Source organism: Callionymus lyra, chromosome 7 (assembly GCF_982586985.1).
Source record: "Callionymus lyra chromosome 7, fCalLyr1.hap1.1, whole genome shotgun sequence".
Classification (NCBI taxonomy): domain Eukaryota; kingdom Metazoa; phylum Chordata; class Actinopteri; order Syngnathiformes; family Callionymidae; genus Callionymus; species Callionymus lyra.
In genome coordinates, this window is record NC_141824.1 from 18325720 (window position 1) to 18469898 (window position 144179).

At 40.9% G+C, this 144179-nt stretch overlaps 7 protein-coding genes across 15 annotated transcripts in view; 5 read left to right on the plus strand and 2 right to left on the minus strand.

Annotated features, from left to right (window-relative positions):
• Positions 1-10901: 10901 nt before the first annotated feature.
• Positions 10902-43786, plus strand: cdon (cell adhesion associated, oncogene regulated). Its single transcript, XM_087795941.1, has 18 exons — positions 10902-11249; positions 27536-27675; positions 29411-29689; positions 29769-29915; positions 31159-31302; positions 31561-31857; positions 31921-32190; positions 33826-34260; positions 35365-35481; positions 36115-36318; positions 36411-36592; positions 37441-37546; positions 38588-38710; positions 38801-38992; positions 40050-40297; positions 40374-40453; positions 42401-42624; positions 43299-43786. The coding sequence occupies exons 2-18, from the start codon at positions 27603-27605 to the stop codon at positions 43448-43450; spliced, it is 3273 nt and encodes a 1090-aa protein (XP_087652067.1). The 5' UTR covers positions 10902-11249; positions 27536-27602; the 3' UTR covers positions 43451-43786.
• A 2948-nt stretch (positions 43787-46734) lies between these two features.
• Positions 46735-47430, minus strand: LOC148075270 (V-set and immunoglobulin domain-containing protein 10-like 2). Its single transcript, XM_087794910.1, has 2 exons — positions 47376-47430; positions 46735-47099 (listed from the first exon to the last, which is right to left on the minus strand). The coding sequence occupies exons 1-2, from the start codon at positions 47428-47430 to the stop codon at positions 46735-46737; spliced, it is 420 nt and encodes a 139-aa protein (XP_087651036.1).
• Positions 47431-57224: 9794 nt separating this feature from the next.
• On the plus strand, positions 57225-75654 carry bcl9l (bcl9 like). Of its 4 annotated transcripts, none has more exons than XM_087794980.1 (9): positions 57225-57337; positions 66028-66099; positions 67593-67969; positions 69744-69875; positions 70253-70421; positions 70499-70583; positions 71275-73261; positions 73480-73731; positions 74176-75654. In XM_087794980.1, exons 3-9 carry the CDS (start codon positions 67672-67674, stop codon positions 75216-75218), a joined length of 3966 nt encoding a protein of 1321 aa, XP_087651106.1. In that variant the 5' UTR covers positions 57225-57337; positions 66028-66099; positions 67593-67671; the 3' UTR covers positions 75219-75654. The 4 variants fall into 4 exon arrangements, with proteins under 4 accessions (XP_087651106.1, XP_087651107.1, XP_087651105.1 ...); XM_087794981.1 differs by lacking the exon at positions 57225-57337 and adding an exon at positions 57370-57755; XM_087794979.1 differs by lacking the exon at positions 57225-57337 and adding an exon at positions 57370-57750.
• A 284-nt stretch (positions 75655-75938) lies between these two features.
• On the plus strand, positions 75939-77646 carry aqp11 (aquaporin 11). The gene is made up of 3 exons (XM_087794983.1): positions 75939-76536; positions 77230-77346; positions 77416-77646. The coding sequence occupies exons 1-3, from the start codon at positions 75939-75941 to the stop codon at positions 77514-77516; spliced, it is 816 nt and encodes a 271-aa protein (XP_087651109.1). The 3' UTR covers positions 77517-77646.
• A 250-nt stretch (positions 77647-77896) lies between these two features.
• On the minus strand, positions 77897-80970 carry clns1a (chloride channel, nucleotide-sensitive, 1A). Its single transcript, XM_087794984.1, has 7 exons — positions 80616-80970; positions 79377-79513; positions 78547-78678; positions 78374-78484; positions 78275-78280; positions 78034-78210; positions 77897-77967 (listed from the first exon to the last, which is right to left on the minus strand). Exons 1-7 carry the CDS (start codon positions 80732-80734, stop codon positions 77897-77899), a joined length of 753 nt encoding a protein of 250 aa, XP_087651110.1. The 5' UTR covers positions 80735-80970.
• Positions 80971-81812: 842 nt separating this feature from the next.
• Positions 81813-91941, plus strand: LOC148075274 (nesprin-2). 3 transcript variants are annotated; one of them, XM_087795625.1, is made up of 12 exons: positions 81813-82045; positions 85388-85556; positions 85619-85769; positions 85832-86017; positions 86085-86219; positions 86683-86877; positions 86974-87277; positions 87393-87502; positions 88221-88430; positions 90197-90355; positions 90419-90462; positions 91385-91941. In XM_087795625.1, the coding sequence occupies exons 2-12, from the start codon at positions 85402-85404 to the stop codon at positions 91560-91562; spliced, it is 1827 nt and encodes a 608-aa protein (XP_087651751.1). In that variant the 5' UTR covers positions 81813-82045; positions 85388-85401; the 3' UTR covers positions 91563-91941. The 3 variants fall into 3 exon arrangements, with proteins under 3 accessions (XP_087651751.1, XP_087651749.1, XP_087651750.1); XM_087795623.1 differs by having other exon boundaries at positions 81815-82045; positions 88218-88430; XM_087795624.1 differs by having other exon boundaries at positions 81815-82045; positions 88218-88430; positions 91388-91941.
• Positions 91942-126206: 34265 nt separating this feature from the next.
• The window catches only part of LOC148075275 (uncharacterized), a 22466-nt gene continuing 4493 nt past the window's right edge, over positions 126207-144179 (plus strand). For 2 of the 4 annotated variants that reach the window (XR_015711856.1, XM_087795673.1), the window contains exons 1-2: positions 126207-126385; positions 141647-143178. Coding sequence is in view for 3 of the 4 variants with exons in the window: in XM_087795673.1 (XP_087651799.1) it covers positions 141834-143178 (1345 nt within the window). In the remaining variant the exon portion in view is untranslated. Of the gene's footprint in view, positions 126386-127021; positions 127106-141646; positions 143179-144179 lie in introns of those variants that run through there. The other 2 variants (XM_087795674.1, XM_087795675.1) reach the window with 2 other exon arrangements.

Consider the following 144179-nt stretch of genomic DNA (forward strand, 5'->3'; position numbering starts at 1 on the left):
TCAGAGGCGTGGGCCTGTGGAGCGCCTGTGAAGCCGGCAGCCTTTCCTGACACCCCGCGCCGGCTCGGGCACCGGGGCGACGCAGCTGCGCCCAACATGGCGAGAGGTGTGAACTCCCGGAACCTTAATGAGCCGATGGGAGAGGCGGATTACAGGCGAGGTCAGAGGTGATGGGACCAGGGCCAAAGAGGCCATTCTTAATATCCCCCCCACGCCAGATTAAAATAGAACAGATTAATGCAGACGGCCTGAGAATTCCTGACTTCGCTGGCCCCGGAGGGTGAGGTGGAACCCGGGGGCGCCGCCCCATGCGAACATGGGTGGAAAACTTGTTGATGCAAACAGCAATACTACACTGTAGAGCAGGTGCCTTCAAATGGATTTCTGAGGGGTCTGGTTGCAAAGGTTAGAACCTCAAACTGTTTCGATTGTCTAGACCAGGGGCTGGGCAATTATAATTATTCAAGGGCCACATTAAATTCTGTGAATGTTGTTAGGGGCCGTCAAGCAAAAAGAAAGATGAAAAAAACTTGTCATTAGTGACTTTTAGTAATATAAAGAAGCTGCAATTTTATTCTTGTATATATTCAAATAATTTCTTCAACTAACTTTAAAAAAAATTAATTGAGGGATTAATATATACTTGAAAAATTACACACCAAAAGTAAATGTTAAGTGTAAGTGTTATGTGATAATGTCAATGAATAATACATACAAAATACATTTGTTAATGCATTATACATTTATACCATTTATACATTCATCATACTTTGACAATCTTAAGACGTTTTTATTTGTTCAGGCTTTTCCTTGATTTTCTGGAACTCCTGTTGTGTTATCAGTTTTATCTTGACCTTTAAAGTATATACTTTATTGAATATTGTTTTGATTGTTTAAGTGTTTTGTGACCCTGGTCTGGAAAAGCGCTATACAAATAAAAATTACTTACTTACTTACTTACATTAGGAGGGCCGCATAAATACAGTCAAAGGGCCGCACTTTGCCCAGGTCTGGTCTAGACTGACCTGTCAAATAAATCTAAGCTGGACACTCCCCTTTCTTTTTTTTACCTCCTTTTTTTCCCACTGAAGCCACGGCCTCACGGCCTAGCCTTGTGTTAGCTTCTGGTAGAATGAAATGTAAACATACGGCAACGTTTTGCGACGTAAATTCCACTCATTTTTTTAGGTAAACCAATAGTTTGATTTGTTCGCTATGGGCTGTCGTAATATTAATGAATATTATTGACGGTCTCTCATTTTATGATCTGCTTCCGATCGTTCATGAAGGGAACCAAGGAGCGTTAAACAAAACAGATGGAAAGTGGTAAACTAATAACACAAACTAATGGAACAGTATCTGTTCTGGTGATGAGAGCGAGTCAAGCCAACCGAGGCTAACCCTCAGTTTTGACTTTCTGCGAGGACTCAGCTCGGCGTTGACCTCGCTGCATCGGGGCCCGGGCCGGGGAGGAAGTGTGGCGATCCCCCGCCGCGCCTGGACATTAACTGCAGGTCATGAAACATATCCCTCTTAAGAGACGGTGGGTTTTATCTGCCTTTAACAGGCCTGTAAACTCTGTGCCGATCGGGGGAGACCACAGGCAGAGCGTCCAGACCATCCCCGGGCCGCTCCGAGCAGGAAGTGGATACTACGGATTTCGGGAGACAGTTTTTTTTTTTTCCGGCCGACTTAATTTGTAACAGGAGCCGCGCGGACAGCTCTATCCGGGCTCCCACTTGTGCTGTCGTTCCAGCTGTCCCGGCGGAGCAACGATTTATGGGGCGCAGGGAAGCGTGCGGACGGGTCGGAGCGGATTGTCCACGGAGCTCTCTGTGGCATGAAGGGGGGAGGCATCCGGGTGAAGATGAGTCCAGGTTGTTATGAAGACATCACATCTGCCACAGACTCCCCGAAAGTGCTTCCTGTTCTGAGGGAACACGGGCTGATTAACTCCAACCAGTTTGGCGGCGGAACACAGAGGCAATGTTTGGACTTCCTCGTTTGAAGCTACTTCCAGGATCTGTTGAGAAAACTAGTTCCGAGGGACCATCTATAGAAGTGAAGTGGATCCGCTGTTTTAGGTCTAGTTCTTACTGTAGACTTCGACCTGTAGAGGAATGATCATAATAATGTTTTTTAGTCGAATTGTACCTCAATTGTGAGACAAGAAATAGAAACAATGATGATCGACCGGTTTCTTCCAGCGAGGCCAGATCTCAGAACCTTTATCACTCTTGGTCACTCCAGCCCGGTGTCAAGAATTTTGAATCTCCTTCTCCCTTTTTGTTCTTAGGAACATGAAAATATTTTTTATTACAAATCTATTGTTGTCTTTGTTGATAAAGTCAATATAATGACCTTTGACCTATGTTCTTTGTTTTTTATCTTTAGACTTAGATTGTGTCATCTTGTTCTTTGTCTTTATGTTCTTCTTCTTATTTTATTTTTATTTATTACTTTGTATTGTTTATGAAAAATTGCTGGCTATTGGTAAAAAACAATTTCCCGAATGAGACCTCCTGAGGGATCAATAAAGTTTTACCTTACCTTACCTTACCTTAATGTAGTAGAGAGAACTTGTAAAATTCTTGTGTATGTTCTCATTTATCCAGAATTATAAAATGCATTTTTACTTAATATTCTGCCGCTTATTCTCTTATGGGGGTCCCGGGTTGTTGGGGCCTGTCCCAGTTTTTTCGGGCGTGAGGCGGGGGACACCCTGGAAAAGGACACCAGTACACCTCAACATAAAACTTCCTCTCCAAGAGGTCCATCATCGTGACGATGTTTTGAAGTTATTACTTTATAAACTTCTCCCCTGTCTGAAATCACGGCGAACGAGAGGTTACGAGAGCCGAGTCCATTATGACATTATAATGGCTTCACTTCTCCTCAAGCCAGCTGTAATCACGCCCGCTTTGTTTAAACAACAAGTCTCTTGGAGGTGGAGACTTCCTGGATTGATGACACCCTGCGACAAACCTCAATGCTCGACCAATCACAGCACAGTGGGTGTGGTTATGATAAGAGTTTTCAGTGGGCGGGACTTAAGCTCATTTTCTTCTGTAAGTATTTCAATGAAAAGAGAGTTTTTTACAAACATATACTGATAAGTACAACAGAGGTCCAAGATCCATTTAACAGACACTTAAATTAAAGCCTTAGTTGACCTTTAATTTATTTTATCTTATTTTATTCATTTATAATTTCATCCTACTATACGTAATACAAAATACTATAATATTGTCAATTTTCTTCCGATACATTTTTTACCAAAACTCAAATATTAATTTTAAAGTTAAAGTTAAAGTAAGTTTACCCTCACCTGGGGGCCACAAGAATGCCTTCAACTGTGGCTCCTGGGCCGGAGCTACTTGTTGTGACTGTTCTGGGATTTACTTTACTTACACACATCTAGCAAATCCTGCCGAACAATCTTTCTCAGCCAAAAAGGTTGTTTTATTTTGGTGATTTGTAGAATCGGATCAGAACCTTCTGCAGCTTTAGAGAACCAGTGACCTTTTCTTTTCAAGCAACAATCCCGAGTGAAACATATTTTCTCTGTGCTCAGTGCTCTGGAATGCCTCAGATATCTGCTGAGAGGAGGTCACTGACAAGGACGAGGGGTGTAAAAGAAATGGAATCTCTGGTAATCTCTCTCTCACACACACACACACACACACACACACACACACACACACACACACACACACACACACACACACACACACACACACACACACACAGATACATATAGTTGTCAGTCAGCGCACAAACACACCAGCTGGCCTCCTCGAGAAGGACGCCATCCATCACTGCGGCTCTGGTCGGGATGAGACCATGAAGCTGTCAGTGAACATTCCTCTGAATGGTCTTTTTGTTTTTCATCCCTGAGGAGAGCAGATGCCCCCAAATGTTTGGACAATTAAACTCATCTCAACGTGTCTCTCTGAAGTTTTTAGCTTCTCAGACGTAGCAAAATCATTTTTTAAATGGTAAAAAGAAAAACGAGAGAAACACACTTGATAAAACTTAAATATCAGATATATTTGTTGTCCTTGAAGTGAGATTTGGAATGTTCCTGAATGGCAGGACAAGGTAAGGAAATAATTTAATTAAATAATGTTAATAAATTAAACTAATCAAAACCAAAAAAAAAAAACACCCACTAGCAAACAAAAGAATTAATAAAAATAAAAGAACAGAAGAGGAAATGAAAAACCTACAGAGTCACAATAGAATGTATTAGAAATGATAGATTAAACATAGAATTTAACTAAAACATGTTCAATATAATATTTGGTCAAGGCAAAAAAAATGATTTTGGTATTTTAAAAATCTAAAAATCAGTCATTAAATTTATCTGACCGACAATATGACTGTTAAATATTACAAAAAAACACTATAAATACTTAAAACTAAGAACAAAGTTAAGTAAAACGATAAAAAAGGGACCAAAATACGAATTAAAAAGAAGAATATATTTAAAAAAAGAAGCAGAAACTAGTGATTTAATTAGGCACTAGATAATAAAAAGTGTAGTTGATTTTGGTTTTCGGGCTTTTGAAGAGCAGTCGTGGAGGAAACAAAGCCATCGTTCTGAGTGAAGACTCATGTTGTGTGTGAAGAGTCTCCGGGCGAGCGAGTGAAAGAGAGCGTGGTGACCTGTAACAGCTCCCTGACTCCAGTCTGGGGGCTTCAACAGTCCCCTCGCCGGGGTCCCGGGATGAACCCGCCGCAGACCCCGATGGGAAAGCGATTGTTTGTTTAAGTAGACTTTTTATGGAATACGCAGTGACAGGAAGTCCTTAAAACAGCAGCACTTACTATTTATATAGTCCAGTTCTCTGCGGAGTCAACGCTCGCGGCCCCTCCTCCCGGCTGCAGACACCCTGCCGGTGAGGAATGTGTCCATTCACAAGCCGGTGGCCATCTTGGACGCTTGGCTCCAACTTCCTGTTTCCATGGATACGTGATAATCATCCGGCTCGTTTTTTTTTCCACTTTGAAAACAAGCTAGCGAGACACAACAAGAGGATGATCCCAGCGAGAAACTCAAATTCAAGATGTTGGAGAAGCTCCCATGAATCATCACTTCTTCCTGCTCCGTCGCTCCTCAGACACCCTCCTGTCATGACACATGTTCGGGCGTCGATGTTTATGAGACGTCGACCGTAAAATAAAAACATATGGATCGACATCTCGCCGTCGTCTGTCTTATCCATTCAGCTTCACTTTGACATTTAGACAGCATTGTTGTGCTCATGGCTACGTTTAAGAATCACACTGAGGTTTATGACGGTTGATTGTTATTGTATGGATTTCAACAATTTGACTTATTGGTATCCATCCATCCATCTATACTTTTATCCATCATCCACCCATCTATCCATCCATCTATGCTTTTATCTATCCATCCATCCATCTATCCATCCATCTATGTTTTTATCCATCATCCATCCATCTATCCATCCATCCATCCATCCATCCATCTATGCTTTTATCCATCTATCCATCCATCTATACTTTTATCTATCCATCCATCCATCTATCCATCCATCTATGCTTTTATCCATCATCCATCCATCTATCCATCCATCTATACCTTTATCTATCATCCATCCATCTATCCGTCCATCTATGCTTTTATCCATCCATCCATCCATCCATCCATCCATCCATCCATCCATCCATCCATCCATCCATCCATCCATCCATCCATCCATCCATCCATCCATCAATCCATCCATCCATCCATCCATCCATCCATCCATCCATCCATCCATCCATCCATCCATGCATCCATCCATCCATCCATCCATCCATCCATCCATCCATCCATCCATCCATCCATCCATCCATCCCATAACAAGCATGAATGTGCAGAGCTCACGGTGACATGCTGGATATCAGAAGCTGAGGACTGAGAACACTGCAGGGATCCATCTCCACCTACTGTCTCCTTTCATAGCCATAATGTAGGCCTGGTTTGTAATATCGGTGCCTCCATTGACCCCGAGTCCATAGAGGACAGATAACGTTGCTGGACGTAGAGTGTGTCTTCCTGTAAAAAAAAAAAGACATCTAAAAAGAAAATAAGGGAGAAAAGACATCTGGTAGAAGAGGAACGTCGACACTGACGTGAAGCGAAAAGTAGTTTCTTTATGTTCTGAAGAAAGCCAGAGAGTTTGAAACCGCTTGTTCACAGATGATTCGTGGTTTTTTGAGTCTTCATGTCGCCCCACAAACTCATTTAAGGCAGCCTGGAGTGACGGATTGACAGAGACACCATCACTGGTACAGCCATAAAGAAGCGTCAGCCATCTTTCCACATCTTGTTTACGACCGTGAAGCCATATTACGAAGCGGCTAAAAAGGTAAAGTGGCTTCTGTTGATTCAGTTTAATGCTCCGTACAGTCCTCGCGGAGACGACTTACAAGAGGAGGCGGCGGTTCAGGGAGAACACGACCGAGATGTGAGAATAAGTGAGATGTTACCGACTGATGAAATTCCCAGAGAGAGGATGGATGAGGTGATCGCAACACCTCGATGCAGAAACCAGATGGTGAAGTCTCTCTTCATTTTCAGTCACCCGCCTCCTCCTGGAAACATGAAGACATACTATATATCTGAGCGAGCAGGAGCGTTCGCACACCTGTCCAGAGGCCGTCCGGGCTCAGCGGAGAAAATCACTTCTGTTGCTCGTTTCCTTGACTTCTTTCACGCGGGTGTGAGTTTCTTTGGCCGCGTCCAACTTTCTCCTTGAATAAACTTCTCAGTGAGATGTTTAAAAGAAAACTTATAGACCGTGAATAAATTCTGAAATGAACAACACACGTTGAACATGTTGAATACACAATAGGAGGTGGAGCTAGATTTTACTTTTTCATAAAAAGTTGATGCAGAAAGAAGAAAAAAATGGAACAATTGAAAATACGAGAAAGGAATTACAGCAACAAATTACACATCAAAAGGCAAATAAGTCGAACAAAAAATCAAATACTAAGACAAAATTAAATAAAAGAAAGACTACAAATATAGCCAAAAACAAAAGGTTACTGAAACTAAAGGGAAATATACAGCTAAAGAAGATCATGAAAGATTAAAAGATGGACTATTTAAATAAAGGAATGGAGTTAATATTCATGTAACAAACAAAATCTATGCTAAATCTATAACAGGAAGTGACAAAAGAACAACAAAACCCCTTAAAATTAATAATTGAAATCCGAGCAGAAAACAGTAAAATGCTAGTTTAAACACAAATGCAACTAAAACAAATAAAATGTGAATCACAAAGTGACTTAATTACTCTAACTAACTACTAATTAATCAGATATTGACTACAGAAAGTTGTATTAGTACAATGTTTCACTGAAATAGACCAAAAACATGATGAAAAGATTTGTAATACATAGTGAAAAGTGACAAAAAAAACAAACTAGAAGAGACTGGTCAGGTGCCGTCGCCCCAGAAGGAGTCGAATCTAACGTCCATTGAGATTAAAATTGATGTCCTGCAGCTGCAATCCACAAACAGAACAAGCCACTGCTGTTATCTTCAAGTGTCTTTTAATAGCCGCAGGGGGTCCCGGGTCCATCCAGCCCCATGCTGGCAGAGTCAACACAACAGAGCGTAAACTTTGTGGCTCAGAAGGTCAGTGGACTCATTAGGTTAGTATCAGAGGTTCTGCTGAAGTGACCAGAGGTCCAAATCCAACAAACCAAATGGTTGCACAGCAGTCGGTTGCTGGGTTGAATAAGGTGTATGTAATGTAGGATATTTCTTTAAAGCATTTATCGTCTAACGTGAAACACAACAAAGGAAAATCCCCATGACATCCTTAAAAATTCCTGTAGTCGTCACAACTGATGAAGCTTCATGACACAGTGTCATGTTGTTCAGAGGTCAGTAGGTGGCGCCATCAGTTTAAAAATGATGTGATGTTTCATTAGAACAGTTGATCAAAACAAAGAAAAATAGTGCAGACACTGCCATCTAGTGGACTCTGAAAATAATGACACTGCTTCATGAAGCTTCATCAGAAGGAGAAGTTTCTGCCCTTGTGTTAAACTTGGATAAGCTGACGGATGATCCTGATTAGTTGAAAATAAATCAGCTTAACTATGTAAAAACATTTGAAAATACTGAATGTGTAAAATGATGCTAACAAGCTATCAGTATTAGCTTCACAAATTAGTGGAAAAAAGGGTTTACATTTTTCTAAATCTATATCGCTGTTAATTTAAATAAATCAAGGAGCATTTCTTCACAATCTTAAACAATAATATTAAAGGTTAAACTGTACAACAACACAAAAATGTGGGTTTTTGTCATCAACCTCAAACACCTCGTTTCATTAGAATACTTGTTCAAAACAAAGGAAAATAGTGCAGAGACTGCCATCTAGTGGACTCTGAAATAATGACACTGCTTCATGAAGCTTCATCAGACCGTTATTACAAACAACCAATGACTCAACTTTCACTTCATTTCAGGGATGAATCGTCATATTTATAAAAGTTAAAATCATGTTTTTATAAATGTAACCACTAGTGCTATGACGCTGTGTAGCTCAACACATCAATGGATTGAACGTTGATTCACAACGTGCGGGAATAGATTTCAAGCTTAACAAACAATGCAAGCGTTTGATCAATATTTAAAACTCCAAACCAAACTTTGAAGAAGACTTGGTTGTTTGTTATGCAAGGCAAATTATTTGTATTAACATGGGCTTCAAAACTTTGACAGTCCATCAATGTACACTTTTTTTTACAATATGAATTGGGAGAAAAAATTCCTGCAACTTGAGCAAAAGTTCAAAAATCTGAAGTTGTCAGGTGATAAATCCTAAATGTACTGTTAGTTTCTGTCAGTTTCACAAAGAAATCCTTAAAGTGAATCCAAAATACTATAATAACAGTGGATTTTTTGGCACAAAAAAAACATGACTATAAATAACATGAGATGAAACAAATAGTTTTAATGGATCAAACGCAAAAGAAACATAATGTGGCTGTTGATTGGAAGGGGTCGCAGGGGCCACAGAGGTCACGCTCGACTCTGGCAGCCCAGGCTCAGATCCTCGAGGACGGAACCCCAGGGGGGCCGAGACAGCCGGACCCCGCGTCGGATGAGAAGCGTTTGTGCTGTCAGCTTTGGTTCCCAGCGTGGCCTCTCCCCGGCTCGCCCCTCCTCGCCCCTTTTGTGCGCCGACCCTGCGCCCCGTCGACTCGCCGCTCTCCGGCCTTTCACATGCCACTGTGTCCAATCCTGTCGCTCCCCCTCCTCGCTCCGGCCTGACCCTCGGCGTGGAGACCGATCGCTCTTATTAGAGATGATGGGGAGAAAAAACGACGACGCTGGCGACAGGTGAACTCGGAATCAACAAGTGTGCGTGACTCTCCTTCACCTCCTCGTCTGGTAAAACCATCTCAAGAGCAGGACTTCGACGAGCGAAGCCAGCTCAGTTGGAAACGGAGGAAATCGTGCGAGAGGGAAAAACTCTGGCGGATCCATGAGAGTCAGCTGTCAGATGGAGGCGAGCACCTGCTGGTGATCCTCGGGGATGGTTTTCGGTTCAGACGGTCAGCAGATGAGGCGCTCACGCTCAACCTGCTGGACCGTCTCTGCCAAGACCCGACTCACAACGGACCAACAAACACAAACAAACGCCGACGTGCACCACTGAGCTGATGCGTCGTGAGCGGAGCTGCTGGTGCGACGCTTGTTTGAACTCGAACAAACAGTCTGTGGATATAAAACTGAGATATGAATCTGAAGTACTGTTTAATCTAAAATGTTCTGTGGCTCATTAAAGTGGTCCTATTAAAGGCCAAAACATTTCTTTAAATCTAAATTCACTTTTATTAAAAAGTAGCCTAAACCAAAGTGGAGTTCCCTGGACCAAATAAAAAAATATTCGGGCAAGAATCGGGAAATTCTTAACTTAAGATACAGTGGCAACGATACGATATATTGCGATACTGTACGAACAACAATATATTTGTAATTTATTCTCCCGTAACCCCTTCACAAAGTCGTCCCTGCTTTCATGTGTTCTGGAACCAAAATATGTACAATAATGTGCCGTTGGAGTAGACTGCATCCTCTCGTCCTCAGTCCTGGCAGGCCTTCACCGTCCGTTCAGCTGTTCAGGACATGAAGTGTAATTGCAACACAAAAATTAACAAACTTCGTAAAAATGTGAACGTTAAAATATTTTTTTTGCAGTTCATTAAAATATAAACCATAAAAATAACATAATATACATAATATGTTTTAAAAGCGACAAAAAATCTATACAGTGCTGTTAAATATAAAGATATTATTGGGGAATAAATAAAACGATATATAATTGACCGATGTTTCTTTTAACAACCCTACTACAAGTGTTGTGAATGATCTCTTTGGGTGACCTAGTTTATATTAGCGCTATTGCTAATTCATTTTAAATTATTTTAAATGTAATATTATTTAAAGTGTCATGTCGTAACAAATGTATCTAGTGACTTCCTCAGATTAGCTACTTTTTTTTTATAATCCCTGGAAATATATATATATATTTTTTAATATTTAATTAGTAAATTAAATATATATATATATATATATATAGAAACTATAATAAAACTTGATATTAGTTCATAATTGTGTTTTTTTCTGACTTCCTAAAGATAATTGTGGTAAGAACCTACTGAAGGAGAGAGTTTTTGTTCTCGAGTGACTGGTGTCTTCGTCGGTTCCGCCCAGAAAGAATCAGAATAATCGGGCGAACATGTTCGTCTTTGTTTTTAATGGCCGTGGGTGTGAGGAGCGGTGACTCCCCCTCCGTCTCTCCTCCCCTCTGCGCGGACATTCCTCCGTGTGACGCTTCACTCTGAGCTCGGTACCGACCCAAAGATGCGTGTGTAGTCGAGGCGCGCAGACCTTCATAAATACAATACCTGCGGCGACACAAAAACATTAGTTTCGTGGCTCGAACTTGGAAGTTTCTTCTCCTCCCCCTCGGACTACACTGAGAACTTCCAGAGCTCCGTGAAGACAGCGGCTCTCGTCGCACCTTCGCCCCCGAAAGCCTGCGCGACCCTGCGGGACTGAAAAACTTCCACACCTCGGCTGTTTACTTTCTGTCTGCCGGCTGTAATGGAGGGGCCCGTACGGATTTGTGAGCCGAGGAAGACTTATGTGTTTTCCTGCTGAAACCTCCCGACGACTCGGAGCTTCTGTCCCTCCTGGAAGAGAGGTAAGGACGACCGGGACCGGAGGGAGGGAGGGAGAGAGCGGGGAGCTCCGGCTCTGCTGGCCGCCGGGAGGAGCTTCTGTCCCGGGGAGAAGTCCGCGTGTGAGCCGGGCCCGCCGGAGCCCTTGATAGTGACGCAAATCAATGGAAAAATAGAATTATACTTTAATAAAAAGTACTCAGTGTGAGTTAGCGTATATGAAATGCGATTTTACTTAAATTTGCGTTTATGCAAATAAAACATTGAATATTGTAACGGATTTATTTTTAAACGTGTTTGTTATTAACTTTTGTACTTTAGACTTCAGCAGTAAAGTTCTGGTTTAAAGTTACAAAACAGTCGTGAAACCATCATCGAAGATCTGAAAGAACACAATTAAACTGTTTTATTAGTTTTTAACAAACTTGTTTGAGTTTTTTATTATTTTATTTAATATAACTAAGTGAGGTTATCAATAAAGTTCCACGATTTCTACTTTTAAATGTAATCTATTATTTTCTGGTTTATCAGTGGAAAAACGTTTGATGTTAAAATAAGTAACTTTCAGCTTCTTGCTGTTTCTTCTTTCTAATCTTGAAGATCATTGATCACCAAATATTGATCTAATGTATCTTGAAGTGTTTGTATGTCTATGTAATGTAGTTTCTCCAGGAAGCTACTCACGTTGCACTGTTGATAAAAAAACTAAAAAGTGAAGTGATTCTACTATCATATATCACCAATTTTATTAAATATTATAACCTGTAAGTAAAATATCCCTATCTGAATACTTGAAAAAACATACAAGTCAGAGAAGTTTCACTTTTTAATCATTTCAAATATAAACTTACAATGTTGATCCTTTGAGTTCTCTATTAAAAATAATATATAATATCAGTTGAACACAGAATCAGGGGTTTTGGTCAAAAATGATAATACAATTACCTTCATCTTATATTTGTACGCATTCTTAAAGTTGTTTTTAACATTTTATCTAAGAAAAAAAATCAGAGTTCATACAGTATTTATGAGTTTCTTGGCAATATTTCTACTGATATTTGTCTTTTATAACTTCCTTTAACTTTATTTAAAATAAAATAAAAACAACCCTGCATCACTTCTGTATTTAAAAATCAAACACTTTGAATTACAATGTAAGTGGTTTAATGTCACTTGGAGATGTTTTATTTAGTCACCAAACAGAATATTTTTCCCAGCTGTTGATTTTGTAGTTGTTGACAAGTTGGGGTTTTATTGCCACATCTGTATATTGTCAAGAAACTTTACCTGTTTCCACTTTATGATAAAACCAACACAGACTCGCAACCATAATAAACAATACAACATTTACTTTTCGCTCGCATCTCTTGTCATTGTTTATGACCAAGTCTCCTGATAAATAAACTTGACTAACGCTCGAGCTTTTCAAGGAGCACAAGTGGAAGATAAATCTGTCTGTTTCTTTATTTGACTTTATTTAGAGGATCTGAACAACTGACTGGAGAAGAGCTCTATCCAAGTGTTGTGTCTCTAGTTGTGCGTTTTCCTTTCCTACTCTCACTTGTGACACTCTTGAGAAAGATGTTTGTTGAAAGATTTTTCGGTGTCAAAATCAAAAAAAAAACTTCTCTCAGAAGCTGTTAAAACTTCTCTGCCGCCACGTTGTTTTCCCAGAATGAAGGAGTGAAAAATATTTGTTTGGCAAACACTTCAGAGCTCGGCGACTCCAACAGATGGACTTTATTTCTCCTCCAACAAACAGCTAACGTGCTGCAGCCGTGCTGGAGCGTGCTGGACTCTCGCGATGATGCCGAGGCTTAGACTAATATTTGAAGTGTTGCTGTGTAGACTTATTGTTTTAGAGCGATCCCCCGAGGGCGTCGTAAATGTTGGTTTGGTTAGAAACCGCGTCAGAGTGCCGCTCTGATTTGGCAAGTGTGCACGAAGGAAACTCCACCTGCCCGTTGCAATGAGGGTTTTCGTTGTTTATGAGCCCGAGTGATGTTTTTCTAAGTGATTTTCAGCCGTAAAACAATTAAAGCGGCAACAAGGAATCAACATTAAGGCAATCATCGGAGCCAGAGTCACTATTTATACTTTTACTCCAGCTACCATGATCTCATTTATTTTCAGAAATGATCCACCAGATGTTGAAAATAAAATGCACATCATCTTTTTTTGATTAGAATATTTGATCCGTCCGTAAAAGCCTTAGCAGTTAACAACTTCATCCACATTTTTTATTAATAGTCATTAAAACTAATTTGTAGTAGGAATTACTGTTCATCGACTGGAAAAAGAGAAATAATAATGCTTAATAATGATGATTGACTATAGAAAACATTGTATTCTAAAAGAAAATGGTTTAATAATAATAATAATAAATTGGATATTCCTCGATTCATTAATTAATTAAAAACCTTGGATTTTTTACATAAAAATGAATCTCAAAAATGGGGAAATAATAATAAAAAAAGACACAAATACCTCTTGATTGCTAAACACAACATATAGAAACTTGTTTATTAAAAAAAAAAGGTTTTTTTTTTTTAATACGACCTGCCAGTAGAAAAAATAATTAACTAGAATGAAAAGAAAAAGAAAATGTTGATTTAAAAATAATCTGTGCTTCAAAAATGTTGTTCAAGTATAATCTTGATTTATCGTTTATTTCTTTTATCACCGTGAAGAATTTCATGGTCTAAATAGATGATAAAGGATGCGTTTAACTAATGTTTGACCAAAGTATTTGTTGAAGTTAAACAATGTGCCAGCTCTGCAGTGAAGTGTAGAATAGTGTCTCCCCCTCCTCACCCCTTCTCACCCCCAGCACACCCCCTCATCGTCCGCCCTCACCGGGACTTGTGTTACATGCGGGCGACTCCTGCTGCAGCCCGACACTTGAAAGTCTGGCTCGCCCTCAGACACGGGACTTCCAGTCGGAGCGACACACTCGGCTGCTCGTGGATAAAAAAAAACTCCAGAGTTCAAACGCTCGCGGCTCATTGTTGTCGTCTGGGGGTGTGTGTGGGGGTCGGGGGGGGGCGACAAGGGGACACTTCCGACGGCCCTCGTCCTTTTCACGACACCACAATATCGGACCAGCATTTGACAAGCGCACGGGTGGATCTTTGTTTCGGGTTCAGATCAAAAAATGTTGCAATCTGCACACAGTGGATTTTAATTCTCAGGTTGTGTCGTCGGCATTGTTATGACTCGAGAACGAGATCCAAGATGTTAGCTCAGTCATCCATAAGAGACTCGGTTCAGAGCCACGGGGGGGGGGTTATGATGATGAAGCTTCATGAAGCAGTGTTATGTTGTTTAGAGGTCAGTAGGTGGCGCCATCAGTTTAAAAAATGATGTTTTATTAGAACAGTTGTAAAAAAAAAAAAAGGAAAATCGTGCAGAGACCGCCATCTAGGGGACTCTGAAAATAATGACACTGCTTCATGAAACTATCAGAAGGAAAAGTTTCTCTGCTCTGGCCTCTGCCCTTGTATTGACCTTGGATAAGCTGACAGATGATTGGTTGTCTGATGGTTAAAAAGACCATCCATATGAATAGGTTGACGGTACCGGAAAAGTAAAAAAAAAAAAAGGTAAAAAAAATTGAAAATAAATCAGTTTGACTATATAAAAACATTTGAAAATATTGAATGTTTCAAATGGCGCTAACAAGCTATCAGTATTAGCTTTGCGAATTAGTGAAAAAAAAGGTTTAAAATTTTCCTAAATCTATATCGTATTGTATGTTAGTTTAAATAAATCAAGAAGCATTTCCTACCAATTTTAAACGATAATATTAAGGTTCAAACTGTACAACAACACAAAAAAGTGTGTTTTTGTCATCAACCTTGAGCAACGCTAATGAAGTCATGGTCGAGTACTTTCAGAACACATGTGGGGTTTTTCCTCTTATATTTGTAGATTTTTTTTTTTAGGGGGGTTAGGTGGGGGGGGTGGCAGGAATAAACCATTAGTGGTCCGACTCTTATCGGGCGGCAGGGGAACAAAGTGGAGCGCCGCCATTAGCGGAGCTGAAATAATGTTTGAGCCATTAGCTCGCCGGCTAATGATAAACACATGCTGCAGCTGCTCAGCTATGTTAAGTGGCCAATTTGGATGCGAGCGCAACGATTCCAGCCGCCGCTCGTTAACGGCTCTGATGTCCGAGCGCGATCGCGGTCTCCACGGCGACAAGATGCTCGTCGTTGCCGGGGCGACCGTGATTGTCGCGATTGTGAGGAAGGCGTTCGCGGGTGCTGAATTGATTCTGCTAAAAATATACTTTTTGCAATAACAAATTGGTGTGCTTTAAAATAAAATAACACCTGACTAGTAAATTACACTGACAGAACAAACTCTGGATTGGAATCACATTGAACCACAACCATGTCGGAATTCTACTTCCTTTATTTTCACCAGGTCCCTCTCGTGATCGGAAGATGCTTTTCTAGTGTTTTGAAGTCGTGGGTTGCGGCCAACAGTGACCCCTATGCTCGAGGTGCGACATTCCTCTCTCTAGCGTTAGCATTTTAGCATGTACAAACATGTAGAAGGCTTGATGTAGGTACAGGGTCGGGGCAGTCGACAATATCTGGTCTGCGGGAGACGATACAAAATCTATTTATTTGAGGCTGTACGAAAAAGATTACCTTTTTTTTCTTCTAAATTGACTTTTTAGGTCCTTTTTTCTTTAAAAAAATCTTAATTGAAAAACTGAATAGCGTCAAAGCAACATTATTAAATTGTCTAAAGTCAACACCAAATAATAGCTGGTTCTTGAAGTGTTTTGCTCTCTCTATATATATATATATATATATATGTCCAAAATAAATAGAATAAAATAGTTTTCATTCACAGAATTGTTTCTACCAATGTCACTTTATTTCTGATCGTTTACTCCAGCCACGAAGACAAGATGACATATTAAGGGAAGTGGTGAGAAAGCAATGGCCTTATAAAATGCACTAAATAAAATATACTTATAAATAGGTATACATTTATTTAGCAATTAAGGAAGTAGCACATTTATAATGTACTATTAAGTTTGTCAACGTTCATATTATTTCTCATTTCCATTCTTTGAAAACGATGCAACTATAAGACAAAGTCAAATAGACCTGACATCTGTATTATATTGGAATTTTGACTGACATTCACATGTAAACTCTAATGGTATTGTAAAATCATCACTTAACAGACCAATAATAGTTTGAATACTATTTATTAAAATAGCTGGTTAAAGTCACCAGATGTAAATCAAAGGTAAGATTGACTTTAAAATCTGAAAAAGATTTTTATTCATTTATTTCAAGTAGTAGATCTTGATATGTAAGTTTTATTGTATAACATTTAGGAGTTAGATGTCTGGTGGAATCATTGCTTGTGTCTCCCACACATGCGTAGACCAGATCCTGTCGTGACCGTCCATGTTTGAACTATTATCGAGGATTCGTCTGAAACTCAAAATGGATGATGATTTATTCGGCAAGTCTAAGTTGAGTCTAAGTCCTCGCGGTCTCACTGAACACGTGAGTTCACCCTTGTCTTTAAAGCCACTTTTTACTTGTTTAAGTTTTCTTTCTCTGCCTAAACTCTTACTTTACTACACCCATTCAGGCAGTGATAGACAGGTGGTCATAATGTTATGGTTGCATCGAGTGCGAACAATATTTGTGTAGTTTCTCCCCACGATCCATAACTACAGGACTCTGTGCTTCTCAAACAGGGTTGGGCAGTTGGATTCCCTCAGGGGCCGCATTACCTACTAAATTAGGGGCCATTAAGAAAAAAAGATGGGATGGATGAATAGAGCTTCATTATAATGGTAAAACTTCAAAGAATACAAAAAAAATATTTGTATAACAATCTTAAACTTTAATTCTATTTCATATTATATAACATTTTCCATTCATTTTATTCAAAGATCCTTAAAGTGCAACTAATGTGAAAAATGTCTGTTTCTCTCTACCAACTGAAATCTCGGCGAATGAGAGGTTACGAGAGCAGAGTCCATTATGATGTAATGATGACTTCACTCCTCTCCCAGCCAGCGGTAATCACACCCCGCTTTGTTTATACAATGAGTTCCTTGGAGGTGGAGACTGCCAGGATTGATGACGCGTGGTGACAAACCTCATTTTTTGGACCAATCACAGTAGAGTGGGCGTGGTTACGGTAAACATAAGTACATTTTCTAAAATATATAATAAATATTTCAATGAAAAGAGAGTTTTGTACAAACAATAGAGTCCAAGATGAATTTAAGACACACTTAAATCAACACTTAGTTGAACTTAAAAAAGAAGAAAACCTTGTTTATATTTTACAACAACAAAAAAACAAAAAATGCAAAATATTAAACGTATTCACAAAGTAAAACTAAACTAGTTTTTATATTATCTTGCGATAATTAATTTGAAATACCTTTAATTAAGGAATACGATATAAAAACAAAAGCATTGCCTCAATGAAGGACGGATAAAATAAATAAATATATTTAGTGACATAAATAAATAATTGCCATCAGAAACATTAATAATTGATCATTTAAAAATCCTATTGTTTTACTTCATGGGGGCCACAGAGTTTCTCTTCCTCGGCTCCGCCCCCTTGAGTTCTGGGGGTGTTGGGGGGCGGCGAGCCAGAAGGAGGTGACGACTGATGGCGTCCAGCAGCTCCAGAGCGACGTGATCACAGCCACAGTAGCCGAAGGTGTCAGCCGTGTTTACGCTGCAGTCGAAACACTCGTCATCCTAACGTCCCTCCGGCCCCCCCAGAGACCCCGGACCAGGATCCTCAGGGTGTCAGAGGTGAGGCCGCCTGTCGCCCGGGTGTGTTCGCTCTCCTCGTGTTTCTGGAGGATCCACAACCTGGAAGGACCTGAAACCGGATAATGACTTTCTAGAGATTTGCGAGATGAAATGAGAAACATCGGGGCCGTAATTGTTAAAACAAACAAACTTTTTTTTTCCCTCCTCCTGCCGGAGCAGCAGAAACAGATGTTTTCCAGCCAGACTCTGAAACCGAAGCCACTCGGGCCGAGTTCCTCCCCGAAGACGCTCGCTCGGCAGGAGCCACGAGCCGAGGAGCCGCTGACCAGCGATCAGTTTGAAGTGTAGCCGCGGCTAGCTGTTAGCTTCTACTACTTCCTGTCCTCTTGACGACTGTACTGTTAGCCACAACTTTCTCTTTTTTAGTCTTTTATCACTTCTTTTTTTCAAGTAGGATTATCTTCATATAAAAAACTACTTGAATTTGGGATTGCCTCCCCCTCGACGACCACCATAAGGGAATAAGGTAGAAAATGGATGGATAAACAACTGTTTGTTCTCATTAGCTCGTAGCTAAGCGTTAGCATTACCAATAACTTTGAAGAGCTTAAATCTTTTGTGTGGTATTTTATTATATTCATTATTATCATTACTATTTGATTTAATTGCTTGGTTTATGGATAGATTTTTCTCTTAATATCATCTATTGTTTCGTCCTTTTTCTTTTGAGGTTGACATCATTAATTAAAAAAATATTTATTAATAAAATATTATTTATTTATTTAGTTTTGAGCTTTTTTGTTATTATTTATTTAAATTTTGTTTTTTTGTTTTTTTTTAAATAAAAGATTTTTGTTCTAGATTTTGAATATTATTTTCTTTTTTATTATCTGGCGACCGAAGAGGTCTTGAATCCACGGATGATTTTTGATTTATTAGAAATGTGTAAAACATGAATGGTCAGTTCCTCCACAAACATTGATGACGCAGCAGGGACTACAGTTTTAAAGCCGGGTCTTAAATGTGACACTGAATTAAAGAAATCGTGCCGAATTACGACTGGAACTTGAAACAGGGGCCACATTAATAAAAAAACGTGTGTTCTGTTTCCTCACGAGAGCCAGTTTGGCTGCAGCACCAGAACATGAGCTAAAGAAACTCCACTTCCTCTCACACAAGACATCTCTGTCTCCAAACATCACTGTTGTCGTCCCCGGCTCTCTCGTTGCAACACAAGGGAGCGGATTGTTGTCGTGCATCTTCCCATTTGCCGGATTCTTTTTCCCCCCTTCCTGAAAGCGACCCTTGCTGAGCACGCCTGCCTTCCTCTCCCTCCCGCGGCCTTTTCTGCAGCCACAGCATTCTATTTCCAACGCCGAGCCAACAAGTGACACAGAGGTTTACTGTGCAGGAGAGAATATGGAAAGCTTGCGCGGCTAAAAACCAGCGGCTGACAAACAGGCCGCCTGTTTGAAGAGCTGTTTGGCTCCCAGATGTTCGGCCGCCTCCTTGGTCTGTGGTTGCGGGCGCCATTTTGGGTCCTTTTGCGACATCGACGGAGCCGCCTCTAGTTTATTGAAGACGTTCAAAGTAAAGGGGAGAAGTTAAGTACGTATGCCGCGTTGAGTTCTTCGCCAACAAAGGAGCTGAGCCAGAGGGCCGAGCTCACGGCTCCCTGAATTATTCCTGTTCCCCGCCCTCAACTTTGACCTCTGTGGGACGAGGAAGAGGTCACGAAGCTGGGAAGATGCTTATTTCGAGAAGGGTCAGTTGACTTGAAGGAAACTTGGACATTTTTAAAATACATGAGAAAAAACACAATAAATGTACAACCCCAAAGTGTGCGTCATCAACAAACAGGTTAAAGTGTCAGATTCAAAATACAAAGTAGAGTTTCCTTAAAATTCAATAATAGGTTGATTCAAAAACAACTCAGAAGAAACTAATTCTCAACATGGCGAAATATAAAAAAAATATACTTAACGCCTACAGAAACAAAAGCAGTTATAAACTTCATCATTTTTACCAGTAAAATAAAAACCAACAGAGAAATGGAAACGAATAGTATAATTTAAAGTTAAAACTTAATATAAACAGGTAAAATAAAGTTGTTGGTAAACACTTCAATATCTGCACTTATTATATATATAATATAATAAACTGTTGCTAAAAACCTTCAAAATCAGAAATAAAAAGGCTTATTAGAGTCTAAAAGCAGGAAAAATCAAGAAAAAAGTGGAATTGCAACATTACAGGAAAATGTGACTTAAATGTTTCCCTCCAAAAAAAAGGCCAAATATAAAACTTGTTAGTTACAATTATCGTTTTTTCTTGATGTAAAACACTTGTTTGGTTAAATATAATTTATCGGTCCGAACATCAATTAAACTGCTGTTTGACAAAACATTGAATATTCGCTCGCCAGTCAAGATACTCTGAGGTTTACGCGTCAAATTGTTGGTCTGTTCTTGTGTGACGTAGTTTCTTGTGTCCAGACCTCCAACATGTTTTCTCACAACTGAAGTGGAAAAACCGTCTGATTTGTGTCTCGGCGGCTTCTGCACCAAGTTTGGTTAGTGTGCGTCCGGATCGTCGCACAACAAGAGTGTGACGGGCGAGCAGCGTAAATATTGAGACGCGCCAAATAACCCGCCAAGCGAACCCCAGCATTCGTCTTCGGGGGTCTCCGGACGTGTTTGTTTGACTTTGCTGCGAGAGTTTGCGAGAAAGACGAATCACATTTTAACCATGTTTTACAAATGTTTGTTTTTCGCCGCTCTGGCTTGGAGAGCCGAGTCGACTTTCTGTCCTGGAAGTTCTCCGCTGATGCATTTGTGGCTGCTTCACATCTGGAGCCTCCATTCTTCATCCTGAGGAATGAGAGCGAGTCCGTGTCGGCTTTATTCTCACGCCTGCTTTCACACGAGTCGGCCTCGTCCTCGCGACCCAAGAGTCTGAACACGTTCCTCCTGCTCTCCTCGTGAACTTCAGCGTCTTTAAGTGGTTCTAGGAGTGAGAACCTCTCACTGCTTCTGGTGGATCTTGTCAGGTTGATCATTCTAACCATAGTTCTCCTGGTCTCAGTACGTAAATAATTCATACTTTGGTTCATTTCTTTGGTTCTCTCCTGCAACTCATCAGATCCACTCGTCAAAACGTTAGCACGAGTTGTTTCGTATTGTCAAACCGTTCTGTATTGAGTCGTCCAGGAAACTTCAACATGACATCGTAAACAAGTACGTCGCTAATGCTAACATGACGAAAACCCACAGAGAAAAATAACATATAATTAATTTCTGTTGTATTTATTATTGCTGTGCAGAAAGCTGTTGTCTTTTGAAAAAATATGTATTTTAAATATTAGATCATGTCATTTAGATGTGGAAACTCGTGTCTAAAACAACTAAATATTTAGTCCAGACACTGTTCTGTGACATTATAACAACACTTTCAAAATGTGCTTCATTTACTTTAAAATAAAATTTTCAAACACAATTAAACTTAAAACATCATAGATATATATTTTCCTGATGTCATTTAGAGGTTGAAACGGATGCATATATATCTGAATAAGTAAAGTTTGAAAAATGTGCTTGTCTCACTCGGAAAACAACATTTCCACACAAAGATTAAACTAAAACATTATGAAAACAGTGTCATATACATGTTCCTTGTGTCATTTAGAGGTGGAAACTCACTTTAGTCTCAGAATAAACCTGTAAACTAGTGAAAATGAAGGAAACCCAAACTCCATTATTCCATTTTTACGGATATTTACCTGGAGGTCGGTGGATATAATCCCACCACTAAACCAGACCACGGTCCTCAAAAGGTTGGGGGACCTTTTGAGAGATCGTACAAACATATCACTCTTGTATTCTCTCATTTTAGTTTTTCGTGCGAGAGGAGTCCTGGTCGTTTGCCAAATATCCATCACGGAGAGACTGAGCAGATACTGTTGTCTACGTCTTTGCAGCTTGTTGCCGTAGAGACGTGCGCGGTGATGGAATCCAGGGGAGTCGAAGGGAGGTGGGATGGATGACAGAGGGAGGTTGGGGTGGAGGGGCAGCTGGATGGGATCACCACATGCCCACACAGAGGCGTTTAGAAACAAAGATTCCGACCTTCCCAGAGGAGCCGGACGTCTGTCGGTCTCGCCCTCCTCGCTCTTGTTTTCCTCCCTCATCCCTGGAGCTTCTGACGAATGTAGCGCCACAGCTTATCGTGGTTACCTGAGGACAGGTGTCAAGGGTTTGCCCATCAGAGAACGTGTTATTCCACCTCAGATCTTCCCTTTTTCACCCTGCAAAGTTCCAATTTGGGACCAAATTATGGAGTCCATTATTACCTATTAACTTGACTTGAACAGAACTGGTTTTTGCACCTTTGCCCTCCTGGCACTGTTCGGCATTCTTCTCCTCCAAAGCTACCTTCTGGTGCAGGGAGGTTCCCCGGCTAGCTGAAAGGCCGGTGAAATCAGCCGGAAGGGTCCACAGAGCCGCCACAAAAGGGGAAGGGGTTGTTACTTACACACCCTTTTTGCTAAAGGTCTGGAGGTGGCCTTGTGTGCCGCCGATACCCAGGATCTGTTTCCAGTGTCCAAGGCCACTATAGAGTTTCGTCCCTTTTCGGTTAATCCGGCTGTTCAGGACCTTGGGAAACGACACCCCCCCGTACCCCCCTCAGCTCCGAGCCTCCCCCCCTCCCACATTCCCAGGAGAAACGAGACATTGCAGAACAAACTCCAATTAAGACGGGTCTTTACCGAATGTACCATTCACTCCTTTTCAACCTCCGCCCCTCCCTTCCTCTCCCCCCGTCCTCGGCCAACCAGCCTCGGGCTAGAATTAGCGCTGTCTCCCGGGTCCCGGCCCTGGCACTTTGGGAGGATCTTTTTGCTGAACATCGGGAAGGGGACGAGGTGTACCAGGAGGGGGGGTGGGATGTGTGTCCTTGGTAAACAGGGCTTTGTGGGATGTGACTGTCTGATCCCCTGTGGGGGCCTCTCCTTTCATTCCCGGGCTCAGATGATCGCCAGGACCAAGGCGAAGCCGGGCCCTGAGACCCACTTGCCCTCTCCGTCACCCTACACCTCCCACGCCCCCCTGGACGCCGAGCTCACGACGGACTCCGATGAAAAAGCGGGTCGTCCTTGAACGTCGTTTTGTCTTCCGAGCGCGCTCGCTTCATTTCGGGATGATTTATGGCGGCGACTCGCTGTGCCCTTCAGCAGGAACGTCCGCCCGGAATATTCAATATCTGCACACGTCACTGTGACCACTTAGATCCCCGCGTCCAGCTTGGTCCTCGCCACACGTCCCCGGACAGACGTTTCTGTCTTTTACTGTAACTTCAGACTGGAAGGAAACAAGTTTTAAAATGGAATTAATTTTGATTAATACAGTACGTATGTTTTAATAAGGGTAGGGAGAAATGTCATCTCAGGGAGTTAGATTAGATGTAATAATATTCAGTTTACACTCATTTTGAAGTTGTTTTCTGTTTGATCAATTAATTAAAAATGTAGCCAGTAAGTAAAATTTAAGTCTTTGAATTAGTTAGTAAGTATGAAAATGTTCAAATAAAAAAAATATGTGTTCATTCTATTTACTTTTATTTAAAAATTGATTTTTCTCTTTATTAAACCTTTTTCTACTATTTATTTTCCAGACTTGATACTTTTCGATTTTTCACTCAAATGTTGGACACATTTTTCTTTGATTCATTGTTTATTCATTTTATTTTTTAGTATTGTTTTCCTTTTAGACACATCACTGATTTTCTTTTTAAAACAAAATGATCTAGTTTAGTCACAGATTTGAGTAGTTCTAGATCTTTCCACACAAGCTTTTTCTCACGATAGCTTAAATAAAAACTGCTGGTTGGCATTCCTGGCTCGAGGATATACTTCCACTGGTTCTCATCCCAAACTGTTCTGGTTGAGGATGAGTTCTCTTATAACGTTGCAAGAACTTTATAATGACCCGTTGTCTCTCGACGAACATTCCGGGGGCCGAGGTTGCTGCAGTTTTTTTAGAGTCTCTTTTGGAATCATTTCGCCTGAAACTGCCGACTTTTAACTTTCACTCGACTTCGTTCTTCTCCGCAGAACCTCGTCTTGTTGTTTAGACCTTCACTCTTCTTCTGCTCTCTGTGGAATGCAGGCTGCAGATCTTCTGTCAGTGAGATGTGGGCGAGTGCCGACAGGTTCTCGGTTCAACCGAGCATCCGCTTCGGTGCAGGTCAGATCAGAACCGAGAGCATCATTGGATCCAAACTCAAAAGAAAGTCAAGCGACTGTAGAAAATAATGTTTGACCATTAAAAAAAGGATGATAAGAAAGTGATCAAAAGCAAAAACAAAGAAATGTGTGTTGAGGTTGTAAAAGTATGTTCCCACGCCAGAGTCCCTTACCTGGAGATCTGACCCCTGGGTGTCTCGTGAGGTCGCGCTCCAGCTGCAGTCGACCCGTCGTGACCTGTTTCCCTTTGAAGATCCACCGGGTTCTGTTGCCCCCGAGTTTCCCAGAACCACAGAGATGTGGGTCGACCCACATGGGGGTGCTTGCGGTGCAGGTGTGACGCACCACAGGAGAAGTTTTTTCCTACAAGAGGTAGAGGTTTAGCTCTGTGGTCGAGACCTTTTTTACCCATTTAGTCTCTCATGAGGTCTTCTTGGCAAGTGGTTCTGACCCAGGTTTGGATCCAAACGGGAGTTAGGATTTGTCAAAATGTTCTACAAATTTGAGGCTAAAAACAAACTAACCAGACCAAACTTGACTGTACCCCCACTTTTAATATGGATGAATGTAAAATAGGTGTGAAACTCATCATCTCTGAACATTAGCGTTTCTCTTGGAAACAGAATCGGTCGATGGCGACGGATTATTTTTTTCCATTTGTGAGTCTTGTGCTGCTGCTGGACCGGCAGCGAGTGATGTGGCCGCCTTCATGCCGGCGGATGTCAGAGACGACAGATAAGAAGGAAAGCGGAGCTCTTGTGTTTCCTTGTTGTGCCAGATCCTGGGAGCAGATAGACGCGTGTGTGTGTATTGCAGAGGTTGACAGACAGTTGTGGGTCCGGCTCCGTTGTCGTAATTGTATATGATTACACCCCCCCCCCCTTCGCGCCCCCCCTCCTTATCGTTTGGGGGCGCACAGGCTGGACGTGCATAGACTTGCGGGTGGAGGGTAGAGTCACCCGTTGGATGTGGGTTTCTTCCGGCTGAAAGAGTCTTATATCGATCAAAAGTTCAGCCCAGAACCGGGTCCAGTACACAGCTCGATTATTCTTGTGTAGTAGTCCCAGCCAGCCAGGGTCCATCGCAGACACCAAATTCATCAAACTTTTCATGGAATAATATATAATTATTATATTAATAACTATACGTAATAAAGATGACTATTTATATGATAATGCCATAAGCAAATGAGGCACGAAAACTATTCTTAGTAAAGTAAATCAACTTATTTCATATTTCTAAAACAATTAATTCATTTGAAAATGTAAATATAATAATTCTTACTCGTACAAATCTTGTTTCATGATTAAAATATACTGTATATCTTTATTTATGCTTTAAATGTGATACAAAAATTCAATGTTTCAATTAAAAATCTTTAGAGTTCAACTTTTTTCAGGGTTTTTATAATGATATTTTATTTTAATAAAAATGGCTAAATCTTATTGTTATATATAAAGATTTTTTGGGGGGGATTGGGGATCTGATTATTCGTAATTATTTCAATATCATTTAAAAATATTTATTTAAAAAAAAACCTGGACTCTGGCGACTGAAGAACTGAACACAAAGTCGCCTCAGAAGCTTGTGAAGCGTTGATGGCGGAGCAAAAAAAAAAAAAATCTAACTCATTCTTACTTCTGTATGACTCGGGTGGTTCAGTAGCGACTCGCCCGTCAGGTCGACGTCTTCACTGTTTTTTTTTGTTGTTTTAGCGGCTAATAGTTTCTTTAAGCAACAACACCTGTTGGCTCGGAATGTCAGTCGGTGACCCCGGTGGGCAGCTCCGGGTCCCCCTCTCTCTCTCTCTCCCCCTCTCTCTCTCTCTCACCCGACAGTTGACCCGGGGTGAGAGGTGGGCGTGAGCCGGCAGCTGTGAGAGTTTATTATTTCCTGCTTCTTCTCTGGCCGCAGGCCAAATATTAACGCGTTAATAATTTTGTCTCGTTCCATTTTTGACCATTTGTAATTATACTTTTATCTATTTTTTAGTTTTTAAATAATTTATACACATTTTTCTGGCATTACTATATACATAAATTGTAGCTTTGATAATAAATATATTTATTCATGTTTATTTTCCTCCGCCCTATGTTCTTTATAATTGCACTTTGTCATCCCTTGCACTTTCTTCTTTTTATTTGCTCTTTGTTCTTGTTCAAGCTTGTCTAAAGGGAAGTCCCAGCGGGCCAGGGTCCATCGCAGACACCAAATTCATCAAACTCTTTTCATGGAATAATAATTATATTATATTAATAACTAAGTGAACACCACTCTGGGTCTCAAGGGTCGCTGGAGATTTTTATATACAGTATATATTTATCGTCGCTAGAAACAGGAGTTCGGATTTGTCAAAATTTTAAACAATTTGAGGCAAAAAACAAACCAAAATAATGAATATATATCTATTTTAAGGTCATTTTTTTTTTAAGTTTCTGACCTCCAAGTTGACAACATTTGTTCACGGGATACTTTCATATTGATTATTAATTTATGATTTATTTAATATTTTTGGAGTCGACTGCTTCAAGCAAGCTGGGTTAGATTCTCTCCGTCCACCTGCTCGACAATCCAGCAGACGCAACACTGTGGAGAGCGAGAGCAAGTGTTAATAACCTGTGGAGGTCCAGAGACCCTTTACTTCCGTCCCCTCCTGTGCTCGCGCCGGAGCACCGGTGTGGATCTCACAGCTGGACGCCTCATTGTCCCCGCGACCTGGTTACCGACCAGCACCCCCGGGATCAAAGCCGGGGTCGGGATTACTCTTACAAAATGAAGGAGGGGGCGGCGCAGTGGAGGGTGTGGTGGGGGGGCGGGCGGGGGTCCTTGAAAAGCACGAAGGAATGCTTCTAATTACGAATCCTCCACTCCTCCGCCGTTGTCTCCTCGTGTGTCTTCAGGCTGAACCTGTAAGGAGGCAACATGGTGTGACAAGAGAGTGATATTAAGAGTGAGGGGGACACTCTCTCCATAGATACTCCATTAGCCAGGGACCCCCCCTCACCCCTGTGGGAGCGAGAGGGGCAGTGGTGCATTCCAGCCTCCGTGGAGACGAGTGAGAAGAGAGGTTAGGATGAAGGGATGTGGGGGGGGGGGGGCGGAGATCAAGGAGTGTGTAAAGGGGACGTGTCGGGAAGATTAGAGAGATTATCATATGGGATTCATTTGGAATCTAATAGCCCCCCGACGCCCCCTCTCACTTCCACCAGCTTCTCCTGTCGTTACTTCCGCCTCCTTTGTTGTCTCGGCTCTGGAGTTTGACGTGTTTCTTCTGTTGTGTGTGTCGCAGGTTTGCCGATCGGTTCCAGGAGAGAGTGCGGGGTCGACACTGCTGCTGGCAGGGGTCAAAGGGCACCATGGACGGTGGCCTGAGGGTCCTCCTGTCCACCGTGCTGTGTCTCAGCCAGTCGCTGCTCATCTGCTGCTCATGTAAGTTGATCGATGCTAGGGCTGTGTGTTGGCAATAATCTGGAGATAAGATGCGTATCACGATACATGTGTTACGATACGATGTATTGTGATACTGTAGGAACAACGATGTATAGTTTATTTTACACCGGCTTTTACAGCAAAGACATGAGCAAATACTTGATCTGATCAAATGTGAAAGTGCTTAGAGGAAAGTGCTTCTCAAGATATAAACGACAAATGTAAACTTATATTAACAATAAACAATGAAGTGCATTAAAAACATGGAGCAACATGCATGTCAGTGTTTAATCTATTAACTTTAAACTCTGTTTTAAAGCCAAAATGAGTCCAAACGTCAGCTTTAAAAGCTGATGTTAAACATATATTTCATCATTTTAATAATTTGATCTGATTTGACACTGTTAAAAAGTAAGTTAGTAAAGCGTTTAACGGTGTTATGACTAAACTAAAATTGTTAAATGTATTTTTGTCTCATCATCGATTGTCCTGAAGTTTGTGGAGTTTAAATTTAACGATGACGTCACACACACGGAACTCTGCGCTGACAGTCTTTGTTTAACCAGTTATTAAACACAAACTCTCTATTTATTGTACGAGACAGATTTAAATGATGAGGTTAACACTAACGTTTGTTATTGTTTACATTCCTGCGTCGACTGAGAGTTTCTCTCGTCTCTTTAACTGCAAAGTTAACTGATTTGTTTTGTTTTTCTTGTTTCTTCGATCTGCTCATGTTCTTAGTCCTGACGCGTTTTTAAATGTTTTATAAAGTTAGTGGTGTTGAATCTTTTAGCGAGATTTCTCCTCCTCCAGACCTCCGCTCAGATCTTCACTGCTGTGAACCGCTGCTGCATGACATCAGCGCAAAAACATACATTTCTTAAAATGATTCATTTCTTAAAAATATCGATACAGTGCTATTGAATATTGATACAGTATCGTGAATAAAAATATTGCGTTGTATCGTTATATCGATATGTTCTTACACCCCTAATCAATATGTCGACGTAAGGCTCATAACTTGTTGCACAATTCTTGAAATTCTTGACTTGCTTCTTTAAAAACAAGAATCAAAACTTGAAAAAAAAATGGTCAAAATAGTGTCATCAGACTGGTTGAATTGAATTAAATTATTTATTTATTGCAAGGTTGAATTTGTTTAGTATTTAAACAAAATGTTTTTAAAAAAAACGTTGGTCTGAACGAAAGAATTAATTATTTCAAATAAAGTTTGATTTTCTAATTACAATAATTAAAAAAATTAATTCTAACTTGAATATTTTTTCATTCCTAGCCTTTTAAATTCAATAATAATAATATAACAATGTTGCAGCTGATTCTAAAGCAACACTATTTTCTGTTGTTCTACCTACACTATTCGATATAATTTAAAAGGCTATGAATAAAAATATTGAATTTAGAAAATGAATTATAGGAATTAGAATTCATCAAATGTTTGTAAAAAAATAATAATTTAATATTCAAATTATTTAAGTAAATTATTTTTTAAATCTGTTAAAATAAAATACAAATATATAAAAATTCTTGAAATTAATTATACAAAAATAAATTCTAAAAAAACAGATTTAAGTAAATGTGATTTAAAAATATATATATATTGGAAATGTTAAATTTAACCATTCAATATTTTGAGGTCACTGATACACTTATAGAAGTAATTCCACAATAATTCTTCTTAAGAGTTTTTAAGTGTATTTTCCCCTCTCTCCAGCTCTTTATCCCGTCTTCCGTACGGAGCCGTCCTCTCTGGTCCAGAGTCCCGGTTCCACGGCCCACCTGCGCTGCTCGGTCAGCCCCTCGTCGGCGACCATCTCATGGCGCTTTAACGGCCTCCCCTTGAACCCCGGCACCCTCCCTGCCGTCGACCTCTCTAGAAGTTCCCTCGCCATCTCCTCCCTCTCGCCCCGGCATGCCGGGATCTACCAGTGCGTGGCCCGATCCCAGCGAGGTCCGGCCGTGGCCAGCCGCCTCGCACGCGTGGAGGTCGCGGGTACGTGAACCCTGGGAGTTCAGCTCGTCGCTGCAGGAACTCGTGAACAAACCGGTTCTCATCACTGTTGTGTTTGCAGAAATATGGGAATATAAAGACGGCAGGAGGAAGTCGTTGTCCGTGCAGGAAGGAAGCTCGGCCGTGATCGAGTGTCCTCTGCCGCCCAGTCGTCCTCCTGCTCTCCCTCGACTCCGAGTCCGAGGAGAGAGACTAGAAGCTTCTACAGGTACGAGAGAACGACAAGGACACTGAACTGTAGAATTAAAGAAGGGATTCTGATCTCAGGATTATTTTAACATCTGTTGGTGCGACTTGACTTCGTTAGCGTTCTTCATAGTGTAGCTAGCTTGCGCTGAACAACGGTATCATCACGGTGTCCCTGCTAGAGTATCATAACAAGCTAGTATTGGTTAGCATAGCGGTTAGCTCACTGGTTAGAAACTATGATTATTGAGTTGGAATCTGTTGGTTAAATATCAATCTTTCAATCTAACAGAAGTTTAGTTTCTCCAGTCAAAGAGCAGCTTCGATCTGGAGACTTCTTTTTATGTTAAACGCCATTCAGAAGTAGGAAATAAACTTTCAAATTAAAAGCACTGAATCAGTTGCGTCTTCCTTGTAATCCTTTTCCCTGTAATGTTTTAAATCGACCTTATTTATTCTTTAATTATTTTTTTTAAAATCATTATGTTGAGGTCATCATCATTCCATGTAGTTAGAGATTTTCACATATTTAATAGGTTTCAGATCATTTAAAACGTGTGTTTAAGATGAGATAAATCAATACTTAGTTCCATCCATGACTGCCATCGATCTCTTACTATCCCACAGATATATCATAATATTTATATGGGAAAAAAAATATTTGGAGGTGCAGATTCTATTTTTCTATTGCTTATTTAGTGTTTTAAATTTCATTATTTTATTCTGTACCAACACCACAAAAAATCCTATGTTGTGTTCACAACACATTCAGAATCAGAAACTTTTATTGCCAATGTCTAATAGATGTCATTGTCAAAGACAAGAGATTTATGATGCTTTAAGTCAGTAGTTATCCCAAGTTATGATCAATGACTTCTAGAAGATGTGAACTACTATCTCACAAAGTGTAATATTTCAATCTCAATAGAATCTCCCGGGAATTAAAAATGAAATCATCATATTTGACTCAAATCACATGGTCAAAGACAACACGTTTTAGGAAATCACATTAAAAAAGGCCATGAATTGTTGGTCAATTTAACAAAGTTTGCCACTTTGTTGCTGCTACAGAAATCTCTTAACATTAACTATATTGATAAAGGTACAGATCAGCTGGAAGCTACATGTTAGCTACGTTTGCGTTGATGATTTGCTGGAGGTAGTTTATATCTTGAGTCAATTCCAGCTCAATTGTTTTCAATGCTACGTTAACATTTCGATCCGAGAATGAATAAAAATGTGGTTTGTTTTCTCCATATTTCCAGGTGATTATTTGGTTCTTCCCTCCGGGAACCTCCAAATTCTCTCCGTGTCCACGAAACATCAGGGAATGTACAAGTGCGGCGCCTACAATCCTGTCACCGGTGAAGCGGTGGTGCAGCCACACGGAACCAAACTCACCGTCACAAGTGAGTCACACGACATCTTGACACAAGTGATGGTGTCATGAAGCTTCATGAAGCAGCGTCACTATTGTCAGAGTCCACTAGTTGGCGGTCTCTGCACTATTTTCCTTTTGTTTTGAACAACTGTTCTAATGAATCATCTTATCATTTTTAAACTGGTGGCGCCACCTACTGACCTCTAAACAACAGGACACTGCTTCATGAAGCTTCATCATCAGATTCTTGTCCAAACACTCTCCTAATCATTCTCATCTTCCTCAGATTCCGATTCCCGCTCACCTCTGCGCATCATCTACCCCAGCGCCGCCGTCACGTTGACGCCCCAGCAGTCGCACCCGCTCACACTCGAGTGCGTCGCGTCCGGAAGTCCTTCCGAGACGACGGCCCGATGGTTCAAGGACGGCGTCGAGATCAAAAACAATCCGTCGCACAAACGCCAGCTCAACAATAATCTGGTCATCGGCAGCGTGGCGAGCGGCGACGGCGGTACTTACCACTGCACGGTCGAGACGCCGGATGAGACGGCGGTCAGCGCCAACTACACCGTCACCGTCCACGGTGAGACGCCCGCACGTCAACCTTCGGTCTACGGCCGCACGCTAACTCACGCCTATCTCACAGAGTCCGTGACCTTCGTGGAGGATCTGGAGGACCAGCAGGCGTCGGCCGGTTCCACCGTGAGGTTCACCTGCGGCGCCACGGGACGCCCCTCCCCCAACATCACCTGGCTGTTCAACGCCGACCCCGTCGTCTCCTCGCAGCACTTCCACGTCTCTGGACCGTCGCTCGAGATCAGGGACGTGGCGAAGAAGGACGTGGGCGTGTATCAGTGTCTCGTGGACAACGTGATCGGCTCGGCCCAGTCGGCCGCTCTGCTGACGCTGCGTTCAGGTGGGTCTCGTGGATAGCATCATGCTAACAGTAAGCATCTGTAGAATGAAGTAGTTTCGCTGAATATACAGTATATATACTGTATATATATATATATACAGTATATATAGGCCACATTATATTCTGAGACTGTTGTGAGTGGTCCGGCCACAGGAAAAAACAAACAAATAAATGACAAATATAATAAAGATAAAAGATCAAATACTTTATTCAAAATTGGCAAATATATATATATATATATATATATATATATAATATCAGTAATCATGCAAGAACCCTTGAAAAAAATAAGCAAAATCTTAATTTTTATTGTTTCATTTATAAACGTTTGAATGATAGATTCTCAATTTTATATCAAGAAATGTATTTATATTTTAATAGGAAAAAATGTTTAAAAGGCCTTACTTTACACTCCCCTCTCTTCTCTTCCGCTCCCCCCACTTTACCCTCTTTCTTCATCCCCCTGTCTCTCACCCCCTCCCCAGTCACATTGAGTCTGGTTCTGCATAAGGTTTCTGCTCACCTCTGTCAAGCATTGTGAATCAAAGGGACCTGTTTTTTTCCTTCTTTTACAGTGTTTTTGAAACTGTATGCGTCTCAAGATAACTTTGACTCTTTCATTAATTTAACTATGTATTAGAAAAAAAAGAAAGATAAAAATGAAAAAATGTGAAGTTTTCATCAAAAAAATCAATGATGGATGAAGTTAAATAAAGTAATAACATTAGAAACATTACTACATTTCCATAGCTTCTGTCTGAGGGCCACATAAATAAAGGGCCACATCTTTGCCCAGGTCAGTTGTAAAGGAACATGTCCTTCGGATGTGGAAGCCCTCGGTCGCCTCCTCACGCAGGAGCCGGACCGGGGCAGAAAGCGTGCAGAACCGGCCGCAGCTCCGATTCTCTCCGGTATTTTAATGGTCAGCGTGTGGAATGTGCGGCAGCTGGCCGCAGTCCCGGGATCAGGTTTTGGGTTACCGGGCTCTGAAGCTTGTTTGTATAACAAAGTGAACCAACCCCAGAACCAGGCCACTGTGGATCCATCTCAGCCCAGTCACGTTTACAATCTTCACGTTTTACAATAAAAGCTGATATCGAGCGTGAGCCGCTCCACTTGGCGCTGGTACCACGACGGATCTCACCGGGCCGGGGAAGGATTGTTGAGTCTGTGGTTCTGAATAGACCAGGGCTGGACAATTCAATTTCCTCAGACGCCACATTTTATACAGTGACTGTTGTGAGAGGCCGTCTAGCAAAAAATGAAGGAGCAAAAAGCCTAAATATAGTGAATACACTTTAAAAACACAAATAAAAAAATCCTTATTTTATTGCAAATTATACAAGATTTTAGTTTTTATTAATCTGATATAAAATGACTTTTTAAAGAATATTTTTTATAACTCAGTTAAAACTTTTTGTCAGGCAACAAATACTTACAAATATTACAAAAACTAAGGAAAAAGGTCCTCAAACAAAAGCCCACTGGTCATATTACACTTGAACTTCTAACCAACAATAAGAATAAACAAAAAATAAGCTTAATAATCCAGCCTGTGTAATGTAGGTTTTGGTATCAGCTGCTTTCTTTCTAAAATGTATTTATTTTTTATGATTTTTATTTTATCCTTCACAGATACCACCGGCGTGACTGACACTCCATCGCTTCACCCAATGCAGAGCGACGAAGGTCACGACCTCTTCCTGACAGAGGAGGCCGTGGACCACGCACCGGTCGACCTGCCGACGGAACGAGCCAGCGAGCGCCCCGTCCCCGAGGCCCCCATCATCACCAGCCCGCCACAGACGCACAAACCAGACGTGTACGACCTGGAGTGGCGCGCGGGTCGAGATGGAGGGAGTCCCATCAACGCCTACTTTGTCAAGTACCGTAAGGTGGACGAGATGGGAACGGTGGTGGGCAGCTGGTCCACGGTTCGAGTCCCCGGCAGCGAGAGGACCCTCCGCCTGTCCGAGCTGGAACCGTCCAGCCTCTACGAGGTCCTGATGGTGGCCCGGAGTTCTGACGGAGAAGGTCAACCGGCCATGCTCACGTTCCGTACCGGCAAAGGTCAGACACGTTTATTGATCAATAGATTTCATTGATAAACGTAACTTTATTTATACAGGATTAAATATATTCCTTTGTTTGTTTCCTAGTGAGGAAATGACAGCAGCAAGTTCACAGTAGAAACAGAAATAGAACAATAACATGAATGAATAAATGATAATAAACGTTAATACTGTTAAAACAATCTTTATTTATTTGTTTTATATTTAAGATATGAATTATGTAAGCCACACTTTTAAAACTTTAAGTTAAACAGATGTTTTAAAATTAAAGTTTGTATAATATTTTAGGATATAATATATATATAAAAAAAGTTTGAACTAGATATTAATATAACAAATTCAGCTTGAAGATGCACTATGACATATTTTTATGTATTGCAAATCAATGAAGTTAAATAAAATATATATATATACAGTATATATATATATATACACAGTATATATATATATATATATATATACAGTATATATATATATATATATATATATATACTGTATATATATATTTACTGTATGTATTTATTATTGAAATATAATCAGCCATAAGTTAAAAATAAATAAATAAACTGTTGTATTTTTATATGGATTTAATTGTTTATTAAATATATGTTTATTATATATTATATAACATTTATTTTGTGATTATCTTTTTCTCCACAAAACTCCCATTAACATTTTTAATTTAAATATAATTAATGTGTTCAATAAAAATGAATTGATTCAAATTGAAAAATAAACCAGAATTCAAATTAATATTACAAAATGTAATTTAATTACATTTATTGAATTTCGTTATACTAATTTTAATTTTGGTTCATCTTTCAATTTGAATGAATTCATTTTATATAGATACATGGATACATAGATATATATATGTATACTGTATAGACATGTAGATAATTACATATATAATTAAAGATTTCAATTTTTCCAAAATCAATAATAATGTATCTGTTCATGCTTTAATATAAATAAGAATAAAAGTTTTTGTTAAGGTACCTATTCAGTTATTTTGTTAACACCTTATTAGTTATTTTTATAAAACAGATATTTCTATGTTTTCTGTTCTTTTTCTTATCTCCTGCTTTCTTTGGCTTTCCAGAAAAGACCATCTTGACAAACAAGAACCCCTCCAAGCCGCCCGTCGTCCCGCTGCCTCCTAAAATTCCAGAAGACAAAACCCCCAACACTCACTTCGGTGTCATCATCCACGACCGAGGTAGGAACAGTTCCTCAACTAACTATGGATGTGAATTTTTTTATAGTAGTAAAGTTGAAAAAATACCTGAATATGTTTGGTCTCATCAATCTTCATGTCATTTCACCATCATAAGAAACTTTTCTTCTTAATTCAAAGACAAAGTAAACCACGAAATATTGAGTTGACTAATTTATACGTTTGATTGGTTCAAGTTTTTTCTTAAATTAGTATTTTGACGAATAAAAAGCAAACATTGTAAAGAACGACAGAGATCAGGTGTTGGACTGTAGCTTCTATCTTAAGAACTAATGGCTTTGGATGTTGACCATCTGCTGCTACTAACAAACATAAAACATGGCCGTACACCTGTTGCCATGGTGACCAGTGCGTTGTTGTGGTGATTCTGTTTCTGTTATGAAAGTTGCTATAAACATTAAGTGTGTGTCGGTGTGATTGTGTGTGTGTGTGTGTGTGTGTGTGTGGGTCTCTGCTGGACTCACCTCAGTCTTTCCACTAACCCCCTCTCCTCCATCTCTCTCTCCTGCGCTCTAACTGTGGCTCAGCGCAGTAAGTAAACGTCACGGCATGATGCGATCTTAGCCTCTGTTAGCTCGCTTTCCTTCAGCGTCTCCCGTCTTTTTCGTCAAACAGTTCCCGAGGCCCCGGACCGGCCCACCATCTACATGGCCACGGAGAGCTCCGTGTACGTCACCTGGATCCCCAGGGCAAACGGAGGCTCGCCCGTCACGGCGTTCCGCGTGGAGTACCGGCGCGGGCGCAGCGCCGAGTGGGTCGTGGCAGCCGATAACATCTCGCCCCTGAAGCTCTCGGTGGAAGTTCGCAATCTAGAGCCAGGTCGGGAGAAAATAAATGCCTCCGAAGTGTCGTCGTACCTGACGCTGAAGACGCCTCATGGCTCAACTCTTTTTTTTTTTTTTTCTTCTTAGGCTCCACCTACAGGTTCCGCGTGGCAGCCATGAACATGTACGGCGAGAGTCCACACAGTATTCCCTCAAAACCATACCAGGTACCGCAGGCCAGCTCGCGTATGGCCGACCGCCCGGTTGTCGGACCTCACATCTCATCCACGGACGCCATCAGTGACACGCAGATCATGCTGCGCTGGACAGTAAGAAGACGTTTAACACTTGTGTATTCTGCTCATCAAATTATTTTAGAATATCTTATTCAAATACAAAAAAACACTTTTGATCAGTACTGATAATAAAACATGTCATAGGAAAGAGAAGTGTTAGCCACAGACTACTTGTTTCGCTAGCAGCGTTAGGTTTCGATCAATGAAGAACAATTGTCAGTTTTTTTAAATCTTTACGATACAATTTAAGGTAGAATCTTCACAAATACACACAAAATACATTCTTTTTTTTATTTTCTATTTTATTATTGTGCTTATTTAACTTTTTATTTATGAATTATAGTTTTTGTTATTATTTTTAGGATATATACTGTATGTCTTAATATTATGTTTGAATAGTTTATGATTGTTTTGTGAACTGCTGTGAAAAACAAATTTTTTCCTATAAATACTTGACTTATCTTAGATTATCTCATTTTAAATGTAAGGTAAGGCAAGGCAAGGTAGAACTTTATTGAAATTGTTTTTTCCAATAGCCACAGCAAATACATCATTTTTTCATAGAAATAAATCAAAATAAAATAAGAACAAGAATAAAGAGAAATAAAGAGAAAGAACAAGATGTGCAGTTGCTAAAAATGCTAAGTCACTGCTGCAGTTTTATTTGGATAATTTCAAAGCAGTGAGTTACAACTAAAAAGAAAAACAACAAAAACATAGCATGGAAAGCTAACTGCTAACTTTCATATGAACGTCCGTCATTGTTACGTTTATTTCAAAGTATAAAAAAAAATAAGCTAAAACGTGCTAACTGCGCGACAAAGACATCGTTGAAGCCGCAGGTGTAAATGGCTAAAGCTAACGTTAGCTTCCCTCCGCAGTACAGCCCGTCGAGCAACAACAACACTCCCATCCAGGGCTTCTACATCTACTACCGGCCCACGGACAGCGACAACGACAGCGACTACAAGAAGGACGTGGTGGAAGGTGAGTCGACTTCGGGATCCTCGATCCTTCATCTGGTGTCGTCCAGAAGACGGCCAGAAATGTGTTTCAAATAAATGGCCTGCCACTAACGGTCCAAGTGAAACTGGAGATGGCGGGGGATGGGGGAGGGCAGGTTAGCCCCGCTGGAATGCTAACAGCGCACTTTTGAAGAAAGCCAGGTCCGATGTTGTTTAGGGAGTTTATAATGTTGGCGTGAGAATTAAGTTCCACAGCAAACTGAGTCTAAATCAAACAAGGTGATCAGGAAAAAAAAACCTTTTTACCAAGCAGCTGAGATATATGAGGCGGGAATAAGTGGAAGACAAAGAGGAATTGAACGACCTGATCCGATTATCAATAACAAACTCACTCTTTAATTAACCCTTGAGTCACAAATCGACTTTTCTAATGACTCAGTTGCACAGGAGCAGGAAACATCAGACATCAGACGATGACTCTTTCTAGTCCATGACTCACTCGTATGTGGACTTTGAGCTCCGGTATGTTTTAAAAGGTGTGTAGCTATACTCCTTCTTCCTCTTAAAATCTCACCTTTTAAGTCGTAAAAGTCAGGAGCAGCGTGCGACAAAGTCACAGAATGCAGGCTGAAAGATGTTTTAATAAAACTATCGGAGGCACTCAAAACAAACTGATATAGTTTATAAAAGTTGAAATAATGATTATTAAAACAAATGTAAACCGTTAAAAGGACGAAAACTCGGCATAATGTGAACAATAAAAGGTGTTTTTTATTATAACCAGCAGTGAGTTTCTACTTTCCAGCTGCTGTAGTGAACATGCAGGTCGCAAGTTATACACGTAGAGATGAATTACCGTTACTGGGGAGAACGTAAAACCACAGCTGACCTCTGATGTGTGTGTGGAGCCTCGCCAGCACAAACACCAGGCGTCCATATATGGAGCTGCGAGCGAGCGAAACAATAGTCAGCGAAGTGAGAGGTGGAGACGGGGAAGAAAAAAATAAAATGGCAGACAAATCTTTGAGGTCAGGAAGTGATGGTTCTCTCTCTCTCTGTTTAGGAATCAAACACTGGCACATGATCGCTCACCTGCAGCCCGAGACCTCGTACGACATCAAGATGCAGTGCTACAACGGCGGCGGCGAGAGCGACTACAGCAACGTCATGATCTGTGAGACCAAAGGTGAGGAGGAGGCAGCCAAGCGAGCTAAAGCTACAGCTAGCGTAACTCCGAGTCCAAACTGTAGGGAATCTTATCCGATCTCTCCTGCAGCCCGTCAGTCCCAGGGGTCTCCCAGCCAGTACCCGGTGACCCCGCCCGGACCCCACCCTCCGGAGTCCCAGGGCACCCCCGGGGGAACGCTGTACCTCATCGTGGGCATCGTCCTGGTGGTGATGGTGCTCATCCTGCTGGCCTTCATCGCCATGTGTCTGCGGAGGAACAGGCAGCAGAACAACATGCACAGTGAGTCACAGGAACTAACTGGTGATGGATCTGATGAAGCTTCAAGAAGCAGTGTCGCTATCTTCAGAGTCCACTAGATGGCGGTCTCTGCACTATTTTCCTTTTGTTTTGAACAACTGTTCTAATGAAACATCAATTTTAAACTCATGGCGCCACCTACTGACCTCTAAACAACATGACACTGCTTCATGAAGCTTTATTACCAGCTGTTACACCAGGTCATTAATTTGTTCATCACATAAACTTTAAATTAACCAGAGAGCTTACACTTACATTTTCATTAGTAGTTCAACATATAACTTGTTTACACTTGTGTTATCCCAGGGTCAAGGTGACCCGAAGGCCCGAAAAACAAATGTGTTTGACCCCCGAGATAACACAAGGGTTAAGGATCTCCCTTTTCCTCTTTTCTTTTATTTGTCATATTTATGGGTTAAAAAAAATGTTTTTGTAGTTTTACAGATTCCTGAATGAAATTTATACAAAATGAAATATTTTCCTATGGCATAGTCACACAATTTTGTAATTTTATGTAATTTGAAATGTAAAAATCATTAAAAATATATATATACTGTCACTTTATTTAAATATATATATATATATATATATATATATATATTTAAATAAAGTGAATTCAAAATCTCATTCAATTGGAAGATTCAATTTGAATTTCCTTTTATTTATTTATAAGTTTTCCTAACTTATTAAAGCGCTCTTTATTTTCCCCTTCCTTCTTTTATCTTGAGGGCCCCATATAACATTTGCTGTATATAACGTGGCCCCCCGGAGAAATTAAAATTGGCCAAACCTGGACTACAGTGAACCCCCATGATGCCTTTTTCACACTTCTCTGTTTAGCTGGTTGGCACTACAATACTTAAATGCTATGTCGTCCATGTTAACTTCAGTGATTGGTTGGCTGGGCGGCAAAGCATTATAGCATCTAATATTGGTTTGAAAATTTCTATTACATGTTATTAATTCAAACAAATGAATTGGTCACTTCTACCGCTGACATTCTGTCGTCCTCACCCTCTTTCGTCTCGCTGTGTCTCAGAGTACGACCCCCCCGGTTACCTGTACCAGCCCGCCGACATGAACGGCCACGTCCTGGAGTACAACGCCATGAACGGCGGGGTCCACGGCGGCTACGGTCACGGCGGCTCGATGGTCCCTCAGGGCTGCCACCACCTCCACCATAAGCTGCCCAACGGCATGACGCTGCTCAACGGCTCCAACGGGCTGTTCTCGCCGCCGGCCCACCCTCACGGGCACGAGCGCGAGCACCAGCACCACCATCACAACGTGAGTTTCCATTTCCAGGCGGGGGGTGGTTAAGGTGGGTCGTGGTGGTGGGTTGAGCTAACTGTGGTGTCTTCAGGGAGGAGGCTTGTACTCGCCGCTGCCGCAGAGTGAGACGTCCGACTGCATGAGCTGCCAGAACCACTGCAACAACAACCGGTGAGACCACACTCCGCAGAAACCCATCGGCCATTTTCTTGTCTGTCCATCCCAGTTACTTACGGGGAGAGGCAGGTGACACCCTGAGGGCCACCGGCCAATCACAGGGCAGATATGAACACATTCACATACTGACTCACAACTTGGAAAAAAAGTACATGTTGATCAATTAAACATTAAAGTGAAAAAGTGAAATATTTTGTATGGCAGTGCCATCAGAATATTTAATTGTTGAAAATTTGACATTTATTTTAGCTTTTTCTTATAATTAAAAAAAATACAAAAACATATTTTACACATAGAGTTCGATATTCTAATTAATAAATACAATTTTTAGAATTTTATATTTTTTAATTCGTAACCTTTTAAATACAACTTATTTGTTATGTTGTTGTTGTTTTTTTTACATATAATAATATCCTAATTAATATTATTAAAACATACATCTAAACTGAACATTATTAATTTGTTGCCTTTTAAATTAAATATAAAACATTTATATAATGAATTTAAAAGGTATTCCATTTAGAAAATGTATTTTTTGAAATATTAGAGTATCAAACTCTATGAATGAAATAATGTTTTTATTTTAATTGTCGATTTAAAAAAATAAATAATAATAATTAAATAAAACAAATTATTGAATGAAATGATTAAATAAACACAATCTATACAGTTCAAAAATACAAATAATTGTTTTAAATTTTTCTAAAAACACATTTAAATCAATATTTCCATTAAAAAACATCAGTGTCAACATTGGAAATGTAAAATGAAGGCACTGATATTCTTGCATAATTCCGATGCAACAATGTTTTGCTTCTACTCAATAATAAAAACGGAGCTGGTGAGGGTTTCTCTCCGTGTTTACTCGGCGCGCAGAAGCTGAGTCAAGTTTCTGTTGACCTCACCATGTTACAGACACACACTCGCTGTGTGTTTATGTGTTCAAGGGTCGGCAGCATCACAGTTTACTCTGTGTGCAGCGAGCCAGCGGACATAATGAGTCCCGTGTTTATTTACCTCCGACTGCTGGGAGGAGAGCAGGACGAGGAGGAGGCGCGGCCGCGACGTCATCGTGCGCCCAGAAATCTCAATGGAAAGACAACTTTTTCTGCTTAGCTTTGTGTTCTGCCTGTCGCCATGACGACTGATGCGGATCGAACTTTAGGACGGAAGCGGACACACTGAAGTTTAAGTTGCAAGAACTTGAGCCTGGATTTCCATCTTCCAACGTCACAGGGGCAGCAGCTGGAGCAAAGAGGTCCAGACTTTGTGAATGGAAATACTTTTACAAAGAGACCATGTTTTATGCCATGAGGGGAAAAAAGCCACAAAAAAGAAGGGATGCGGAAAAATAGCATAAATATTAAAGAAAGATTAAAAAGAAACTTAAAAGTAACAAAGATCAAATGGATAGAAGCAAATATAAAGTATATCAATGTACTGTAAATCTGCTTAAAATGAAATTTACATTTATATATACAGTATATATATAGATATGTTTAGATATAGTTCTTTTTTTTATTTATAAAAATTGTATTATCTTTATTTTTATAATCTGTTGTTTTGAATTATTGGAATTAGAATCTTAAACTAAATGTGTGAAGTTATTTTGATTTAATTTTGAGTTTCTGATTCAAAAACAAAAATTAAAATAAAACAAATTTCAAGCTTTCAAATTATTCAATAAACACAATGTCTAAAGTTCGATTTACAAATGATTTATTTGAGTTATTCATAAAAACCAATAAATGCTTTAAGAAACATTTCCATAGAAATTTCACAGTTTTATTGTTTTAAAACTTGCCCATGTCTGCAAAGTGAAATTAATCATCAGGTCGCGGGGGCAGCAACTTCTGACCTTGTATGTTATTATTAATTCAGACGAAAGCTGTCACCTTGTGATTATCGTGACAGCAGCAGTAACGCTTTCCGTCTCCACAGGTGCTACAAGAACAACGGCACTCTTCCTCTCATGCACCGGGTGGCGCCGTGTCAGCAGGACGGTCTGGAGATGGTCCCACTAGGCCAGGTGTCCTCTCAGTGCCGCGGACACGACGGCCACGAGTGCGAGGCCGATCCACCGGTAGAAGTCGACTCCACGTCGGTGCAACATCCCTTTTCGGTGGCGTCCGACGGTGACGACAGTCGTCCCGCTGACGAAAACGGTGAGTCTTGAAATGACATCCATGTTATGACAATTTTGTCTTCAGTGCTGCCGTGACAACCTTATAGTGTAACGTATTAGCTCCTGCATAGTGATGGTCTGATGAAGCTTCATGAAACAGTGTCGTGTTGTTTAGAGGTCAGTAGGTGGCGCCATCAGTTTAAAAATAATGTGATGTTTCATTAGAACAGTTGTTCAAAACAAAGGAAAATAGTGCAGAGACCGACATCTAGTGGACTCTGACAATAATGACACTGCTTCATGAAGCTTCATCAGAACATCAAACATGTTAGCTAGCTTTGCTTATCATGTTAGCTCTGGTCCATAAAAACAAGTTGATTTGTCACAATTGAAACAGATTTAAATCTATATTTATTCAATAAATGAAATATATGTTATCCAGTGAAATACAGATTAATCTGAGTAAAATAAATGGGAATTATTTGACTGTATCTGTAATAACACATTATTGAATATCATACATTTAAAAGCGCTTAACTCCCCCACTTAACTTACCAGTTAATAAATTATTAGTTATGAAAAAAGTTATGAAAAAAATATAAAAAAACTAAATGTTGAGACTAGATCTGAGTGTTTTCTCTCTCGCCTCCTGATGCAAGGGTTGATGGGAAAGTTGGGCTCCCGATGACTAACTTGTGTTTCCCTCCGTGGCAGACGAGGACCTGGACTGCGTGGACTCGGACTCTGTGGTTTGCTGGGAGACTCTCGGACTACCCGACTTGGACTGTGACGAAAAGCCTGTGTGGATCTCCAGCAGCAGCCTGGCAGGGGAGCTGATCCAGGCCGGACCACAGGAGGTCCAGTGAGCCGCCTGGATTATCTCCTTTTTTTTTTACTCTTAAGTGGAACTTTCCCACAGAAAGTGTGATGGGACGCTGGCACGACAGCGATGTGGACTCGAGCGGAGCAGAACTGAACCCTGAAGGGAACCTCCAGACTCCTTAGCTGCCCTATTTATTTTTGTAGTAGAAAAATAATATTTTATATGAATGTATCTGTTTTAAAGAAGAAAGTTTGTCTTTTATATTATTTATGCTTTTGTTCGGATCAAAGACTTTTATGTTCCGTCGGCACGCCAACGTCGCAGTTGTCTGTAAAGTTTTGTAAAAAATATAAAGAGAAACTATGAAGCGTAAACCAAAGTTCTGCTCTTTGTTTACGACGCTGCTGGTGGTTCCGGAGTCAAACACAGGAGGCGCTGTCGGATAAAATGATTCTTTTGTTCACCTTCAAAGGCCACGAGAAGAAATTATCAACTGATTATATCAATCCTCACAACACTATAAACTGAGAGCACCACCTGCTGAGCTTTGAAAGTGATGACACTGTATCATGAAACCTCATCGACCCATCAGAGGTTTTTTAGAGCTAACATTAGCAACATTGCTAACAAGCGATAGCTCAACAGGATATATAGTCATTTTGGTAAAACAACGCAAACAGTAGATGTTTGTACTGGTAAGAATCTCATTTGTATCACGATACAGGGGCAACGATACGATATACTGTGATACCGTAGTAACAAGGATATTTTTGTAGTATTGTCGAGTACTTGACTCTGGTGTTGCAGAATGTACAGACCACATGACTCTTGTTTTCATTTGTTTTGCAACCAAAATATGTCTAAACATCAGCTTCAAAAGCTGCTGGAGTCGACTGTATCCTCTCATCCTCAGTCATGGCTGGGATGTCGCAAGATTTTTTTGTTCCTTTAACTGCAGAGAACGTAACAACTGCTGCCATCTAATGGCCGGAAGTTTAATTGCAACACAAAAATTAACCATGACAAGAATAATTTCATGTTAATTGTAATATTTAAAATAAAGACAATGTATGATTTAACAGCCAAGAAAAATGGATACACTATCATGAAACAAAAAACTGTATTGATTTAAATCATGTTGAAAAAAATCAATATTTTCTTACACCTCTAGCAAACAGTCTTGAAAATAGTTTATTTTCTGAACTATTCAGTTTTATTCTCAAAAGTCAAGAGCAAAACAAGTCTACAAGAATGTAAAAAATACACTAAAGGTCAGCACATAATTATAACATCGTTGTACGAATCCATTTGAATCAGGTGAAGGTTAGCATTGGTTTCATAGAAACGTAGAAGGTACTGAATGTGTCGGTCAAATGGAAGATTTAAGGTCCCTTTTCTAACAAACGTGAAACATCCGTATCATGATTTTCCCAATTCTGTCCGTTCTACTTCCTGGTCCGACAAAAGAAAACTGTGAACAGGCTTATCTCATCAGTCCAGATTGTATTTTTGTCGTTAGAAATAATAATATATACTGAGTTTTTCATCTGATAAAAGCAACCCTAATGGGAGGTAATGACTCGGCGACAGTAACCAGGAAGTGACTTTTGAGTTCCTGAAGCGAATGTGCGTACAGCGCCCCCTACTGATGCCTGACACGATACTTTGTGTGTGACTGACGCTGAATGCTGGGAGACGCCAGTCGTCGACATCAGAGAATGTCTCCCAGCTTCTCCCACGTCCGTCAGTCACCAGCGTCCTTCATCACCCCTCTCCCCGCGGGGACGCCCCGACATCAGGAACCCCCGGGAACAAGACATTACATTGTCCTCCACTTGTCCTCCCCGGAAGATAATTACTGTTAACTCGTACCTTCCTGCCCTTCAACCCTCCCAGATACTGCACTGTTGTCTCTGGATCGGCTCCAGAACCATGATGTCATCCAGACGCTGATTCTACGTGATCCCGGGAGAGTTTAGTCAGCGATGGTTTCAATCAGGGTCCGTGTCGAGGTCGAGTCTATATGACGTCACATCGACGTGGACGCCTCAGCTGAACACAAACTCACCGTCCATGAAGTGTCTTTGGAACGTCTTTGGTGGACGGAAATCAGAAAAATTCTCTGGGAGATTAAAATAAAGAAATATCTAAAAGTTCAACATAATCTGGTTCTACGCAGGCGGGCTCGAGGGTTACGGTACGGTGGCCCTTGAAACTGAACAATTCCAAAAAGACAAAAGCGCAACAACAGTTGCTGGTTGGATGGATTACGATCTAAAACCCCGTAGTTTAACCAAATTTGGTAGTATTTAAATTTTCAACTTGTATAAATTGACAACATTTATTTAACGTTTATTTGAACTGTTGTCCCTCTAAACAACCTTCTTATTACTAACTGTTACCCAATCAGCTCCCGTAATGCTTTGCCGCCCAGCCGACCAATCGCAGCTGACGATCACTTTTGACACTTTAAATTGAATACAGTATTGTATCGACCAATCAGCCCTCGCTAAATACAGCAGTGGGTAGTGAGGCATCATGGGAGGTCCCAGTTTTGTGGGCACCATAAGTGAGGTGGTTTCGGTAAAAATTATAATCCTCGTACAGGTGAGTTGGATGTAGCGAGGGACCGCTGTACATGTCAATCTTTTGATGGATTAATTACTTTGATCACAGGCGTCAAACTGGTCCAGAAAAGGGCCGAGCCGGTGCAGGTTTTGGATCCAACCAGTCAAGCACATTATAGTTGAACCAATCAGGCGTCTGAAGATGGTGATCAATTAATTAACAGTCAGGTGTTGTTGTTTAAGCCGACGCCTGATTCGTTAACTCACGTGCGCTTGACTGGTTGGAACAAAAACCTGCACCGTCTCTGCCCTTTTCTGGACCAGTTTGACACCCTTGAGTCTTAGATGTTTGTGACTCAATCACTATCTTGTGACTCATATAGGACTCACTAAGCTGAGTGGAAAATGAATCGTACGGAATTCAGTGAATCTATCTGCTACGACCAGTTTAACAATTTGAGTCACAAAGAGTCATGACTGTGTAATGAGTTTGCTTGATGACTTAGCCCATCCATGAATCTTAATCACTTCCTGTCAAGATCAGTTTAGTGTGATTCATTAAAAGTGACTCAGATATGAGTCAGATTTTGTCTATGAGTTACATACATTTCCTGTTGACGACCTTATATACGACATTGTCACTTCATGTTTGACAAATACGTAAAACAACTGAATCAGAGACGGTGTGAAGGAGATCCATGACTCATGGGTTAGTGTTAGAGATGCGTTTTAATGGGCGAGAAGAACATCATGAGGTTCTTCAGTCCTGGTCCAGGTCCAGTTTGGTGTAGTAGAACTTGACAGTGGGGCCGTCCTCTGAGTCGTACATGGCCTGGCAGGTGTACATACCTTCGGCGTCGGGACGGACGTCCTCGATGACCAGCGTGGACGTGTTGACCGGGACCCTCACCCGTCCCAGGTCGCCCCCCTGAGTCTGCATCTTGGACCCGTGACCGTAGTTGTAGGCCAGCGCCATGTTGTTGTCGGTCCCCGGTTTGGTGAAACCCCAAATAAAGATGGTCGGCGCCACAGACCCGCAGTCCAAAGCCACCGTCCCGCCGACCGCCGCCGTGCGTCTGAAGCGGACGTACTCCACCTCCTCCTCGCCGTCCGACGTCCCGGAACCTGGAGACCAAAAAAAAGTCAGTCCCGAGTCCTCGTCACGCCGATCTGGTTTTAAGAGTCTGGAATGAGCGGCGTCAGCGCGGGAGGACCGGCAACACATAATTAAAGACATTCATCCGCCGCTGGCCCGTTGGCTGGATCGTGTTTTATCGCCCTCCCTCTGGCAGAGCTCAGCAATTTAACAAAATCATGACACACGCTTTTCTTTTTTTTTTGAACTCGGCCTGTCTGGACTCGCTCCGACCCGCTTGTGTTCCGCAGACAAAAAGACGTTACCTCGTGCGGGAAGCAGGAGGACGAAGAGGACGAGGAGCAGCCAGATCGGGGACATCGCTGGGATCCGGGCGGTCGAGTGAGCGTCTCTCGGATCAACTTTGAAACTATATCAAGTTTAAATTATTCAGCGTCGCCATGGCGATGCCACTTTACACTCCCACACCTGAAGGCTTCAGGTGTCGCTGCTGAAACCAGGTGATGGAGAAATAAAATGTGTTTTTATTCTGCTATTTTTTCAGTCCACATGATCCAAATGTAAAAGGATGAAAGTTATTTTTTTGATGCAGCATTAGCGCAGCAATGCTAATGTTAGCTTCTCTTGCTCTTACAAAGAGAAAGACACTATCAACAGTTTTCTTTTCCCCTTTTTGAATTTTCTTCCTTTCTATTATGTCGCAATCTAATACCTTCTTTTCCACTTATTTTTTATCCAATAAACTATCATTTCTTTGTAGTATTTTAAGCCATCTTTATCTTTTCCATGGTTCCCTATATAAATAATATTCTTTGGCTTTTTTTGTTACACAGTTTCTTGTATTTATCATGTTTTGGCGACACATTAGAATGAATATCCGTTATAACTAGTTTATAGATCACTAGTTAGCTGTTTCTTCTTTCTCAACACTTTGTATATGATTTAAAATGCATGTTTATTTAAGTTATAGTTAACAGAGAATTAATAAACTGATCGTTAATAAGTTACAAACAACTTGTTAACTGTGTGTTAAGAATGTATATCTAATACTGTTAATAAATGCTTAAGAAGTCAATAATAACTTAACAAATAACAGTTAACTAATGATCTATAAGCTAGTGATGTTCTGATGAAGCTTCATGAAGCAGTGTCATTATCTTCAGAGTCCACTAGATGGCGGTCTCTGCACTATTTTCCTTTGAACAACTGTTCTAATGAAACGTCACATCATTTTTAAACTGATGGCGCCACCTACTGACGTCTAAACAACATGACACTGCTTCATGAAGCTTCATTACTACTCAAAACTAGTTATAACAGACTGTTACTAAAATGTTACTTAGTCAATACTATATTTATCACTATATTGATTAGGTGTTTAAGGCTGGTGTGACTAAACTACCTTAAGAGGCCAGATATGTTGTAACATGTTGTGTTTGCATGTGTATGTTTGTTAACCTCTAGTAAGTAAGTAAGTAATAGCTATTTTTAAAGCGCTGTTCACACTACTAAACGCTACTGCACGATACTATTAGCAAGTTTGACATTAACACGCTAGTTGTGTACCTTTTTGATTCCTCTAAGCATCTGTTAATTTATTAGTCTGTCATCATCTGTGGACGTGAAGTAAACAAAAGCAGCTCCATGTGCTTCAAGAAGTCATTAGCTCCGTCGCTCCAGGTGCTCATCGTTAACGTCGTCTGGCTTTTACGATTCTTCAACAGAAAGAAAACAATGACACCTTTTTTTTTTTTCTAGTTCAACGATTCCTTTTCCTTCCACGGCAGACGCTTGAGAAGTCGCTATAAAAAGTGAGTTTGGAGCAGCAGCCGTTTGAGAAGCTGGTCTGACCTCAGGGACTGTAATTATTGAGGACGATCGTCGGCAGCCGACGCTATTTAGAGAACCTCGGCGTTACCGAACATGTTCCCAGATTCTTCCCAGAGACGCGTTCACATGCGGACGTCCAGAGCCTCTGAAGTAGGTCTGCTGCTGGTATGGTTTCCAGGCGTGGGCGGGGAGTTTTTTAAAGTGTCAGACGTCAACATTCGGTGCAATGTGGGTCAGAGTAGACGATGATGAAGACTCCTACTGATCCCTTCATTCAAGAACTGACTGAATTCATCAGAAAAAGACTCTCCAAAGTCAAACCAAATAATAAATAATGTAGCTCTTATCTTTCAACTGAGAATAATCTCTAAATTTAGGAAAATTATGTCACAAGCACACATGTCCATGCGTTTGTGTCTTTACGTTTAGATTATTGAAATAGCTTCTTTTTTTGTGTCTAAACAAGAAGGATCTGTTTCACCTGTAGTTGATACAAAACTCTGCAGCGAGAATTCTGAGCTGCTCTAGTAGAAGAACTCACATTTCCCCGATCATTAAAACTCTTCACTGGCTGCCAGTTTCTTTCTTTTCTGGTTCTTACTTTTAGATCTATTCATGGTCAGGCTCCTCCTTACATCAGTGATCTGATCCAGCCTTACACCCCAGCTCGGGCTCTGAGGTCTGTTGATCAGGACCAGAAGAGAGAAATCCTTCCAGGCTGTTGCTCCTAAGCTTTGGAACGATCTTCCTCTCGCTCTGTGTTTGATGATCTACTGACTCCTTCAAGAAACATCTTAAGACATTTTTATTTGTGCTTTTCCTTGATTTTCTGGGACTCCTGTGTTTGTCTTATGTGTCTTGATCTTTTAAAGCAGGTATTTTATCTGTATATAGTTTTGCGCTTTGTGACCCTGGTCCGGAAAGACGCTTTACTAATAACCTCTACTTTACTTTACTTATATGGAGTTCTGAATGAGATAACACTCATGACACGGTTCACCTTTAGCCCCTGTTGGTTTGAACATATGTGGCCCTGTTGGGGAAAAAAGTTGGACACCCCTGACCTAGAGAGACTTGAGAGTCAAGCCCAGCTGAGAATGCTTGAACTAGATTACAATAAGAAAATAGAGATGGTTATTGTTTAGAGATAAAGAATCAGTACTTTTGAAATGGTCTCTGGTCTGGTTACTACCATTTACCACGTTACCAAGTATTTGTTCTCATCTCAACCAAAAAATGGATAGAACATCCAAGCAAGGGACCCTTGAGATTCACACCTAGCAAAGGACAACTAATGGCTTATATCTACCAAGCAGTCTGTGTTGGTTTGTCTTAGATAGTTCCCCATTTATTTGCGATTTCTCGAACAAACGTTTGCAAAACAACCTGCCTGACCCAGACCAGTTCTTTGTATGCCATGCTAGGGATCTAAAAGTGGGCCACATGAGGTAAGGACAACTGTGACACACCTAAGGTCACTGCTAGTCGGGAGTCTAAATCTAAGTGGCACAGCAGAGGCAGTAAAAGACGCCACACTAATGTGACCAAAGACAACCAATAGCATCAATAATGGGCGATGGCGCTGAAGATAAAGTGACCCATTTCTACAGGACCGAACGCAGACCTACCCTGAATCTTATAAACGCTCAGTATGTGAAGGGTTAGCAATCCCAGACTTGCGATTGAGACCCAGGGTTCTCAAGAGTCCAACGCTTTCATGGATCCTGGAGTTAATCCTGCCTAGGACCCCTAAGACCTGAAGGTAAGGAGGGACAAACCCAACCCAGTGAGGGACACTCAAGACCGTCCAAGTCCAAGGAGGGGATTTTCAGAGTCATACCCAACGGAAGCAGAAACCCATCACGGTACACCTGAGGACATGAACACATTGAATGGACTCTAAAGTTCTGAGAGTCAGAACCAGAAAGACCAGGAACTTTACTTCACCAGCAGATGTTCATGCGGTGGCTTCTAATTAAGAAATAACTAAACTTGCAGTCAATAAGTGGAACCACACGTCCCAGCTCTCTGGGGTTGAGTCACAAAAACGGTTCAGGTGGTCTGCCAGTGGGTAACAAAGTCTTGTTAGGGGGCGGCCGGGGATGGGAACCCGCCTGTACTGCAGTCGGACGCTCATGTAAAGTGCAGCGTAGCGGAGCGTTCCACGTCTTACGGCGGGGGGGTGGCAGTGATCTGTTCCACAGATCCCACCATTACCCCGGCTCGCTGGCACTGAGTCTGTCCTCTCATGTGCTGCCAAGAAATAGAGAAAAAAAAAGAGGCGGATCCCAGGGCGGCTGGATCCGCTCAGTGGAACACCTGAAAGCTCTTAAGGACCAGATAAGAAGCAACGTTCTGTCCGTCACACAATCTTCCTGATCCGGGTCCAAGATATCCGTGTTCCTACTGTTGCTGTTGGACCAGTTCAAAGACCGATATCGTCGGCTAAGTATGTTGAGCCACGGGTCACAAAATCTCTTCCCAGGATTCTCTTTGATTCAGTTTCATATCTGCTGAGGACTTAGGGACACAAATGCTAACCAAATGGGACACTATCTTGTGAGGCTAATTGCTAACTAGCTTCACGTTTGTTATCAAGTTTGATAACCGAGTTGTAAATGTGTCACTATCGGAATCAAAGACATGAACTAAGCTGGCAGAGGCGACAAGATCATGACATTGCAACTTTTTTTTGGCCACGTCTTCATGTTTTCCAAGTCTATTATAACCTCAGTGATAATTAAGGCGAAGGTCATGTGACCCCTGAAGTGGCGGGGTGTCCAGGAACTGCTATAAAAAAAAGGGGGGGTTTTCGAAAAAAATGTCCTCACGTGGGATCCGTCTCGGGTCGAGCATGAGGAAGTGTTTTTTATTCTAAATTTAACTCCACAGTCTGTGGCGGTTCTTAGACACGCTGGGCTGGTTCTGGGCCACAGCTGCTCGGAGAGGGAATCAGGTCCATGTCAGGAGGGGTGCGCGCCGTCGTGGACGAGCTGACCTGGAAACAGCCAGATGGGGGTTTGAGGTTTAAGCACCGCGGAGGCCTTCTGCAAACAACATGTGGAAAGGCTTTGGTGGCTAATGTAGCGTGGAGTACTTAAGTTCTGCAGACTTGACCACTGTCCAGCCCGGAGTCTGATACACAAAGACCACCCCCCCCCCTCCACACACACTCCCCCTCCTCACCCCTGCTTCTGGTTCAGCTGTTTAGTGTACAGTAGCTGGTACCCACAATCCTCTCTGAGCAGGTGCTGCATCTTTGCTCCCATTGTTTGCTCTGGCAGCCGAAGAATAAGCTCCGGTTCTGGTGGCTCCGGTTCTGGCGACTCTCCACCTGACTCTCGGATTCATTGAGTCGGAGCCAGAGATCCAAAACGAGCTGAGTCAGCAGACGACCCGAGATTCCGCCGGAATGTTTGTCGACTTTATGAGGGTGGTTTTCATCTCGCAAAGATATCATTAAAGTCGCGAGTGTGATTATGGCTCGTGGCAAAATGAGTCACTGCGACTCAACAGGAAGCCCGACTGACTCATTCATTGTATTAATGTCGCTTCGTTATTCAAAATGGAGTCAAATATTAATAATATTATATATATATTATAATTTCAATTAAGAACATATTGAGAATTCAAATTGTGTGAAATTGACTTTCTGTAGATTTACCCCTTGTGTTATCTCAGGGTCAAGGTGACCCGAAGGCCTGAGAACAAATGTGTTTGTGGTATCCCTTGTGAGCCACTAGGATCAAGGTATATAACCTGAGCCACTGCATATGTTGTTTTTTTTTAAGCCAGGGAGGTCATCGAACATAACCATCGACAACACAAGGGATACGACAAACACATTTGTTTTCAGGCCTTCGGGTGACCTTGACCCTGAGATAACACAAGGTTGTTTGAATTTAACAATTGTTTAAATGATCCTTGCTTACAAAAATGTGTTTTCTTTCATCAACAAATATTTTTAAATGCAGTGTAATTCAACAGTGAAATAAATAATTGTGCAGCCTCAGCACACATGTTTTTTTTTTAATGTGGACCAAAGGTGAAGACAGAAGAATCATCATAGGCCTTGCGAGCTCTCGACTGCGACAATGAATTCACACTCTGGCTCGGGAACCTCTTGTATCGTTGAAGTGAAAGGAAACCAGTTTGAAGTCGTCGTCCAGGCTGCGGTCAGGAGCAACAGTAGCTGCTGAAACTTAAGTCAACAAACCATCAGCACCAAAGGTTCCGTGTGTGTGTGTGTGTGTGTGTCTAGGCATGTGTGTGTGTGAAGACATTAAAGGGTTTCGAGTCTCTCCGAGTCGGACCTGAGCAGTGCCGTCACATCTGGAAGCTGTCGAGGACTAGTCTGTGAGATAGAAACGATATAAGCTTCTGGCAGCTCCAGAGTCCAGGCTGGGATCAATTACACAGACAGGGCCGGGGAGCGGGTCGATGGGGGGGTGTGGTGTGGGGGGTCGATCATGTGGACCAGCAGAGAAGTGTCTCACATCAAACACACAACACAACACAAACTGTTGTGTTCTGTCCACATGTTCATCAGATTCTTCTTATTCACAGTGTTTAAAATAAGTTGTTTTTATTCTACGGTAATAATGCAGTCGACCTCTACCTACAATCACTCATAACACTGTAGTTACACTTTTGTAACACCGGGGGAGCCAGAAACAAACCTCTTCAATGTCTTAACCCTTGCGTTATCTCAGGGTCAAGGTGACCGGAAGGCCCGAAAAAACAAATGTGTTTGTGGTATCCCTTGTGTTGTCTCGGGGCAAAGGTGAACAACACAAGGGATACCACAAACACATTTGTTTTTCGGGCCTTCGGGTAACCTTGACCCTGAGATAACACAACAGTCAAATAGTTCTACTTTGAATTGTTTTCTCACAAATATTTTATTAAATAATTTATTTTGAATTTTGACTTCCTGAGTTGTTGTTATTTTAATATTGTTATTATTCTATTTTAAAATATTTTTTATTATTGTTTTTGTTCATAAGTTATTTAAAAATCAGGCTCAGATTTATCCAGTTAAATAAACAAAAGAATATTTTAACACATTTTGTGTTTGTGTTTTTTCTACTATATGTAAATCTTTAACCACTGATCAGGCAAAGAGGAGAGTGCAGACAGGGTGGAGTGATGGAGGAGCTCAACAGGTCACCTTGAATCCAACAATGGTCCAGTCACTACTTCGAGGCGATGACCAAGACAGGTGAAAAGCTGAAGATGCTGGCACTTGTTAACAGACACTTTGACCTAAAAATCCCTCCACCAGAACATGTGCGCCGCATACCTTGAAGAAATGCATTGTGGGATGCGTAACACAGAGGGTAGCGCGTGGAGGGGCTGAAGGAATGAATATGAAAAAGTAAGAACAGACAGGAGACTTTTAAATTGGACCCAGACCGTTTGAAAGCTGCCACACTCTCTGAGGGTCACGCCGACACCTACAGACCCCATAACCCGGTTTTAGGGTCGAGACTCCGCTCAGGACCTCACCTCGCGTGGGCCCGTTAAACCACGCAGGCCTGGTCCAAACTACTGCTGCTGCTCTGACCCGCCACTCGACAGTTAAACCGCAGAGGCTGCTGCGTCTGTTTTATGAGCTCATGAACGTGAAAATGATCCAAACACAAACACCTTCTCCTCTGTTACTCTGCTGCTGGAAGTATAAACCCAAACACTCAGGAGTCAGAAGTGAGAGTATTGTTGATGTTTGGCATTGAAGCGTTACAGTCGGTGATCCATGCTACTCTGCTGCCACCTACCGGACACTTTTATGTCGGTAGCTTAAAAAAAAATCATATCAATAACACATATTTTATGTTTTTTTTTAAACGCCTATAATTATAAAAAGATATATTAATTAGTTTATAGTTGTTGTGATATTTTTTTAATAATCACTGTTTTTATTATTATTTTGTAACACTATATTTTTCTTTTTTTAAATAATAATATTTTTTTAAAAAGCTATATAAACTTCATAATCCAGTATTTACATTTATTTTTCTTCTAAAATATTGTATAATGTAAAGGACAACTAAAATATATATTTTTTAAATTTTAATAAGTCGTTTTTAAAATGAATAAATCAACATGTTGTAAGTAAGTAAGTAATTTATATTTATAGAGCGCCTTTCCAGACCAGGGTCACAAAGCGCTTAAACAATCAAAACAATACTCTATAATAAAATATATACTAAAAAGGTCAAGATAACACATGAGTTCCAGAAAATCAAGGAAAAGACTGCATATTTATTGATTAAATGTTTAGCTCTATAAGAAATATTGTATTATTTTATATCTTAAAATGATTTTCTCAGAATTGTTAACAGGTTTGTTTGGCTTCATCCTATATATTTTTTCATTCTTATGTTAAATAAAAGGAAGAAAAACTCATTTTTAAAATTAAAAATGCACTTAAAGTTTAGTTTTAATTGTTTTAGTCTCAACACTTCACATCCTGAAGTAATAATAAGTATTACTCTCGTCAGTTCATTTTATTTTAATTTCTCATGTGGCTGAGCAGAAATGTAGAAAGACATCTCAAAGGTTCTCCCCAGTTTCATGCGACAGCTGCAGAATCGTTGGACTCATCTGCTGTGATCACGTTCGTTGATATGACAATCTTCCTCAGATCCACATCCGTCTCCAGTCGTCCTCTCAAGTCTTTATCTGCAGCTCTCTTCGGCGTCTTTCCTGCTGATTCCTCCCTGCAGTGCCATCACATCCCTGAGGGTGAAGCAATTTACATTCTTGTTTTGCTCTTCAGATCCATGCCAGTTTCCATGACAACATTATTTCACTTTCTCCTCCTCTCCTCGCCGCCGCTGTCTTCACTCTGTTCTCTTGACCTTCCACTCCTGACGTTTCTTTCTCCCTCTCTCGCTCCAAATGCCTCTCCAGTCTCTCATTCTCCCGCCTAATGGAGCTGGTTTCTCTGAGAAGAACTGCTCCTTCACATGCAGAAGATGATTCCTCAAGGTTTGTGCTCCATCTGGACTTTTGTCTGACTCTAAACACACCGATGATTATCAACAATTGTATTTAATTTATGGATCATCCCATGAAACTGGTGCCTTTAAGGCTTTGATTTTTTTTTTAACCATTTATCAAATTACATATTTAATACGTCCACATAAAGGGAGACACATTTAGACCCATAATAAGGCTTAAATAGTCTTTTAATATATTTTTATTGTGAGCCTTTTTCTTAGAGCAGAAGAACCAAAAACATAACATATTTACTCCGTTTGAGTCATAAATGTGATTCAATATTAACCGTTTTCCTGTCATAAAAACGTCAAAACTGGATTTTAGAAATTGCTTTTATTATGTCGTTGTAGATTTACAGAGTTGACATTCTTATCTTCAGACCTCGGCTTCTGGAAGGGTTCGAGTAATGATATCTGCTGTCTGAGATGTCACTAAAAGAAACCGTGGCTTTGTAATAATCACAGCATGTGATTTTCAAATAAGATACGTAACTTTGAATTTGAAAAACAAATAGTTATGTATCAAGAGCATTGTTTAAATCGTGGTCTCAGACTCAACTGGTCGAGGTGGGGGGGTCAACAGAGGTAAATTCTTCTAAAGACCGGGCTGCAAGATGGAGGGTCTTTCAGCCGTTTATTTCTGAACTTCTTTGACAAATTAGACCATTATTGTCGGATTTTATGTGTTATTTTATTTTACAAATCTGTTCCATCTTCAAGAGCAACTAATGTGAAAACCCAACTCTCCTGACTCACTCATATGTTTCAAATGTTGAACTCTTCAAGATGCAGTCAATCCCTGATCATGACCATGTTTTGAACTTATTACTTATAAAGTTCTCCCCTGTCTGAAATCTCAGCGAATGAGAGGTTACGAGAGCCATTATGACGCAACAATGGCTTCACTCCTCCTTCATCCAGCTGTAATGACGCCCCGGCTTTGTTTATAACAACAAGTCCCTTAGAGCTTACTTACTTACTTAGAGATGGAGACTTCCTGGACTGATGCCACACAGTAGCAAACCCAGCTGTTTGACCAATCACAGCAGAGTGGGCGTGGTTATGGTAAACAAGATTCTGTCTCCAGAAAAATGAAGTGTTTTCAGTCGTAGAATAGAAGGTCCAAGATCCATTAAGTTAACATTTAAAGTATATACAAAAGAGAACATTTATTGTGATGAACTTTATGATGTTACGTTGAACCAAAAGTGGAGACCATCGCTCTACCTGTACTCAGTAAAAAAAAAAAATGGAAACCCGAGTTCACCGAGGAAGAAATACTTCCGTGTCTCAGGCTTAGACTCGAAACAAGCCACCATTTGTGAGACTCGTCCTGTGCGTACAGTGTTGTGATGGAAACTTAACATGAACCAGCAGAGGGAGTGTTTGTGTCTCAACCAGGCGCCTCTAGTTCACCACAGGGATCATCGGAGGTGAGCAGTGGGGGGGTCACCGGTGGGGTCACCGAAAGTTACTGAGTCATTAACAAAAAGTTGCGGTGACGCGCGGACGCGGAGCCTCCTCGTGCTCGACTTGTTGACTCGCGCGGAGACATACGGATGCCCGCGCGGACACTAATGATCGTCAGCGGCTCGACACGGTTCTCGTCCTGCCCTCTTCCAGCGCCTCAAAGTGGGACTCATGAGCCGCGGCGAGGTGACGCGTCCTCCCGTTACCGAAGCCAAACTTCCTGCCCCCGCGTCTACCCTTCGCCTGAACCCAACCGGTCGCGGCTTCCGGAGCTCCTTCACCCGGCGGAGCAGCAGCAGCGAGTAGCGGCGGCGGCGGCGGCGGCCACTCCGGGGAATGTCAGCCCTGACATCGGCCTCTTCTGATCTCCAATGGGGTAGAGTACGCAGCACCGTCACCTGCCCGTGTCGCGACCCCGGCTCCCGACTCACTCTCTTCTAACTTTCCCCTTCCCGGTTCCGCGGAAAAACGTTCGACGCGAAGCCGAAAATACCCCCCAAAAAAAAAAAAGTTCCGGGAGTCCCGTTAGCTCTCAGCTCGCCGTCCACGGCTAGCGCACATACATTAGCATGCTAAGTTAGCAACCCCCTTCTTTCGGGGCTGGCGCAGCCGAGTCTCCCCCACTCCGCGAGGGGTTCAGAGCCGGGGCAGGTGTCCTCGGATCCTCCCGGGCTCCCCGCGGACACGGTGGCGCGGGGTTAAAGTTGACGTTTAGGTCGTTTTCGACGGTTAAACATGCAGCTGTTGAACGAGCATGTTTGGCTAATGCGAGCGTTAGAAAGTGCTAAGTAGCTAAAGCTTGTTGCGAAGCTGTCACTTCTCAGCAACTCACACGGAAGACGTTATACCTGGACTTGTGTTTTTAAAAAAAGCCTCTAGTTTATTCATATTAATACATGTGTGTTATACACTTATTTATCTTTTTTAATCACGTATATTGACACTTTTTAAAATTCAGAAAAATGTTTCTTAAATGGTTGATTTGTGTGTAACTTTTGAAAGTACAAGATTGATTTTAATTGAAGAAGTTTTTGTTAGTAACAGGGTTAAAAGTCTCTAAGAGTACTACATATGTACAGCTAAAAGTAAGGGCCCTGAGTGTCTTAAATGTTAAATTTTTAAAATGTGAACCATTTGTTTGTTAACATTATTTAATAACTTTAAGTAATGATAATTTAGAGGCTGAGATTTGTGGCAAAACCTTTTCTATACGCCTGGTATCAGGAAATATGTACAAGGCACCGTTTATTTTGTTGAATACACTTTTTCTAAGATGAAAAAATAACATTTCGGTATGTAATTGATGTAGTTGTTTTTTTTGTCATTTTAAAACTTTGCTTTATTGTGCAGTTCGTCTTAAATTTAAATTTTAAAATGGCATTAAAAGTCTTACATGTATTTAATTCAACTTGCCTTAAGAAGTGGGAACCTTGAGTTGTTATACAAGTATGAACATCAAGTATGGATTAGTGGCTCTAAATTGAATTTCAAACTAGTTTTTTTTACAAAATGCATAGTGATTTGTCACCTTGGCTAGAAATAAGAACTTTCCAGTTTCCATCTTTAAGTCAGTGTTCTGATCCTCATAGACGATGGTATAGTAGGGTAAATACAGTAAATATAATGCAAGAAGACTCCTGCTAGGAAAGTGTAATACATTCTTTATTTTTATCTTTATCTACACAGTTGTGCAGATCTTTAAAAAACGTCTTATGTTTCAGATTTATTGATTATGTTTATGTAAAGAAAATGTAATAATTGGCTTCAAAAGTTAACCGTCAGAAAAGATGCTTTATTGGAGAAAACAAACGGAGTGTAAAAAGTGGAGGAACATTAGAAAAATGGTGCCAGGGAAACACTCCTGACCTCATTCTGATGGGGGAACCCACTAGACTCACTCGGTACAAGCAGGTCTAGCCCTTTTTCTGATAAACCCTAACATTCATGATACTTCTCATTAACACCTTTTGCATTAAACGTAAATGAGTCGCCAACAAGTTGAATGTTCACACTCTTGTATCTGCATCAAAATGCAACTCTACTATGTGGAGCTCGGTGACGATGTTACGACGCTGCTGCTGTATTTCCACACTTGACGATGTGTGTGTTCACAGGTGCCTCATGTTGTGTATCTTCAATATCCTGGAGGTCTATATTTAGCTCTCAACAGAGTTTGTAACTCGACCTAAACTGTGTCTCTGGCCTCTGTTACACACTTCTGCTCTCCGGTGATGTTGAAAAACTCATTGATCGTTTCATTCTGTGTGAAAGTGAAGCTCCTGTCTTCGTGACTCCACCGAGGAAATTATTCGTTTAACCAGGTTTACCTTTTTGGTTGTTGTTATTGTTACTTGGGTCTGTGCGTTGCATGATGGGAGACTAGCATTACTAGAGAGGAGCTGTTATAGGATTCAGGGATTTTCATTGTTAATAGATAATAACATCGTGGAATATGTTACTTATAGAAAAGCTTTGAGTTGATGGACGTTTGGGTTTAGAGTAGTGATGGTCTGATGAAGCTTCATGAAGCAGTGTAATTATTGTCAGAGTCCACTAGATGGCGGTCTCTACTATTTTCCTTTGTTTTGAACAACAGTTCTAATGGAACATCACATCATTTTTGAACTGATGGCGCCACCTACTGTCCTCTAAACAACAAGACACTACTTCATGAAGCTTCATCAGCGTATCAATAATTTAGTTTGTCATTTCAGAGCCATGTATTCTAATAAATCCAGATACCTCTGTATAACTGAAGATCCAAACAAACATCTTGGAGGTTCTTTAGGTGGAAATCATTATTGTCAACATTCACCTTAAGTTCTGACCCTTTTAGGTTAAGTCATTTTTCGAAGCTTTATCAAATGAATCGTTGGTGAATTCATTTATTATTTAAGCTTTGTTTGATAGAAAATGATATCAGCCTCTGATGGAAGGTCACAAGGATTAATTCAATCGGTCAAAATGATGATGAAACGTGAAAGAAAGTTGAGGTCATGAATGAAAGCGGTTTCTTGTGCTGACGTTTTCTGCTGACAAAGCGCTTCATCTCCGCCCAGGTGATGTGGGAAGTTTTAGGTGAGCCGCTGGGAGCCGTAAGGGATTGATCTAATGATGCAAAATTGGGAACATTTCCACTCCATCATTACCCTGACTGAGTAAAAGATGAAGGGATTAGTTGACGACAGCCCTTTTTTTGCTCTGCATATTTTTCCATGAAGGTTTAACCCACACAGCCGCTCGACATTAAAAATAAACCGTGCAGGTTTTATATCAGATAATCATAGAGCAAAGGTTATGTTGGTTCTTAAAAAGCCGTTATCTTAGCAACCGCTAACAGCAGATAAATACCAGTTTTCTCTGCAGGTTCAATCCAAATTGGATTTGGCGCCTATTGTTGAACTACATGCAGATTTTAATTTTTTTTCAGGTTAAAAAAACGACTTCATGTTGTCTCTCAACTGGCTCTAATCAAGTCTACCACAGGGGTTTAGCAAGTGCATGTCAAAACTGCACACCAGGGAGTCAGAATTGCATATTTATCTGGAAGTATTAGGACATCTCTGGTCCATGAAGTTCTTCAACAGATCTATCAGCTGACTGACTGACTGTTGCAATATTCTTCTTCTTATTGATCAATTATGCTTACCTGAATAGACCACAATGAAGTCTGATTGGTTATTGCGCAGTAAAGATATGACGATGTGTGTGTGTGTATATATGTATATATATATATATATATATGAATATTTTTTCATGTTACTATATCAATTTTCAACAGCACTGAATCTAAGTCAAAACATTTTTTCGTCAGTCTTTCAGATTACATTTAGTTTTTTTATTTTGAGTGAGCTCATTATATCAAATGGAATCATACGGTACAGCCCTAACGTGCAGTAACTTGTTGATGACGTTCAGATTTTTCAAATTTAGTGTTCGGTACCTTAGCTGCCAGAAACTTGAACCTGTGACCCTCCTTTGCTTCCATTGGGTTTCATCCCCTATTCCCATTTTGTAGTGCAACAGGTTTTCATAGAACCTCTCCAACTGGTGTCAAACCCATTCATACAAGGGTTCTAAATCCTTTAGACAACTTAGTTTTGAGAAAAAATGTAAATTTAAAAACACTGATTAAGTAAGTAATTTCTATTTATAGAGCGCTTTTCCAGACCAGTAGGATCTCATTGTCTTTTCGTTCTTTGAGGCTCAATCCATCCTAATTTTTCTGTGTTTCTCCTACATCCAGCATATCAAAATACTTTAGTTGAACATCAGTTTTAATCTTATTGTTGATTGTTAACTGCTTTAATCTCTGTTCCTTATCTTAAACAGTGGTGTCTATAGAACTCAATAACATGAACATACTACATCTACTTTTATTTTGAGCACATAAATAACTTGGCAGGCCGGTCACTGGGGCAAGACCGAGAGTAGTTGACTGCTTCTTCAAGTTTATTGAACAATGAGGAGGCCTCAGGACGGACCCAAGTCACAGTGGAGAGATAAAGACCCTCAGTTGAACTCCTAGGTGATAGATTTCTGGGTGGAGGGAGTTTGGTCATCTTTCTTATAGCTGCTGGAAAGGGAATGGAAGGAAATTTTAATCAATGGAAAAGTCCCCTGTCTGCTCATTGAGAACTCTGTGTTCATCAAACAGTCACACTGGAGCTTCGGAGCAGGTCCTGGTTCTCCTCCAAGTGCACTAGGATGCTGCTCGCGGCCGGTGAGGATGTGTAACCCGAGCCGGCAGCAGGATTTAACCGTCGGATACTGAGCACGTTTTCACGGGTGAAGGAGGACGAATGTTCACCTCCAATTGTTGCTGTTTACTTATGCATGGCAGGAGTCAAGTTTCACACAGAGCGAGCCGGATGTCTTCGGATATTTTCATTACGCGTTGAAAACGGATGAGATCATGAGAGGATGTGTTTGTCACATCTCACCTGATGCGTGAACTCATCTGACCAGACCCTGACAGACTTGCAGGGTTATGTGAGCTCCATGTTGGCATGTGGTCAAAAGTATAATCCAAAGTTCTCTTGTACAATGAAGACAACTTGAGCCTGGCGTTATTACATTGAGTGGTTGAAGAGAGAGGTTTTCCAAATTGCGCAGACTGAAGTTTCTGTCGTGAATGTATTGTGTGTCAAGACACTTGAATTCTGAATTCTTTCACTTTACCCTTTTCAGTGTTGGCCATTTAGTCCATTGGTCCAATAGACGGAATATTCAGATAATTTATCAACATTTAAGTTGAACCATCGTAAATATATTTATCAGAAAACTTTTTTTTTTTAAAGAAAATAAACTAGCAGTAAAAACAGAAGGACAAAATTTCAATTTAATGAAAAAAACAAGGCCTCTTGGTATAGAAATGGCCATCACAAATACATTTTTGTAAAATAGGTTAACTAGACGATTAAACTAATGGTATACAATTTGTTTTTAACTGCACTGTAGAATATGCGTATGAAAACCTAGAAGAAAAAACAAATGAGAGTAAAGATACCCTTGTTTTTTTCTGTTTAATTATCTGAGACAGATCATACTAATATTTATCGTTGAATGTACAGCAAACATATTTTAAAAAGCATTGTATAAGCCCTGTACTATGAATAATACATTTTATTGCTATTATTAAATGGATTAATGAGTCATAAGGTGGTTTAAATTGTTTGAATAGACAGTTTCATTCCCACAGGCTGTCACTTTAATATAGTTTAATGTGATCCAGAATTCAAGATACAAAAAAACAAACAACGTTCTCCACTTAAAGTATATTAGTATGTAAGTAGAATCATTTAATAATTCTCAGTCATATTATGTTTATGAGAAATAAATGTAGTTTAAAAGAATCTACTTCATAGTGTGTACCGTTTAAAACCTTCTAAATGTCACAAACTAACCCTAACATTACCTCCAATTCTAAATGGAAACTTTGTGTAATTCCTCCATGACACAAATCCTTGACTCTAAGTGTGAATGTGGTTAATTCAGATAGTTATGGCTGGAGAAGTCTGGCCACTTGAAAAAAAAAAAAAACTTTTTTTTTCTCCAGAAAGTCCTGGAATGAGTGGAATGTGAGATTACAACTGCTTGAACAAGGTCAAGTTCTCCTTTGCTGACGTCTTCACGAATACTCTGATTGTTATCTGCTCGCTCATACTTGCCTGACTGAGGAAAAAAAAAGGTTCCATGAGCAAGCGATGTGTACACAAGGACTTGGGTGATACAAAAAAAAAGTTCCGTTTGTTTCCTGGAATGTGTTGTAAAAGAAGCGACCTTTGACCCGATGTGCCGGTGCCACACTGCTTCCTTGTTCCTGAACCGACCAGTCGCTTCAAGTATCGGCCGGTCTCTCGTGACGCGGGACCCTCGATCACACCGCCTTCAGCCGGAGTTAGGTTCATCTTGGGTCAGATCTCCAAACCACAGCTTTCACTTAGTCTACCTTTTTGCGCCTCACTTTTGGTTCACATCCACTAGTGGCATGTTGTTGTTGCCACGGCAACTACATGTATTTCGTTGTAAGTGGCGCGGTTGGAAGTCGTGTTCCTGCTTGTGTGTAGTGAACAGCGAGGCTTGTGTTTGACTTGCAACAGGATGCTATCAGGAATTTTTTTTTTTTTTTGAAACATACACAAACACATTTCATTTACCTGGAAAACCAGTTAACTTGACCATTAAATCAGCAGAACAAATGCTCTAGACCGTTGTTTCAGTTCTTACGACTATACTTTGGCTACAGACGAACTTCTTTCGGCTACTACGGCCAACATCTCAGAAGCTAATGTTTGCAAAGACGTATTTTTAAACTGAACAATACGATTTCTACTTCCATTCTTATTTAACTCTAGCATCTCTTTGAATATATTCTCGAGTCGGTGTCAACTGAAGTCAGTGGCTCAACAAATGTGATGGTGTTCAAGGTGTTGAGACTTGAGATGGAGTTGGCAACAGTTTGCCCACATGTACGGCAAAAGTGCTGGAGCTTTCTTTAAGTCCCACTGGGTCACATAGTAGTGGGTATTTTTAGAGACCGCTGGTATTTTTAGAACCGACGAGCTCCGGGAAGTCGGAGGCAACGGCCAGAGTTTACCGGAGTCACAGATGCCTCTGGTGCTGCTGGATCTAGACCAGCAGACACGCAGGACTGAAGGGTGGAAATTCCTCTGGAATCATACATGCAAGGGTTGTCGGTTTTAAAAATCTCATGCTTTATGTTCGGTTTTGATGCTTTCAATTCATCCAATTAAATTAAAAACATTATATGCTAAGCAGGAGTGATGAGTCATCAATAACACGAAAGAAGGAACAGTACGGGCAACGATGCAATATATTGAGATACTGTAGGAACAAGTATATATTTGTAGGACCCGACTCTGGTGGGGTATAATTTACGGACCACATGACTCATGACGTAGTAACCGCTTTCATTTGGTTTAAAACCAAATATGTTCAAACATCAGCTTTAAAATGAGCTGTAGTCGACTGTATCCTCTCGTCCTCAGTCATTTTGCCGGATTTCATTGTTCCCGGGTGAGGACTCAGGGCTGCTGCCATCTAGCGGCTGGAGGTTTAATTGCGACTCGAAAATGAACAGATGCCGTGAGTATTTGCACGTTAATTGTAAATAGAAAATTGGAATAATTCTATTTTACTCACTTTATTACGAATGAGTACTTAAGGCGTACCTCTTTTTTGACGAAACTAGGGGGTATATACATTTCATAGTCAGACAAGTAATACTCAAATGAAGGGGTGAAAAGGGGAAAACGTCTTTATAAGGACTTTCTTGTTGAACTCGTGAAGAGTAAAGTACAAAATAAATGGTTTGCAAACAGTCTTCTATAGTCTTTTCTTTTGCATTATTTCAGTCCACGGGCCGTACTTTGGACGCACAACATGACGACGAAAAATCACTTGTTTCTCTTGGTTGAACGACTTGTGCCTCTTGAACAAACACTTTAAGAGATTCCTGATTTGTTTTCAAATGAAAGCCAAGTTCTGCAGAGTTCCCCGTTGATCGTGTCAGACCCCAGACAGTGGCGGTGGTCTGTCTTCTATCTCCGGTCAGATAGTGTATCAGCCCGACCGTCCACTCAAAGGTCTCCTCCAGAGACGTCTGGCGACCGGTGGGCTTCTCTCCCGGTCGTAGTTAATGACTTACTAGTCTAGATTGACGTCACCCGCTGAGGTGAGCGACGGAGCCGCACCGACCAATCGGAGCGGACCCTCGCCCTGGGGAGGTCGTGTCGTGGTGTTTACGGCGCGATGTTTTCCAGCAACCAGCTGACTGGAGGCGGGCGTGGACCCGCGCTCCTGTCCAGACCCGCACACCTGACGTGTCGCCATGCGTGAGGGAGACGCAGACAGGTGTTGCCACAGACGGGTTTGCGGAATGTCGGGTTGGAATTTGTGCCACAAGGGGAGGGGCCTCGAAAATGCTGCCGAGCCACTTCTGACTCACCCCCCGGGTCCCTCCCTCACTTCAAACTTTGCTCTCTTAAAGAGACAGTTGTGTCCTTTCCCCTGTTATCAGGCCTGAGCTCATGAAGTTGATGTTGACTCACACACGCATACAAACACACACACACACACACACTGAGAGATGCTATCTGGCTTCACTCATCGAATTACTCTCTCGTCGTAGGCCAGGTCCATGTGCAGTCAGTGAAGCGGCCCCGAGAGCAGCAGAGTGTCAGATGAGAGTCTGTGAAATGAGGTGAGTCCACAGACGCCGCCGACCCTTTGACCAAACAGTCATCCGGTTCTTTACTCCTTGACTCTTGTCTTCACAAAGTGTGTTTTTTTAATGTATTTGTGATGGTTTAAGAAAATTATTATAGAGACACTGAAGGGTGTTGATGGCCGTCACCCATGATGTCCAGAGAATTAAAAACTAGTGTTTATTGTGATATTCAGAAGTGTTGTTTTGCTGACCTAGTGCCAAGCTAGCCAGTACTACTACTACTACTACAACTACTAGCAATTTAAACACACACACACAAGTATTTTTTAATTGATCACACAAACCTATTTAATCACAACAAACAAATGGCACAAAACTATATAAAAAAAACACTAACTTTAAATTAAAATAGAGTATTATAAAAAAACTCAGTGTTAATAAAAAAAAAAAGGTATCACTTCAATAACTGTTATTGAAGTGATACCTTATGTTTTTTTAAATTAAAATACGTTTGCTGATGTTTTTCTTTGCAAATCCCTTCTCTCAAATTGCTATGGTTAGAACGCTGTGTGTTTTCCGTGTGTTACATTGTTCACTGAGGCGTTTTAAAATATCGTATGGCCTTGAACGCACCATAGCGATCGTGACATCATTGAATACGTCAGTCGCGTGTGACAAAGCATTGCAGGGAAATTGGCGAACACAGTGTTTCTACCCGTCTACCTCATCCACATATCCATTGTTAATTTACTTTAAATAATATGTGGATATAAATGGCATCTTGTAAAGAAATGTTCACATCAGCGTTAATAGATCGTCCATGCAGCTGTTTTAAAGGAATTGATCAAATGAGACGTTAGGATTTATTTTCTCCGGACAGAAAGTTTTTTTTATTTTTTTTATTGATTTTTACAGTCTTGGGTTTTAAATTAAAAACACACTTTATCATGACAAGAGGAAGAGACCAGAAGCTAGAACGCCATCGTCACATTTTGTTGTTCTTTGTGTAAACTGTGATTATTTTCTTGAAGAACTTTTGGATTTTAAACAAAGGTCAAAGGTCTTTTTTTGCACTGGATGAGACCACAACTGTGTGTGTTTTCTGTCACTGTTCACAAACAAAAATTAAGATTAAAATAAACTCTTGTTCATAAATTGTTCATAAACAGAGGCGTGTGTTTTTTATTCTCTTTCTAATGCAACTTGAACTTGACAGGGCCGTTAATAGCAGGGGGCCCGAGGGGCTCTCTGTTGTGCTCTGTTCTCGTTTCTTAATTGACTTGTTGAAGTTGATTTTGTACTTGAGAGCTTGTTTTTTCTTTCTCGTGACTGCTGCCATCTTCGTCTCTGGGAAGACGTCTGGCTGGTCTCGTGATGAAGAGGAACATCACAACACATGTTTGATAAGATTGTTGTGTATACAGAAGATAATGTTTGGACCCTGAGACCACCTGTGGCACTTTACTTATATCTATGGCTGTTTTTTGCTTGAAAAAAAAATCATGTCTTCTTCTTCTCTTCATCAGTGTCGCCTGTGAAGGATGAGAGCGCCGCCGACAGGCAACACACTTCTCCGTACCCCCGCCTGAACCACCAGCCAATCCAATGCTAACGGACAACAATGTGGCCAATCACGGCGCACCGGTCGGCAGTGACACCCGATCCCAGACCAGCAGTCAGCAGGGAGACGCTCGCCCGGGCCCGAAGAGCGCCTCCGCCGGCACCAATGGAGCCAAAGTCAACCAACTCTTCGGCGGCAACTCTGGGCTCAAGGCCGCCAGCCAGACGCTGAGTGGCGCCGGAGGGATGTTGAAAACCAAAACCAAGCGGGAAAGAAGCATCTCCACGGACTCCGAGACTAGAAATGCGGCTTCTGTATGTGTGGAGCTTGACGTCAAAGGAGGTAAGAAGAAGATTCCTAAATGAGTTATGGACAAACGTGGAGCAAAAACTGATTATTTAGAGCAAAGACGCAAACGCTGACTTTTAATTTAACGAGAAATGTCGTCTTTATCAAGCTACCATTGGTTGTCTGCCTGTCCTACACTCCAGCAGCATCTGAATACATTAATGCTACAGGTGGAGGAAGGAACATTTTGAGAGGAGGATGGAACTATAACCTTAAGATATAAACACTTTAATCTTGCAGACAAGTTGTGAAACGATCCGGACAAGTTGTCTCAAAATAAGCTGGCTTTTGTCCATTAATAAGACTTGTAAACAAGATGAGTCGTCGTCAATCACCTCCAACTGGAAAATGGAATCTGGGAATTAGAAAGAAAGTCCTCGTCTTAAATAGTCTGAGTAATCGTGTGCCTTTCCCTGATTTAAATTGTGATCTCTAGCTTTACCTTGTTGCTAGTTTAACACAACTTGAAATAATACAAAACCTATCTTAAAAACATGTTTATGCTGAATAAGATTAGGGTTCAAAGGGTCTGTGACCTCAGAGTTTACACTTTGATTGTCACGTATGTGTTTAAAAGCATGTTTGTCTCGTGGATAAAGAGAGTTCACTTCCCCCTCCCCGCTGTCATGACCTGGTGTGACATCAGACCTCCTCCAGCAGGAAGTGAGCGTCAGCACCGAGGTGACACTTTTTTTTTTTTTTTTTTTACAACAAAAAATGCCCCGACCTTTTGTCAGAACCTCCCTGTGGCTTTCGATAGTCGCGTTGACGCTGCAGCGGAGGTGAAACACATGGAGGCGAAGGTCATTTGGTTACGAAGGTGGAGAGGCTCGTGTGGGTGGAAGGAGGTTCTGTGCCGAGTCTCCACAGACTTCCTCGCGTGGTTTCTCTACAAAGGCGTCCATCGGAGTGCATAAATGTATTGATTTGAATTTAATTGTTTATAATTAGATTTTCATTAATTGTTCTGTATATAACATTGTATTGTGTAAATAAGTGTAAAAAAGCCACTCTGTGATACCTTCTCCGAACCTCTCTCTGTAACTCATAACTCCTCCTGCTGCGCCTTTAAGACTCTGTCCTCGCTGAACGTCGACTTCCTCTGTTGCTTCACTTTCACACAGTTACGTCAATCAGATTGCCAAAGGTCACAACCTCCTTCGAGTCTTTCGCTCTTGACTTTTCTTGTCGTTTATGATTAATTACCCGAGAAAGAAATGACCTCGGTCGTGTTGGGGTTTTCCTAAACTAAAGTTAAGAGTGACACGGATGGAAAGAGTGAACGTTAGGGGTTTTAGCTTTAAAAGTTATTAACACATTCATATTATTTATTATATATTGTTATTGTACAGGTGTTCAAAAATCAATTAAATGTTTTTTTTTCTTCCTCTCTCTTTGCGCTTGATGGATCTACTGACTCCTTCAAGAAACATCTTAAGACGTTTTTATTTGTTCAGGCTTTTCCTTGATTTTCTGGAACTCCTGTGTTGTTCTCAGTTTTATCTTGACCTTTAAAGTTTACATTTTAGTGGGTATTGTTTTGATTGTTGAAGTGCTTTGTGACCCTGGTCCGGAAAAGTGCTATATAAATACAAATTACTTACTTACAAAGGTTATACAGCAATGGTTAATGTTTTAAAGTCCTTTAAGTGTAATACATCTACTATAAAAGATAAACTAACAAATTCAAATGTTAATCTTTTCTTATGTTTAATGATGAAATGTCGTTGGTTTAAATCCAGCTGAAGTCGTGTCTTCTGTCGTCTAGAGGGCGTCATGCGCAGCAAGCGGCGCTGTGTGCTGGAGAAGAAGCAGCCGTACAGCGGAGACGAGTGGTGCTCTGGACCTGACACCGAGGACGACGAGGACAAACCACCCAGGGCCACCGCCGCCACTCAGAGTGAGTGTCTGCTCCTTCATCCCAACAGTAAAAAAAACAACGGTGCCCAGCTGACCCACACAAAACCTGAGAAAATTAAATGTATCATTTGAGACTACGTTAACCAGGAGTAGATAAATTACGTTAACTTTCAGACGCATGTTTTAAGTTAAAGGAAACCGCTGTTTAAATTTTTATATTTCTTGCAAAGACATTCAAACTGTCTTGAACAAAATGATGTCGATGTGAGTGTTTTGTCACCAGACTTTTGAATTTGAACACTTGTTCTCGCCCAGCTTTGTCTCCCTCTGTCGGTGAGACAGACGCGCTGCAGCTAGTTAGTCCCCGCGTTCTTTCAAACATCAAGCTTAAGGTCGTTAATTGTGGTTTCTCTGCAGGAGGGCGGGGACAATCGGGTCCTCTTCTGGGGAACCCCGACTGCCTTCCTAAAGGCTCCGGTCTTCCCGAGTCTGGCATTCCCTCACTGGTCTGCGGGCCGGGTCTTAAAGCAGAGCTTCCCACCTCCCCACAGACGATGTACATCTTCACCACCAGCCTTGCCAACAGGTACCTGCTGCAGTCTAATGTTGTCTCATTCGAGGACATGCTGGTCATAATCTTTTTTATCCGTTTGCCGTCTTCAGCGCCGCTGACGCCGTTTTAAAAGGAAGAAGTGATTCCATCCTTCAGTATCACCAGCAGAATGTTCCGGGAGCCAAGTTGGAGCAGGTGAGGCGAGCTGGTCCCGTCACACATTCAGATGTGTCAAATGTTTTTTATATCTTTCAAAGTTCTCATGCTTTTCTAAGTTGTGTGTATTGTAAGGTAAGGTAGAACTTTATTGAAATTGTTTTTTTCCAATAGCCACAGAAAATACAGCAATTTTTCATGGAAAATAAATCAAAATAAAATAAGAACAAAGAGAAATAAAGAGAAAGAACAAGATGATACAATCTAAGTCTAAAGATAAAGAACATAGATCAAAGAAAAATAACAAAGACTATGAGATTATTATGAGACTAAAATAAACTTTTCATCCTGACCAACTAATCCAACGACAAATACTATGATATTTTATTTATTTATAAAAAGATGATTTTTCATACACAATCACGAATAGATAGATACTTAATTTTATTATTAATTTTATATAAATTAACGATGGATTAGGGATGAGGAAGACGGGAGGAAACACAATGTCTCTTTCATTCAATGACGTCGGTGTTGCTATGGTGCATTCAAGAGCGTAGGATATTTCAGAATGAAATGCCCTATAATGGAACATTGTTCACTTAAATGTGGTTTTGTTTTTAAACCCTTTTTTAGTTTTATTGTTATAGTTCAATAGTTTTGTGTGATCAATAATAAAAAAATTGACAGAATAATCGCCGGCTCTAACTTCCCTCCTCTGACCGTTCAGGAGCTTTCATCCGGGAAACTCTCAGAGAAGATCAACTCCAGCGTCTCGTCGCCGTCAGCCATGTCCAAACCTCCGATGGGATCCCAGCACCTGCCCATGGTCGGAGGTCGACTCCACGACCCCGAGTCCTCCGTCACGCGTCGGTCAGCGACCCCTGCTGGACCAGGAGCCGCAGACGACGAGGGCAGATCCGGGCCGGCCGGGTCCGAGAGCCCCTCCGTCCTGGCCGCTCACCTGGAGGGCGACGCCGGGCCGAGGATGGGCGCCGGCATCATCAGCGGTCTCTCCAGGGAGCAGCTGGAACACAGACAGCGTTCCTTACAGACTCTCAGAGACATTGAGAGGCTCTTCCTGCGGAGCGAGGCGGGTGGAGGACCCGGAGATACCGGGGTCCCTAACAACATGAAACACATGGGGGGCCCCGAGGACGGCGACAACAACGCGGAGAACATGGTACTCTCTGGTTTGTCCCGGATGAAAAGCCACGAAGAACCTCTGCAGTCCATCATTTCACAAACGCAGTCGTTGAGTGGACCTGGTCCTGACAGTCCTCAAATGGACCCTCAGAACCACCTCGCTCACCAACTTTCCTCGCCTGGGTCGGACATGGTTCACATGCTGGGCCCAGAGGGTCTGACCCCAGAGCAGGTAGCCTGGAGGAAACTCCAAGAGGAGTACTACCAGGAGAAGCGGAGGATGCAGGAGATCCAGCCGAGCTCACACCAGCTCAGGATGATGGGTGAGATGCCCGGGGGTCCCATGGTGATGAGGGGGCCCCCACCACCTTACCACAGTAAGCCAGGGGAGTGGCCGCCCGGTCACATGATGGGCGGGGGTCAACTGGACATCCAGCAGGAAGGTCCACGTGGTCCCAAGTTCCTCGGACAAATGCAGCAAAGGCCTGGTCGAGGAGAGTTCCCTGGAAGTCCAGGAGGAGTTCTGTCCATGGAGGGACAACAAAGGACAAACCGCTCGGGGATGGTCTGGATCGACGATATCCCTAACACCGTTGGTGTGGGGGGCCCCTTTCCCGGCTACTATCCAGGCAGATCCCCTCAGCAGGTCCAGGGTGAACCAGAACATCTGTTGACCCGCGAGGAAATCTTCCACATCATGGAAAAGCGGCAGCGACTGTCCAAGCAGCAGCAAATGGGCCTGGGGGGCCGGATCATGGAGGGTCAGGACTTTGCAAACGTGGGGATGGGTCGGCCGGACCACATGGACTTTCATGGTCCTCGAGACATGATGTGCCCTTCAGGGGGGGGTCCTCAGATGAGGGACCTCGTGAACCCTATGGGAGGAAACATGGGCCCACAGATGAGCCTTCAGCAGCAGCAAAGTATGATCCTTTTCCAGAGGCTCAGGGGGGGTCCTCAGGGTGGGGGGGCTCTGGGGGAGCTCTTTAATCAGGAGAGTCTTAGACTGCAAACACACGGCGAAAGAGGAAAGGGAATGATGGAGGGCTTCGCTTTTCAAGGGCCTTTCTCTAGAGGACCCATGGACGGCCCCTTCCCGCAGTCGGGTCCGGAGATGTTTGACCACAATAGTCCTATGGGCGGTACCCCCCAGCTGAGTCACATGCCCGCAGCAGGGGGCCACAGAGGGCCGGATGTGGGACCCCGACACCCCTCTGACATGAACGTCAACGTTCACCCTCTGGCCTCCCCCTCAGGCCCCTTTCCTCGTCAACTCAAATCCCCTTCCATGAACCAGGCGCCGTCCCCTCAACTCTCGTCGCCCTCCGGTCCAGGAATCAAGTCCCCCCCTCACATGGCTGCCGGGGCCCACCACCCCTCCCGTGCCGGGACTCCATCCTCCACTTCCATGAAGGCTCCGCAGGTCAACCTCGGCATGCCCTCGCCCTCCGTCTCCCCAGGGAGACTCAAGTCCCCCACCATGGCGGGCAGCTCCCCCGGGTGGGCGTCTCCAAAAACGGCTCTTCCAAGTCCAGGCGGTCCCAGAGTCCTGGGCAACAACTCGGAGACAGGTACCCTTTAACCTTTTATTGATGGTCTTTTTGCTTCGTCATTGATGTTCCAGGAATATCCAGATTTCTGCACCACATTTTATGGCAAAATCCACTAAATACACATGTAGCTGCTGTGATGGGTTCACTGAGAGGGAGTGAGACAAGCATAATGTAGAGTAATGGTCGTGTTATTATCTCCATGTTCAGGTGTCACTGACCATCTCTACTTCCTGCAGGACAGTCTCTTCCTCCGCCGACTTCTTCCAACTCCACTCCCATCAGCCAGCCGGGCTCCCTGAACCCCACCTTCACTTCCTCGCCCGTCGTCGCTCCATCGCAGAACCCCCTCTCCTTGATCATGTCGCAGATGTCCAAGTACGCCATGCCCAGCACCACCCCGCTGTACCACGACGCCATCAAGACCATCGCCACCTCCGACGACGAGATGCTCCCGGACAGACCGCTCTTGTCCAATGTCCAGATTGGAGGTGAGATGTTTGTCTGCACACGAGTGGGTCTGAACTTGGTGACGGTAGTAATGTCAAGAATCTGGCGATACAGGGACAACGATACGATATGTTGATATATATATATATATATATATATATATATATATATATAGTGATACTGTAGTAACAAGGATATATTTGTAGTATTGTCGAGTACTTGACTCTGGTAACTTCAGAATTTACAGACCACATGACTGAAGTCGTTACTGCTTTTGAAACCAAAATTTGTCCAAACATGAGCCTTAAAAGCTGCTGAAGCTGATTGTATCCTCTCGTCCCCAGTCCATCTTTGGGATCTCCCTTCATTTCATTGTTCCTTTAGTTGCCCTGAAAAGTGTAACGATGTTTGGCAGAGATATGCTCCTTGAATGTTCCTGAATTATTCCCAGATGTGTCGAGTTAAGTGTATTCTCTGCTCAACAGGAAGTATGGGTAACCCACACATCTCCCAGACCTCCCTCGGGGATCCCCAGAGCCCCCTGGGTATTGTGAGCCAAGGTCAGCAGCAGCAGCAGCAGCTTCCCCTCGATGCCTCGGGCTCTGGTCTCCCTCCCACGAACCACATGGGCCTGCCGTCTATGAACCCCGGCAACCTCGGGGGTCCCGACGGGATGGGGCCCTGCAACATGTCCCCCATGTCTCAGAACCAGATGGGAGGATTCCCTCGGATGCAGCCTCCGCCTCACAGGCAGATGCACTCCCCCGTCGGGATGTCCCAGGACTTCCCGCAGCCGGACGAGGCCCTTCTCACTCGGCAGCAGTTGCACCTTCTGAGCAAAGGTCATCGACCCCAACGTCACCCCTCGGACCTGTTCCCCTCCCTGCCCATGGGGGACGGCCCCGACCTGAGCGAGGTCATCCGGACAAGTCACTCGGGGATCCCGGAGTTCGACCTGTCGCGCATCATTCCGTCCGATAAGCCCAGCAGCACCCTGCAGTACTTCCCCAAGAGCGAGCCCACGGGACCCCCGACGTCGAACCCGCACCTGGCCAACCTGCAGAACATGATGGCGGAGCAGCAGCTGCCCCCGCACCTCTCGCACGCAGGGGTCCGCCAGAGCATGGCCATGCTTCAGGGGGGCCCGCGGGGCATGGGTCCCATGTGCGGCCCCCCCGGCCACATGATGGTAAGAACAGGCATGATGCAACCGCAGCCCGCCATGATGGCCAACAGCCTCCTGCACCACGCGCCCCCCAACTCCTACGGCATGATGTCGCCCCAGCAGCACAACCTGATGACGCGGCAGAACATCATGATGCTTCAGGCCAAGCAGCGCGGCATGCAGATGCCCGTCGAGTCCTTCGGCCCCCACGGGCCCCTCCTGTCCCCCCAGGGCGCCGTCATGACCCCCCAGCACCCTCAGTCCGGGATGATCGGCCCCCCGTCCCTCCGACAGCGAGGAATGTCACTGGACAGTCCCGTCGGCTTCGGCCCCCCCGGAGGAATGACCAACATGCCGTTCTGAGCAGCCTTTTTTTCGGGGGGAAAAATTCCCATTTCAAGCGAACTTTAGAAAAAAAACCCGTTCGACGATGAAGATGATGATGATGATGATGAAGATGGACCCGCTTCTATTTAAAAGCACTGTAACGTGGCGGATATCGAGTGTGAAGCCATTTTTAACCTGTAAATGATGTATATTTAAGAGGTCTGGAGACGGAGCCTCCATGTTTCCTCCAGCTACCAAAAGAATGAGCTTAATATATAAACGCTGTACATACGAGGCAACCGTGGTGTTTGTTCTGCATCTGTGTTTCCAGACGTTCTTTCTTTGGTTCACACGTCGGATCGAAGCCCATGTCGTGTAACGCGTTCAATTCTTTTCATAATTTTATTTCGGAGAGACGAGCAGAGCCGTGACTTTTTTTTTTGATGGGTGAATAAAAATGTTGTCAAGATTCTGAAGTGATGGTTTGTGTCCTCGAGTCGAACCTGGATCTGGAGAAAAAGGTCCTTTAAAACCACAACATCGCTTATTTTTCACGACTCAAACAGCCGCAGGAGCCAAGGTCTTAAACAAGCATTATTTTACCTGGTAGTTAGTGGTTAACTTACTTAAACATTATACTTTGTTAACGTATTTCCTGGAGGGATTTTTAAGTGTAACCATGGCAACACAAACATCATCTTGCAGCTTTAAATCCGAGAAGGGCGGAACACGTCACTTCCGGGTGGGACTGCAGACATGAGCGCGGACGTGCTCGCGTCTCTCGCGGTTGTCGCGGGCTTTATCGCCCTGAGCGAGTGCACGCGCCGATGCTCGAGCAGATTATTGGCGGACACGAGCCTGTCCTTGTACGCGCGGGAGCTCGCGTCCACCTTCCAGCTATGCTGCTGCACGCACGAGCTTAAGCTGCTCGCCGAGGTGGGCGGGGTCGCGCCGCGGGTCTCGCTCACGCTGACGTACCTGGCGGCCGTCGTGCACGCGCTCACTTTTGGCGGGGCCTTTGGTAACCCGTCGGGCGCGCTCGTTCACGCGTACCGCGCCAGACTGTCGCGCGGCGCTACACTGCGCCGGGTCGCGTGCCAGTTCGCCGCTGCGGTTGCCGCGCGGGCGGCGGTGCGCGCGCTCTGGAGCCTCGGCTGGTCCGGGCTTCACGCGCGCCAGCGGTTGCTAGGTTACCAGTGCAGCAGTCCCGTCCGCGCGCCGCTGCTAACGGCGACGCTCGTGGAAGTCGCCGGCGCGTTCACGGTCCAGACTGCGAGCACACTTGCACGCGCATTGGATGAGAAATATCGCGTCCACGCGGTCGCTGCAGTGATCACCTCAGCTGTTTATGCAGGTAAGACGAACCAAAACATTATGACCTTTACCAACTTTTTTCTTAATTCAAACAAATCAAATACATGTATGTCAAATATAAAATAAAAAACATCGAATTATACTTGTAACAAAATTACAATTATTTCTATACAAATTGTGTTCCTCAATTAAACAGTTTAAAAAGTTGTGTTGCTAGTTAACTCTTCATTTTCTCTTATGGGAAAAATAAAAGAAACGAATAATGTAATGAATGAATAAGCACTTGAGGGATACAAACCATTCAATATTTAAAAATAAATGTATTTAGCAGTTATTCAGTGGTGAATCATTTCTCTGGAAACATATTGACTATAGGAGTTACAGAATGACATCATAGGGTGCCAGATATAACTAAAATAAACAGATTATTTTGTTTGTAATAAAAATGTAAGAAGTCACTGTTTGTCACCCAGTTAATGATTTCAGGGATTGTTTGGTTATCAATGTGAACAGTTTGGGATTACACATTAAATTAAAGTGTATCAACAAGAAAATGAATCGCAGACCAAATAACTTTATCCAACAACTCACCTTGAATTATCCAAGGATCCAAATCTGTCGTTACATATCGGTGTTTTGTTCTATTACGCATATAAAATAACTGTTGGATGCTCAAGTCTCATCTTAACAAAAGATCAATACCCATTTATTTATTTTTTAAACATTTGTGCAGGAGGAAGTTCAACAGGAGCCGTCTTTAACCCGGCCCTGGCCTTCTCCACGCAGTTCCCCTGCAGTGGGAACTCTTTCCTGGACTACTGCCTGGTGTACTGGGCCGGCCCCCTGCTGGGTGAGACCATCACATCTATACCCACCATCACATTGAAACATGTCAACACTCATCTTCTCGCTCCTCCAGGTATGTTGACTTCTGTGCTGCTGTCCGACAAAGTCGTCCCTCGTCTGCTCGGGATGTCCCCGTCTCCATGGCAACAAGCGGACTCCAGGAAGGGGCGGTGACGAGGAAGAGGGTCGTCTTGAAAAGCACACCGATGCACGCCGACACTTTAGTATCGTAGCCAGCATGAAGGAACCTCACAGCGGGTGGTGATAGCATGTTAGCTTTAGCACAAACACACACACACACACAGCTGTGAATAAATGTTGAACGACACGCACTGATACAAAAGAGAGTTTTTTTATTGACGTCACAAAGACAGGACTTCTGCTTCATGTAGAAAAACAAAGAGCTTTTATCTGCAGTTCCCATGTTTCCCGTCGACACCACATGGGGGCGCCGGTGAGCAGAAACTGGAATGTGCTGGGGTACGAGTTCCAGGAGATCTGGAGAGACGAGGAGGTCAGGAGATGGAAGTTGTAGGAGGACGAGAGTGAGAGACTCACCAGTGATCCACGTCGGCGTCGTCGAACTGACCCGCCTCCATCGCAGCGGCGTCCACGTCCATGCCGTCTGAAACAACACATCCGAGTTACACACACACACAAACACACACACCTGAGTCTGCGTCTCACACACCTTCGAAGTCTGCAGGGTTGGCCTGCTCCGTCCGGACCCCCGCCATGTGGAACTGTTGGGCCACGCTCTGGGCCAACATCCCCTCCAGTCTCTCCAGCGTCGCCTGGCCCTCCTGCGTGAGCGCCGAGAGCCCCTCTTCGCACGTGTAGAAGGTCGGGATGTTGCCGTGACCGTGTTCTGGTGGAAAAGAGGGGAGTCATTACCGTGACAACGGATAGATTTAAGGTGATATTATTCATACCTGCTTCTGCAGTCCAGTGAAGAACCAGGAGAGAAACACACATGTTACTTAACGTCAACACAATGTGGTACCGAAGTTAAGATGGATGGTCTTCCTCACCGGCCTCCTCCACGTCGTATTCTTCCCCTTCAAAGTCGTTGTCGGAGTCCTGGTCGTCGGGGTCCGGGTGCAACGCCTGACACTCGCACATGGCGGCAAACATGAGGTCCACTGAGAGAGAGAGAGAACACGTCACTCATGGTTCCCGAGATCAAAAACCACGGGAGACTCACGGGCCGACTTGTCGCTCGGTATAAATCTGAACTCCGTGATCTTCCCCTCGTCGTCGTCGCCGTCGTCCTCCTCGGCGCCGCTGTCTTCTTCGTCGTCCGGAGCCTTCTCTCGCATCTCTGCTACGTTTTCATCTGCAACCACCGACGGCTCAAGACTTTTAAAGACCATTTTTGCACAATTTGAAATTAAACTTAAGACCAAATTGGAAAATCAAGCAAGCAAGAAGAAACCCACCACGTTAATTGCATCAGTTTAAGTAAACGGTTACTCAAATGTTAATGTTTTAAACTTAAATTAAAGTACAATTTCAGCCATTAACTTTTAGCAATGAATAATAATGTTATTGAACAAACAATTTTCATTGAATTTACACCTATTTTTTTTTTACACTGTTTTGTTATAGTGTTTGCGTCTTAATATGTTAATCATAGTAAAAATTAAAAATATATATTTTAATTTAGATTTCATTTTTATAGTTTAAATTATGTAAATTTGTATTTTGAAAATATAAATAAAAAGAATGTTACCAAATATGTTGAGATTAGAAGGAAACAAACTTACTTACATATCTTGCTTACCACATTTTAGGATGAATAAAAATCTGATTAAAGTAATATTAATTACAATTTTAAACCCCATGTTATATCAGGGTCAAGATGACTCAAAGGCCTGAAAACAAATGTGTTTGTGGTATCCCTTGTGTCGTCTCTGGGTCAAGGTGAACAACCTCCATGGCTTCCAGAATTTAAAATACAATTGATTTCGGTTTTCTGGGTCAATTTGAGGTTAGAAAAAAAAAAGTGACACTGTGTGTTCGTGTCTCACTGACCGCCCACTCTGCCATTGACCATCACGTACAGATGGTCCTGAGGGAACGCGCTCACGTCCTTCGAGATGGCGTGAAGTCCGATGGCCGGATAGTCCAGAGAGAAACCCATACCAGAGCCGTCGAACCAGAACACTTGCCTATGTAGACACAGATTGTAGGTCCGGTGAAGAAAACAGGTTCCAGAACCAAGAGGAAGCTTAAATCCACAACAGGAATCTTGCGTTGGCTAGTTAGCCGTCCATGACTTGGTAGTAAAGTTGTGTGCGGAGAAAACTCAACCTTTGGGACCAAAATACATGCGTTTGTATTCGTCGCTTCCTAGATATCAAGAGTGGTCTATCAGCGGGTTTGACACCCCAGTATTCACGGTTCACAGATTTTGTGTGAATTTCCTCAAACAATACAACAATAATGAAGCTGTAGAAAACATGTTCTAATTTATTAAAGATATCTACATTTTCAAGTACACACACCACAAACTTCTGACAACACTTTTTCCGCCGCCATTAAACATCTACTGAGAATCTATATTATATCAAAAGTTACACATGTATTTGTAAATGATTGATACCTTTTATTTTGATCGATTCGCAAACTGATTTTTTGGGAAACAAATATTGCCTGGAGTCGTACAAGCCGCGTTTACTGAGATTTTCTGTCAATTTCAACACTTTAAATTGTTTGTTTTTCAATAAAAAATACACAGTAACTCTACTTCACGTTTCCATTACTGTATATTTAAACTACATAGGCTGCGTTTATTAAATCTGAGATAATAATTTGCTTTTTCTATGCATACTTTGAAAGCCAAATGTTCTTATTTATAAAGGTAATTAATTAATTAATTAATTAAAATGAACATTATCATTACACAAGCTTTCCAATGATACCAACCTTTTTAAAATGGTAAATATTAAGCAAGTTATGAGCTTTTCAAAGTAGGATATAAGAAAAAGGCAACACCTGAAACATTGAACCAGATTAACTTAGTATTAAGAAAGTTGAGCAGAGATTAATGAACTAGTTTTAGTCATAACTTTATTCATATTCATCACAGGAAAGTTAAACTTGCATCACTGGAATCAACTTTAAAAGATACGTCTTATAAAACTGGTTTATTATGATTTAATCCATTCATCTTGAATATTTTCCTCACATGTTACACGACATGACCGTTTGTTTACCCAGAAGAACGACATAAATCAAGTGTAAATGTCAATAATAAAGAGAGTTTCTTACGTTTCTGTGACGAACAGCGTCCCTCTGCCGAGCCTCTGTCCGTCCACCACCGCCGTGGTCTCGGCCTGCTCATGTCGGATCCCCTCGGTGGGAGTCGTGAGGCTCTTCAGCAGAGCCATGATCCCGCAGATGAGCCGCGTCTCCGGCTGGGGACCAGGATCAGGTTCCGCCTCGGAACCGCTGTTTACCCGGGAATAAGTTGACAAGTGTGGACTCCTCGTGTTTCTTACCGGCTGAGGAACCGCGTCGCGCTGAGGTTCAGAACCTGGACTCGGTCAAGTTTAAGGTTCTGGAGGCTGCGGTTCTGTCGAGACTTCAAAGCTGAAATCTCGCGGCAACGCAGACTGACGTTTCGTCGCTGTCAAATTACGTCACTTCCTATATTCGTTTTAGCACACACTGCTGTCCAGTGGCAGCTTTAGTTATTACATTTATTTTATTATTATTATTTTATATGCCTTTGTTAATGAATAATCTCTGAACTCCAGTAGTCCATGTTGACGAACACGTTTGAAAAATGCCTTTGAAAAAATCGAATCAAACTGTCCTGACAAGGGAGCGAGACAAAAGCATATAGAAATATAAATATAAATATACATTACTTACTTACTTATATTTGTTATTATAACAAAAAAACGTATAAAAAAAAGCTATTAAAATAATTGAGTGCCTTTTAATTATTTTGATTCACATGATTATTTATTATGGAAAAAACGACTTTCATGTGTATATATATTTAATAGGTTAGGTTAGGTAGAACTTTATTGATCCCTCAGGATGTCTCCTTCAGGAAATTGTTTTTTTTCCAAATTATCCACAGCAAATACAGCAATTTTTCATTAAAAATAATCAAAATAAAATAAGAACAAGAACCTTATTCCCTAATAATGGGAATTTATCATTATTTTTATCATTTAAAAGTAATAATACGGTTTTCATTAAAAAAAAAAAGGTTTTAATAAAATATATATATATATATATATATATATATATACACATATATATACAACTTTTTTTTTTAATGAAAACCTTATTATTACTTTTAAATTAATAGATTTTTTTTTCCTAAAATGTTTTTTCATCTTAGCTTTTAACTATATATTTTTCGTAACAAATAATTATGATAAATCGTATCGTTCCTCCTTATTTAATCATGCTTTTTTCGTTGTTATTTCATGCTCCTATTTTTATTTTATTTAATTTCATCGCTCAGGTGTTCATAGTCTACAGGTTAAATTATGGGCGGGGCTTCAGCTCCGGTTACCTGCTGCGCTTCACTTGTTGGATTTCCCTGCTCCAGGTTGAATGGGGAGTTTCACCTGTCCAGGTGAGTGTCCACGAGAGCCAGGGAGTCCCCCTGAAGTCCTACAATCCGTTTCTGGTCTCGACTCTCGGCAGACTTTCCCTCCGGAGATGATCTCCAGCCGCAGGTGAGTCTCTTTGATCGATCCTCGTTATTGATCGATCCTCGCGACACCTCGTGACACCTCGTAGATATCTGCTGATCGGAAGTTTGAATCTTCAGGTGATTTCATCTTGAAGTTCAATTTGTTTGACACACACGTCATGAACCAGAATCACTTGCACAAACCGGTTTTTCACGGCGGTGTTTGTTTTGCTCCCTCAGGTAAGAAGTTTACCTGTGTGACGTCACGCACACACCTGCGTAGCATTCGCCCGTCTTCCTCATGTTTACATTCGTTTTCTTGCCATGATTAAAAACAAACCTTATAGTATTTTTTTTTCTTCCCACTGCAGCAGATCAAGTTTCCATATCAAACACGAGGCTCTTGGGCTGAATATGGCCACCAAGTCACGTTTGAAGGGCCCTTCAAAATAAAAAGCGTGCTCTTAATTAAATACAAGTTTAACTCAAGTTTAAAACCAAACAGGGTGCATTGGTGACAAATTGAACCACACAGTTGTGGTTCAAGATGAAATGAGTGTCAACAGTTCATGTAGGTGATTTATTTAAGGTGGTAAATGCTATATGCTAACACTAGCTCTTAATGATGTGCTGGACTTTTGTGGGGATGAGAAAAAAAAAAAGGTGTTTTCTTGAACCGGTGCAATGTTGCGACGTCTTCGGCGAGCGTGTTTTTAGCTAAAGCGTCCGTGTGAGTAAGAGATGTCGTCTGTCTCGTCACAGATTGTGTTTTGCGGCATCAAAGTTTCGGTGGATCAATTTTTTTTTTTTTCCCACCCAGTTTTGAGTCTGTTGACTGAGCTGCTCTTACTGTCACGTGTAGGCCAGAACGGAAGAGACAGGAAGTGACATCACTGAAAGCTTCTAAAGTTTCCAAAGAGCTTGAATGAATTAAATAAAATTATATTTTCTGCGCTTGATGGATCTACTGACTCCTTCAAGAAACATCTTAAGACGTTTTTATTTGTTCAGGCTTTTCCTTGATTTTCTGGAACTACTGTTGTGTTATCAGTTTTATCTTGACCTTTAAAGTATATACTTTATTGACTATTGTTTTATTGTTTAAGAGCTTTGTGACCCTGGTCTGGAAAAGCGCTATACAAATAAAAATTACTTACTTACTTTTTTTTAATGTTTTTAATTTTTGGTATTGATTGTGAGACATCTTTATTCATCGTAAGGGTTTTTACAAGTTTATATACCTTTTTCAGCTTTATTTTTGTTATTTCCTAAACTTTTTCTAAAATACACAAAGGATTACTCGTTCCTTTTCACTTCGTTTTTTCTGAAACAATTCTATAAATTATTCATCACCAATTGTGTTTTTTTTTTCTTGTGCTTTACTTCAAACTTGTTTTTGCACTGGAACACCAACAATTTATAAAATGGCCGCTAGAGGGTGCTCGGGTCAAATCTTAAGACTATAAAAATAGTTTACTAAATTTATCGAGAGGTTACGACAGGTTAAAACACGTTGGTGATCGTATTATTTATGGCCAATCAAATAGCTTCTTGTCAAGTGAGTCATAAGTGTCATGTGACACAATGTTGTTCCTGTGGTTTGACGCCTACGGTTGTCATGTGTATGTTGTCAGTGTTGTTAGTCTGATGGTTTGTCAGTGTGTCTATGCTGTCATTGTCACAAATGTCACTGAACACCTCTTTTACCTCAACCTTTCTTCACACTCCTCATCCTTTTCAGAGCCGCCCTCACGTCATCCTTCAATTCCCCTACATTTAAACCCCAAGATAAATGTGAGGCAAACAAACTTAAACTCAACTAAATTATAGTATTACAACTAAAAGTATGTAGTGTAAACATAAATACTGAATGCTCTAAGAGTCTCTTCCTCAGTGACATCATCTCTGGGTCTCACGTTCCTGACGACCTCCTGGTTCTGCTCGTCCCCTTTCTAGCTCTGGTTACAGTCAATAGTAGCGTCGGTTCTCTTGTTACCCGACTGTGACCCAGTTCCCACCTGCAGACACAAAACATGCTCACATCCACGCGCAGTGTTCGGTTTCCTAGTCCTACTCACCTATTGTTGTGCACCTGACTCGCACATGAACGTTCACAAAGATCCTTTTACAACTGTTGAGTTGTTTGAAAAACTTCGGTTGTGGTTTACAAACCTTCGTTTGTAGTTTACGAACCTTTAGAATTGGTTTACAACCATTATTTAGAATACTCCTTCCCAGATGCAACACTAATCGACTCAGGGACTCATTCATTCCTCGTGATATTAGACTGTTTAATTCTGAGTTTGGGGGCAGAAGTGAAAAGATGATTCTATTGCATGTTAATCTTTGTATCCTTTCTTTGTTATGTTCTTTATCTTTATATTGTGTCATCTTGCACTTTCTTTTTATTGCACCTTGTTATTGTTTTATGAGTATCGTCTGTGTTGCTATGAGCTGGAAAAACAATTTCCCGAAGGAGATCTCCAGAGGGATCGATAAAGTTTTTCCATCCATCCATTTAGTAGTAGTTTAAAAAACCTTTGGTAGTAGTTTACAAACCTTTAGAATTAGTTTCCACCAGTTGTAGTGCACGAGCCTCCGGTTGTAGTGCACGAGCCTCCGGTTGTAGTGCACGAGCCTCCGGTTGCAGTGCACGAGCCTCCGGTTGCAGTGCACGAGCCTCCGGTTGCAGTGCACGAGCCTCCGGTTGCAGTGCACGAGCCTCCGGTTGCAGTGCACGAGCCTCCGGTTGTAGTGCACGAGCCTCCGGTTGTAGTGCACCAGCCTCCGGTTGTAGTGTACCAGCCTTTTAGTAGTAGTGCACGAGCCTCCGGTTGTAGTGCACGAGCCTCCGGTTGTAGTGTACCAGCCTTTTAGTAGTAGTGCACGAGCCTCCGGTTGTAGTGCACCAGCCTTTTAGTAGTAGTGTACGAGCCTCGAGTTGTAGCTTAAAATCGTTCAGTTGTACTTTTCAAGCATCGTATTGTGGTCTTTGGAGAACAGAGCTGGAGTTCAGTTGTAGTTTTCATGGAAACTTCAACAGAACGAGTGATTGCTGACTGCACATGACTGCCATGGTGTCTGTGAGTGCAGATGATGATGATGATGATAATGTTGTTGTGTACAAACATTCCTGACATGTTTGTGGAGCGATGACTGTCATTAAAGACTTTGTCTTCTACTGAACTTACAGCAGCTTTGAGTTAAGCATTTATTCATAGCAACACACAAGACAAATGTGCACACACATGACACGCACCTCCACACACATGACACATACCTCCGCACACATGACACACACCTCCACACACTTGACACACACACCTCCACACACATGACACACACACCTCCAGAAGTACTTTTTGAAACCAGAACTCTCCGACAGGTAGTTGTGGCGTCATGAAGCCTGGACTGCGCCCGCCGTCTCCGGGTCACTGCGAGGACGAGCCGCGGAGGGACTCTGGCCTGGAGAGTCAAATGGACCTGGACTGGGACGACACCCTGCAACTGGGCCAGAGCTGGAGTCTGAACCAAGACCTGCTGGGGAATGGAGCGTGAGTGTCTGAAGTTCTGGTCCCTGACCCGTCTTGTGTGTGACGTGGGTGTGTGTGTGCAGGCTGGAGCGACGCTGGATCCTCTGGCAGGAGTTCATGAAGGAGCACGATCACCTGGAATCTTGGCTCCGGGGCGCCGAGCAGGTTCTGGCTTCCTCGGACGTTGCCAATGTGACCGTTGCCAGCGCCCAGGAGCACTTGAGCAAGCTGGAGGTGAGTTTGAATCCCGTCTTGTGTTCTCTCTTCCCTTACCTTGACCCCTGTCCTTTTTGCAGAAGCTGCGGTGTGACGCTGGACCTCAACGACTGGGGCAGCTGGACTGCCTGACCCGGAAGAACCGCACGCTGACCCGGCTGTTCCAGGGCTCCATGCAGTCCCGGCTGCTGGCTCTGACCCGGGACTGTGGCCTGCGCTGGGATGACGTGGACGTGAGACTGGAGTCCCTAACTCATCGTCTGAAGGTTCCCGGTCCGGATCATCCGTTGGGTCTTGTTCGTTGGTGCTGAAACCTTCTCTGTGACCTCGCAGCACTTCCTGTCCGAGTGGGAGGAGTTTGAGGCGGAGAGGGCGGAGCTTGCTCTCTGGTTGGCCGATCTGAACGTTCGTCTGACGGACGTGGAGCTCCTGACGGGAAGTACCTGTGAGAAGCTTCAGCATCTGCAGGTCAGTCCCGAATAGACTAAAACGATCAAAACACAGAGTCCGTTCCGTTGCTCCAACACGACGTCACTTCAGTCCCGGGTCTTATACTTCGCTTCGTAGAGAAAGATGAACAATCCAGAGTTTATAATGGGTCGTTTATTCGCCGCTTCAAGTCAAACAAAATACAACACACTTTGTCCCGGCGACTGTAAAGGTCAATAGTCCCGTGAGAAAAGGTCCCGAGCTGTAGAAACATCGCTACGGGAGGTCGTCTCTTTCCGGCCAAATGGTCCTTTCAAGTTCCCTGTGTCACGATCCCCCGCAGAGAGACATCCTAATTTGTTTTCTTGTAATCTAATCATTAGATTAGAGAGGGGTTATCTTCTATTCCGTCTTTTAGCCACCCTTTGTCGTTGCTACTTTGACGTTCCTTCGTCACGTTGACCCTGGTTGACCTGTGCGAACATCTTTTTGTGTGCGTCAGTCGTTCCAGCAGTGTGTGTGCGTCAACTCCGAGCGCGTGAACGCTCTGCTGCAGCGCGGCGAGGCCCTGATGCAGCGCAGCGACGCGTCCGACGCTCACCTGGTGGAGGGTCGACTGCTGGAGCTGCTGAGGAGCTGCAGCGACGTCTACGACAACATCGCACGCACACACACACGCCTGCTCAGCATGAGGCTGGTAAACACAGACACACACACACACACACACAGACACACACCGACCAACTATTCATTCATTCAATCATTCTTTCATTAACTTCTTGTTTCCCTCCAGGTCTTCGAGGACGACTGGATCTTGCCTCGGGCTTCAGACTCGGGTTGTCCTTCGGAGAGTCTGCTGGAGGACGACGCCGGTTTGAACCTTGACCTGATGACGGCGCCCCCTGCGGGTGACCCGAGACTAGAGAGAAGCGATGGTGTCCGGAGCAAGTGCTCCCTCTACTCGGCTTCCCCGGACTCTCCCCGCCCGGCCTCACCCGCCCACGAGCACCTGGGGCTGGAGTGGGATCCCTCCGTGGATGTGGGTCGGTCCTTCACGCCGGACGGTGCCGACTCGTCGTATTTCAGCACCTGCACAGGTGAGGTACAGCCATTCATCCACGGATGAGTATCTTTCATGCATCCATCATCTCCATCCCTCCGTCTGTGAACCCATGACCTGGTGAGTTGGTTTTGAAAGTCTCTCCGTCTCAGGTCTCGGGCACAGAGACGGTCTGAAGAGGCGGAGCTACCTCAGCTCTCTGGGCTCCTGGTCTGACATCAATGACATCATCGGCCAGGAGACCAACATGGTTGGCTGCCAGGTGGGTTCCTCCACACCTATAGGGGGCGCAATCACAAAACGACAACCATCAACTCTTTATGAAAGTGCTTTCTTTGTTTCATTTATCCATTCATTCTCATGTCGATTAATGCATTCACTAGTCCAACCAACCCTACATCCTTCCTTGCATTTATATCTTCATCCATTCATTTATCAAGATTTTTTTATGTCACTATATTAACATATTAGTTACTTTAAATTTTCAACTATTCATTCATGTTTTTTTTTATCTCCATGCATCAAACATTCATTGATTCAGCATTATTTAATGATTTAATCTAATCATTGAAAATGGATCAGTTCTCCATTCAATTTCTCTACAGGTCCAATCATTCATCTTTTTTAACACATTCATTCGTTTAATCCACCTTTTAAATCCTTTCATATCCATCTTGTCTTTTGTCTGTTTTTGTTGTGTCATTAATTTTCTTATGATCCTTTCATAGTTCAAATGTATTTATCCATTCATTCAACCCTTCATTCATATTTTATAGCCTGTCATTGACCTTGTTTTACTCAAATTAAAAGTTTTTAAGAATTATTTCATTGATTCTTTATTCATTTTCCCATCATAAATTCATCCAAATTTGAATCAATAAACGTAGGATCCCTTCAAAAACATGTGTTCATCCATTCACATTCGGTCCATACCTCCATTAATCAAACGTATTCATCCTTTCATTTCTGTTCTGCAGAAGGTCCAGGACTCTGGTTCTCGTCCTCCCTCGTACGTCTCGGTGAGGGACGTCAGTTCTGGTCCGTCCAGCGAGGTGTGGTCCACTTCCACGCCGGACGGACCCCTAGGATACGGCGGCAGACGCGTGCGGGCGTGGCTGGGAGTTCAGAGCTCCGCCTCCTCAGATGAAGCCACTTCCTGTTGTAAAGCGGTTCAGACCGAGCAGGTGGAGGTGAGTCTTGAGATGACATTAATGCAGTGAGTCCATCAATAACTTGCTAAGCTAGTGACTCCTTCAATAGCTAGGTAAACTAGTGAGCCCTTCAACAACTTGGTAATCTAGTTAGCCCATCAGTAACTTGATTAACTAGTGAGCCCATCATTTACTTGGTAAACTAGTTAGCCCTTCAATAACTTGGTAAACAAGTGAGCCCATCAATAACTTGGTAAACTAGTGAGCCCTTCAATAAAACTAGGTTAATGAGTGAGCCCTAAAAATAAACTTGGTTAACTAGTGAGTCCTTCAAGAACTTGGTAAACTAGCGAGTCCTTCAAGAACTTGGTAAACTAGCGAGCCCTTCAATAACTTGGTAAACTAGTGAGACCTTCAATAACTTGGTAAACAAGTGAGCCCATCAATAACTTGGTAAACTAGTGAGCCCTTCAATAAAACTTGGTTAACGAGTGAGCCCTAAAAATAAACTTGGTTAACTAGTGAGTCCTTCAAGAACTTGGTAAACTAGCGAGCCCTTCAATAACTTGGTAAACTAGTGAGACCTTCAATAACTTAGTAAACTAGCGAGTCCTTCAAGAACTTGGTAAACTAGCGAGCCCTTCAAGAACTTGGTAAACTAGCGAGTCCTTCAAGAACTTGGTAAACTAGTGAGACCTTCAATAACTTGGTAAACTAGTGAGACCTTCAATAACTTAGTAAACTAGCGAGTCCTTCAAGAACTTGGTAAACTAGCGAGCCCTTCAAGAACTTGGTAAACTGGCGAGTCCTTCAAGAACTTGGTAAACTAGCGAGCCCTTCAAGAACTTGGTAAACTAGCGAGCCCTTCAATAACTTGGTAAGCTAGCGAGACCTTCAATAACTTGGTAAACTAGTGAGACCTTCAATAACTTGGTAAACTAGTGAGCCCTTCAATAACTTGATAAACTAGTGAGTCTTTTAATTACCTTTGAAACCAGGCTTGTCCTTCAATGACTTGGTAAACTAGCGAGCCCTTCAATGACTTGGTAAACTAGTGATTCTTTTAATTACCTTTGAAACCAGGCTTGCCTTTCAATGACTTGGTAAACTAGTGAGTCCTTCAATGACTTGGTAAACTAGTGAGTCTTTTAATTACCTTTGAAACCAGGCTTGCCTTTCAATGACTTGGTAAACTAGTGAGTCCTTCAATGACTTGGTAAAGTAGCGAACCCTTCAATGACTTGGTAAACTAGCGAACCCTTCAATGACTTGGTAAACTAGCGAACCCTTCAATAACTTGATAAACTAGTGAGTCTTTTAATTACCTTTGAAACCAGGCTTGTCTTTCAATGACTTGGTAAACTAGTGAGTCCTTCAATGACTTGGTAAACTAGTGAGTCCTTCAATGACTTGGTAAACTAGCGAGTCCTTCAATGACTTGGGAAACTAGTGAGTCTTTTAATGACTTTCAAACCAGGCTTGTCTTTCAATGAATTGGTAAATGGCGAGTACTTTGCTGACTGAAGTTTTTATAATTGCTTTATTTGTTTTTCAGAAAACGACAAACAAATTTTTAAAAAACAACTTTTTACTTGCAATACCCGCTTTAACCACAGAGAGGAGTTGTTGATTCTCTTCTGTACTTACATTCGTGAGACGATCAGGAAACGCAATTTAAAAAATGTTTTGCTTTGAAAAAATATAAATTGTGTTTGTTCTTTTTTTCCTTCTATATGTTAATAAAAGGCAGATATTTCAAAACCAAAAACATACTTTCCTAACAAAAGTCTCAAACTGTTTGTCAGTTCATCTCGGACACGAGCGGCGACGACCAGCCGCAGGTTCGGACAACTATCAGTCAAAATCGATCCGAAATGTCACGTCGCCTGAATCCGGGCGCTCGGTCACGTGACCTCAGAGTGTGCCGTGATTGGACATGTCAGAGGTTCGAGTCTGAGCTGCAGGTGAGCAGAACATTCTGGTGAAACTATTTTGATGGGATTTTAAAAAAGTGTTTTGTTCGTTAGACGGAGGAAGATTCGACCTGCTGCGATGAAGTCGAGAGACAAAGGTGAGAAAATATGTTTTTTTAAATTACAATAGTTAAGCTCTTAACTTATTTTAATGTTTTGAAGAAAAAAATAACGTTTTTTTTGTTGTTTTTCTGCACTACAAAACATACAGGTACATCTCAAAAAATTAGAATATCATGAAAAAGTTTAATATTTTTTGTTACTCATTTCAGAATTTGAAACCCATATGTAATATAGATTCATTACACATAGAGTAAAAACATTTCAAACATTTATTCCTAGAAATTTTACTAATGTTCTGAGACACTGAATTTTGGGTTTTCATTATCTATAAGCCACAATCATCAACATTTCAAAGAATAAATCTTTGAAATGTTTTACTCTATAGGTAATGAATCTATATCATATATGGGTTTCACATTATGAAATGAGTAACAAAAAATAAACTTTTTCATGATATTCTAGTTCTAGAACTAGTTTTTTGAAATGAACCTGTAATTAAAAATCAATTGGCAGTGATCATAATGAAACAGCAGGTGGCAGTAGTGTGGATGGTGAATCAGAACAACACAGGAATTTAAACATCTGTTTAAATCTGAAAATATGTTTTTGGGTAACACTGTAAAAAAGGGAGATACAAACTTTTTACATTAAATAAAAGACCAAACGGATTAATAAAAACGCATTTGAGAAGGTATTTTAATGTTAATACAAATATAATTATAACACTGAAAATATTATAATGTAAAAACCTTAATTTTTTCCTACGGCTATGCATAAAATCTTATTTTGAAAAACGGAAGTGAAGAAAAGTGGTGCAGGAATGATTTTGATACATAAAATGTTTATAAAATTGGTTAAAAATATCTTTATTGCAATTAATGAATAATGGTCAGTGACATCAGATTAAAAAATAAAGTAAGAAAAATAGTTTTTAATGGTCTGGTTCTGTCCGTCCAGCAGCGGCGAGCTCGTCTCATCTCGCTGGACGTCCTCCTGGCGTCTCCTCCTCCTCGCCGCCGGCCTCGCTCTGATACTGTGTCTGCTGTGGCGTCTGCTGGAGACGCCGTGTCACCGTAGCAACCGGATGTCGCACGCGCTCCACCTGACGTACATCAACGGCCCGCCGCCCACCTGACGGCGCAACACGAGATCTTAACAGGTGGATGACCTTTACTGTGACCTCTGTCACGAGGTCACGACCCCAACCTGGAGTCACCGGCAGCTTTTTTTTCCCCATGATGGTAGATCATGTCAGGTGGTGACGCGACGAAGCTAACTCTGCCTCTGAATGTGGACTCTGCACTTTATTCCTGTTTTTTTCACGAGTCCAGTTTAAATGTCGGATTAAGTCGGCGTTTAAAAAATGACATTTGTGACTTGTCTGTATAAATTAATCTATACATAAATGTTTTGTCTTTCCAAGCAAATTCACTGCCCATGTATATTCAAAAGGGATTTATTTTTAGTTGGATAAGAACTTGTAAAAACAATAAATAAAATATCTTTAAATTCTCTCCATTGTGACTCAAAGGAAATTATTCGTAACAGAATTCCAGATAGTTCAGAATCATCGTGCAAATTTTGTTCCTTTTCTTTGCTATCAAACCCAAACAAAGATTTATTAACAAACATGAATGTAAAATATTTGCTGTTTAGAAAAAACCCCAGAAGAACAAAAAACAACCGAGTTTCTAATTAAGTTTTATACGTGATGACTGTAACAGTTCAGAGTTGAATATACAATATATTAGTATATTTAATATTATTTCATAATGATTATATTGCAAAAGTCAGGATTACGTTTGTTCTTGAGAATTGATATTTCAATGGGTTTTGATTTTGTTCGAGCTATAACCTTTTTCCATTTTATGTTATTCACAGGTTGGCTAATGCTAGCTAGCTCTAAATCTAATCTAAGTTAAAGCTTTTATACTCGATAAACATTGTTTGAAGAGGGGGGGAAGGGATGTTAGTAGTTAGCATCCGCTCCCCTCCTCTACTTTTATTATAACTAGAAATATTTTATACTTCTAGTTATAGATGTTTCTAAAGCTAATTGAGAAAATGGACTTACCAGGATATACTTTTAATTCAATATTAACCATATTTGCTTGGAATCCCAATTCTAACACCATTCGTTGAACCGTGCTTTAACACTCGGCCAAACAACGTTTGTACTCAAGGACTCGCATAATAAACCACTATATGTGTCAAATATGTTACTTTTTGTCTTCAAGAGTTGTGTGTGTTTCTGCTTCAGTGTTTGCATGTGTGGTGTGAGTGTTTGTGTGTACGCTCGCGTGAGTTTGTGTGCGTGAAATTGTGTGAGTGGTACGTGTGTGTCTGTACAAACAAATTGTAAGGTGTAGGTGTGTGTATGTGCTCTAGTGTGTATTTGTGCGTCTGTACAAACATCCTTCCAGGTGCATGGTTGCCTTGACTGTACAGTTGTGTAAAAGTTATATGATTGTGTTTATGAGTGTGTCTGTGTGTGCGACGCCATTGTTTGTGTGCGTGCGTTTGCATGTGTATGTGTGGGGCCGATCTTGTGGCGTCCTCACGTGTCTGCAGCATCACTCTGGTTGTTACACTGTTAATACAGTAAATGAGGATTAGTGTGTGTCTGTGTGTGTTTCCCCCTCGAAGTGTGACGAGGAGTCACTCTCCTAGTCTGCCAGTAGATGGCGTGTTCGTCAAACTGATACTCCACAGACTCAAACTGTACCTGTGTTTGTGTTTTAACATCATTTTTGTGTGTGTGTCTGCGCCTTTACCAAAGTGTGTGTGTGTGTGTGTGTGTGTGTGTGTGTGTGTGTGTGTGTGTGTGTGTGTGTGTGTGTGTGTGTGTGTTTTTGTCGCTTCAAACGACCAGTGTGACTGTTCTTTTGTTATTTAGTTTGTTCACAAGTGAGTTATTTGTGTGTGTATGTTGTCATTTTTTCTTATGTTTATACTGTAAGTACTTTGGGCTACGTTGTGTGTTTTTGTTTCTCTCTGTACAATTGTTAATAAGCTTTTGTGTTATTTTTGTATGTAAGTAAGTAAGTAAGTAATTCTTATTTGTACAGCGCTTTTCTAGACCAGGGTCACAAAGCGCTTAAACAATCAAAACAATATTCAATAAAGATCAAGATAAAACTGAAAATACAACAGGAGTTCCAGAAAATCAAGGAAAAGCCTGAACAAATAGAAACGTCTTAAGATGTTTCTTGAAGGAGTCAGTAGATCATCAAACACAGAGGGAGAGGAAGATCGTTCCAAAGCTTAGGAGCAACAGCCTGGAAGGATTTCTCTCCTCTGGTCCTGAACCGTGTTCAGGAACCATCAGTAGATTCTGATCCACAGACCTCAGAGCCCGAGCTGGGGTGTAAGGCTGGATCAGATCACTGATGTAAGGAGGAGCCGGACAATGAATAGCTCTGAAATTAAGAACCAGAATTTTAAAGTTGATCCTGAAAGAAACTGGAAGGCAGTGAAGAGTTTTAAGGATCGGAGAAATGTAAGTTCTTCTACTAGAGCAGGTCAGAATTCTCGCTGCAGAGTTCTGAATCAACTGCAGACGAGACAGATCCTTCTTGTTAAGACATGAAAACAAACTGTTACAATAGTCCAGACGAGAAGAAACAAACGCATGGATTACAAGCTCCAGATCATGTTCCGACAACATTTTCCTAAGTTTAGAGATTTTTCTCAGTTGTTTGTGTGTGTGTAACCTCACTTTTAATGCATGTGTTCTTGTGTGAAAGTGTATTTTTGTCTAGCAGCCTGTTGTTTTGTGCGCATACAAACAGAAGTTTACAAGTGTTTTTTTGTGTGTATAGTGCATATTTGTGTGTATCAGCATTTGCAGGCCCTTGTCCAGTTTTGTGTGTGTCCTTGTGTGGGTTGTGTGCGTCTACATGTGAATGTTTGGCGAGTGTCAGAAGACAAGATGAGTGTTGTTCGGCAGGGTAGCCGGGGCGACAGCGTGACTGGATGTTCGAGGGAAAATAATTTCATCATCGAGGAAGATTGAACTTCTGACCCAGAGGTCGTGAGAGCTGATGGTGGAAGTTTGAACAAACGTTGTTTTCGAAACCGGAAAAGATTTTATTTTCAGAGCATCCTTGTTAGAGTCTTGCTATCGTTGCTATCAATTAGCATTCGTGAAAAGATTCATCCCAGAGGTTTTTTTTCTAAAGTCTCTTTGAATCGATTCCACATTCCAGGAGCATTCCAGCTCCGGAGCCTCTCAGCTCTGGAATTTGGGTAATTTCACTCTGTATTTCTGAAGAAAACAGCAATTGTGTCGGAGAATAATGAACGTTTGAGCAGCTTCCTGTTCACACCAGATCCCCCCCCCGACGCCCCCCGAGCTCGGTCACCACTGTGGGACCCGGAACGAAGCGGTCCTCCATAAAAGTCCAGGCCGGGATGATACATCACTCGACAGTTTTCTTCTTCTCATAAAGAAACCTCTTTGTCCGATCCCGGCTCTGCACCGTGGCCTCCACCCTGACCTCTGTCTTCCATGTGGGAATTGGAGCAGAGTCAACGAGTTTTCATGATATACTTGTGTAACAAGTTTACTACTCACAACGGACTCACAACGGACGCACAATAGTAAACGACTACAGTAGGGGTTTCCCCTCCATCTGTGTGTGTCTGTGTGTACAACTTGTCTTGATGTGTACTTGAATCAGAGCCAACCAGCTGATACACACAAACACATTTGCATCAGATTGTGTACATGTGTGTGTTCTTCTTTGTGTATTCTACTTCTTGTGCCTGTGTGTGTGTGTGTGTTCATGCCCCCAAAACTCACAGATCATGCTTGCATTGTGTTGTTTTATACAAATATGTTTAGCTCAATTTAATATCCTTTTGTGTGTGTGTGTGTGTGTCTGCGTCTTTTCCAAAGTGTGTGTGTGTGTGTGTGTATGAAAGCATGTGTGTGCCAGCCTTTTTTTGTGTAGTAAAAAGTAGTTTTAAGAAAGTGAGAAATTGTGTCTGGGCCAGTGTTTGTGTCTCTTGCTGTTTGTTTGTTTTTGTGTATGTTTTTGTCGCTTCAAACGACCAGTGTGACTGTTCTTTTGTTATTTAGTTTGTTCACGTGTAAAAGTGTGTGATTATTGTGTGTGTATGTTGTAATTTTTTCTTGTGTTTATACTGTAAGTACATTGGGCTACGTTGTGTGTTTTTGTTTCTATCTGTACAATTGTTAATAAGCTTTTTTGTTATTGTTGTGCGTGCGTTTGTTTGTGTCTGTGTAACCTCACTTTTAATGCATGTGTTGTTGGGTGAAAGTGTATTTTTGTCTGTGTGTACAACTTGTCGTGATGTTCAGCTTGTGTACTTGAATCAGAGCCAACCAGCTGATACACACAAACACACATTTGCCTCAGATTGTGTAAATGTGTGTCTTCTTATTTGTGTATTTTACTTCTTGTGCCTGTGTGTGTGTGTGTTCATGCCCCCAAAACTCACAGATCATGCTTGCATTGTGTTGTTTTATACAAATATGTTTAGCTCAATGACAGCTGAGATGTTGGTGATATGTTTTGCGTTTGTCCAAGTATTTGTTAACATGCCTCAGTGTGCGTCTTGACACCAGGCCAACAGTGCTTTACATTGTGAGGATCACCTGATACTCACACACACCACCAGACACACACACAGCAAACACACAAGGACAAAAGAAGTGGATCAGACCATTGATTGAATTTAACATTTTATATGTTATGACTTTAAAAAAAAGAGTATTGAAATGCGTTTAATTTTCTTTATTGAATTAAACTTTTATTCAAAAGTATTTATATATATATATGTATATTTAAATAATATTTTCATAATGAATGATTTTGTTTACACATAGTTCGAAATTTGGTTCCTGTGATTCAAACAATATTAGTGTGTAAAATAAATAAAAATAATAAACAACATGATCTATTTTAATTTTAAAAAAATCACAAAAAAATGGGAAAAAATTGTAGATTGGAGTTGAAACATCATTTTATTGAAGTGTTTTTTTTACTTTCTTCTTATTCGATTAAATTCATATTTTGAATTCCCAGAAATAATAACTTAACTAGGCCTCTTGGAGAACAAATTCCTTTAATAAACAATATATTCATCTTATCTAAAGTATTTTACAGCAATATTATTATCCAAAAGAGGATATCTCCCTAACAAAATTAGTTCTGTATAAATGTTCAGATTTTGAACAATGTTCAATTTAAAATCTAACTTCCAGCAAATATTAGGGAAACAATTGTGGTAGTAGATAAAGACTGGGCTATTTTTCAATGTTTAGTTGGAATCCTCACAATAATGTCCCTTATTATGGCTAATTCCAAAAATATTACTAATGCCTCTTAGGGTCAGTCAAGGGTATTTCACCCACTCTCTCTAACTCAGTTAAATGTATATCCCTAAATTCCAATAATTCCTTGTTTCGCTGCACTGTTTTGTAATGATTTATTATTATTATTGATTATTAACAGCGTTGTCGAGAGGGTCGGTAAGAGGGTTGGCACCTCGCATGCAATTATAAGTTAGAATTCTTTAGTAAATGACTAGTAGTGAGATTCAGTCTACTTGTCCTTATGGTTTCGATATTTGAAGGATTTTTTAGTAAAGAAGGACATATTGAGCCTACGAACTGTCGCCCTAGAGTTGTGTTATCGCATTGCAGCGGAATAGCTAGCTTTGTTGGTCAGAAAACATCATTAACTCAAAATATTTCTTAAATACAGACCGGGAAAAAGTGCGCTTTGACTGTATTTATTCGGCCTTCGTAATGTCAACATATGATCATGTATAAATGGTTCTAATGCATTAACAAATGTATTTTGTATTTATTATTCATTTACATTTACAAATAACACTTATTTACTTTTTTCCTTCTTCTTGTGTATAATTTTTCGAGTATATATTAATCCCTCAAAACATTTTTTTTTAGTTTGTTGAAGATATATATTTTTAAAAAACTCATATATAAGAATACAATTGCATCTTATTTAGCTTAATAAATGTCATGCCCTAATGACGAATGTCCTTTTTTTTTAGGGATTTTTTCATCTTTCCTTTTGCTTGACGGCCCCTAACAACATTCACAGAATTTAATGTGGCCCTTGAAGAATTATAGTTGCCTAGCCAAAGTCACTACAAAAGCTATAGCTTATAGTTATAGCTGAAGTTTGTCTTTGGTGTAGCTTTATACTCTGAGAATCAATGCTAATGGTTATAGATGTTAGCTAAGCTCCAGGTTCTTGAATAATTGATCAGACCCGACGCGTTGATAAAAGGATTCTAGCCTTGGTATCAGAGGACGCATCATGTCACCAGAAACTAGTTTGCCTTGACTCCCTGAAGCCACTAGATGTCACCTCTGGAAAGTCACTTTCTACTCGTGATCTCAGATCTATTTCCTCTAGAGTCCAACGCGAACCATCCCAGAGTCTTTGTCCCGGTTTACTCCAGTAAATCTGTCCATCAGTTAAAGTGTCCGATGTTTACTTTCCTCAGATTATCCGTTAGTCAGATTTGAGCAGCTGCCGCCGCACAGACGTCCAGAGTCAACAACTCTGTGTGTTTGTTTGCTCCAGAGAACCACGGCAGCAGATGTTGACTCCAGAAAAAAAGTCCCCGGTCTTTCCTCGTTTTAGCTTCCCAGCAGGGGGTCTGAACTTCCGACACATTTACTCCTAATCCTGCCCCCGCTGTGTGGTTGTGAATCAGTGCCTGAAGTCATGTGACTTGAGCTTAAGCGTGAAGTCAGACAGAACCAACTATGTTCACACGTGCTTCCTTGTTTTAGGAATCTCCAGGAAATCTATTGTTCTCAATACTAGCATTAAGTGTCAACAGAGAAAGATACAAATGATTTAAAACTATATCGATCCCAGTTAAAAACTGACCATCTAAGCTAAATCTATGTGTTTAGCGGATGCTAGCGAGCCTTGGGTCACAGCAGCCTTGTTTCTGAAACCTTCATTTTTACATTTTGCTTTTAAACTAGTTTACCCACCAATTAGTTAGAGCAAAAACTGCGGGTCAATGGACTTAAACCCAAATGTTTAAGTTTGGATAAACAATAAGTTTACCAGAGCAGGTCAGTCAGATTTAACATCACACCAAAATGGAAAAGTAGTGCTAGCTAGCTTTAGCTAATGAACAAACACAGAGCTATCTTAAACAGCGCATTTTTACCTTCATATTTTTGGTAACACTTTTGAAATAATCTTCTTCCCTTTCTACTGGTTTTTTCACTCAAAATAAAATGAATCCGTTGACTTTTCAATGAAAACATATAAGGCTGATTGTTTTATTTTTATCCCCCATTACAGACAAGATTCAATTTATTTTAAAACATTAGTCAGTTTCCTGTCAAAAATGTCTAAACTTTACAATTAAAGAATGTACAGAATTTAAAACATAAACTTACAAAGTGTTACAGGGTGGTACTGCAACTAGCACTGTTAGCCTCTAGCTAGACTAGCAAATATAACATTCAGATTAAATACAATTTGACATTTTCTCAGGACAGGTAATGGTCTGGACACAAAGGGGTTCGTAGAATAACTCCACTGTATCTGTCTTCTTAGTTTTTCCTCTCATTTTTTGTCTTTGTTCTGATCGACAATTTTTTGCTTCCCTTCAACTTGGATTATCATCTGTTGTTCAGCCCTGCTGTGTCGGGTCAGCACCCAGTCACTCTGGTTCAACAACCAAACGTAAAGACGATTAACGTCGCCTATAACGTGAAACACAAAGCAGATAGCAAAGTTGGAGACTCTAACCCAGTGAAGGTGCCGCCCGTGGGCCACATGGAGCCCCCCTGACAGTATTAAGGTGGCCCTCATGAGGTCAGAGTAAAACTATGATACTAATAATGTAAAAAACCTATTTCATTTTAAATGTATTTGTATTATCTAACATGTGTCCAGCTCTAAATGTAATAGTGTTTTAGGAACTCTTCCCTACTTATCATTTGTCTGGTTTTTAAATATATTTCAGATTTATATTACAAAATAATTTGTAGGAATAACAAAAAACTTAACTTTAACTTTATTTTATTTTTGTCTATTGTCTATATGATCTTCGTTTTTTTTGCCTTCTAAATTCTTTTACTTGTTTATTTACTTATTTTTCCTATTAAATTGTGGCCTCTCAAAAATGTATTTGCCGACCACTGCACTGTTTAGTAACTGATTATATTTTGTAGGATATAGTGCCCCCTATGGACAATATAGCACCTAATCCCGGTCAATCCCGGGCCGAATAAAAGGGGTCGACAGGTGTCTCGCGTGCACCTTTCCAGCACGCCCCTATGCCCCAGCTAGCTGGGACTACGATAAACGAATGTATAAGTTATGATATTTTGACATGAGTATCGTACCAAAACTTCAATACAAAACCTTCTCAGGTTTGTGACCCCGACTCTGGTGTAAAAAAAACGCAGACTCACTATACACCCCTCCCTCTCCCCTCTGTCCCCCCTCTCTCTCTTTCGCTCTAATCCCATTTACTGTAGCAGCAGTCTGTCATTGTCAATCAGAGTCGTGGTCATGCTGAAGCCCCATCCTTTACGCTCCCGACCAATAGAATTCCTTCCTGCTGATTAGCCGGCTGTGAGCTCATTAAGAAGCCCCGCCCACTACTATGGGGGAGGAATGAGGGGGGGACAGGGTGAGAGAGGCCAGATGCTGTAGGGAGAAGGGAAGGATTTTCAAGTGATGTAATGGATGCAGCACTTTCTTCCCGCCAGGTTGAGAGAGAAGTCAGCGTTACTCCCTTCGACCGCTACTCAGTTACACTACCCTGTTATGTTACTCTGTTACACTACCCTGTTATGTTACTCTGTTACACTACCCTGTTATGTTACTCTGTTACACTACCCTGTTATGTTACTCTGTTACACTACCCTGTTATGTTACTCTGTTACACTACCCTGTTATGTTACTCTGTTACACTACCCTGTTATGTTACTCTGTTACACTACCCTGTTATGTTACTCTGTTACACTACCCTGTTATGTTACTCTGTTACACTACCCTGTTACGTTACTCTGTTACACTACCCTGTTATGTTACTCTGTTACGCTGCTCTGTTACACTACCCTGTTACGCTACTCTGTTACGCTGCTCTGTTACACTACCCTGTTATGTTACTCTGTTACGCTGCTCTGTTACACTACCCTGTTATGTTACTCTGTTACGCTGCTCTGTTACACTACCCTGTTATGTTACTCTGTTACGCTGCTCTGTTACGCTGCTCTGTTACACTACCCTGTTATGTTACTCTGTTACGCTGCTCTGTTACACTACCCTGTTATGTTACTCTGTTACGCTACTCTGTTACGCTGCTCTGTTACACTACCCTGTTATGTTACTCTGTTACGCTGCTCTGTTACACTACCCTGTTATGTTACTCTGTTACGCTGCTCTGTTACACTGCTCTGTTACACTACCCTGTTATGTTACTCTGTTACGCTGCTCTGTTACACTACCCTGTTATGTTACTCTGTTACGCTGCTCTGTTACACTACCCTGTTATGTTACTCTGTTACGCTACTCTGTTACGCTGCTCTGTTACACTACCCTGTTATGTTACTCTGTTACGCTGCTCTGTTACACTACCCTGTTATGTTACTCTGTTACGCTGCTCTGTTACACTACCCTGTTATGTTACTCTGTTACGCTGCTCTGTTACGCTGCTCTGTGACGCTGCTCTGTTACGCTGCTATGTTACGCTGCTATGTTACACAACTCTGTTACGCTACTCTGTTACGCTACTCTGTGACGCTACTCTGTTACGCTGTTCTGTTACGCTTCTCCGTTATGCTTCTCCGTTACGCTACTCAGTTACGCTACTCTGTTACGCTACTCCGTTACGCTACTCCGTTACGCTACTCCGTTACGCTACTCCGTTTTGCTACTCCGTTTTGCTACTCCGTTAGGCTACTCTGTTAGGCTACTCTGTTAGGCTACTCTGTTAGGCTACTTTGTTACGCTACTCTGTTAGGCTACTCTGTTACGCTACTCTGTTACGCTACTCTGTTACGCTACTCTGTTACGCTACTCTGTTACGCTACTCTGTTACGCTACTCTGTTACGCTACTCTGTTACGCTACTCTGTTACGCTACTCTGTTACGCTACTCTGTTACGCTACTCTGTTTTGCTACTCTGTTAGGTTACTCTGTTATGCTACTCTGTTACGCTACTCTGTTACGCTACTCTGTTACGCTACTCTGTTACGCTACTCTGTTACGCTACTCTGTTACGCTACTCTGTTACGCTACTCTGTTACGCTACTCTGTTACGCTACTCTGTTACGCTACTCTGTTACGCTACTCCGTTACGCTACTCTGTTTCGCTACTCTATTATGCTACTTTGTTACGTTACTCTATTATGCAACTCTATTACGTTGCTCTGTTACTTTGTTACTCTACTCTGTTACGTTACCGCTACGTTACCCCATTTTTCTCGTGACTCCCTATCTGCCCTCATTCTTCTACTCTCCAGTCACCCCTCATCACTGGTCACTTTAGAAGAAAACTTTATTGTTCCTGAGCTCAGTCATCCTCCAGAGACTCAGCGTAGAGCTCAATGTGTCCTGTCACCGGTGGACTTGTGAGGTCAAATTTTCAGGGTCATGATGTCAATGAGAAGAGGTCTGATTTGGGGTCAACGCCGCCCCTGAACCCCCCGAATTGTGTGTGTGCCTGTGTGTGTGTGTGATGAGTCATACTTTGCTTGAATAGTTTGGAGACAATGGGGAGCAGCAGTGGGGGAGAACTGATGCATCACCGCACAGAGACTGAAAGAAGACAAGCTCCTCCCACTTTTACTCCCCTACCTCATTCATCTGCCTTCTTTTTCTCCTCCTCTGCTATCACTCCAAGTCAGTGGATACACGATCACATGGCCAACAATCAATTTTCCCGTAGCAAAAAAAAAAATGTTGCTCATTTTTGTTTATTTGTAAAAGTCTTTTTTCTCTTTTTTTTAAAAGCCATCACATGACTTTTCATACGTTTATTTCCCTTCACGCCTCGGATTTTTCTCTTCAACACAATTTTTTACACTTGAACTCCTCCCAGCACCTCCTCCGTCCTCCTATCTGCATCTGCCTGTTATTCCACCAGTCAACATTGATTAGATATCCAAGTTAATCCGGATAAACTCCGCTTATAGCCCTCTGTCTCTCAGCCAATCCGGGAGCTGCTTGCACCCGGTGGGAGTTGAAAGCTCTGTCCCGATTGGCTGCCGGCTCTGCACGTGCACAGCACACGTCCTAAAATAAGCGAGTAAGGATGAGTGAGCGGGAAATGGATCTGACAGGTAGCAGCAGTGAGAGCTGATGCGATACACACCTGCTGTCTCACACACACTGCACACACCACACACCCCCACACACACACATTCATATACTGTACTCAGTGACACTCTTCAGAATAGTTTTTATTTTTGTCATTCTTTCAAGGTCAAAAAGCTCAGATGTCAAGGTCGTAACAAGGTCATTACAAGGTCATAGAGAGGTTAACGTGACTATTATTAGTGCTCACAGGGTACAACAGTAAAGTACAACATGGACAGTTAATCAGATAAACTCACTTGACCTTCTAGACCTGCTCTGGTGCCACATGCTGCCTAATGTTATTCATGTGTCAACATTTTCATATTATATATTTTTTAAATCAATTGTTATAATTGAATCTATCTATCTATCTATCTATCTATCTATCTATCTATCTATCTATCTATCTATCTATCTATCTATCTATCTATCTATCTATCTATCTATCTATCTATCTGTCTGTCTGTCTGTCTGTCTGTCCGTCCGTCCGTCCGTCCGTCCGTCCGTCCGTCCGTCCGTCCGTCCGTCCGTCCGTCCGTCCGTCCGTCCGTCCGTCCGTCCGTCCGTCCGTCCGTCCGTCCGTCCGTCCGTCCGTCCGTCCGTCCGTCCGTCCGTCCATCTATGATAACTTCACCCCTTTACAACAACAATTTTTTAAACAATTTCCCAAATGAGACCTCCTGAGGATCAATAAAGTTCTACCTACCTACTTCTTCACCAATCACTAATTTACATCATAGAAAAAGCTTCATCACTTAAACAGTTTTAACTCCATCACTCCTTTAATACATAACACAATGATTGCATCACTTCTATACTCCATCACTCCTTTACTTTATCAGTCTTCTAATGCATTACTTCTATACTCCATCACTCCTTTACTATATCAATCTTCTAATGTAATACTTCTATACTCCATCACTCCTTTACTTTATCACTCCTTTACTTTATCAATCTTCTAATGCATCACTCCTTTACTCCATCACTCCTTTACTATATCAATCTTCTAATGTAATACTTCTATACTCCATCACTCCTTTACTTTATCAGTCTTCTAATGCATCACTTCTATACTCCATCACTCCTTTACTTTATCTGTCATCTCTTGCATTACTTCTATACTCCATCACTCCTTTACTTTATCAATCTTCTAATGCATCACTTCTATACTCCATCACTCCTTTACTTTATCAGTCTTCTAATGCACCACTTCTATACTCCATCGCTCCATAGCTTTATCAATCTTCCAGTGCATCACTTCTATACTCCATCACTCCTTTACTTTATCTGTCATCTCTTGCATTACTTCTATACTCCATCGCTCCTTTACTTTATCAATCTTCTAATGCATCACTTCTATACTCCATCACTCCATTACTTTATCTGTTATCTCTTGCATTACTTCTATACTCCATCGCTCCTTTACTTTATCAATCTTCTAATGCATCACTTCTATACTCCATCACTCCTTTACTTTATCTGTCATCTCTTGCATTACTTCTATACTCCATCGCTCCTTTACTTTATCAATCTTCCAGTGCATCACTTCTATACTCCATCACTCCTTTACTTTATCTGTCATCTCTTGCATTACTTCTATACTCCATCACTCCTTTACTTTATCAATCTTCTAATGCATCACTTCTATACTACATCACTCCTTTACTTTATCAGTCTTCTAATGCATCACTTCTATACTCCATCGCTCCTTTACTTTATCAGTCTTCTAATGCATCACTTCTATACTCCATCACTCCTTTACTTTATCAGTCTTCTAATGCATCACTTCTATACTCCATCGCTCCTTTACTTTATCAGTCTTCTAATGCATCACTTCTATACTCCATCACTCCTTTACTTTATCAGTCTTCTAATGCATCACTTCTATACTCCATCACTCCTTTACTTTATCAGTCTTCTAATGCATCACTTCTATACTCCATCGCTCCTTTACTTTATCAGTCTTCTAATGCATCACTTCTATACTCCATCACTCCTTTACTTTATCAGTCTTCTAATGCATCACTTCTATACTACATCACTCCTTTATTTTATCACTCTTCTAATGCATCACTCCTTTACTCCATCACTCCTTTACTATATCAATCTTCTAATGTAATACTTATATACTCCATCACTCCTTTACTTTATCAGTCTTCTAACACATTACTTCTATACTCCATCACTCCTTTACTTTATCACTCTTCTAATGCATCACTCCTTTACTCCATCACTCCTTTACTATATCAATCTTCTAATGTAATACTTATATACTCCATCACTCCTTTACTTTATCAGTCTTCTAATACATTACTTCTATACTCCATCACTCCTTTACTTTATCTGTCATCTCTTGCATTACTTCTATACTCCATCACTCCTTTACTTTATCAATCTTCTAATGCATCACTTCTATACTCCATCACTCCTTTACTTTATCAGTCTTCTAATGCATCACTTCTATACTCCATCACTCCTTTACTTTATCTGTCATCTCTTGCATTACTTCTATACTCCATCACTCCTTTACTTTATCAATCTTCTAATGCATCACTTCTATACTCCATCACTCCTTTACTTTATCAGTCTTCTAATGCATCACTTCTATACTCCATCACTCCTTTACTTTATCTGTCATCTCTTGCATTACTTCTATACTCCATCACTCCTTTACTTTATCAATCTTCTAATGCATCACTTCTATACTCCATCACTCCTTGACTTTATCAGTCTTCTAATGCATCACTTCTATACTCCATCGCTCCTTAGCTTTATCAATCTTCCAGTGCATCACTTCTATACTCCATCACTCCTTTACTTTATCTGTCATCTCTTGCATTACTTCTATACTCCATCTCTCCTTTACTTTATCAGTCTTCTTATGCATCACTTCTATACTCCATCGCTCCTTTACTTTATCACTCTTCTAATGCATCACTTCTATACTCCATCTCTCCTTTGCTTTATCAATCTTCCAGTGCATCACTTCTATACTACACCACTCCTTTACTTTATCAGTCTTCTAATGCATCACTTCTATACTCCATCGCTCCTTTACTTTATCAGTCTTCTAATGCATCACTTCTATACTCCATCACTCCTTTACTTTATCAGTCTTCTAATGCATCACTTCTATACTCCATCGCTCCTTTGCTTTATCAATCTTCTAGTGCATCACTTCTATACTCCATCACTCCTTTACTTTATCTGTCATCTCTTGCATTACTTCTATACTCCATCTCTCCTTTACTTTATCAGTCTTCTTATGCATCACTTCTATACTCCATCGCTCCTTTACTTGATCAATCTTCTAATGCATCACTTCTATACTCCATCACTCCTTTACTTTATCAGTCTTCTAATGCATCACTTCTATACTCCATCACTCCTTTACTTTATCTGTCATCTCTTGCATTACTTCTATACTCCATCACTCCTTTACTTTATCAATCTTCTAATGCATCACTTCTATACTCCATCACTCCTTTACTTTATCAGTCTTCTAATGCATCACTTCTATACTCCATCACTCCTTTACTTTATCTGTCATCTCTTGCATTACTTCTATACTCCATCACTCCTTTACTTTATCAATCTTCAAATGCATCACTTCTATACTCCATCACTCCTTTACTTTATCAGTCTTCTGATGCATCACTTCTATACTCCATCGCTCCTTAGCTTTATCAATCTTCCAGTGCATCACTTCTATACTCCATCACTCCTTTACTTTATCTGTCATCTCTTGCATTACTTCTATACTCCATCTCTCCTTTACTTTATCATTCTTCTTATGCATCACTTCTATACTCCATCGCTCCTTTACTTTATCACTCTTCTAATGCATCACTTCTATACTCCATCTCTCATTTGCTTTATCAATCTTCCAGTGCATCACTTCTATACTACATCACTCCTTTACTTTATCAGTCTTCTAATGCATCACTTCTATACTCCATCGCTCCTTTACTTTATCAGTCTTCTAATGCATCACTTCTATACTCCATCACTCCTTTATTTTATCAGTCTTCTAATGCATCACTTCTATACTCCATCGCTCCTTTGCTTTATCAATCTTCCAGTGCATCACTTCTATACTACATCACTCCTTTACTTTATCAGTCTTCTAATGCATCACTTCTATACTCCATCGCTCCTTTACTTTATCAGTCTTCTAATGCATCACTTCTATACTCCATCACTCCTTTACTTTATCTGTCACCTCTTGCATTACTTCTATACTCCATCTCTCCTTTACTTTATCAGTCTTCTTATGCATCACTTCTATACTCCATCGCTCCTTTACTTGATCAATCTTCTAATGCATCACTTCTATACTCCATCTCTCCTTTGCTTTATCAATCTTCCAGTGCATCACTTCTATACTACATCACTCCTTTACTTTATCACTCTTCTAATGCATGACTCCTTTACTCCATCACTACTTTACTTTATCACTCTTCTAATGCATCACTCCTTTACTCCATCACTCGTTTACTATATCAATCTTCTAATGTAATACTTCTATACTCCATTACTCCTTTGCTTTATCCGTCTTCTCTTGCATTACTTCTATATTCCATCACTCCATCACTCCTTTGCTTTATCAGTCTTCTAAAGCATCACTTCTATACTCCATCACTTGTTTACTTTATCAGTCTTCTCATGCATTATGTTTAGACTCCATCACTCCTTTACTTTATCTGTCATCTCTTGCATTACTTCTATACTCCATCTCTCCTTTACTTTATCAGTCTTCTAATGCATCACTTCTATACTCCATCGCTCCTTTACTTGATCAATCTTCTAATGCATCACTCCTTTACTCCATCACTCCTTTACTATATCAATCTTCTAATGTAATACTTATATACTCCATCACTCCTTTACTTTATCAGTCTTCTAACACATTACTTCTATACTCCATCACTCCTTTACTTTATCACTCTTCTAATGCATCACTCCTTTACTCCATCACTCCTTTACTATATCAATCTTCTAATGTGATACTTATATACTCCATCACTCCTTTACTTTATCAGTCTTCTAATACATTACTTCTATACTCCATCACTCCTTTACTTTATCAGTCTTCTAATGCATCACTTCTATACTCCATCACTCCTTTACTTTATCTGTCATCTCTTGCATTACTTCTATACTCCATCACTCCTTTACTTTATCAGTCTTCTAATGCATCACTTCTATACTCCATCACTCCTTTACTTTATCTGTCATCTCTTGCATTACTTCTATACTCCATCACTCCTTTACTTTATCAATCTTCTAATGCATCACTTCTATACTCCATCACTCCTTTACTTTATCAGTCTTCTAATGCATCACTTCTATACTCCATCACTCCTTTACTTTATCAATCTTCCAGTGCATCACTTCTATACTCCATCACTCCTTTACTTTATCTGTCATCTCTTGCATTACTTCTATACTCCATCTCTCCTTTACTTTATCAGTCTTCTTATGCATCACTTCTATACTCCATCGCTCCTTTACTTTATCACTCTTCTAATGCATCACTTCTATACTCCATCTCTCCTTTGCTTTTTCAATCTTCCAGTGCATCACTTCTATACTACATCACTCCTTTACTTTATCAGTCTTCTAATGCATCACTTCTATACTCCATCGCTCCTTTACTTTATCAGTCTTCTAATGCATCACTTCTATACTCCATCACTCCTTTACTTTATCAGTCTTCTAATACATCACTTCTATACTCCATCGCTCCTTTACTTTATCAGTCTTCTAATGCATCACTTCTATACTCCATCACTCCTTTACTTTATCAGTCTTCTAATGCATCACTTCTATACTCCATCGCTCCTTTGCTTTATCAATCTTCCAGTGCATCACTTCTATACTCCATCACTCCTTTACTTTATCTGTCATCTCTTGCATTACTTCTATACTCCATCTCTCCTTTACTTTATCAGTCTTCTTATGCATCACTTCTATACTCCATCGCTCCTTTACTTGATCAATCTTCTAATGCATCACTTCTATACTCCATCACTCCTTTACTTTATCTGTCATCTCTTGCATTACTTCTATACTCCATCACTCCTTTACTTTATCAATCTTCTAATGCATCACTTCTATACTCCATCACTCCTTTACTTTATCAGTCTTCTAATGCATCACTTCTATACTCCATCACTCCTTTACTTTATCTGTCATCTCTTGCATTACTTCTATACTCCATCACTCCTTTACTTTATCAATCTTCTAATGCATCACTTCTATACTCCATCACTCCTTTAATTTATCAGTCTTCTAATGCATCACTTCTATACTCCATCGCTCCTTAGCTTTATCAATCTTCCAGTGCATCACTTCTATACTCCATCACTCCTTTACTTTATCTGTCATCTCTTGCATTACTTCTATACTCCATCTCTCCTTTACTTTATCAGTCTTCTTATGCATCACTTCTATACTCCATCGCTCCTTTACTTTATCACTCTTCTAATGCATCACTTCTATACTCCATCTCTCCTTTGCTTTATCAATCTTCCAGTGCATCACTTCTATACTACATCACTCCTTTACTTTATCAGTCTTCTAATGCATCACTTCTATACTCCATCGCTCCTTTACTTTATCAGTCTTCTAATGCATCACTTCTATACTCCATCACTCCTTTACTTTATCAGTCTTCTAATGCATCACTTCTATACTCCATCGCTCCTTTACTTTATCAATCTTCTAATGCATCACTTCTATACTCCATCACTCCTTTACTTTATCAGTCTTCTAATGCATCACTTCTATACTCCATCGCTCCTTTGCTTTATCAATCTTCCAGTGCATCACTTCTATACTACATCACTCCTTTACTTTATCAGTCTTCTAATGCATCACTTCTATACTCCATCACTCCTTTACTTTATCAGTCTTCTAATGCATCACTTCTATACTCCATCGCTCCTTTGCTTTATCAATCTTCCAGTGCATCACTTCTATACTCCATCTCTCCTTTGCTTTATCAATCTTCTAATGCATCACTTCTATACTCCATCACTCCTTTACTTTATCTGTCATCTCTTGCATTACTTCTATACTCCATCTCTCCTTTACTTTATCAGTCTTCTTATGCATCACTTCTATACTCCATCGCTCCTTTACTTGATCAATCTTCTAATGCATCACTTCTATACTCCATCTTTCCTTTGCTTTATCAATCTTCTAGTGCATCACTTCTATACTACATCACTCCTTTACTTTATCAGTCTTCTAATGCATCACTCCTTTACTCCATCACTACTTTACTTTATCACTCTTCTAATGCATCACTCCTTTACTCCATCACTCCTTTACTATATTAATCTTCTAATGTAATACTTATATACTCCATCACTCCTTTGCTTTATCTGTCTTCTCTTGCATTACTTCTATACTCCATCACTCCTTTGCTTTATCAATCTTCTCATGCATTATGTTTAGACTCCATCACTCCTTTACTTTATCTGTCATCTCTTGCATTACTTCTATACTCCATCTCTCCTTTACTTTATCAGTCTTCTAATGCATCACTTCTATACTCCATCGCTCCTTTACTGGATCAATCTTCTAATGCATCACTTCTATACTCCATCACTCCTTTACTTTATCAGTCTTCTAATGCATCACTTCTATACTCCATCGCTTCTTTACTTTATCAGTCTTCTAATGCATCACTTCTATACTCCATCGCTTCTTTACTTTATCAATCTTCTAATGTAATACTTCTATACTCCATCACTCCTTAACTGTATCAATCTTCTAATGCATTACTTATACACTCCATCTCTCCTTTACTTTATCAGTCTTCTAATACATTACTTCTATACTCCATCACTTGTTTACTTTATCAGTCTTCTCATGCTTTACGTCTATACTCCATCACTCCTTTACTTTATCAGTCTTCTATTGCATCACTCCTTTACTCCATCACTACTTTACTTTATCAATCTTCTCATGCATTACTTCTATACTCCATCGCTTCTTTACTTTATGAATCTTCTAATGCATCACTTATATACTCCATCACTCCTTTACTATATCAATCTTCTAATGTAATACTTCTATACTCCATCACTCCTTAACTGTATCAGTCTTCTAATGCATTACTTATACACTCCATCGCTCCTTTACTCCATCACTCCTTTACTTTATCAATCTTCTAATGCATCACTTCTATACTCCATCACTCCTTTACTAAATCAATCTTCTAATGCAATACTTCTATACTCCATCACTCCTTTACTTTATCAATCTTCTAATGCATCACTTCTATACTCCATCACTCCTTTACTTTATCAGTCTTCTAATGCATTACTTATACACTCCATCACTCCTTTACTCCATCACTCCTTTACTTTATCAATCTTCTAATGCATCACTTCTATACTCCATCACTCCTTTACTATATCAATCTTCTAATGCAATACTTCTATACTCCATCACTCCTTTACTTTATCAATCTTCTAATGCATCACTTCTATACTCCATCACTCCTTTACTTTATCAGTCTTCTAATGCATTACTTCTATACTCCATCACTCCTTTACTTTATCAGTCTTCTAATGCATCACTTCTATACTCCATCACTCCTTTACTTTATCAGTCTTCTAATGCATCACTCCTTTACTATATCAATCTTCTAATGCATCACTTCTATACTCCATCACTCCTTTACTTTATCAATCTTCTAATGCATCACTTCTATACTCCATCACTCCTTTACTTTATCAGTCTTCTAATGCATTACTTCTATACTCCATCACTCCTTTACTTTATCAGTCTTCTAATGCATCTTTTCTATACTCCATCACTCCTTTAATTTATCACTCATCTTATGCATCACCTATATAGTCCATCACTCCTTTACTTTATCAGTCTTCTAATGCATTACTTCTATACTCCATCACTCCTTTACTTTATCAATATTCTAATGCATTACTTCTATACTCCATCACTCCTTTACTTTATCAATCTTCTAATGCTTTACTTATATAGTCCATCATTCCTTTACTTTATCAATCTTCTAATGCATTACTTCTATACTCCATCACTCCTTTACTTTATCAATCTTCTAATGCATCACTTCTATACTCCATCACTCCTTTACTTTATCAATCTTCTAATGCTTTACTTATATAGTCCATCAATCCTTTACTCAATCACTTTAGACTCCACAATAAGAACACACCAAGATAATTATTTAACTGCACCTTTTTTTTGTTATTTTTGTAAATATGATTGTGTATATAATATAGTGCAGATTTATTTTCTATTCTATTTAGATTTTTTCTTTTCTTTTTAATATTTTATTTCTGGGTGTTTTATTTTTTTTGGTATATTGCTCTTGCTGTTGTTAAAACGAATTTCCCCTCACAGGACAATAAAGGATTCTGATTCCTTTACTATATCAGTCTTCTAATGCATCACTTCTATACTCCATCACTCCTTTACTTTATCAGTCTTCTAATGCATCACTTCTATACTCCATCACTCCTTTACTTTATCAGTCTTCTAATGCATAACTTCTATACTCCATCACTCCTTTACTTTATCAGTCTTCTAATGCATCACTTCTATACTCCATCACTCCTTTACTTTATCAGTCTTCTAATGCATCACTTCTATACTCCATCACTCCTTTACTTTATCAGTCTTCTAATGCATAACTTCTATACTCCATCACTCCTTTACTTTATCAGTCTTCTAATGCATCACTTCTATACTCCATCACTCCTTTACTTTATCAGTCTTCTAATGCATCACTTCTATACTCCATCACTCCTTTACTTTATCAGTCTTCTAATGCATCACTTCTATACTCCATCACTCCTTTACTTTATCAGTCTTCTAATGCATAACTTCTATAATCGATCACTCCTTTACTTTATCAGTCTTCTAATGCATCACTCCTCTACTCCATCGCTCCTTTACTTTATCAATCTTCCAGTGCATCACTTCTATACTACATCACTCCTTTACTTTATCACTCTTCTAATGCATCACTTCTATACTCAATCACTCCTGTACTTTATCACTCTTCTAATGCATCACTTCTATACTCCATCACTCCTTTACTTTTTCATTCTCCTAATGCATCACTTCTATACTCCATCACTCCATTACTTTATCACTCTTCTAATGCATCACTTCTATACTCCATCACTCCTTTACTTTATCAATCTTCTAATGCATCACTTCTATACTCAATCGCTCCTCAAATGCACCACTCCTTTATTTCATCACTCTTTTACTTCACACTATTTTTTTACTTCATCAGTCATACAACATATTATTCTTTTACTTCATCACTCCTCCAATGTATTATTATTTTACTTCATCACTCCTCCGACGTATTATTCTTTTACTTCATCACTCCTCCGACGTATTATTCTTTTACTTCATCACTCCTCCAACGTATTATTCTTTTACTTCGTCACTCCTCCAATGTATTATTCTTTTACTTCATCACTCCTCCAAGATATTATTCTTTTACTTCATCACTCCTCCAATGTATTATTCTTTTACTTCATCACTCCTCCAATGTATTATTCTTTTACTTCATCACTCCTCCAACGTATTATTATTTTACTTCATCACTCCTCCAACGTATTTTCCTTTTACTTCATCACTCCTCCTACGTATTATTCTTTTACTTCATCACTCCTCAAACGTATTATTCTTTTACTTCATCACTCCTCCAACGTATTATTCTTTTACTTCATCACTCCTCCAACGTATTTTCCTTTTACTTCATCACTCCTCCTACGTATTATTATTTTACTTCATCACTCCTCCAATGTATTATTCTTTTACTTCACCACTCCTCCAACGTATTATTCTTTTACTTCATCACTCCTCCAATGTATTATTCTTTTACTTCGTCACTCCTCCAACGTATTATTCTTTTACTTCATCACTCCTCCAACCTATTATCCTTTTACTTCATCACTCCTCCTACGTATTATTATTTTACTTCATCACTCCTCCAATGTATTATTCTTTTACTTCACCACTCCTCCAACGTATTATTCTTTTACTTCATCACTCCTCCAATGTATTATTCTTTTACTTCATCACTCCTCCAATGTATTATTCTTTTACTTCGTCACTCCTCCTTCGTATTATTATTTTACTTCATCACTCCTCCTTCGTATTATTCTTTTACTTCATCACTCCTCCAACGTATTATTTTTTTACTTCATCACTCCTCCAACGTATTATTCTTTTACTTCATCACTCCTCCAACGTATTTTCCTTTTACTTCATCACTCCTCCAACGTATTATTCTTTTACTTCAACACTCCTCCTACGTATTATTCTTTTACTTCATCACTCCTCTAACGTATTATTCTTTTACTTCATCACTCCTCCAACGTATTATTCTTTTACTTCATCACTCCTCCAACGTATTTTCTTTTACTCCATCACTCCTCCAACGTATTATTCTTTTACTTCATCACTCCTCAAACGTATTATTCTTTTACTTCATCACTCCTCCAACGTATTATTCTTTTACTTCATCACTCCTCCAACGTATTTTCCTTTTACTTCATCACTCCTCCAACGTATTATCCTTTTACTTCATCACTCCTCCTACATATTATTATTTTACTTCATCACTCCTCCTTCGTATTATTATTTTACTTCATCACTCCTCCTTCGTATTATTCTTTTACTTCATCACTCCTCCAACGTATTATTTTTTTTACTTCATCACTCCTCCAACGTATTATTCTTTTACTTCATGACTCCTCCAACGTATTATTCTTTTACTTCATCACTCCTCCAACGTATTATTCTTTTACTTCATCACTCCTCCAACGTATTATTCTTTTACTTCATCACTCCTCCAACGTATTTTCTTTTACTCCATCACTCCTCCAACGTATTATTATTTTACTTCATCACTCCTCCAACGTATTATTCTTTTACTTCATCACTCCTCCAACGTATTATTCTTTTACTTCATCACTCCTCCAACGTCTTTTCCTTTTACTTCATCACTCCTCAAACGTATTATCCTTTTACTTCATCACTCCTCCTACATATTATTCTTTTACTTCATCACTCCTCCAACGTATTTTCCTTTTACTTCATCACTCCTCCAATGTATTATTCTTTTACCTTATAACTCCTCCAACGTATTATTCTTTTACTTCATCACTCCTCCAACGTATTATTCTTTTACTTCATCACTCCTCCAACGTATTATTCTTTTACTTCATCACTCCTCCAACGTATTTTCCTTTTACTTCATCACTCCTCCAACGTATTATTCTTTTACTTCATCACTCCTCCTACATATTATTCTTTTACTTCATCACTCCTCCAACATATTTTCCTTTTACTTCATCACTCCTCCAGCGTATTATTCTTTTACTTCATCACTCCTCCAACGTATTTTCTTTTTACTTCATCACTCCTCCAACGTATTATTCTTTTACTTCATCGCTCCTCCTACATATTATTCTTTTACTTCATCACTCCTCCAACATATTTTCCTTTTACTTCATCACTCCTCCAACGTATTAATCTTTTACTTCATCACTCCTCCTACATATGATTCTTTTACTTCATCACTCCTCCTACATATTATTCTTTTACTTCAACACTCCTCCAACGTATTATTATTTTACTTCATCACTCCTACAACGTATTATTCTTTTACTTCATCACTCCTCCAACGTATTATTCTTTTACTTCATCACTCCTCCAACGTATTTTCTTTTACTTCATCCCTCCTCCAACGTATTTTCCTTTTACTTCATCACTCCTCCTACGTATTATTCTTTTACTTCATCACTCCTCCTACGTATTATTCTTTTACTTCATCACTCCTCCAACGTATTTTCTTTTACTTCATCCCTCCTCCAATGTATTTTCCTTTTACTTCATCACTCCTCCAACGTATTTGCCTTTTACTTCATCACTCCTCCTACGTATTATTCTTTTACTTCATCACTCCTCCTATGTATTATTCTTTTACTTCATCACTCCTCCAACGTATTATTCTTTTACTTCATCACTCCTCCTACGTATTATTCTTTTACTTCATCACTCCTCCAACGTATTATTCTTTTACTTCATCACTCCTCCGACGTATTATTATATTACTTCATCACTCCTACAACTTATTATTCTTTTACTTCATCACTCCTCCAACTTATTATTCTTTTACTTCATCACTCCTCCAATGTATTTTCTTTTACTTCATCACTCCTCCAACGCATTATTCTTTTACTTCATCACTCCTCCAACGTATTATTATTTTACTTCATCACTCCTCCAACATATTATTATATTACTTCATCACTCCTCCAACGTATTTTCTTTTACTTCATCACTCCTCCAACGCATTATTCTTTTACTTCATCGCTCCTCCAACGTATTATTCTTTGACTTTATCACTCCTCCCACGTATTATTCTTTTACTTCATCACTCCTTCAACGTATTATTCTTTTACTTCATCACTCCTACAACGTAATATTATTTTACTTCATCACTCCTACAACGTATTATTCTTTTACTCCATTGCTCCTCCAACGTATTATTCTTTTACTTCATCACTCCTCCAACGCATTATTCTTTTACTTCATCACTCCTACAACGTATTATTATTTTACTTCATCACTCCTCCAACATATTATTATATTACTTCATCACTCCTCCAACGTATTTTCTTTTACTTCATCACTCCTACAACGTATTATTCTTTTACTCCATTGCTCCTCCAACGTATTATTCTTTTACTTCATCACTCCTCCAACGTATTATTCTTTTACTCCATCGCTCCTCCAACGTATTATTCTTTTACTTCATCACTCCTCCAACTTATTCTTCTTTTACTTCATCACTCCTCCAATGTATTATTCTTTTACTTCATCACTCCTCCAACGTATTATTCTTTTACTTCATCACTCCTCCAACGTATTATTCTTTTACTTCATCACTCCTCCAACGTATTATTCTTTTACTACATCACTCCTCCAACGTATTATTCTTTTACTTCATCACTCCTCCAACGTATTATTCTTTTACTTCATCACTCCTCCAACGTATTATTCTTTTACTTCATCACTCCTCCAACGTATTATCCTTTTACTTTATCACTCCTCCATCGTATTATTATTTTACTTCATCACTCCTCCAATGTAATATTCTTTTACTTTATCACTCCTCCAACGTATTATTCTTTTACTTCATCACTCCTCCAACATATTATTCTTTTACTTCATCACTCCTCCAATGTATTATCCTTTTACTTCATCACTCCTCCAACGTATTATTATTTTACTTCATCACTCCTCCAACGTATTATTCTTTTACTTCATCACTCCTCCAATGTATTTTCCTTTTACTTCATCACTCCTCCAACTTATTATTCTTTTACTTCATCACTCCTCCAACGTATTTTCTTTTACTTCATCACTCCTCCAACGTATTATTCTTTTACTTCATCACTCCTCCAACGTATTTTCTTTTACTTCATCACTCCTCCAACGTATTATTCTTTTACTTCATCACTCCTCCAACGTATTATTCTTTTACTTCATCACTCCTACAACGTATTATTCTTTTACTTCATCACTCCTTCAACGTATTATTCTTTTACTTCATCACTCCTACAACGTAATATTCTTTTACTTCATCACTCCTCCAACGTATTATTCTTTTACTTCATCACTCCTACAACATATTATTCTTTTACTTCATCACTCCTCCAACGTATTATTCTTTTACTTCATCACTCCTACAACGTATTATTCTTTTACTTTATCACTCCTCCACCGTATTATTATTTTACTTCATCACTCCTCCAACGTATTATTCTTTTACTTCATCACTCCTACAACGTACTATTCTTTTACTTCATCACTCCTACAACGTATTATTCTTTTACTCCATCGCTCCTCCAACGTCTTATTCTTTTACTTCATCACTCCTCCAACGTATTATTCTTTTACTTCATCACTCCTCCAATGTATTTTCTTTTACTTCATCACTCCTCCAACGTATTATTCTTTTACTTCATCATTCCTTCAACGTATTATTCTTTTACTTCATCACTCCTCCAATGTATTATCCTTTTACTTCATCACTCCTCCAACGTATTATTCTTTTACTTCATCATTCCTCCAACGTATTATCCTTTTACTTCATCTCTCCTCCAACGTATTATTCTTTTACTTCATCACTCATCCAACGTATTATTATTTTACTTCATCACTCCTCCAACGTATTATTCTTTTACTTCATCACTCCTCCAATGTATTATCCTTTTACTTCATCACTCCTCCAACGCATTATTCTTTTACTTCATCACTCCTCCAACGTATTATTCTTTTACTTCATCACTCCTCCAACGTATTATTCTTTTACTTCATCACTCCTCCAATGTATTATCCTTTTACTTCATCACTCCTCCAACGTATTATTCTTTTACTTCATCACTCCTCCAAAGTATTATTCTTTTACTTCATCACTCCTCCGACGTATAATTCTTTTACTTCATCACTCCTCCAACGTATTTTCCTTTTACTTCATCACTCCTCCTACGTATTATTCTTTTACTTCATCACTCCTCCAATGTATTATTCTTTTACTTCACCACTCCTCCAACGTATTATTCTTTTACTTCATCACTCCTACAACGTATTATTCTTTTACTTCATCACTCCTCCAACGTATTATTCTTTTACTACATCACTCCACCAACGTATTATCCTTTTACTTCATCACTCCTCCAACGTATTATTATTTTACTACATCACTCCTCCAACGTATAATTATTTTACTTCATTACTCCTCCTACGTATTTACCTTTTACTTCATCACTCCTCCAACGTATTATTCTTTTACTTCAACACTCCTCCAACGTATTATTCTTTTACTTCATCACTCCTACAACGTATTATTCTTTTACTTCATCACTACTCCAACGTATTATTCTTTTACTTCATCACTCCTCCAACGTATTTTCCTTTTACTTCATCACTCCTCCAACGTATTATTATTTTACTTCATTACTCCTCCAACGTATTTTCCTTTTACTTCATCACTCCTCCAACGTATTATTATTTTACTTCAACACTCCTCCAACGTATTATTCTTTTACTTCATCACTCCTCCAACGTATTATTCTTTTACTTCATCACTCCTACAACGTATTATTCTTTTACTTCACCACTACTCCAACGTATTATTCTTTTACTTCATCACTCCTCCAACGTATTTTCCTTTTACTTCATCACTCCTCCAACGTATTATTATTTTACTTCATCACTCCTCCTACGTATTATTCTTTTACTTCATCACTCCTCCAACGTATTATTCTTTTACTTCATCACTCCTACAACGTATTATTCTTTTACTTCATCACTCCTCAAACGTATTATTCTTTTACTTCATCACTCCTCCAACGTATTATTCTTTTACTTCATCACTCCTACAACGTATTTTCTTTTACTTCATCACTCCTCCAACGTATTATTCTTTTACTTCATCACTCCTCCAACGTATTTTCCTTTTACTTCATCACTCCTCCTACGTATTATTCTTTTACTTCATCACTCCTCCTACGTATTATTCTTTTACTTCATCACTCCTCCAACGTATTTTCTTTTACTTCATCACTCCTCCAACGTATTTTCCTTTTACTTCATCACTCCTCCAACGTATTATTCTTTTACTACATCACTCCTACAACGTATTTTCTTTTACTTCATCACTCCTCCTACATATTATTCTTTTACTTCATCACTCCTCCAACGTATTTTCTTTCACTTCATCACTCCTCCAACGTATTATTCTTTTACTTCATCACTCCTCCAACGTATTATTCTTTTACTTCATCACTCCTCCAACGTATTATTCTTTTACTTCATCACTCCTCAAATGTATTATTCTTTTACTTCATCACTCCTCCAATGTATTATTCTTTTACTTCATCACTCCTCCAACGTATTATTCTTTTACTTCATCACTCCTCCAATGTATTATTCTTTTACTTCATCACTCCTCCAATGTATTATTCTTTTACTTCATCACTCCTCCAATGTATTATTCTTTTACTTCATCACTCCTCCAATGTATTATCCTTTTACTTCATCACTCCTCCAACGTATTATTCTTTTACTTCATCACTCCTCCAACGTATTTTCCTTTTACTTCATCACTCCTCCAACGTATTATTCTTTTACTTCATCACTCCTCCAACGTATTTTCCTTTTACTTCATCACTCCTCCAACGTATTATCCTTTTACTTTATCACTCCTCCATCGTATTATTATTTTACTTCATCACTCCTCCAACGTAATATTCTTTTACTTTATCACTCCTCCAAAGTTTTTTCTTTTACTTCATCATTCCTCCAACGTATTATTCTTTTACTTCATCACTCCTCCAACCTATTATTCTTTTACTTCATCACTCCTCCAACGTATTATTCTTTTACTTCATCACTCCTACAACGTATTATTCTTTTACTTCATCATCCTCCAACGTATTATTCTTTTACTTCATCACTCGTCCAACATATTATTCTTTTACTTCATCACTCCTACAACGTATTATTCTTTTACTTTATCACTCCTCCAACGTATTATTATTTTACTTCATCACTCCTCCAACGTATTATTCTTTTACTTCATCACTCCTACAACGTATTATTCTTTTACTTCATCACTCCTCCAACGTATTATTCTTTTACTTCATCATTCCTTCAACGTATTATTCTTTTACTTCATCACTCCTCCAATGTATTATCCTTTTACTTCATCACTCCTCCAACGTATTATTCTTTTACTTCATCACTCCTCCAACGGATTATCCTTTTACTTCATCTCTCCTCCAACGTATTATTCTTTTACTTCATCACTCATCCAACGTATTATTATTTTACTTCATCATTCCTCCAACGTATTATCCTTTTACTTCATCACTCCTCCAACGTATTATTCTTTTACTTCATCACTCCTCCAACGTATTATTCTTCTACTTCATCATTCCTCCAACGTATTATTCTTTTACTTCATCACTCCTCCAACGTATTATTCTTTTACTTCATCACTCCTCCAACGTATTATTCTTTTACTTCATCACTCCTCCAACGTATTATTCTTTTACTTCATCACTCCTCCAACAAATTATTATTTTACTTCATCACTCCTCCAACATATTATTCTTTTACTTCATCACTCCTCCAATGCATCACTCAATAACTTAATCAGTCATTTAATGCTACACTCCTTCAATTCTTAGTCCCTTTCGCCACATCACTCGTTCGATCATTCCTGTAACACATCACACCATGACTACTAACAAAGCCACTTCTTCACCAAATCATTCGTTTGACACATCTGTCCTGGATGCATCAGCACTACTGCATTATTGGAGAAGATGAAGCTTTCTGGACACATTTATCAGTTAACACACGCACACGCACGCACACGCACGCTCACACACACACACACACGCACACACACGCACGCACACACACACACAGTTCAATGTCGTCTGGATGTCACAGACGGGAGTGTCTGGAGAGTCCTGCCTCTGGTGGCGAGTGAGGGCAGCGATGTAGGTGAAAGAGAAAATGAGGATGGAGGGCATGAGGGGGAGAGTGAGACAGGGAGGATAGACAGACCGGGAGAAAGAGTCTGTGGAGGAGGAAAAGATGGGAGACAGGATGAGCATCCTTGGCGAGTGTAAGCGCAGCAAAGGCTGCTGGGTAATAAATATTGGTGATGTCAGAAAGATGGAGGGTGGGATGAGCAGACGGACAGAAGACTCCAGTCAGAGATGAAAGGTCTGTTTATGAACGCAACAGTGCCAGTAGGTGGCGCTGCAGTGTCCCAGTACCACATCTCACCGGTCTCTGACTTAATCCCGGTCATGGTCTCCTTTAAACCTTCTCCTCCAAAACCCTCCCTATGTGGTACACATTCATCCTACACAAGCCTTTGCCTTTTCCTGGTCCTGGTTAGTCCTTTGTCTTCCTCCCATTGCCAAGAAACGTATCTAATCCAACCCTAGTCCTACTTAAACTTCCAACCCACCAGCTACCAATTAGCATCACATCATTCCGCCATTTTAACCTCATCCAGACTCAATTGACCTTATCGACCTAAGAGGGTAACGACACAATTCCCATCTAAGGTTCGCAGATATGAGTTCCTGGTCACAGGTCAGTTAACAAAGCCTATAATGCAAATCTATGAACATGTTACTAAACTGGTAATGCTGATTTGTGAGCAGTTGAGTTACTAAAGCTAATAATAATAATGTGTTAGCAGATGAGGTACTAAAGCTAACATTGCTATCATGTGACAGTTGGGTTATCAAAGCTAACAATGCTATCTGTTAGCAGGCGAGTTACTGACGGTAATAATGCTAATCTTTTAACAGTTGAGTTACTAAATCTAACAATGCTATAATGTGAGCAGATGAGTTGCTAAAGTTAATAATTCTAATATGTTAGGAGGTGAGTTACTAAAGTTAGCATTGTTATACTTTTAGCAGTTGATTTATCCAAGCTAGCAATGCTATCTGTTGGCAGGTGAGTTACTAAAGCCAACAATGCTATATTGTGATCAGGTGAGTTACTAAAGCTAATAATTCTAATATGTTAGGCGGTGAGTTACTAAAGTTAGCATTGCTATACTTTTAGCAGTTGATTTATCCAAGCTAGCAATACTATCTGTTGGCAGGTGAGTTACTAAAGCCAACAATGCTATATTGTGATCAGGTGAGTTACTGAAGTTAGCATTGCTATACTTCTAGCAGTTGATTTATCCTAGCTAGCAATGCTATCTGTTGGCAGGTGAGTTACTAGAGCTAACAATGCTATAATGTGAGCAGATGAGTTGCTAAAGCTAATAATTGTAATATGTTAGGAGGTGAGTTACTAAAGTTAGCATTGCTATACTTTTAGCAGTTGATTTATCCAAGCTAGCAATGCTATCTGTTGGCAGGTGAGTTACTTAAGCCAACAATGCTATTTTGTGATCAGGTGAGTTACTAAAGCTAATAATTCTAATATGTTAGGAGGTGAGTTACTAAAGTTAGCATTGCTATACTTTTAGCAGTTGATTTATCCTAGCTAGCAATGCTATCTGTTCGCAGGTGAGTTACTAGAGCTAACAATGCTATAATGTGAGCAGATGAGTTGCTAAAGCTAATAATTGTAATATGTTAGGAGGTGAGTTACTAAAGTTAGCATTGCTATACTTTTAGCAGTTGATTTATCCAAGCTAGCAATGCTATCTGTTGGCAGGTGAGTTACTTAAGCCAACATTGCTATTTTGTGATCAGGTGAGTTACTAAAGCTAATAATTCTAATATGTTAGGAGGTGAGTTACTAAAGTTAGAATTGCTATACTTTTGGCAGTTGATTTATCCTAGCTAGCAATGCTATCTGTTGGCAGGTGAGTTACTTAAGCCAACAATGCTATTTTGTGATCAGGTGAGTTACTAAAGCTAATAATTCTAATATGTTAGGAGGTGAGTTACTAAAGTTAGCATTGCTATACTTTTAGCAGTTGATTTATCCTAGCTAGCAATGCTATCTGTTCGCAGGTGAGTTACTAGAGCTAACAATGCTATAATGTGAGCAGATGAGTTGCTAAAGCTAATAATTGTAATATGTTAGGAGGTGAGTTACTAAAGTTAGCATTGCTATACTTTTAGCAGTTGATTTATCCAAGCTAGCAATGCTATCTGTTGGCAGGTGAGTTACTTAAGCCAACAATGCTATTTTGTGATCAGGTGAGTTAATAAAGCTAATAATTCTAATATGTTAGGAGGTGAGTTACTAAAGTTAGCATTGCTATACTTTTAGCAGTTGATTTATCCTAGCTAGCAATGCTATCTGTTGGCAGGTGAGTTACTAAAGCCAACAATGCTATATTGTGATCAGGTTAGTTACTTAAGCTAATAATTCTAATATGTTAAGAGGTGAATTAATAAAGTTGGCATTGCTATACTTTAAGCAGTTGATGTATCCAAGCTAGCAATGCTATCTGTTGGCAGGTGAGTTACTAAAGCCAACAATACTATATTGTGATCAGGTGAGTTAAAAAAACCAAGAACGCTATTCTGTCATCAGGTGAGTTACTAAAGCTAATAACACTTGCTACATTGTTAGCTTTGCTCTACTCAGTGGCTGTGAAGATTGACAACGTTCACAAGCACGATCTTCTTCATTACGATAATCTCGAGCGTCGTGTTCCGTCGCTCTCTGGTGTCAAACCTCCAGAACCAGCGTCCTCAAACGCTTGTCTGTTCGCGGGAAGGAGCGAGACGTCACTTGTCATGTCGAGTCAGCGTCAGAGAGAGCCTTCCTTCTGCTGTCACTCACATCTGCTGTCAGTCACAGCCATGACGACAACATCCTGAGTGGCTGCTATCTCTGACACACACAGGGAACCATGTGCGGATGCAGAGTGTGCGCCAGTAGGGGGCGACATTCTCAGAAGTGATTTAGATTTTTATCGCGACGTTTGCTCATTTTGGGCTTCTGTTTTGGGTTTTTTTGTGAATTGGTTTTAATATAACTGTCACACACATGTATGATGAGTGATTTGAGTGCACTTCACTTTTCTGTGGATCAAAATGTTCCTTTTTAATGCTGATTTTCTGAAGCTAATTTGATAAAGCTCTTAATGTTTGTTTTGGATATTTCAAAGTGCATTTTTTATCATGTTATTATCTTTTTTTTCCTCTCATCATCATCCAATCATTTTAAGAGGCCTTTCGAAAAATGATAAAACAGTGAAATGTCAATCAAACGGAAATTCTGTTTCAAAACTTTGAAGATCATCTACCCTCCCTTTAAACTCATTGACTTACTACCAAAAAAATGCAAAAAACAGCACAACAGTCTGTGTGTAAGCTTGAGCCTTTGGCTGCCGCAAGGGTTTGAAGGATCTCACCCGCTGTTAGTGATCTCGCATAAGAAAAAACAGTGTCTTTGTAAAAGCACATGGGTGGTATGTTAAACTGCAGGATATACATAAATGATTTACTTTTAGAAATTGAACTTTTATTTTGAATATATTTAACTAACAAGAGCATCATCTTAATAATGAAATGGTTAAAATGTTTATTTAAAAAATAGTTTTTTGATAAATTGATAAAAACTGATCATTTTATCTCAATATTCAATTAAAAAAAACTTTGTTGATTCAAGCTACTTTTTTTATTTGATTGAAGCAACTATTTTTTATTAAAGAAACCTTTTTGTTTAATACTGTTGTTGTTTTAATTTTACTTGAAGCAACTTTCTTTTTTATTGGGAATGTTTTTGATTTAAGTTTCATGGTCTTTAAAAGCTTTGTTTTAAATTAAAACATTTATTTAAAGCAATTTCTGTTTAGTTTTTTTTAACTTTTTTCATTGAAGCAAACTTTTTTTTAATGTTTTTTTTTCTTTTTAAATTGAAGCATTAACATAACAATAAATAAACACATATATTTCCCTACTTTTAACACATTTTAGACTAAAAGAAACACATTGTTATAGAGGTCATGAAATGGAACATGTTTGTGCTCCGACTTTTGTTTGTTCTGTGTCGACTCTACTGGAGAATCTTTGTGCTACAATGATTTAGAATGAAAAGATAAACTGCTATTGCATCTGCATTTCACTTCCTGCTATTGACTTTTGTGTGTTTGTCACCCCCCCCACCCCCATGAGTGTGACACCCCCGAACATCAAAGTTGGGGTGAAGCGTGGAAGGAAGCCGGGCTGGAAGGACCAGAGTCAGAAAAGTATATCGGGCAGCAGCAGCATGTTTAAAGTCGTGTATGCGACAGGAAGGAAGCTTATCTTCGGACTGGAGGGTGAACTTGTTGACAAGCGACGGGCCTCGTTCCACTTGTATCTCCCGCTCGGGAAATACAAGCAGGAGTTAGTTGTTGAAAATCATCCGAAACACAAACTGAACTCTTGTCTTCTTCCAGTGAACTCTGTGAATGGTTGATATTTGAAAAGAAGAGGGGGGACCTCATGACACCCCCAACCCCCCTCCACCAACGAACCCCCCTTTTCATTCTCTTCTTGGTGATGCTTTGCCCCCATTGTTCTCCCACCATGACTCACTCACACAATGAGGAGCTGCTTGGGGGGGGTATGTAACTGCACAATTTTTTACTCTCATTTGTTGCTTGTTTATTTGTTTGTTTTTGAGTAACTGGTGGAGGTGTGTGTGTGTTTTAAGAGGACGGTTTAAATAGTGGGACTAGCAAAACGGAGGGCATGAGATGGGCGGGGCGGGTCCCGTGGTTGCTAAGGGCAACCATAGGGGAGTCATTGGGAGGAGGAGGAGGGTAAAAGGGTGGGGGTGGGGGGGCATGCGCGTAACACTGGACTTGCCCACGTCCCGCTGCGATAGACTCGCGCCAATTCTATCCCCACAATTGACAGAGAGAGAGAGAGAGAGAAAGGGAGGGAGAGAGAGAGAGAAAGAGAGAGAGAGAGAGAGAGAGAGAGAGGTTTGTGCTCCAGCAGCGTCTCTTCTCGCGTCCAACAGAACAAGCTTATTACCGCCGCTCGCTCCCCCGCGACTGGAAACGGATTTACGCGCACGGAAGAAGGTTAGTTTTTGTTTTTTTTTAATTAAAAAAACACAACATATTTTTTCTCCTCCATCGTCCTTTCTTCCCGCCGCCGCTCTCTCTCTCTTCCTTCCTCCTGCAGCGTTATCTTTGTCTGGCGCCACTTCTTCTTCTAATGGCGGGGATGTGGGAGCGCTTAACGGCTGCATGAACCTGCTGCTGGGGTGTAGAGTGGGGGTCCCTATAGGGAGACAATGCGCGGCTAGGGAGATCCGGGGGGCGCTCAATAAGCACCCGGTGCTTAATTGATGGAACGCCGGTTCCGTCTGAGCTGGTTCCGTCTGACCCGGAGAAGCAACAGCTGAGATTCGTCCCCAAATGTTTCTTTTTTTCTAAGCGCCGACTTTCGCGGTCAATTGTCACATCTGTGCGTGTGGCACGTGTGCGTTCTGTCAGGAGCGCCTGCACGCGCGTGTGTTCATGTCTGCGCGCGCGCGCTTGTACCCGAAAAATAATCCCGAATCAAGTTGTTTTGTTTATCCTCTCCAGACGAGCGTCAACAAGAGCGCAATAAATAAATAAAATAATAATAACAGGAATATATGACACAATGCGCGCCTGGAGACGAAGGAAGGGGCGGGGAGGGAGGTGATGATGGTGGTGGGGGGGTGTAGGGGGGTGGTGTGGGGGTCTCAGCCATTTTCCTAAAACACATGGAGTGACAGACACGCAGAAAATCACGCGTGGAAATGAGGTCAGGTGAGGAATCTTTGCGACTGTATCGTCATGATCGCGGTGTTTTTTTGAAGGGGAGACAGAGAGGGGGGGCTGGGGGTGGGGGGGGTTGGGTTTGATGGAGGGGAGACAGAGGGGGGGACACAGCAGACCCCCCCCTCCTTCCTCATCCCTCCCCACAATAGACAAGGGGGCTGCTTGTTGAGAAAATTGGCGCTTCACTTGTTTTGCTCAGCGTGGAATTCTCAGCTGAAGCCACGAGCCTTCATCCTCATCTTTATCATCATCATCATCATCATCATCATCATCATCATCATCTTCATCATCATCATCATCTTTATCATCATCATCATCATCATCATCTTCATCATCATCATCAATATCATCTTCATCATCTTCATCATCATCATCATCATCATCATCATCATCATCATCATCATCATCATCATCGTCATCATAATCATAATCATCAATATCATCTTCATCATCATCATCTTCATCTTCATCTTCATCATCTTCATCTTCATGAGCCGCGTCATGTGTGATCGACAAGTGATCGATTCATTGATCAGCGTTCGTCGCGCCACAGACGTGTCTATTGTGTCGCGCGCACATGTCTGACGGTACAAAAACCGCCAGAGACGATAATTACCGGCGAACCGGTTCGTCTTCTGTTTATTTGTTGATCTTCATCTCTGGACGGGGATGAAAACAAGTCGCCATATTAGAAGCGCTCGCCCCCCAAAATGGAGGGGGGAGACTGAGGCTCATTAGCAATGCAAATGAGGGTTTTTTTTTCTCTTCATTTCGGGCACCTGCTGTTAGCGCATGCGCAAATTTGAATCTCGTCCTCCCTCCTCTTTCTTTTCTCCTCTCGGGAGCGCGCCCGCGCCTCCCGCTTATCAGAATTATGTTCTATTTCTGCAGCGCGCTCCCGCGAGCGGAGCTTTTGTCGGATCAAAAAAGAGAGAAGAAGAAGAAGAAGGAGAAGAGTTTAATTTCAGCTTAAAATCAAACAAAAGAGGAAGTTCTTAGCAGGGAAGAAGAATTATAGGGTTGGCTGAGGCGGTGAGTGGTTCTCGCTTAAACGCTTACGTAAATGAAGAGCGAATTAAAGGAGTTTAAAGTTGAAGTTATGTTACAACTCTTTCCAACTTTGCCTTAAAATATGAATGGCAAGTATGAAGATAACAACTGTTGATATATTGTTCTTTTATTGTATTTGATAAAGTGTTTAATAATAAATTTACTTTTTAATTCAAGTGTTATTGTCAAATGTATTAGACAACAACCAAATCATAAAACCTAGAAAAATGCAAATATTGAAATATGAGAAATGAAAAATTACATAATATATTACACAATATAAACAACATTTATTGGAATAGTGTCTTGACCTTTTTTTTTTGTCATTATGGTATTTAAAGTTATATGTCAAATGTAAATCACATTTCCAAGTTAATTAAATTAAAAATTAATTATAATAATTTTAAATAATTGGAGGATTTATTTTCTTTAATTTGTTTGATTGAAATATTAAAACGTTTTTAATTATAAAACAAATCTGTTAGATTATGACTATATACTGTATATATTATATATATTATATAATAATTATCTTAGGGCAGATTAAGCAATAATATTTTCATAAAAAATGGGTAAATCTTTTATTTAACACTTTAAGATTGAAAACAATATTGATCATAATTTAAAAATACATCTGTTAAATATTACTTTAATAATCAAATAACTCTATATACTATATTATATGAATTCATTACCAATGGTCACATGTTATATTTTCTTTGCAATTTATTTAGATACTATTACTTGGAGGTCAAAGGTCAAATATTTGAGGAAAAAAAGGATAAAACTTGAAAATGATAATGTTAATGTTAAAGCATGATGAGTCATGTCAGGAGTTTCCCCTGGCAGGGTCAGAGGTCAAAATGATGCACCAGCTGATCAAGATGTGATGTTTATTGCGTTCCATTGTTCTTCCGTCACATGTCAATCACGTGTGATTTGCGGTGATTGTCGTCTCGACACCCAGAGTGTAACTTTCTCTCAGGAAAGGGACTCTGGTTTAACGAGAACTGAATCAAAATCTTAGATTGTTGACGTTTCTTAAATTAAATTTCATCCTCTAAAGAGCAAACTTACTTTCTTCAAATTCCAAAGTGTTTAATAGTTGAAAGGTAAAATACGTAACGTGATTTTACTTCACTTAAGAATATATCAATTAAAATGATGTAGTCACACATCGAAGGATAATGTATACTTATCTTTAATAAATGTATTATTTATTTTCAAGGTAGAATCTGCTTTTAATAGTTATCGTAAGATTTGTGGTATAGACGCATTGTATCATTCTCCTTAAATTAATAAGATAAATACATTGTTCATATTTTGTTTTTAAATAAAGAAAATTGAATTTTGAATTTATAATTGATAGTGAAATTATGCGTTTTTGAAAAAGTTAGTTGTATAGAATTAATGTTATCAATTAAGGATAGAGGAGGGGGTGAGGGAGGAGTGAAGGAGGTGAGGGAGAACTGGAGGAGGTGAGGGAGGAGTGGAGGAGGTGAGGGAGGAGGTGAGGGAGGAGAGAAGGAGGTGAGGGAGGAGTGGAGGAGGTGAGGGAGGAGTCGGCGAAGACAAGGAAAGAGAGATTATGTGACTCTGTCAAGAACAGGAGGTGAATTGTCCAGCTGGTCACATGATCATAGGATTGTCTTCAACTCCTGACAGTTGATCTCTGACCTCAGTATGCTGATCATGTGAACCCTAGGGTTGATTGACAGCTCATAGTGGGTAGAAACAGAATCACCGGCCAGGTTGATGATTTGGACGAAGAGTTTGTTGGTTCTGGACTCAGAACCTCGAAACCTTCTCTGGCGACAGATCCAATCCGACAGGTGCTACAGTGAACAACAACTACATCCCTGTGCCCTCATTATTTCTTTTCCTCCAATCACAATTCTTCTTTCTCTTTTCTCTCTGCACTCTGTTCCTTCATCTTATCTTTCTTTTTTTCCTCCTCCTCTTGTTCAAATATCATTCTAGATTTCATTACTTCTTTCTCCTTGTGTCTTTTCTGAATGCCTTCTCCCGATTTCTTCCTTTGTCTTTCTTTCTTTTCTAAATCCTTTACTCTTCCTTCAACCAACACGCTTCACTCTCTCTTCTTCTTCCTCCTCAACGTTTCTGCCGCTTTCAATTCATCCTCCTCTTCTTGTCCTCCTTCTCGTCCTTCCTTCCTCCTCCACCTCTTCTCTCTCACCTCGTCCTTTCTTCTCCTCTCCTTCTTCATCCTCTCGCTCCTGCATGTGTGGGACGGCGGAAAAGCGGGTCAGGCAGCCGAGAGAAGAGATAAAGGGAGCGCAAGCACATGATGGGCAGATAAAGAGGAGTCTGTGTTGGGGTGGGGGGTGTCGAGGAGGAGGGGAGGTGTAGATGAAGGGGCTCCTGTGTTGAAGCTGCCGCTCCATAGAAGCCGGAGAACAAGGCTGTCAGTCTGCAGCTCTGCTCCTCTAATGATGTCCGAGCCGTGATGATGATGAAGGTGATGATGATGAAGATGATGATGGTGATGATGATGAAGATGATGAAGATGATGATGATGGTGATGATGGTGAAGAGAACGGTGTGGTCACTGTCGATTCAACTCTAGAAGGAATCTTGTGGGTGACTCGGTTGCATTCCATTTGGGTTCGATGATGTTTCCTCATCGTACCGGAAGACACAAACAATCCTACTAGTGACGCCTTCTGATGATGTCATCACCTCTCTTTTGTCTGTGACTTGGTTCTTTCTCTTCTTTCTGTACATCAATGGGGGACAATCCCAGCTACTCGGGACACTGGACAGTTGTCCATCACATATAAAGAGACAACCACTGTATGTTTACAGATTTATGGGAAGAGATCAGAGGGACAATATACTGGAAAATAAAGTGACAGCGATTCAAACGCCCCCTAGTGGTGTGGAGGACTACAAGTCATTAAATCATAAAGTGTGTTCCGTTTAAGTTATAACTCAACCTGAGATAAATAAATCGATAGATATAGCTTTATTCATACTTTGGTAAAATTCCTCTAGAAGTTTAACACCACCCCCCCCCCCCCACTTTACTGTGAAAACTGTTCCGAAGGAAAGTGTTTGACCTGTGAAGCGTAGGAGTTGAAGAAGAGTGACCCTGAAACAAGTAGGGGTCAGATGGAGTAGGATGCATAAAAAGAGAAAACAGGTGATGAGGAAAGGAAGGAGGAGGAGAGGAAAGAAAAGAGCAGGAAAAAGGAAAGGAAGATAGGATGCAGGGAGGATAGGAAATGACGGAATGGGATGAAGGGTTGATGGACACGTTGAGGAAAAAAGTGAAGAAGAAAAAGTGCATTATCGACGGCTGCTCCAGCGTGCAGATGTTCATAAGCTAACTTGGACTCGTGGGCGTCGCCATGGCGATGATGTGATGTTTTAGGGAAAAGCTCTCTGAGGTTGTCGAGTTCACGGTGGACTTGCGGCCCGACAGATGGACGGTGCAGGAAAGATTTAGAGGAGCAGAGCGAGGACCCGGGTCCCGGGTCGGTGCTGATGAGGGCGATCACATGGTGCGCCGGTGTGAGAGCTTCGCGTGCAGCCTCTCGGCCTGCTGCTGGATTTAACAGGCTTAGCTCGGGTGTCACGTCGTTGGGAACTTGGCTACGTCCTGCAGGGAAATCCTCTTTGCTCCCGACCTGTTTACGCTCCCGAGTCAGAGGTCGAGGGTGAAGGTGAGCTTTCCTCCGAGGTCTTCTCTCGCCCGGGAGTTCTGTAGAGGTTACCACCGGACAAACTCGCGCTGGACTGACTTTGAGATGAAGAACATCTGAGGGTTTGTTTTGTCCTTCAAATACTCCGACCTCCATCCATGTTCCCCGACTCATCGACCCTCTACTTTCCTTCCCAATCCCTCACTTCTCTCCAATATCTTCCCTCAATTATCTCCTCTACTTTCCTTCACATCCCTTCTCCTATGTTCCCTCACTTTCTTCTCCATGGTCCCTCACTTTTCTTCTCTATGTTCCCTCACTTTTATCCACTATCTTCCCTCAATTATCTCCTCCTGTGTTGTTCCCAGTTTTATCTTGACCTTTAAAGGATATACTTTATTGAATATTGTTTCGATTGTTTAAGCGCCTTGTGACCCTGGTCTGGAAAAGCGCTGTATAAATATAAATTACTTACTTACTTACTTACTCTGTACCCTCACCTTTCTCCTCTATGTTCCCTCACTTTTCTTCTCTATGTTCCCTCACATTTCTTCTCTATGTTCTCTCACATTTCTCCACTATCTTCCTTCAATTATCTCCTCTATTTTCCATCACCTTTCTCCTTTATGGTCCCTCACCTTTCTCCTCTATGTTCCCTCACTTTTCTTCTCTATGTTCCCTCACTTTTCTTCTCTATGTTCTCTCACATTTCTCCACTATCTTCCTTCAATTATCTCCTCTATTTTCCATCACCTTTCTCCTTTATGGTCCCTCACTTTTCTCCTTTATGTTCCCTCACTATTCTCGTTATGGTCCCTTACTTTTCTCCTCTATTCTCCCTCCCTTTCTCTTTTTGTTCTCTCACCTTTCTCCTCTATGTCCCTCAGTTTTCCACTCTAATTCCTCCCATATTTCATCTATGTTCCCTCACTTTTCTCCTCTATGTTGCCTTACCTTTCTCTTTATTTTCTCTCCAATTTCACATCTATATTCCATCACTTTTTCTTATAAACGTTCTCTCACAAATTACATCTATGTTCCATCAATTTTCTTCTCAATGTTTCCTCACTTTTTTCTTATTTATATTCGCTCACTTTTCCAAACTATGTTGTCTCACATATTTCAACTATGTTCCCTTACTTTCCCATCTATGTTCCTCTACTTGCCCCCTCAATGTTCCCACATCTTTCTATTCAATGTTCCCTCACTTTCTCATCTATGTTCCCTCACACATCTATGTCCCCTTACCTCTCTCTTCAATTTTATTACTTCCTCATCTTGTTTCCAATACATTTTTTTCTCATTGATGTTCCCTCACATTACTCTTCTCGGATCAATAGCATCTCTCATCTTTGATCCCTCACTTAGCTCTTTCATGTTCCCTCGCTCTTCTCCTCCGAGTCATGTTTGGATAATGAACTGTTCTCTTCAGTTACGACTGGCTCATCCGGACCCTATTAGCCAAGACTTAATAAATCATTGGTTGTTGCTTTTGGAACATTTGTAGATAAAGTAGTCATGTCTAAACCTCACCATGTAATCCGTACAAAAAAACACCAACAGCGCACTAATGGCTACAGACGATTGGCATCACACAGTGAGGCAATCGATTCGTAATTTAACGACATCTTAAAGTGTAGCTGCAACAGGAACGTTTATTTGGAAAGCTTTCAGTTGGTTCACTGAACCACGGTCGATGTGCATCAGCAGCATGGACTCACCTGTATCCCCCCATGACAGGAGCGATCATGATCAGGTGCGATAGGTACCGACTCCAGAGGAATCCTCTTGTCGTCCTCAAAGCTCAATCCAGTTTAAATTGGCCGCGAGCCGAGCGCTGGATTAGACCTGCAGCTTAATACCTTTACACTAAAAGGCCTTCACGTTCTCTCGCGGGGCAATCTGCCGCAGGAACACAGTCGATAATCCACAACAACAACAACAAGAGTTGATCTGTTGCAGGGAGATGATGAACTCGGTCCGGGTCAGATCCAGGTGTAAAGTAACCACGTGAAACCGACACCAGCGACTCCAGTTATCACCAGATATCGTAAATCCTAAAGTAATCGAACACAGAAAACTAAACAGCATATCACAGAAAGTAGAACAATTAAGTTTTCATCTGATTTTAGTTTCTCAAACTGTTGGAAGAAGGGACGGGAAAACATGGAGAAAGTAGTTTTAAAAATATTGGTTCTGAATATAAATAATTAATTCTAAATATCTAAAAAACAAACCTTAATATGATTAAATGTTTTTATTCATTAACTAACTTTTTTTTCCAATTTTTCCATTTTTCCTTTTTCAATTTAATTAAATGAATCAGTCTTTTTATGATTTTACAAAAAGTACGACACCATTGACGACACCTTGAAGAACAGGAAGTGATGTAATTGTCACTCAGCTTTTCAGCAAGAAGGCTTAATGTGGTAAAAAAAAATTGAAAAAAGTCAACGTTTTACACTGAGTTATGTTAACATGACAAAAAAGATTTAGACAAAAAATATGAATGTTTCTTATAAACAGAATAGAGTAGAATATAGAATATATAGAATATATAAAAATAAGTTTTTTTTATATATATAATTGTCATAACATTTCACTCAAACAATCTTTGACAACAATTGGGAAACAGGAAGTGATGTCATGTAGCTTGACGCTATCAACAAGTGTTTGAAGGTGAAAAAAATGGTAAACGTGCTTCAAAACGTGTATCATCGTTGACTAGAAAACACACTTTTCTTTCCACGAGCTGTTGTTTTAAAGACTTCAGAGACTCGTTACCCATGAGTCACTGAGTCATTCTGAGAGTGAATCTAAAAAAGTCTCCCATCCTTCCTGGACTCTCCGGGTTGTTCCCTGCAGAGGCGTCGGCGTGTGAAAGATTTCCCGCTGATTCACTCGATGCGTTCAAATGATTCACACATTTAGGTGAATCAGTTAAACCACCGCAGAAGCTCCGTTCCTCCTCAATGGAGTCTGGAATCAAACACAGAGTAGCAGTTTCCTCCTGGCGTCTGAAGCACATCTGCTCCCCCGCATGAATGAAGCCGGAGAGGAAGTGTATTATCACAGCGTGGCAGCTCCGCCGCTCGCTCTTGACCCCCATTACGGCGACATTAGGGAGCTTCCCGTGGGATTAAATTATCATCACTGTGAAGAGACTCTAGAGAGTCGCACTCGTGCTTCCGGATCTTTTTCTGGCTTCACGGTCGCTCGTCTGCTCATCCAGACGCTCCGTGGCGTCCAGACACGGCGAGAAGGTCACCGGGTTGTTAGGAACCGAAGTGTCAGGCGAGAGACGCTGTTGGATACAGAGAAGCTGGTGGACGAAGACTGATGACATCGTCAGAGATCGGAATAGAAATCGTAGTTATTGTTGTTGTCTTGATTTAATCGGAATTCTTATCTTTTAATACACACTGAATATTTCGCAGCATTTCCGTTGATCGTGAAGCTCTCCCTCGTTCTTGTTAAAGTTACCCTTGGTTTTGTGTAGATATGTTACTGAAGTTGTGTTGTTTTCTCCCACACAACATTACTTGTTGTGTGTTTGTTATCATCGATATGGTTGCCTAGCATTGAGATATTCTCACTGTTGGTTAAAAGTTTAAACCTGGTTTTGTCTTGTTGTAGTGTTTGCTGTTTATTTTCACTCAAAATTTCCTCACTTTTTCATCTATGTTGCCTAACTTTTTCATCTATGTTCCCTCACTTTCTCATCTATATTTCCTTAATTATTTCATCTATGCGTCCACACTTTACTCATCTATGTTCCCTCAGTTTTCTTACTTTCTCATCTATGTTCCCTTACTTTTTCATCTATGTTCCCTCACTTTCTCATCTATATTTCCTTAATTATTTAATCTGTGTCCCCACTTTACTCCTCTATGTTCCCTCAGTTTTCTCACTTTCTCATCTATGTTCCCTTACTTTTTCATCTAAATTCCCTCACATTTTCATCTATGTTCCCTCACTTTTCTATTCCATGTTCCCTCACTTTCTCATCTATATTTCCTTACTTTTTCCATCTATGTGTCCACACTTTACACATCTATGTTTGCTCAGTTGTCTCTCTTTCTCCTCAATGTTTCCTTACTTTTCTCATCTATGTTCCCTCACTTTTCCCCTCAATGTTCCCTCCTTTTCTTATCCATGTTCGCCCCCTAAATGTTCTCTTCTCTTCTCTTCTCATCTATGTTCCCTCATCTTTCTCCTCAATGTCTCCTTACTTTTCTCATTTATGTTCCCCACTTTCCCCGCACAATTTTTCTCCACTTTTCCCCTCAATGTTCCCCTCTTTTCTCATCTATGTTTCCTCACTTTTCCCCTCTTTTCTCATCTATGTTCCCTCATCTTTCTCCTCAATATCTCCTTACTTTTCTCATCTTTGAGAATCTTTTGACCAGTTACACAATATATTTGTGCTGTGTGAGTCACACACATTGTTGTATTTATTTATTTCGACTTAAAGACCATCAAATATATTTGAATCCACATTTTCATTTTCATCTAGTTAACATAAAGGTTAGTTGTCTAATAGTCAGTTTTCATTAGATTAATTAAAAAAAAACTTTTAATATCTTTATTCATATCCTTTAATATTTCTGATATTGCGAAGTAAATGATTCACCTGAACATTTCTATATGTCTGTGGCGAGAATGGAAAAAGTGAATAAATAGGAAAAACAATTCCTAAAATGATTCAAGCTGAAAAAACTTTTCGCTGAACAAGCTTAGGACCTCAAGTCAGCAGTGTGAAAGCACATGACACTAACCACTAGACCACTAGTGACGCTGGTTTGGCCGCAAATCTTATCTTCTTACCATCTTAACATTAAATCACACATTAGAACACAGTTGGCCGTCAGTCTTATGGAAGTATGATTTATTATTGGAAATACATTTTTTGTTTTTGCTGGCTCCGCGAAACAGGATTGTACATTTATCTAATATTGAAGTTTGAAAAGTGCATCAGGTCCATCAGGTCCCTCAGAGGATCTGTTAGCTCTCTGTATATGTCGTTGTGAAATCTGGGCTCTGATCGGTTAAACTGCCTGGACTTTAAAGTCCAAACGTCGTCTGAACCACAGCTTACATGTTAATCCCTGGTTTTTGGGTGTGAAAACACCTCCAGTCGCTGTCTAACAACAGTGTGTTTTTGAGGGACGTTGTTGTCACCCACACCGGTTGTGTGTGTCCACAAATCCCTCCTGTCTGCCTGTTCCCTCCAAGAGTTGGAAGCCTGTGCTGATTGCAACACTTTGATGAGGATGATGATGATGATGATGATGATGACGATGACGTCACGGCCGCGCGCCAATCACGGCGCCGGCTCGTCACCACGTGACGTTGCGTTCGTGACGTCACTGGTCGCAGTCTGGCGAGACAAAGAAAGTGAAAGCGATTAGAAAAAAGAGGCGAAAGATGAGTCGGATAAAGGGAGGAGGGACGCGTGAGGGTGCAAAATGAAAGACAGTAGGATGAATGTAAAAGTGTGAAAAAAAGAGCGATAGAAAAAAACGAGAGGATTTAAACGCCCCCCCCCTTTTCCCTCCACCTCCTCCTGTCTGCACCCCCCCTCCCACCATTTTGTGGTGGTCTCGTGTCTGGAGCTGCTCGGGCTTCGTCCTCGCTGCAGCACCGACACCCCAGTGCTCGGCGAGACAAAGCCTTTTTTTTTCGAGCCCCAAATCTCGACTTACCGACGAGTCCCCCCCAAAAACCTCCCCTCTCGCCCCCCTCTCGCCTCCCTCAGAGCTCGTCCTCCGGAGACGTCTTTATCTTTCGGAGGGAAAAGTGCGAACCTGGGGAGAGATTTTCGACTCCGCTCGCTGTAACGACATCATTTCCTCCCGACATCAAGATGGAGGCGCTAGCGGAGTCGTCAAGCTTGAGAGTTCCGAGTCTAGTTGAACCCCTCAAAAAAGTCCTCCTGGATTCAGTCCAGTTACACAAACTATGTGATTAAGAAAAATTCTGTTTCAATCCGGTCCAATTAGAGTTCCTGTTCTTTTAGGCTTCTCGTTTTAAAATGTGTCCCCTACTGTTAAATATGCAGCTTTTAAAACCTTGTTACTTGCTCTTCTCTGAGACTCGACAGGATGAAAGAGCTTCTCTCACTCCATCATTCTCTGTCTTCTCTTTCATCACTAACAAACAAGTTGTTGGGGAAGAAAGAGCTGAGCTAAGAGACACAGCTAACCGACTTGTGGAGATGGAATCGATTTAAGAGTTGCAGGTGCTCTGTCATTCAGGAGAGACTTAGATCCACGTCCAGAGAAGTCAGTTGAAGAGATCTGTCCAGGATTGATCGTGTTTTTGCAGTAGTTCATTCTCCAGGTGAGTTGATGTCAAAGCAGCAGTGCATGAAAACACTGACAAAATAAAAAATCATGAACAATTTGGTAAAGAAAAATAAGGACAATCAATTAAAAAATATATATGTCAAAGCGCACAAAAAATGTTTTGTTCTTTTTAGATCATTAATCAAAAATAATTTTATAATACAATATTTTAAAACCAAAAAAAAAATGTTTTGCCCTTACAATGTCGGGATTTTCATACAAAATTCTAACTAAATAAAATTAGTTGGAATTTTGAAGTTAACATAATTTAAATTCTTGAAACTAACATGTATTCATTAAAGTAACAATCATGTATATATACTGTACATAAACATGTCTATTTTTAAGACTTTAATAACAGGTTTATTCAAAAATATTACATTTTATAATAGATTCATAATATACTTTCGTGTATCTGTGACTGAATAAATATGCTTTTTTTTGTAATGAAGGTAAGAGGAAGGGACTTAAAAAGAACGAACAATAAGTTCTGATGGAAGTTTAATTGTCCATCCATCTTGTCTCCATGACACGCTAAAAAAAGGACCAAACTAGAAAATCGATATTGACATGGTGGTGCCGATAGAGATAAGGTGTGGAGCTCAGTCCTCCATGAGAGACTCAAAGTAGAGCTGAGTTAAAGTTCTTCCATACGATTGTGAAGAGCCGTCCATCCTAAGATTCTTGGAAGGTGCAGAGAATGTACAAACTTCTGGTCCAATCGCTTGACTTCCCTGCTTTAATTACCGACGTCTTGAGTTCTGGACCTTGGCTCGGTTCCGGCCCACACGCTGCCTTCCGTCTGTTTACTACTCCGTCCTGAACTGGCCCGACACGCGGCACTCGTTTGTTCTCGGGCGGATATAAATGGACGAGCCTCAAGAACACTTACTCTCACGCCGGGTTTCATTCAGCAGCAACACATGAGAAACTGGCTCCAGAACCAGAACTCTCCGCCGGGCCTCCATTATTCATGCAGGAGGGAAGACGTCCCTCATTATGAGATCCTGTTTGTTGATTGAGCGGTTTCTCTTAAACAGCTTTTTGTTCCGAGCGTCACATCAGAGGAGCGTCCGTGGCGCCGAAGCTTCTCTCTTCAATAATTCATTCACAAATGGATCCACAAACTCTCCTCTCGGGCGGCTCCGGCGCTCGGGCCACCCGGGATTAAAAAAGAATGAAGAGGGGGGGAAGTGCTGCAGAAGACCTCCTCAGAATAGATGTTTGAGGTCTACATCAACATTTTAACAATTCATGGCAACATTAGATGGTACTGAAGCCTTTTTAGGGTCAATGAAAAATGATATTTTCTTATCTCCTTATCTGCGTTTTTCAATGTTCAATGTTTTATTTTTCCACTTTTGAGTTTTTTCTAATGGGGACAACGTCAAGTTGTTTTCTGGAATTTTTTATCAATTAAATTTTCTTCTCCGCTTGTCAACTTTTTTAAATAAGCTACTTAAAATAAATATATTTCTCTACATTTTCATTTTGTTATCATGATCTGGATTTTCTTTTTGTGGCACTGATATACTGTATAGGTTTTTAAAGTTAGTTTTTTTAAGTTGTCATTTTTATCATTGTTTTGTGTTTATAAGTCAATTTTCTTCACTTGTTTTATTATTACTTATATATATATAGATTTGGATTTTTATATATAGATTAATACACTTTTACAACCATTATTCATACTAATAATTACACAATACTAAAACACTATCTCTGTACACTAAACTATACATTTGTATTAGTCGTGATGTTCCTAAAGTGTTCAATATTTTACCAAAAATGTGGTATTTAAAAAAAAATACATATATATATATATATATATGTAATAAAAATATGTTTTACTTCCTTTAGTTGACTTTTCTTTCTCACTGAATCTACTGTCAGTTCTGTATGTCATTTGATTTGATGCATGAACTTGACATCTCTTAATTGCCTCCATGTGACCTGAGGCAGTCATGTGACCTGCGGCAGTCATGTGACCTGCGGCAGTCATGTGACCTGAGGCAGTCATGTGACCTGAGGCAGTCATGTGACCTGCGGCAGTCATGTGACCTGCGGCAGTCATGTGACCGGCTGCAGTCATGTGACGCGAGCATGCCTCAGTGGTTGATGAATGAATGGATCTGTGTTCACCAGCTTGACGATGATCACGGTCGGACTCTCTTGAAGTCAGTTGCGAGAACAGGTGCAAACGTGTCGAGGCGTGTGTGTTCAGCCGGTGTGTGTGTGGCGAGGCGAGGGTGTCGTGGGGTCGGCGTGGAGCGAGAGGCGCGGTCAGTTTTGGCAACAACATGTAGAGATTATCCCAAACATGTGATGTATGTTTACACCTCCTCTCTCTCTCTCTCTCTCTCTCTCTCTCTCTGTCTGTCGCTCCAGCCTCTCTTCACACTTCCTCACCTTTTCCTGAGAGTCCGACTGTGACTCACTCGTCCATTCATGCTCATGTCGCTCACTCGTTGTGTAGTTCGCTTGTGTTCACACAATTCAAACTCTTGCTGAACCTGATGAGTCGGCAGTATCTCAACTGTTGTGTTATAGTATTTTACACTCGCCTTCGTTTAGGAGCAAGACTAGAAAAGCACTAGCAGAGTGCAGACCTCTGCCAAACAGCTCTTTCCTTTATTATTCATGTTTGACCTTCTTCTGATCCAGACTCGTCAGTAAATACTTGAACTCCTTCCCTTGTGAAAGATGTCATCCCCAACCTGACCTGAACCCAGTGGAGAATCATGATCTTAGACTTAGAGGAGCTGATCCTCATCGTCAATTGAGTAGAATCTTTAAAGTTCTCCAGCATTGTAGTTGTAGTACAGTATTAGTAATTGTTACAACAATAACTTGGACCACTAAACCTTTCCCGTCAGTCCTTCATCCTTATCATCCTATACACCTGGAAAATAAGTGTGGTTCGGGGGCCACATGCGGACCTTTCTCGGTATTTACGAGACCCTCACGAAGTCTGAGAAAAACTCTGAAAGACCATCATTCCTGAAAGATGAAGGCTTTTTTTAATTTGTATTTATTTTTTAAATTGAATTCCTAGTTCAATTATTAAGTGATTTTTACACCTAAAAATAGACAAAAAAATGTTGTTTACATCTCCTTCCATAGTCGTAGTATTTAATTAAATTAAACATTATCCAATAGTTTTTTTCTCACCATCGTATTATGCTTGTCTTTACGATCATCCTCATCAATGAAACTCACTGGTTGTCGTCCTCTTCTTCGTCCTCAACGTACTCAGTTCGTACTCAGTTTCAAACCAGCCAAAATCTGCAGCTTAAACATTTTCCTCCTCATTTAACGCCGTGACTCACCTTCATTCGTGCTCCCTGCTGAGATTCTGGATGATTCCGCGCTCGTCCTCAGATCTCAGTCTAGACCCGACTAATGGAGCGCTGATGGCGCCGCTTCAGACTGTTAACCATCTGCTCCTCTCTGTCTTCTCTCCGCAGGAGTTTGGAGGACAAGTAGGATGCTGAGCAACTTTCCTCCACGTCACTGTTCTCCACTCTGCTCTCCATGACCTGAGAGCGCCACCTAGCGGGAGGAACCACATACCAGAGAAAGCGAGGAGGGGCAGAAGGCCGGGAAGGAAAACCCCCTTTTTTTTGTTGTAATTTATTTTTTGAATTTTCGTAAATGGCGGCGACGGAGGCCAGCGCGGCGCCGGTGGTCCAGGAGGATGGGAAGACCCCCGAGAGCAAACCCACGGAAGCGGAGCAGCCCACCAAAACCGCGAACTCAGAGACTGTGAACAACGAAGTGGTGGAAAAGGATTCCACGGTCGTCAACAGCGAGGTGGTGGAAAAAGATGGCACCGCCGTCAACAGCGAGGTCGCCGAAAACAAAGAAACTGTGAATAACGACACATCGGAAGCAGGAGCCGAGGAGGCGGCAGGAGGTGAAGATGCAGCCACTGAAAATACCTCCTCCGTGGAGCCCAAGACTTCCTTCCTGGACTCCTTCCTGAACAAGAGCGGCCTCGGGAAGGTGATGGCTGGAAGGAAGAAGAAGGAGCCCGCCGTCCCCGCCGGAGGCGAGGAGTCCACGGCCGAGGCCGGAGGAGAGAAGGAGGGAGAAAAGGCGGGAGAGGAGGCCGCCGCCGCAGAAGGAGGTGCAGAAGGAGGCGCCGAAGGAGAAGCCGCCACAGAAAAGGCCGTTGAGAACGGAGAGAAGGAGGAGGAGAAGAAGAGCAAAACATCGGAGGCCAAATCGACGGTCCGGGATCTGATCCGCAAGCCGGTGGCCCGGATCTTCTCCCACAGGAGCACCGAGAAGAAAGAAGGCGCAGCCGGCGAACCCCTGAAACAAGTCAAGGTCCGATCCAAGTCCCTGGACCGGATGGAAGATGCAGAAGGTCTCAACACCACCGCGGACTCCACCACCGAGGAGGGAGCAGCGGCGGCGGAGGAAGGAGCCGAGGGAGGCGCGGAGGAGGAGCAGAAGGCCTCGTCCTCCTCGGCGACCACCAAACATATGAAGCGCTGGCACTCCTTCAAGAAGCTCATGGCACAGAAGGCCCACAAGAAGAGCGCAGGAGTGGAGGACGTAAAGGAGGAGGGGGCGGATGGAGAGGGAGGCGGCGGAGACTCCTCCACCTTGGACTCCAAAGAGTCGGGGCAGAAGAGGTGGAAGCTCAAGCGCTCCTGGACCTTCCAGGGCCTGAAGAGGGACCCGTCGGTGGTCGGGATCAGCGGGAAGGCCAAGGGTTCGGACAAGGAGGGAGCGGAGAAGTCGGAGGAGGCCGGCGAAGGGGAAGGAGGCGAGGAGGCCAAGGCTGAGGGCGAGGCCGAGGAGGCCGGCGGCGCTGAAGCTAGCGAGGAGAAGACCGACGGCGGCGAGGAGGAGAAGGCGGCGGGAGGAACCGTCACGCAACACGCCAACGAGATCTGGACCTCCTTCAAGAAGCGCGTCATCCCCAAGTCCAAGCGTGCCAACACAGAGTGCGCCCCCAGTGGCGAGGATGACGCCGCTGCTGCTGCAGGTAATATGTTTACATAGTTTGAAACTGTTGTTGTCTGTCAGGTGTGTGTGAGATATGAACGAATTTGGTTCATTTTTTTGTGAATTTATTAATGCAAATGTACTTACATATGTTTATAGAAAACAGCCCAATAGATTGGAGTCAAATTTGGTGTCTGTTACTATTGGAAATGCATTGTAGATGAATTTATAAAGTCACTGATGTCCTCAACCTATGTATATACTTGAACTATGCCTCTAGCGTAAATATGAGGTACTACACCCTGCAATGTCCCAAATCTGACCATCGTTTCTGTCGTTGCTAGATAATAAAAAGCTCTTTTTTATGATCAGACAAGATGAATCAATCATATATATTTATTGACGCTATTAGTGTGTGTGTCATATTATGCCGCGTTTTCAAGCCACAACATTTGATTATACTATAAGTATGTATGTGTGTTTGTGTTGTCTAATGTGTGTGTGTTAGTGTGAAAGTGTGTGTTCAAATTTGTGCAAACCTAGCTTGTTTAGCTTGTGTTCATTAGTGTGAGTCTTTTTTTGTGTATAGGCAAATAAGTGTTTAAATCTGTGTATATTTTTGTGACATACATGTGTGTGTTGGTGTGTGTTCATGTCTGTGTGTGTGTGTAAGTGTGTGGCACGATCAGAGTGTTTGTAGATGTTGGTCTCTCCAAATGAAAAATTCAACATCCGATGTAGAAGCAAATCCTTGTTCGAGGCATCGGACTCTAAATTTAGGAAGAACTTGATCATAGAAGCAGGAACGTTAAAAATAGACGCCCCAGAACTCAAGAGGGAAGACCGAGCTCTCCAGCTGGAGTTGCTGTGGATCTGGAAGTGGAGTCAATGTGATGGTGAAGAAGCGCTGGGTCCAGGTGCAGGTCCACAAAGATCAGACAGCAGTGACGTCCAACTAGTGGCCTTTGAAAACGAGGACACTGTATCATGAAACCTTGCAAACCATCACTAAGTCATCAGTGTTTGACATGTTAACCATGA

Coding starts and splice junctions, on each gene's coding strand:
- LOC148075274 (XM_087795623.1), top strand. CDS start 85,402: ATGAAGCCTGGACTGCGCCCGCCGTCTCCGGGTCACTGCGAGGACGAG. Junction 85,770..85,831: donor AGCACTTGAGCAAGCTGGAG/GTGAGTTTGAAT, acceptor TCCTTTTTGCAG/AAGCTGCGGTGTGACGCTGG. Junction 87,503..88,217: donor CCAACATGGTTGGCTGCCAG/GTGGGTTCCTCC, acceptor TCTGTTCTGCAG/AAGGTCCAGGACTCTGGTTC.
- bcl9l (XM_087794980.1), top strand. CDS start 67,672: ATGCTAACGGACAACAATGTGGCCAATCACGGCGCACCGGTCGGCAGT. Junction 70,422..70,498: donor ACCACCAGCCTTGCCAACAG/GTACCTGCTGCA, acceptor TGCCGTCTTCAG/CGCCGCTGACGCCGTTTTAA. Junction 70,584..71,274: donor CGGGAGCCAAGTTGGAGCAG/GTGAGGCGAGCT, acceptor CTGACCGTTCAG/GAGCTTTCATCCGGGAAACT.
- aqp11 (XM_087794983.1), top strand. CDS start 75,939: ATGAGCGCGGACGTGCTCGCGTCTCTCGCGGTTGTCGCGGGCTTTATC. Junction 76,537..77,229: donor CACCTCAGCTGTTTATGCAG/GTAAGACGAACC, acceptor ACATTTGTGCAG/GAGGAAGTTCAACAGGAGCC. Junction 77,347..77,415: donor CTGGGCCGGCCCCCTGCTGG/GTGAGACCATCA, acceptor TCGCTCCTCCAG/GTATGTTGACTTCTGTGCTG.
- clns1a (XM_087794984.1), bottom strand. CDS start 80,734: ATGGCTCTGCTGAAGAGCCTCACGACTCCCACCGAGGGGATCCGACAT. Junction 78,485..78,546: donor ACCGAGCGACAAGTCGGCCC/GTGAGTCTCCCG, acceptor TCTCTCTCTCAG/TGGACCTCATGTTTGCCGCC. Junction 77,968..78,033: donor CAACCCTGCAGACTTCGAAG/GTGTGTGAGACG, acceptor GTGTTGTTTCAG/ACGGCATGGACGTGGACGCC.
- LOC148075270 (XM_087794910.1), bottom strand. CDS start 47,430: ATGTCCCCGATCTGGCTGCTCCTCGTCCTCTTCGTCCTCCTGCTTCCC. Junction 47,100..47,375: donor CCTCCTGCTTCCCGCACGAG/GTAACGTCTTTT, acceptor TTTGGTCTCCAG/GTTCCGGGACGTCGGACGGC.
- cdon (XM_087795941.1), top strand. CDS start 27,603: ATGGACGGTGGCCTGAGGGTCCTCCTGTCCACCGTGCTGTGTCTCAGC. Junction 29,690..29,768: donor CGCACGCGTGGAGGTCGCGG/GTACGTGAACCC, acceptor TTGTGTTTGCAG/AAATATGGGAATATAAAGAC. Junction 29,916..31,158: donor GAGACTAGAAGCTTCTACAG/GTACGAGAGAAC, acceptor CCATATTTCCAG/GTGATTATTTGGTTCTTCCC.